This window comes from Agelaius phoeniceus, chromosome 18, assembly GCF_051311805.1.
Source record: "Agelaius phoeniceus isolate bAgePho1 chromosome 18, bAgePho1.hap1, whole genome shotgun sequence".
NCBI classification, from domain to species: domain Eukaryota; kingdom Metazoa; phylum Chordata; class Aves; order Passeriformes; family Icteridae; genus Agelaius; species Agelaius phoeniceus.
Genome location: NC_135282.1, coordinates 8,305,904 through 8,450,082, shown reverse-complemented (window position 1 = coordinate 8,450,082; position 144,179 = coordinate 8,305,904). Strand labels below are relative to the sequence as shown.

At 43.5% G+C, this 144,179-nt stretch overlaps 1 protein-coding gene across 1 annotated transcript; it reads right to left on the bottom strand.

The window, feature by feature from the left end:
* Window positions 1-29,936: 29,936 nt before the first annotated feature.
* On the bottom strand, window positions 29,937-100,724 carry HIC2 (HIC ZBTB transcriptional repressor 2). The gene is made up of 3 exons (XM_077187897.1): window positions 100,358-100,724; window positions 37,530-37,673; window positions 29,937-32,654 (listed from the first exon to the last, which is right to left on the bottom strand). The coding sequence occupies exon 3, from the start codon at window positions 32,616-32,618 to the stop codon at window positions 30,906-30,908; it is 1,713 nt and encodes a 570-aa protein (XP_077044012.1). The 5' UTR covers window positions 32,619-32,654; window positions 37,530-37,673; window positions 100,358-100,724; the 3' UTR covers window positions 29,937-30,905.
* Window positions 100,725-144,179: the final 43,455 nt, after the last annotated feature.

Sequence of the window (144,179 nt, the reverse complement as noted above, 5' to 3'; positions counted from 1 at the left end):
GTATGCACATCTCTGTTGCAATGTGTGTTTTAAAGTAAAGCAGAATTTCAGTTCAAAGAACTTGTGTTCTCTCCTAGGACCTTCCTTTTGTCTGTTATCCTTTCCTCTTCAGATTTTCCCTGTCCCACAGACCAGCATCAATTTGTATTTCTTAGATACTTTCTCTCCTCATCCTCACCCTCACACCTTTTCTGTTCTGCCTCCCACTAACTGCTTGTGGCTCACCTTGGTCACTGTGCTCTTCCATTCAGGCACAGCAAGTTCCCTGGGGGAGATTCCTGAATACTATGAACTTCCAGGAAGCCAATGTGAAATCTCCAGTTACACAACAGCAACTAACCAAAACAGGGTCCAGCACAGCATTTGGCCCACTCACCTCCATGTGAGTTTTATTCTCTGGTCTGTCTCTCTGCCCTTGCTTTTCTCAGCCATTACTTCAGTCTGTCAGTCTGCTGGTTCCATATTAATAGACTGTGCCTGGAGAAGCCTGGAGATTAAACTCCTGGCTCTCCTCCCTTCCAGGCTGTGTTCACAAAAACTGCCTCCCAGTCACCTGTTTGGTCGCCATTTTCTTTACTCTGCTAATGACTGGAAACTTCGATGTCTCTTGTTTTCTATTGAGTTTCTCTGTATGTTTTTGTCCCACCCCAAAGTCCTGACTGAGTGTATTTACCAGGCTGCCTCCCTGCCTTAGTCATACTCTGCTGGAAAGTAAATCTCAAGCCATCCAATGTTTTTCCCTTCTTTTATTGTTGTTTTTGTAAGGTGAGGTCAAACAAACAAATACACCCTACCTCCCCCCAATATCTGGTGCCTTTCAGGAGCCTTAAACTCATGGTCTGAATGAGTAAGTGGAAAGAAAGGCGGGATGGTAATCCAGCTAACTTGCAAAAACTAGGCACGGACCCAAAGGAACAGACTTTTTCTAATTTGAAGTATCCAAGGAACAAAGTTTGTACTTCTATGGCTATCGGTCATCCCCTTTAGCCATGACCAAAAATCCATTCCTGTGCTTCCCTCCATACCTGCTGGTGTCACCCACTTTGCTATGTGGACACAAGGCCTTCCCTGTGCAAGCATTTATTCTGAATGGGAAAGAATGCAGGGTCCTGTCTGCAGCAGGATTCATTGGACAAAAGGTCTGGAACCACTTCTGTGTAACTTCAAACCCAGTGTGGCAAGTATCAGGTCCAAAGTGAATTTTTTTCTGTCTTAATTTTTAGCACTGACCAAGTAGATTTGGATATGTTTATGTTTCTTGTCAACACAGAGGATAATTAAAATACAATTGTCAATGCTAGTGTATGCTTTACACAGTCATTTGTTCATTAACAAATGTTTCCAGGATAGTTATTGTTTTAGCTCTAGACTTTCAGCTAGGATTTTATTCCTCCAGCAACAGATTTTCATAGCTAGACTGAAATTGACAGTCTTAGTAGATGACATGTTAAAACAGGACTACAACTCAAGTGTAGACTTATGTTTCTGTGTTTGTTGGGAAGAGAGATATGCACATTCTAACCAGCTGATTATAGCCTTTCTAAAAGGGTCATTTTTGTTTCCATGGACTGTAGCAAAGGGAAATTATTTGGTGTATGGCTGTGCCCTGAAAAGTCTCTAACAGTTAAAACTGTTCTGCTTCATTTTTTAAAATAGAAAAGGGGCAAACATGCTCAGAAAACAGGGACATGACTATCACTTGCTCAGTGAAGCTTTTAGATGTCTGTAGGTATTTGAAGTGGCTCTGCTCTGTTTCAAAGTTCTGGCTGGCATGGGTGTAAACCTCTCAGACTTTGCCCATCGGTGTAAGCTGGCACCACCAACCCTTGCAGACAGCTCTGCACTGTGGAAAGGTGCATTTTAATTCCATTGTGATACTGTGTCAGGTGCTGCAGCTGCCTAGTATTGAGCCTTTCACTCTCTTTTTGTGGTGCAAGCAAGTAAGAAAATAAATGCAGTGATGGAATACTGTCCTATTTGCTCTGTGTCCTGCAGTCATTCTGGCTACCCAGGGCTTTATGCCACACTGCACCATGGAGTGAGCTACATGCAGGTAGTCCAGAGAGGAAAGGTAAAGATAAACTGAAGCAGTGAGTTTAGCAATGCATCAGCCAGGTTATCTCAGCTTCCTGCAGGTGCCAAAATTTCCCTGAGTTGGCTCTTTGATACTTGGCCTCTTTGTCTTTAACCCTAGGAAGGCCAGAGTGGTGGTTTCCACCCTTCCATGTGCTATGAGACTCTCAAAGGAGAGGTGGGAGGGACAACAGTGCCCAAAGGGCAAGTGTGGAAGGAATGAGGCTGGGTAGCTGGGAGCCGGGGGGATGGGACATCGATGGCTCTGGGAGAATGCTGTGATGGCCCCAGGGCAGTGAAGGAAGACTGGGGCTGGAGAGAAGCTGTGTAAAACTGATCAAATGGAAGATAGAAGTGCATGAAGAAGATTCATGACTATATTAGAGCAAGGGAGTGGAGCGCTAATATACTGGTGGCACGATCAGGTATCTGGCAGCCTTTCTTTGCAGTGAGGCCAAGCTGAATATTCTGCTGCATAAATGATTCCTCGCTCTGCAGGGGAATTTCTGCCAAGTCCCTTCCTCTTCTGGCTCCCAGGTCTGGGTCTCTTGCTCAAGTCATGGAGCTTCCAACCAGTTTCCTGGCCACTGCAGACAAAGGTGGTGCCAGTACTTCTAAAAACAGCCTCTGCTCTCTCCTCCTCCTCCTCTTCACTTTGGTGAATTCCTGCCTCCTCCCTTTCAAGCAATGCTTATTCAGCTTTGCTTGCTAGACTCTCACCCACTCTGGAGCATACTGAGTCCTGACCTGAGGAATGGAGTAGAGTAGATAATGCAGGAGGGACAATTTTAGGAAATATTCAGCCTTCCCTGCTATTATGAGACAGGTCTGGCTGCTTTGAGCTGCTCTCTACCTTCAGCAGTTACTTGATTGTCCCAGCAATGCTTAAATGCATTATTATGAAGCTTTGTGGGGTTTTTTTTCTCCTATCTGAAGGAACACTTGTATTATTGAGGATCTGGCCCAGTTCCTTTGTACTTTAATCAACACTCAGCTGTGCTTTAAGCTACAAGGGCTGGGGGGGCAAAGACTCCTCCAGGTACGTGGGGGCAGTTATGGAGGTTCTAAGGCAAAGGGAACCTCGGTTGTGTTTGCAAGCAGGCAATGCTCGTGCCCCACCAGAGCAGGGTCGGGGCTGCCTTTCCCCACACATGAGCAGAGCCACTCCATCAGGCCGGTGGTGCGAGGCGCTCACCTCACCCTCTCGGGGGCACGGGGGCTGTGGGGTGGTGCCTGCCCGAGCGGAGGGGGCGATGGCCGGCAGGGATGGGGCCGGGGCTCGGCCTCAGCTCTTCAAGCAAGGAAGCGCCCTGTGCGTCGGGGGGAGATCTGTGGGTGAGGAGCAGATGAGGGGGCTGCCTAAGGCAAGTGTCCGTCCGTGTTGTCTTGTGTGTCAGACTTGATTAGATTTGGCTGGGGCAAGGCCTGCACGCTGTGAGGGGTGGGGTCTGGCCGGAGGGGCAGAGCCAGATCCTCCTTTTATGTGCTGCTGAAAAGTCTCCTTTGTTGTGGGGTTGGCTGGCTTTGTCCCTTTCTGGAAGCAGTGCCCCTTTCTCCGGGCTTCAGCCCCGGAGAGAGGTGAGCAACCCAGTCCTTTTGTGTCAAATCTGAGCTCTGCCTTCTGCCGGTGCTTGGGTGTTGCACTGACCGCCCCAGGGGTCGAGAGAAGCATTTTCCCTGCTGGTTTGCAGTTGTTAATTTGAAACTGAATTCGGCGAGGATCCAGCAAGGTGCTAAGCTACTTTAAATCGGGACTTCCCCCCCAGGACCCTTCCCTGTTTCTTCAATCCTTTGTGAAAGGTTTAGAACACCTGGAAACAGAAACTCAAATAAAATCTGTTCTTCCAGGCCTTTCTGCAGACATGTCCCCCACAGACTGCATGATCTGCACTCAGCAATTTTCCACAGGGAAATTAAGGCTTAGTTATTACAGTATTAATTTTGAGGAACATAACAGACTGGGAGTAAACAGCCCTTAGCTGACTTTATGAACCCCTGATGTCAGGGTCTGGTGATTGTCCACCTCCTACAAACTGCATACCCAAATCTTCCTGTATTGGAGAGCTGCAAGCTGGATACCCCACAAACCAGAGAGCTCAGTGGGTGTGAAGGCAAAAGTGGCTGTTCCAGAGAGCAATTTTCAGACCATGGATCCCAGGGCACCTGTCCCTCTACCATGGGACAGAGCTGGCCTGACCGTGCAGCTGTGCCCAGGACAGTGCACTGGCAGTGCTGCATCACTCCCCTGTCCTGAAGGCTTGGCTTGTCTGGCTGTTTGCCACCTCCTTGTCCATTGCATCTGCAACATATTGATGCCTATACTGTGCTCTCCAAAGGGTTATCATGCATCATTTTAGCTTGTCCAAGGCCAGGTGACAGGACAATGAAACGATTTTCACATGACAGCTGGGTTTGTATTTACTGTGTATATTTATTGCTTTGATTAAAATAATTTTAAGAGTACAGTAGCTGGAGGGCTGGCTATCTTTCTCTTAATATGACCTATCCCTCCTGCGTTGCCTTTGGCAGTATGAGAATGATGACTGTTCTACAAATGCCTCCTCTGCAGACTAATGCTGTCATTGTCCTGGGTATGCATAAAGGTTTGGCACTGCAGGGGTTAAATAGCTCGAGAAGGGTGGAGGATTCTTCAGCCAAACCCAAACTGATTGCACCTGGTTTGCTCAACCTGTGTGTAAATGACACCGTGGTCTTCCCACCCCCACCCCAGCAAATGCCACAGGGGCTGCCAAGGTCTACGTGCAGGCAGGGCTGTGCGAGCAGGTGTGGGGCCTGCAGCGCTGGGAGGCTCCTGGCCCTGCCGCGGGAGCAGCCCGGCCGTGCCAGTCACACGCACGCGGCAGCCTTGGAGCTGCAATCACCCGCAGCCACCTGAAATTTGTAACCTCTTGTTAAACCAGCTACTGACAGACCTCAGCACCGTCTGTCCTTTTGAGCAGGGAAAGTGCAGGTTTTGGTCAGCATGCGTCAGGCAGCCTGCTCAGTCCGTGGGAGCTCTGAGTGCTCTGGCTTTGCGCAGTGATGTGGCTCTGAGTTCCCAAGGCTTGGCAAGGCCCACTCCTGTCTTTGCTCAGCCGTGCCTCTGGGACAGTGCTGGCTGAATGTACGGAGAACTGAAAGCAAAGAGGTTGCTCACATATGTGAATATTGCTTAGCTGTCCTCAGGGAAGTAATGAAGGGTTTAGGTCTGTAGACTTGGGACTTGGAATTTAGTCTTTGGGAATTTAAAGGAATTTAGAGTCTTAGGGAATTGCTAATGAGGCAATGAATTTCTTATAGGAAACTATCTGGAAGTGTGTTCAGGGAAATTATGCTTCTTTAAGTATGGGTGCCTTGTGCAGCAGTGAAAATGATCAGTATTATGCAGTAGAGGGGCTGAAATTATTCACATTTATTCTCTCTTCCCCCACCCTGACTCCAGGTGGAGCCAGTCCTTCTGTTCCCAGTTCATGTTTACAAAGACAATTATCACTGGGTCATCCGGCTCTTCAGAGTCCGTGCTTTTTTATGTGTCAACCAAGATATCATTCATTTCTCGCTCTGTGTCCACTATTTAGACCAAGCTTATATCTGTGGGTGTAAACAAGACTGTTCTGCTGAATGTAAAGTTCTGCTCAGCTTCAGTGCAGGGAGTTTGGCCCAGAGCTCCAAAGGCTGACCTGCATATGGGTTTTCTTTGGCATTGTATAAAGACTCTGAGGTGAGTGGTAAGGGCTGGGGAGATTCCATGTTGTGGCCCAGCTGGCGTGTGCAGCCACAAATAATAATTAATTGGCTCTTTAAGAAGTCTTGCAAACTCTTTTTTTTGTCTGTCTGTCTTAAGCTCCTTTTAATTAACTTCAGTCATGTCCCAACACATCATCTTGGCTGAATCATAGACCTCACTGTGCCAGTTTTTTGCATTCCTGAAATACACAGGCCGCCAGTGTTGCGAATGCAGCTTGGAGGCAGCGGCTCAGAGGAAGTCGGGCAGCTCTCCTGGAACTCTGAAATTTTCAGGAACTGTTGTGACATCGAGAGACAAAGCAGACCAGCCTCTGCTTCAAACTCCTGAGCTGCCCAATTCCCAGCAGTGTTGCTGGCTTGCACTTTACCCGCTGACTGAAGGAGCAGGCACCTGTGTACGAGCAGCTTTGTTCCTTCAGAAAGCCCCTTATTCGGGTTACAGTGCTTGGGGCATAGAGCCTTTTTTCCCCATTCAAGAGCTTATTTCTTTGTCACACTTCTTATTGCAAAGGGTCAGCTTTCAAGATTGTAGGGCATGTTAACAAGATACTCAGGCATACTTAGTCACCAAACAAAGTCTGTGTGGCAGCAGGACAAACTTTTATGTCTCTTCCCTGGAAAGCTTCAGGCCTGGTCCAAGGACTATTTCCTTCTTTTGAAAAATTTGGGGTTCGGGAATGTCTATTGTATTGTAACCTGTCTGTGCTCTCACCGATGCTGGTAGAAATAATGCCAATGTTTCCATTGACTCAAAGCTCTACCAATAACTTTTGTCCCTTGATCTACGTGTTTGAAGCTGGGGCCTTCTGCATTTGATAACTCAGACTCAATCTTAGCACTCCATTTAACAAAATGTTTAATTTACTGAAAATAAGGGAGGTCTTTTTGTGGTCTCTTGGTACGTGTTTATTGAGTGTAGTTTTGATCATGGAGTTGTCCAGCTAGGGCAAAAAAAGAGTGTTAACATTCAGTGACTAACAGCAGCTTTTAAAGAATGGGGGTGCAGCATTACAGTGGTGAGGATCTTTATCCATTTGAATAATGTATACTACTGTATTCTTCATTCCAAAGCATTTCTTGAACCAAGTTTGGAAGCAGTCTCCAAATAAAATTATCATATAAAAGAAAAAAAGGGGAATTTATTCAGGATACTTCTGTGATCTGTGCTGAGGAATAAAGAATTGCAATTTACCTTCTGCCCTAATGAGATAGGAGACAAGGCATTATGATAGCAGCTTCAGGTGGTGTGCCCCAGGCTGCAGGTGGGGAGCCTGAGTTGCCAGAAAACTCTTTTCCAGCAATTCTTCTGTTTCCATAGCAGCTCCAAGAATGACTGCTCAAAGATTGTTGCTGTGTTGCACACTGGACTGTTTTGATGGCAAATTTTTAAAAGGTGTGAGGGAAAACACATAGGATAGCTGAGAAAAAGCAAAGAGGAAAAAGTGTCTCAGTCTTTTGGGAAAAGCATAGGAGAATTTCCAGCAAGCATCAGGTTGGAGCATGGGAGCAACATGTGGATTGCTGAGTGCTGTACAGAAGCATAAGGACACAGGCACATTGCAAATTGATAAGAAACAGGAGCAGTATTCAATAATGAGCAAGAAAGTAAAACAAAACTGAAAATGCTGAAAAATGCCTCATCAGTCCCATGGAACTCAAGGTAATTCCCTCTGCTGTTGATGCATGATGTGTCACAGTGTGTACAGACTCTGAGCCAGCTGCAGCAGCTCTAAGGTGATGTAGAAGTTGCTTCTGTTGAAAAGAAAACTCGTTAGAAGTCAAATAGCAAAATACACTGACAGCAAAAAGAGAGAGAGAACTTAATGAGCTGCTAGGGGGGACACTCAGTTTTGTTGCCTGTTCAGGAATTAAGAGTCTGCTGAGACACAAAGAATTTGGGTCTTTTCAGTTGCAGCCTTAAGGAAAGACCAGGTATGCTGCAGTGGGTAGGTTCAGGAATATATTTCCTCTGACACACTTCAGAAGTAATGACTTGTTTTTAAGGAGCATGTTAGTCACTGCTTCCCAGGGAGAACATTGCCACGGATCTGGATGCTACCTGACCTGAGGGAATGTTCACTCCAGGTGCACAGAAATTGCTGCTCTAGAATGGGTTGGACCCCAAAAGAGATGCATTTCAGAAGGCTGCCATAGCAAAAGCACATGACTTTACCAAGAGGGTTATAAAAAACTCCTGTCATGGATGTTAGGATAGTATTTTTCCTGAAATTCTTCCTCTTGTGAATAGTAAACACTGGTTTCTAAAGCACTTACTGGGCACCTGTCCCACAAGAAGTGCTGGAACAGCAAAATTGAAGTGTGCTGTCAGAGAGAGAGGGCTGGGCTTGGCCTTGAGCCACTGACAGCCTGTTTAATTCACTCAGTGAGGTGCAGGAAGAGAAAAGGAAAACTGAGTCACTGGTTGTTAGAAATGATGAAAACAACTACCAGGACCTGCTCACAAAGATCCATTGGTAGGTAATGAGCCTTTTCTCTGTGTAGGGGCAAGGCTACAGATCATCACCAAGTGTCATTAAACAAATCATACTGTGATTTGTTTGGTTTTTTGGTTTTTTTTTTAATATTTTCACATATTTTCAGCTATGATTTTCTTCCAACAGACCACTTAAGCCTAGGAAAACTATGAATCAAGTATTGTTTATCCTGAGCATCTGGTGTCATACATGTGTTTATAACCAAAGATATGTGCATTTTTGGAAGTGAAGGAGTTAAAATAGCTCTCTTTTATACTAGGTGAAGAAGTGAAGAACCCATGCTACTCATGATCCAGGCAGATAAGAAGATCCTTGTACTAAAGTTTGGGATTGTATAGTGCAAAAAGTAACCAGTGGTAGGGGAAAAAAGAAAGCAGATAGTTCTCAGAACAGTGTGTGCTGCCTTCAGAGAGCTGACCAGGCAGCTACAGGCTTGCTGACTTCTTCCAGCATGGCTCTTCCATAAAACAGTTACTGGCTGTGCTTCCTTGTGCTCCCCATGGCCCCACAGGGATCCCCTGTGTGTACATGATGTGACTCACAGTACAGAAAAGGCTGCTTCCCTTTGTTTTTCTGTCTGCTTCCACCTGGGAAGGGTTCTCAGATGTTCTGCCTGGTTGTGTACCAGGCAGTTTCAGCCCATGTTTCCATTTCTAAGGGACTTCAAAAGAGGAAGATACTCCCATCAATGTTTTGCATGATAACAAGTTAGGCAAGCATCATTTTTGGATGCAGTTGATGGAAGACTGGTTAGTGCCACTGCCAAGTGGGAGTCTTAAGTTGAGACTATCAAATGATGTCTGTTGTATTAAATGCTTTGTTATATTTCCGGCTTGGAAAATTATGCATGTGTCAGACAGAGCTTTCTGTTCTGGCATTAAAGCAATCTTGGCACTCGGTGGAAACTGTTTACTTTAAAAGCTTAATTTTAAATATAGTTTTGGAACACACTTGGAAATGTCTGCAAATCAACAGTACCAGACAGGAGACTAAAGCACTGTTTCCTTAATTCCTGTGTCCTTTGAAATACCTTAATCTGCTTTGCTTTGTGTGAGCCGCTTCTGGTTTGTGCGTGATTTATTCACACATTGTTTTTTCCTGAATTGGACAGTAGCTGAAAGACAGGTAGGAGCCAACAGCACCAAAGAACATAATGCACAGAACCATTTAAAGTCTTTTCAGTATTATTTAACCCTTTTTTGTGATATATGACTGGTGCAAGGAGAACGTGTTCCACCTTGCTGAGCAGTCAACAGAGGCAGCCTGTGTTGGGATCCTGAAGGGCACTCTCTGGTCTGCTGCAGGCCAGTGGACATGCCAACATGCAGTGCCATTAATTTCCAGCGAGCAGAAAAGTTCTTTAGAGTGCCAAGCGTGACGCCAGAATACAAAACACTTCATTCATCAAAGCCATAAGTAAGAAATTCTGTGTTTTTGGTTTTAGAAGTAACTTTTGTACATTTATGACTTTTTCCACATTAAACATCATTTATGGTTTGGAAATTGTTCAGGCAAGAGGCATGTGGTTTCTGCTCCTGAATATCAGCAGCATTTTTGCTAGGTTCAGTCTCTATTTTTTGTTGACATTTTTTTGGCTTTTCATTTATCTTTTGGGTGGACCTTTTTGGAGCAAGCTGCCTCAAGGAGAACCCATAAACTTCTTTCTAAATGAAGACTAAGTGATCTCTGTAAGGTGAAGAAGATTACTTTGGTGTAGGGAATTTGGGTTCAGAGCCATACTTTTGCAAAGTACCTGGTGAAGAAATACTTTTTCTGGGATGTTCCCTCATCAGAGCAGTTGCTGGAACAAATTGAGAAGTAGGAATTTTACACCTGCACTGTGAGACATAAATTGATAGGTTTTTCCACAGGCAATGTGAGAAGTTATGGAGTAGCTGTTAAATTTTCATTTAATTCTATTTGTGCTGAATGAATGGTAAAGGGCTAACTCAAGATCTTGGTTTGTGATCTAGGAAATTTATAAATTACAAATTGTACAGAGATTTCAAGACCCTCCTTTTTCAGGCCTTTCTATGCATAATTGCCACATTTCAAGGGGGAGTGGATGAAATTACATAAATATGTTCTCTGTGTGCATCAAAGAGAGGTGACTGCATAGATTGGATGTGCTTTTGTTCCTGCAGCAATTTGGATTCTGGTGCTAATTCTTCCTTTAGCTGGCCAGGAAGGACAAAATTTAGAAACCAATGCTGGTTTTTGCCTTTCTGTATTCAAAGCTCTGTCCAAAAGAACAATGTGTAAATGCTCTGTGGGGGTCCAGTTCTGCTCCTTGCTGAGTCCAGTCACTCCACAGATTCATGACAAACAAATGCTGTGGGGTGTCTGGATGCAGTGACAGGTACTACAGTGCACAAACTCCCAGAGCTGCTGCAAGCTTGAAATCAATGCCTTTGTGATTCTGAGGTTTATAAGAATCTAAAAATTGCCCTGCTGGGCCACACCACTGGGCTGCTTCCCTTTAGCCACAGGTTTTGTCTCTAGAAAGGGCATCAGGAGATGCTGTTTAGAGGCAGCTTTCAAACCTGGCCCCTGTGTGGGCTACACTCACACTTCTCAGGTGCTGACTCATATCTGTCCAGAGAAGCTCCTGTTGTCCTCTTCCCAGAATCTATGCTCTGGAGCTTTGTGTTCCAATTGCCCCTGAGGATTAGAGACTCCTTTTATGCCATCATGTGGGATAGCAGTGAGAGGGAGTCCCTGCTGTCTTTTCCTGAGGTGTACTACCAAAAAAAAGGGCCCTGAATAGAGGTCTTATTTGATTTCCCGGCTCCTGCCTGAATGAGGAATGAATAAAGACATACCCTATGATATATTAGGGGAGTGTTCTTCACTCTTCAGCCCTTTGCATCATGGCCCAGTGACTTCTAGTGCTGAGTCCCTCTGTCTCTGTTCTGGTGCAGTGATCTTTGAGACTGAGGTTTGTGAAGCTCCCTCTAGCAATAGCCCATGGGAAGTTGTCTGGAGCATACAGCAAATGATGCCTAGAACCTCTGGCATCTGGGATAGAGGCCTGCTTAGAGGGAAAGAATGTTGCTATATTTTTAAAATTGCTTCCTCTTTAGTGTTTGCCTGTATTCTTCCATTACCTGACCATGGGTATCCATCTGTCAGTGCTAAACTTCAAGGACAGGAAACAATTTTTTTAACAAATTCTTCGGTTTGTTTTCCTCACTTGCCTGAACTTTTTGCATGTGCCTACTTTGTATCCCAGCTATTTCTGCAAATCTAATATGCCTCTGTTTCTAAACCCAGTTTCTCCTTCCTGGTGCCCTGGGCTAGGGGCTTGGAGCAGTTCTCTGGCCTGCCCTGGCAGAGCAGCCTGTAACAGCGGGGTTCCATTCCTGTCCTCCCAGGTCAGGACCACAAGCCTACGCGTGGTGGTGCAAGCTCCCCTAGCTCAGTCTCCAGCTTGATTTGTGATGGTTTCCCAATAATGGGAAGAGATTATGAAATCAAAGAGAGGTGCACAGATGGAGAAAGATATCTCAGGGCTGCCAGGGCAGCTGTTTGAGATCTCTGAATCAGATGGAGACAGAACTTCACCACCTTCAGCTTCCCCACCCTCAACTAGGACATCTCCCTTGTGCAAAGCAGCCCCACCCCAGCCATGCCATATTAGCTAATGGCCTAGTTAATAAATGGCAAATTCCAAGGGTGATCCTGTCAAAGCCTTCCTGACATCCTCAATTGATAATATTAACCACAAAGTGCTCCCCTGCTCATCTGATTAATACCAGAAGAATTCTACTTGATTAGATTATTGCTGAGGGGAAATGTGGAAAGATAAATATTCCAGGGAAAAATGAGGCTTTGGACAAGGGAAAAGTCCAGAGTGTCCATGGTTTGTAAAGCTTTTCACCTTCTGGGGAGAGAGAGGTTTGTGATTATTTTCTGCCCCCCAACAACCCTTGCAAAGGATGCATGTCCCAGCCCTGCTTTGCCTGTAGCTAATTTGTATTATGTTGATGTGAGCAGTGTAAGCCAGGCAAGTGCCTGATTCTTTGAAGGGCTGCAGGCTTTCAATGTAAAGGCATAATGGCAGAGACCCTCATAATTGTTCCCTTGAAAAGTCTGGCAAGGTCAAATTAGTGCAATTTTTGGGCTCTTGGCACAGAACTGAGAGTGGAGGGAGGGGCAGAGGGTTTTTTTTTCCATCTTGTCCCTACCATAGTCCTTCCCTGGAAAAGCTGGCATAGTAGTTTGGAGGCTGGGTAAGAAATACAGTATTTTGGGAAAGATACTGGGCTGCTGCCCTCTTACCCTTTTCCACCCTGTCTAGAACTGTGGTTCTTACTTATCTTCTGTTGAGATGTCAGCTAGTCACACTTCTCAAACCACCTGCAGATTCAGACAGGCATCACAAGATTCCTTACACATGGGCTTTTAAGTATTTATCATCCTGCAGGCTTCTAGAAATGGTGGGGAGAGGGTGTGTCTTTTTAAATGGATGTCAAAATTGGGATACAGAAAATGAGTAGAGCAGTTCTTCATCCCTCTTTTCTGATGCTGCCTTTGATTGCTCTGCTGCCTGCATCCTTGCTTCTTTGTTACTGGGAAGTACAACAAGGTTTGGTCATGTAGATATGATCAGAACAGGAGCAAATACTTGGACACACCTGAGTGGTTGTTTGCTGTGTGTTTCCCTGGCAGCTCTCTAAAACTGGAATCTGCTTTGCTGATCAGAGCAGGCATTAATGGGAAAAAGACATGGAGAGGAGATAAAAGACAAAAAGGTTTTTGGAGTTGGATATGATTAGCTGATGTGTATAAATAGTGGATGGGAGGAAAAAAGAGGACAGACTCTTAGTGATTTCTACTGTAAGGGTGTTTGAACATAGGAACTGGTTGCCAGAGAAGCTGTGGAGTCTCCCTCCTCAGAGATAATCCAAAGTCCAACTGGACTGTTCTCAACACACTGTTAGCTGAGCCTGTCATGAACAAAGGGGGGTGGACCAGATGATCTCCAGAGCTGCCTCCAGTCTCAGCAATTCTGTGATCCTGTAAGCACACTTGCAAAATACATGTCAGAGGGTAGCTGGGATAAGCTGACTTGGGAGGTGAAACTAGCTTTGGAAGTTCTCACAGATCCCTGGAAATAGCACAGTTGAAAGCAGTTTTCCATATTTTGGGTTTTTCTCCAGGCTATGTGAAACATAGCCTGCAGACTAATTGATAATCTCATCTGGGGAGAGGAGTGAACTGTAGTACTGCAGCAAAGTTCGGAGAGAAGAAATTTTTAAGCTGCCTCAGTTATTTCAGGCAATTTTGCATGTAGCTACACTTCAGCCCAAAGTATGGGGCTGTGCCATTCTCCCTCACATAGCAAGCTTGGCATTTGCCTGAAGATACAAGAAGAGAATCTAGGAGGTTTAGAAGGGGAGAACTGAGAGAGCCTGAGGCTCTTAAACAAGAAGAAGGAAGGAGAAATGTGATAACATCATGGAGCAGTAAAGGGCTGGAGAGACAATACAGATAATACAAGGAGAATAGTATCATTTGTTCTCCATGTCCAGGGCATATAGGACAAAATTTTGAGATTTTTAACTACAGCAAGGCTTTCAGGAAAAAAACCCAACTTTATAGCAGTAAATCTAATGAAGCCTAGGAATTAAGTGCAAAGATGGCTGTGGGGGTCTATGAAGGAAATATTTAAAACACAGTATAAAAATTTCAGTCAAGGATGGCAGACCGAGATGACCTGCCCTGGGGCAAGCAGATGGATAGACCAGAAAGTCCCTCTGTCCTCAGCTTCTGTGACTCCCTAAACAGTGGGAGTTCATATGCAGCAGAGAGCTTGCCTGCAGGAAGAGGTTTCTCTTAATTCCCCCCACTCTAGTTTCTAACCCTTAGAAAGCAAGAGAAATTCATTTTACCTTGTGGTTTTCTGACCCTTGGACTGTCTCAGAAGGTAAAATGCATCTGATGATGTCACCAAGTTCAGAGTTAGTCCTGGGTCCAGCCCTGCCTTTTGCAGGGAAGCTCAATACCAGAATTGGCCTTTTTGTTGTTATTCTGTTTGTGGTTGTTCTTCTCCCTTGTCAATAGCCTGTCTAGAAGACCTGTGCCCTGCAATCATATAACTTGCTGCCAACATCAACATCTGTAAAAATGTCATTGCATTCTACAGTGGCCCCTAAAATGGAGCAATTCCTTAGGAGAGGGAGGGTGGTGGAAAGGCAAGCAATCTCCCTGGAGTGAGAGAGGCAACCACTGCTTGTTAACTGATCTTGTGGAAGGAAGGGAAATAAGCTGATAAAAATAATAAAAGGTCATAATGCAGAATAATTTGGGAATCAATTCCTGTAAAAGAAACCTTTGTAATCCACTGAAAGACTTTAAATCCTGATCTGACACATCCATAGGGAATTCCCCACCAAATATGTCTTATTCCCTTCCTACTTGAGCCCTCCCACACCCTGTCCCAGACCACAGATAACATTTTTAGGCATGCTCTGAGTAAGCAAGAGGGAATGGATCCTACTGGTAAAGCAGGCAGCTGGGGAGATGAAGTTTCTTGCTTTAAAACATCTTCTCCAGAACCCTTCTGGCTTCAAAATCAGCTTTGGGAATTGACTAGCAGCTGAGCAGGGATTTTTAGGCTTTTGCTGAGTCCTTAGTTGTGAAACCAAAATCCCTGAGGAAAAGAAGGAGTTTGCAAATCTCCCTCAGGCTCCAGGTCATAGCACCTTTTCAGCCCATCTCTCATTTGCTCCTTCAGGGGAAGGCACTGGCCTCAGCAGTCTCCTGCTTTCTGCAGCCTGTGCTTCTCAAGTGTGGGTGAGCCTCGCACTGCCCTGGAGAGCCAAACCCTGTAACGTGCTGAGGGAGCAGACTCTCTGCTCCTGGTATTTCTTTATATTCCAGCCCACAGCCATTCCCTTTCTGAGAAACCTAACCACTCTGTGTCCTTTGTTCCCTCCCTCTCAGCTCCCTGGACACATCTACTGCCATGAGATGTCTCAGCCAAGCATTTGGAGCCAAGATATGAAGGAAATGCTTTAACCAGATGTGTGCCCATGCCTGTGACACTGAGCTTTCAGATGCTGGTATTTAAAAAGATTGCCATCTCCCCTGCCTCCCAGCAGCAAGGTGAGTAATGGGTGGGACAGCAGCATATCCAGAAAAACACCTCTTTTTCAAATGGAAGCAGAGGAGGTTATAATTCCACTGCAAAAATTTGCTCCAGGCTGAAAACTTGGCAAACAAAAGCTTAGCTTAGGAGTGATTTAAAAGGAAACAACAAAAAGCATAAAATAAATCAGGGCAGTCATTTTGGGTGGAGATGAGGGTCCAAAGCTTAGAGATCATTCTTTAGTGGGGGAGGAGAAGGAACAGCTCCAAACAGAGTTGCATTTGGCTCTCAGCCCTACTATAACTAAGCCTTTCAAAGCCAGGAGAATAAACTTAACACAAGTCCAGTCCCTAACCCTTTTGTCAGAGGAAAGCAAGGCCCCCTGTACTCTTTAAGGCAGAGTGGAAGCAGATATGATGGGATTAGCTGAATTCTTCCTATTGCCACTTTCTAAATATGGATTTTCCTGTACCTGAAATTATAAAAGCACATGAAGTTATTAAGACTCATTTTGTCCAAGAAGCAAAGAGGGGCAACCCTTGCCTTCAGCATTATGACTCTCCTCAGGCCCTCTCTCACTCTGTGCCACACCATGCCTGCTGCTCAGCATCCATGCCCTGCTTTTGCCTTCAGCATTGCACAAAGCCACTCCATAACAAGCTAGAGACCTGAACAAGAGGATGATTGCCCCTTGCAGCTCTTACATGGGGCTTGTTCACAGTCCCAGGCTGACAAAGCTAAGGAAGAGGAAGAAGTGGCTATCTGCATAGCAGCAGAGACCAGGATACTCTAGAGGGAAGGCTTTTTCAGACCATTATCTAATCTCTGAAAGGAGGGGAAAGAAGCTGATAAAAACATGCATGGCAAACATGGTTGGCAGCACACTGGGCGCAGGCCTTGAGAGACAAAGCCAAAGCCCAGCCAGTTCCCCTGCCTTTTGTCATCTCCAGACCCCTGGGCCCCTGCAGCCTGCATGCCCATGCATAATTGCATTGCAGACTCCCTTTGTAGTGCTGTGGCTGGGAGATTTTCCTGATGGGCTGGAGCCTCCACACATCATGTTAGGGAGAAAAATCTAATGGTGGCATTCTATACAAACTCCTCAACCCACAGAAAAGGACTTCACAGTGAAGTGGGTTAAACACTGGAACAGGTAGGCCAGCAGGTGTGTGAAATCTCCATCTTTGCAGATTTTCAGAACTCAACTGGATAAGGACTAGAGCTACCTGACATAGCTTTGCTACCTCTCCTTAGTGCTATGCACACTTCTGAAACAGCCATCCCTTTGGCTGCCTGATGGAGTGCTTTGGCTCCAAAGGTACCAAAGAACAATAGGCTAAATGAACAATCAGAGGCTCCCTCCCACTGCATGGTTTCTCTCCTGTGTTTGATTCCATCAGCTTAAAGTGACACAGGCAGTCATGGTTTAGACGGGATGCTACTTAATTTTGCTCAGAAGAAGCCTTCTTTGAAGGGCAGCACAACTTAAACCTCTCTGGTTTTGTAACAGGCTTCATAGTTTGCTTGCAAATATTTTGTATGTGTTCACAGATCCTCCCTTGAAGCATCTCAGGGCTGTCTGAAGAACTCAGTGCTTTCCAGCATCTGACAGTGCCTTGTTTTGCTTCATATAAAAGAAATGCACTTTAATGCTGTCCTTTCTCCAGGCTTAATGAGGCAGGGAGAACCAGCCACTACAGAAACTTTTAGAAATAGGTCTGTTTGTTCAGAAGGCCTGGAGAAACTTTGTGCTTTGCTTTGTACTTCTTGCAGTATTAAGAGATCTCTTACCTTTACTGCTGTACTGTATGATTTGAGATCAGGTTTCCAAAGCATCACCTTTCTGAATATCTCAGTAGAGTAAACTCACTGAGATGTCAAGGAAGACTGTTCAAAATGCCGATGCTTTCATGTATTGCCATTTCTAGGGAAGACTGAAGCCATAGAGCATGGAATCCAGCCCTTCTTCTAACTACCCAAGGGCAGTAGAAACACCTACAGCTGCTCTGGAGCACTGGAAGTTCCAGTTGTGTATGTTTTCAGGGCACAAGCCACCTCAGGAAAGCTGCTTTTCAAAAGGTATGTCATCTCTTGTTTAGACTAGAAAACTGAAAAGGGAAAAAAAGAAAAACATTTAGCTTTGGCATCAAAACAAAGGAAATCTTTCTTTTCCCTAAGCTTCTTTAATTGTGCTTCATGCAAAAGAAAATGACACTGTAAAAATGAATGGGGATGAAGGTAAAGAGAAGGTACTGGCGTTGGAGATAAGGTTAAATCAGAGCCCAGCAGAAAGAATATGGCAGTGGAAGAAGTTTAACAAGTTCATTTTATGTGCCACTGTGTCATGCTTCCCTTTGTTGCTCAAGTATGTTGCTTCACTGGTTCCCAGGGGTGTGAAAGGGCCATGCTGCTGGGGTGATGTGACCCACAGACTACATGAGCTACTATTGGGCTACCTTTTTATCTGGAAATTGTTGTTTTACTTGTATGACCATTTTGCTATGGACCAGGAACCGGTCTAGGGCTTTGTAGGCAGAGGTCTTCTGTAGTCTGCAGCTGGTGGCACAGTGCTGTGCAGGGCGAAAGTGCAATGAGAGCAGGTGGGCACTCCAGCTGAGTCCAGGGAAGTCAGTATGCCTCTGTAGAAAGCATTCACAGTGGTCAGGAGGTTTGAAAGGTACCCATCTTGTAAGGAGCTCAGAAGTATAAACTAAATTCTCTTTAAAATCATGGAGATCCCTCTGACCTTTGCTTTCAAAGGGAAGAAGCAGGACAAGATGCTCACAGACTGTATTGTGTGTACACAGACACAGCAAAGGACAGGAGGAACCTCACACCCCTTGTCAGGAGGGGGAGTTTGTGGCAAGCCCTGGCAGATACACACCTCCCCTCTGGGAGCAAAGCTGTGCAGCCAGGCTAGGGCAGAGCTTACACCAAGGGCTGGCATCTCTCCTCCTACCAGAGTTTGTACACTTCCTATACTACATCCTATGGTCTGGTGTGAGTCCTGAGACTGGAAGAGCCAACTGGTAGGTCTGCAATGCACTGCTAGAGAGCTTTAAGCCTGCTGGCTTTCCTTCCCCTCCTCCAGTTCCCACTGCACCCCCAGTGCTGGGGCAAGGACTCCCACTGAAAAGCAAAGAAGTAGCTATAGTGAAAGATTCCTGAGTTGCTGCCCATGTCAGCTGCTGCTGCTCCTGCAGGCTGTGGCTTTATGATGGCAGCAAGGATTCAATTCCATGATTTTTGAATCCTTCCTCTTATGGCACTAAGTCCTTTGTGTGCACACTCTTAAACCCGTTAGAGTGGCCAGGAACTGATCAATGAAAATTTATAAAAGAAACAGAGGTGGAACTCTGCTTCCCTTCTCTTTTTCTGTGTTTCCTCTACCTAGAGGCACAGACCCAGCTGGTTGTTAGCTCAACCCTACATGGAAAAAATAAATTTAAAAAGGAAAAAGTGGTCAGCCTCCTCCATCGTTTGTTCTGCCCTTCATGATCACAAAGCCTGTTCTGAAGCACCTCTGTGTCAGCTCCAAGTAAGTCCATTGTAACTTCTCCTTCTACCCCTTCCAGCATAAAAGACACTTTATAGGCCTTTGCTCTACAGGACCACACTTCACACATGAAGGACTCAGAAAAGGCAAGGTAGGACTCTTGTAACAGCTGTAACTCAGATGTTTTTGCACACATATTATTTTTAGTTAATATAGATGGTGTTAACATTAATGCCTTAACCCTTGAGGAAGCTAGCTAATTTCCAGGTCGATATGGCCAGGGAGCTGGCTAATTTCCAGTGTTTTGGGGAGAGAGCCAAGAAGTGCAATGCCAGGGTGTTTCTGGCTGCTGGTGTTCCTGAGTGGACCACATCCGGGTCTGCACTTCATCCTGGCTTTCCAGCCACTGTCTGCCACCCCAGCACCCTCTGTGTGCACCATGGGCTGAAGTGTCTCTAACAGCAGGGCTGCCATTACCCAGCTCAGGTGTGTGTTCTGATACTGTCACCCAAAATGCCTAGGAGGGAACAAACTGGCAGCTCATTAACAGAGCTGTACAAGGCTGGCAGCTTAGGAACAACAGCCACCGTGGTCTAGGAGTTTAGTGTGAGTAAGATGTAGCAAAATAGTGACACCATCACCCATACATGTTGTTACTGAAACATGGCTCTAACCAGGAAAAGGCTGTGGCAAGCAGGCAGGAGAGGAAAAGGGAGGGGGGATTTCAAACACTACAGCCCAGAGAAAGAAAACCTTGCGTTTGTGCTTACGTCAGTAGCCTGTCTGTGTGCTGACCCCAGGCTCACCTGAGCCTTGGCAAAGCTCCCCTTTGTTCTGTGTTGGCGTTCAGAATCCAGAGTTATCCACCACTTCGTGACCCATTCCACCCAGACAGCCTGCCCATGATTGCTTCATAAAGCAAGACCAGGAATCAAAAACAGGGCATGTTTCCTGAGCAGAGATGGAAAACAGCTGTGCTGGAAAAAAGGAGGGGTTTTCTGGCTGAGCAGTGGAAAATACAGATCAAGACCTGGTTGTGCAATCTTCTCTGGCTGGCCTTTGGCTGCTATTGTGGCAAGGGGACCAGCTGGACTTGGCAGGAGGCTGCTGCCTGGTGATGGGGGTAGCTAGGGCCTCTGGTGACAAGGCTAGAAACCCAGAGCTTAGTTCTGCACGTTTTACAGATCCTTGGGAGGCTGAGAACTGACATCTGGTGATGCTGCTCTCGCCACTGTCCTGCAGCCAGATCTGTCTGGCCAGTCCCAGATGGTGTTTGAATGGCCAGGCCTGTTACTGCAAAGGCACAGAGCTCTGTAGGGCTACAGAACAGCAGCATCTACCCAGGTGTGAAGCTCAGTTCTGCCTGGTGCTCATAAAGTGCTCCCTGTGCAGCCAGAGCCAGGGGATGTGGTTATGTCGTCTGGCCAGGTTCCTGTGTCTGAATCCCCAGTGCCTGACTGGGGACTGTGAAGGGAGATTGGCCAAAAGAGCTTAGAGCTGGAATCTGCTGTGCCACTGCTGTCCTCTGAAATCAAGGGAAAGCTATGTCTTAATTTCACTAGCCTAAAATGCTGCTTGCTTCAAGCATGGCTTCTGCAAGAGTTTTTGATTTTTATCAAGCTCAAAATCTCTGATGAAAAGTAAAGGACCCAGCTGGATCCAGAGACAAGGGGTGCAGGATTCTGTCTGTTTTTTTAAAATCCAATTATTGTGTACAAGAAGGAGAGAATGGACAAGAACAGAGACGGAGAATTAGGCCTTTGCTTCAGAGCCAAATTATCCCCAAAATTACCCTCTTCTGCTGAGAGAGCCCTGCAACAACATCTCTCCTTACTAAAAAGAAAGGGGCAAAATGATGAGAAAGCAGAAGCAAAGGAAGTAGGCAGGACCATGAATCACCTCCAGGGCTGATACATGCCAGCTCCATTGGTCTCTCTTCTTAGCACCTGGAACAGCAGAAGACAGTATGATGGATGTTCTTTGCTCTGCAGTGTTGGAGCTCTGGATGTGCTGTAACTGCAGGGAGATTGTGCTTTCTTACAACTGGCTCAGCTACTGAGCTGAAACATATGGATCCAAACCTTGCTCTGCAGCAGCTTCCAACAGTGTTCATCACTAGGACAGCACAACTGCAGGGCAAAAAAGCAAACCCAAACTGATCACTGCTACAGAGCCATGAAGGGAAGGAAGGAAGGAAGGAAGATGTGATATGGTGACCTGTAGCAGGGAGGAAACTGCAGAATTTAGGCAAGAGAAGTGCCCAGAGGAGATGCAGAGGGAAGCAATTTTGGTCCAAATAGCAAACTTTGGAGTATTTATGGTTGTGAGTTGGGAGCTGAACATGAGCATAAACACAGCCCATGGAAGGGGTGAGTGACTTAAGGCTCTGCTGAGAGCAGCCAACCTCTCCTGTGGGAGATGCAGTTTGATTCTTCAGGTGCAGCTTACAGGGGGCTGCAGGAGCTGCCTCCCACAGCACAGGAAAATAACAAGACAAAGAACAATGCATTTTGCTATGGCAGTGCACCTGCTTTAGCTATTACTGCTTTAAGCCAGGTCACACTAAACTTAGTACACAGCAGGCTTTGCACAAGCGCACACAAAATCAATTTGCTGAAACCTGGACAACTTTGTAAGACATCCAGACAAACAAAACTCAGACACACAAAATTAGTAGTTAGTAATGACTTCAGCAGTCTTAGGCCTTTTGAAAATGTAGCATTACTTGCAGATGAAACCTCTAGTGCTTCAGTTTATCTTCAATACAAAACAGGATGAAGGAATATTTTAGAAATAATTTGCAAAGTGAGATGTTAGTCTTTCGGCCTTCACTGACCTGAAATTATTCTTTACTAAAAAATTGTCCTTCCTTTTTAACTTCTCATTGTGGTACCAGTCATGATGATTCTTATGAAACAAACAAATAATCTCCATCTGTATCTACTCAGCAGAGTCCAAATGGGACCTCAACAGTGGCTGAAACAAAATCTCATTTAAAAAAAAAATTGTTCCCATGGAAAAGTTCCAATTTTGATGAAATATTTCCTGCAAGAAAGCAAAAACCAAACCAATCATTCAAAGGTTTGACCCAATGTCTGCTCTTCAAGAGGGAGAAGGGTAGTGGAGAGGAAGCAAGCGAGTGTGGGTTTGGGAGAAAAGAAATCCTACCAATAAATGGGGCTAATGAAAGCAGAGAGAAGAAAGTACAAATTCCCAGGCATTCCAGACATATCTGGTATCCTTTACATCCTGCACTCTGCACTTCAGTTGTACATATTTCAGTGTTTCACTGCAGAGGCAGCTGCATTTCAGTTGGGAGTTACTGTATGAAGAGTTTTGTATAGTTGTTACAGGATCTTATAAGATGAAAAGGAGCTGACCACGGCAAAGAAAGTAAAATAGAACATGCAATCTTTTAACTATGCTAGAAACCACTTATGCCACAGAGAAATGGGTGCCAGGAAGCAAAAACTTCCAGAAGAAATTAGAAATAAAAGGGAAAAACCAGAAAAAATCACTGGTAGCTGGGAAAAGACTGCAGGCTCATTACCACATCCGAGATGTTGAAAAACAGCCTCTGGTTTTCTGTAGCTCTTCATCTGTTTTTCTGTTCATTTTTGTCCTTCTCTTTAACCTTGCTGGGTAAAACACATCTCCAAGGACAAATAAAAATTATTTTCTTGCCAGTGCTGCTGACTTTGCAACCTGTCAGAAAACTGACTAAACTTGAAGCTCCTTCAGTCAGTCACTTTAAAATATAGTCAGCATTGTGTTTAAAGGAAAAAATGAACTATATGAATTCAACAGCAGGGTTACTCTGCTGTATATTACAGCATTCTCTGGGAGAAACAGCACAACTGAGCTGATGAGTAGTGTTACAAAGGAAGGGCTGCAAAATATTAGGCTTGGCTCTTGAAGTGTAGTGAAGATGCTTTATTTGTTTCGTTCAGGTATTTTATTAAAGAATTCTTAGGTCCAAAAACTTGGCTTGGGAACCTGAAAAAATACCATTTAGAACCCAGGCTCTGGAAATGTGAATTAATTTTGCTAGGGTTACATTTAACCTTGCCAAGGAAAAATGACTGAATTGTAACATTGGAGGGGTTGTAATCTGCAGTGGGTGCTTCTGTCACCAATTACATTAATCTTCCCTGGAAACATTTACTCCTTTTACCTGCACCATAGGTGGGTGGAGGACTATAATTTCTTTTAGGAAACTTTTCTGCCTCAGCTTCCTTGCTGCTCCTCATAGTTACACTTAGAGCCCAAATAGTTACACTGGAGGGATTTATGGATTGGAAGGTCCACCTACCATCTCCTGTCTCTGGCAAACACTGCTTTCAGACTATGGTTAGGAAAAACAGGAGTAACTTTTCAAAATCAGCCTCATCTTCCTCAGGGTAATAACAAAAAAAGTGAAATTATGATTGGTCCATTATCCATTGCCTGCATTGTTTCTGTGTGCCCACCTGGCCCACACAATCCATCCTTTCTTATATTCTAACAAGTGTCAGATTTTGGCTTATGACCCAAGTACAGAGGTGCATAAACTTTGAGGTTGAGCACCTTTTTTAGGCTGTGTATATGGGGGGGGGTCTCTTTGTGAAGTAGCTGGTTCAGATCCTTGGGCAAGAATAAATGAAGAGAAAACATGGAAAGAGACAGCTGTAGGAACAAGGTGAACTCTAGAGCAAGAGATGTAATTTTTCAATCAAGCTTTTAATGAAAAGATCATAAAATAACAGTTTTTCATCACTGTACATTAAGACTGCAAATTTCTGAATGCTGAGATCATATTATAATTTCTGTATCTTTTTATATGACACTTGAGTTGAAGCCACAACTATTGTGGCTCTGACCTGAATTCAAGCTCTTGAAGGAAATGAACAGAACATTGCAGCAGGAATGTTGGCCTTTCCCTTGACCTTCCCTCCTTCCCCCCTCCCCAGGAAACATCCAGGGCTTCCAGACTGACTGATAGTTAAGGCTTAAAATGAAAAAACCCAAACAAACAAAAACCAAAAGGGGTGATGCAACATCCCTTTTTCAGTTGTATCGAAAATATTAAAATAAAATGGGGAAAAATATCCAGCCAGCCAGAACAAGATCCTCTCCTCATAGAAAAATTATCCCCAGCCAGTCAAAGTCCTGTGGAAGGTCAGAGGAACAGCTGTGCTGAGAGTGCTTCGACTGGCAGCTTGTGAGAGAGGAAGTGTAAACCAGCCCCACTCCTCAGGGGAAGCAGCGCTACGGAGTGGGTCCCAAACTGCCAACAAATGCCACATCAGGTGTGGGGGTTCAGACCTGCCCCACCACGTGCCACAGGGGCTGCTCTGCTCCAAAAACACTGATCCCCTGATCCCTGTGCCCAACACTGGCCTTCAAAATGCTCAGAAAAATTAGGGAAGGAAGGAAAGGAGATGGTGGCAATAGGAGACAATGGAACAAAAATGCATTTTTCTCTCTAAACTTCTGTTTCAGGATCTTTGAGTTGTTAGTTAAAACAAGGAAACAGAATAAACAGCAGTTTTGATGTGGCAGAAAGATGAACCAGGGCTGAAACAAAGGAGTCTTCCTGACTTGGAGGACCAGCTAGGAACATTACAGCAGAGCTGGAACTGCCTCACAAGGGTTCCCAAATATTTTCCTTTTGCAAGGAAAGCAGCAAATTTAGTGAGTCTAACAGGAAATAATCAAAGGTGAAATTTCTTACCCTATTCTGAAAAAATGCAAAATACGAGGAGTGGAAAGGGGCTGAGAAACAGCTTTTCCTTTTGCCTCCTTGTTTCCTGCACTAAAATCAGGATCATAAAGTACCATGGGACTTAAAACATTGCAAAAGGCTACTTTCAGCTATTGAAAGCAACCCCTAAATTTTCTTTTTCAAGAATATGGCCAGTTCTGGAGTGCAAGAATAAGCTTATAAAAAGAAAGGATTTTACACTAAATGAAGACTGTACTGATGTTGAGCAAGTAATTACTTAAAAAAAAAAAAAAACAACTAAGAAAAAAATGCCCTAAGTCTCTTTAATTATTCCAGAATTACAGCTCTGGGTTCATTTAGATTTTAAATTCTTGCTTAAACAAATGTTTATCCACACATGCCATCTCAATGATGAGCATTTCTGCTGTCTAGGGACAGCTTGATGTTTGCTACCCAGAGCCTCTTACACCAAATTAAAACATAGGGAGGTTTTGTTTCTTTGTTTTTTATTTGCTTTTCCCTTAACTCCAGTACTGTTGATTGGGAAGGTTTCGGAATTTGGCAAATATCCAGAAATCAGCAAACATCCTTTCTTCATGCTAATCTGTAAGGCTGTAGTAGGTGCTGACTCCACCAATCCTGGAACAAGAGGCTTTGGAAAGCACAGCTTCTCCCAGGGGCTCCAGCCCCCTGTGCTGGGGCAGACCTGATGCTTCAGGATGGTCTGCAAGGCCCACCATGAGATGGCAGAGGCTGTGGGGTTTGGCACGGAGCTCCCTCTGCCCATCCCAGGCCTCCACTCCCCACTGCTGAGATCCTTATTGCTACCACAGTAAACAGTAAGTGAGGGATGAGGGACACTAAAAAGGAGCTACATCCTGTCCTTCAGGCAGGACAAGAGACTTGTCTCAGTCACAAGCTGCCATCAGAAGCACACAGCTATTCCTCAAGTGACTTTGACCTTCTCTGGATTTTGCCAGCAGTCACCTCAAATTTCATTTTGTTTCACTAAGTGTACTGGATGTTTCTCTGGTCAAGACCTATATTCCTGCTTTTCAGAACTGAAGCAACATGGTAAAATACTGCTAACCCAGACTTTGAACCTGCACTGCTTGAAAACAATGCTTTCCACACACAAGAGAGAGAGGAAAACAAAAACAAAAACCAAAACAGGAATCTTAAAAGAGTGACACTGTAAATTGAAACATTTAAATACAGCAAAACATAAATTCCTCTTCTATGCAAAGCTACAAAAGTCCAGTCTTTGTATTGTCTTCACAGGTTATGGTTTATGGCTATGCTGAGTCTCTGAGATTCCTTTTTTCTTTTTTTTTTCTTTTTTTTTTAATATATTTTTTTCATTTTTTTGAAATCCTGTAGAGAAGACCCTGCGGACACATCTTTGTGTTTGCAACTTTCTGAATTACATTGCAAAACTGTGCATACAGAATCTGAGAAATAAATACATTCATTACTGCACATACATATTGATACAAAAACAACACTGTCAAATAGTGTTTGCACCATCTTTGTTAGATATTAAGACCAGGCAAAATTAATATTTCATTTTCCATCAGCCCCCCCTCAAATGTTTGAGGTGGCTTTGGTGTAGAAGGTAAAAGCTACAAAGGGTCAAGACTAATGATGGGGAGCTTTCTTAAACCTTTTTATTTTTGGCTTCAGCGTTATTTTAGCAAACCATCCTCATTGGCCATCTTTAAACTGTTCTACCATGCAGATGGGCTTAGGTTTCCACCTAGGCAGCCTTAGGAGTTTTGGTTGGGCTCTTTGAGCAGGACTGTAAGGTCTGGAGTGAATCAATCCAGGGTTCCCTTAAGGGGGCCCAGAGGAGCCCCAGGCTCGGGTCCCAGCCCAGGCCAGGCCGCTCGGTGCCCCGAGGGCAGGGCCGGCAGCTCTGCCCCGCAAAGCCTCACAGAAGCTGCTGTCAGTAGTTCTTTGGTGTCTTCTGTGAGCTTTGTGGCTCCTGCTAACAGCCCCAAGTGCACAGAGCTGGGCCTTTGGGGATTTTTTTGTCAGGAATTTGTTTTTGGAAGTTTTGCAGTAAAGGACTGGAGCCCGGCTCCCCGTGGCTAAAGTTCAGGAGATGTGCTGGGTACAGCAGCTCCCAGCATCTTCTAACATCCTTTCTTATCTCTAGAGCTTCCTGCATCTCCCTTTGCCCTCTTGGTTCCCTCAGACTCCTCTGAGGAAGAGGGAGGCCGAAATGCCTCTACAATAGTGCCTGGGTCTCACTCCCAGCAACATCTCTCATGGATTGAAGAAAAAAAAAAAAATTCTACATGCCATATTTTTAATTGCCCACCCTCTCCCCACCCTCCTGGAGCAGGGCTGGAATGCAGGCTGGGACACAGATTCCCCCTCCCAAGCTGGGGAACGCTGCGTAGCCTTCAGAGACAAACCAATGGAAAAAGCAAAGATTAATTTTGACTGGCCCCTAGATCTGTTGAGGTCTGAAACTGTAAAAGTTTATGTAAACAATGAGATAAATATATTAGTACTTTTCTGAGCCAAGTGAGGTTCCATACTCATTCAAATGTGCTTTGGTTTAAAAAATAGTTTTGTGAATTTGGGTATGAGCTTCTTATTCTTTTATACAACTTTTGCTATTTTATCTTTTTTTTTCCTGTTATTCCGAAAACATTCTGGAACTAAGTGACTAAAGCATATACTTAAGCTGCCTGGCCTCTTTTTTTTTTTTTTTTGTTTCCTTTTAAGTTGGTTTTTTCCTCTTGAGGCTCTTTGTGTATTTTAAAAAAAATTTCAAAATAAAATTAAAAAAAACAAAAACGCAGCTCCCTCCCCCCCCACCCTAAAATTCTTAAAATCTTAAATATGAAACTAGTGTTTTGCTTTCTCATTAAAATACAGAAAAATGTTGATACAATACTATGTCGTACAAATGCAGTTGAGTGTTTAGGCCCCAAGCAGGCCTGAAACAGTCCCTGAAGTTTTGAGTATTATTAGTTATTAATTATTACTGTCACAATTTGGAAAACGTTGTTTATACTCAATCTATGGAACACAACTTTACACAGCTATTTGAAAAAAAGAACATAATTTCCTTTTGTACAATACTCTTGCTGTACACAGACTTTATGTCGTACTGTTTAAGTGCTGGGGAGGGGATTAAAAAAAAAAAAAAAAAAAAGATGCTCCAAAAAATAGTTTTAAAAAAATAGCATTGGGTCCTGAAAGTTCAACATAATTCTCAAGGCTTAAGAAACAAATGAAAGGGGCCTGGGGCAGGGGGAGAAGCTACATCACCCACACACATGTAAAAATGGAATTAAGAGAAGGGGAGCAGGGGTTTGCCTGCTGAGGAGCTCCGTGCGGTGCTGCCTCCGGCCTTGGCTGCTCCCGGGCTCGGCTGCCCCGGTCCCCGCGAGAGCCGCTGGCCCAAGGTGACTCCAGCCTGCTGTCCCCAGCGCCACTGCAGGGACAGGGAGCTAAACCCGGCTTTGGAACGGGCCCTCGGCTCCAAGGGGAGCCGGAGCGGGGTCAGCTCCGCCGTGGGTGGCTGCAGGGGAGGCAAAGGCGCGGTGACAGTGCCCAGAACTCATCTTGCACAGCTGTCCCTGGGCTCTGCTCGGATTCCCTCTGAGAGCAAGGTAGATGGCACGGCCTTCCCTGTCCTTCCCAAAGACTGTTTTGGGGACATTCTCGGGGGGGGGCGTTGACAAAGAAGCAAGGAGAAAATCATTCAATATATATTCAAAAATGTGGAAGTGCTAAAGACGCTAAAAGCCCACTTAACCCCCGAAAAATAAACAGCGCGTCTCAGCACAATTCGACAAAAGCAAAAGTCCATGCACCCCTCCCGCGCTCCAGGGCTCGCAGGCGTCCGGGAGCGAGCGGACAATGGCACCGGGAGAAGCTCACGGGAGCGGCTGGAGAGGGACGAGTGTTCCCTGTAACGTGACACCAGGCCAAGGCTCAGCGCCTTTGGGTTGTCTATTGCTTGGAGCCTGGATTCCAGTTTCCTCAGTTCAGTCAATTGACCCAAAAACTTCTCATGGACTAGTCTACTTTAAAAAAAACCCAAATAACAAAAAACGAAACAAAACAAAACAAACAAACAAAAAAAAAAGCCAAAAAAACCCCAATAGAAAATGAAGCTTATATTTCTTTGTTTTAGTCAAACATGCTCACTTTTTTCTTTTTTTTTTCTTTTTTGGTCAAAACTTTAAAAAATTGTTCGTTTTGTTTTTTTTTTTTTTTAAAAAAAAGACAAAACGTGAGGTTTGGTAAAACTTACGCATAGAGACTATACTGGTTTGAGTGGAAAAAAAAAAAAAAAACAAAACAAAACACCAAAAACCAACAAATGAAAAAATGCAAGTGTAAACCTTAGTCATTTCAGAAGGGATGATTCTACTGGCTGTGAATTTTTACCACCACAGTCACGGGAGGCTTGAAATAAGCCATAGCTTTCCACAAGGTCACGCCAACAAAGTCAAGGGGGCCAAGAATCGGTGGGCAAAGTTCTCTGTCTTCTCTCCTAAACCAATAGCAGCTGTTGGCTGTGATGTCTTAGGCAGATGTTGCAAGAACATTTTGTTTCTTTTTCTTTTCATTTTTTCTTTTTTTTTTTTTTTTTTGTGTGCGTGTGTTAAATTGTCTAAAAGGGAGGATATGAAACACTTTGGTTTGCTTTCTCCTCCTCTCCCCCACCTTATTGCACTCTGGATTCTAGTAAATTATAGGCTGCTATGCCCTCACCCTCTGTCCTGCCAGGTGTTTACAGACTGACCCAGATGTGCTGGGGGAGTGGAAGATGAGGGGGACATTTTCCCCTCCCCATGGTATCCAGACTCAATAAACAAAGCTGGAAAGGGCCCAAAAAGCTCAGAGAAGTTTTCTGCTTTTATCTAAAAGTGACTACAGACAGCCAAGAGACTGCGAATTGAGCCAGTCCAAGCAGCCAGCACAGCCTCTAGCTCAGTGTATTTTTTGCTTTGTCTTTGGCCAAGCTTTGCTTTAACATTTCTCTAGTTGACTTTTGATGGAAGGACGGGGTGGTAAAAATCCCTTAACTTTAATTTAGCTTCTACTTTTATACATTTAATTACTTACAATTAAAAAAAAATGCCTAATCTTTCACTAACCATCTTATTGTTCTCATGAATTCAAGAGGTAGCAAAGGTAACAAGTCTGTCCACACAGACTTGCTCTTTAGTGAGGGAGGAAAGCTAAAAACATACACACACACAAAAAATAAAATAAAAAAATAATAAAAAAGTACCTATGGAACTTGTAGCAAGTCCAGCCTACATCAAACCCCCTCCCCACCCACCCACCCTAGAATTAACCTCAGACCTTCCAGTTCAAACATTCACATAAACGTTACAATGGTTTTTCCTTTAATAAAACAAGTACCTCTAAGCAAAGAATATTCATACGAAACTACTAGAAAAGTAAAGACGACCCCCTGCTCACTGAAAGAAATTCCCAGGGCATCCAGTCCCTGTTCAGTCATGGGTAAGGCAAAAGAGGTTTGCATGTTTTGTGGGAGAAGGTGGCACGTGGTTATGTGTGCCAAGGACAAAGATCAAAACCAAAATGGGGAGGGATGGTAAGGGAGGCTTCGCCATTTGTTTAAATGAAGTACTGGGACTGGTGCAGCCCTGAGAGCTGCTCCTCACCATCGCCAGCCCAGGGGGACAGAGTGGGCTCCACCACTGCTGTGGCTTTCCCACAGTCTCTGGAGGGGCTGCCAAACCCCATGAGATGGTCCACAGACACAGCTTCTGCACTTGAGAATGCTGTTATTTCACAGCTACTTAGGCCACTGAAAAGGTGTATTTTGTGTTTTTTTTAATGGCAAGAAATACCCCTGCTAAGTTTGGTTTTAAGAGAGGAGGTGAGTACAGTGACAGGAACACAGAAAGAGGCAGGGAGGGGGAGCCAGTGGAGGCTGAAAGTTCCCCAAGGTCCCCCTACCTGCACCAGATAAACAATATGGCAATGAAGTCGATGTGTGCAAAAAGAAGAGGCATTTCTTGCCAGGTCATCAAAATTTGAAGGGAGACTGGGACTAAATGCATCAGCTTGGCTGTGGACCTTTCTTTTTTAAAAAAAGGAAAAAAAAAAAGAACTTTTTTTTTAAATGTTAAAGCTACATTTGTTTAGGCCTCTCATGACTGAACAGAGTATGGGGAGTTGCCCCTTTTTTGTTTTTTGTTTTTTTTTTTCTTTTTTCTTTTTTTTTTAAGCAGCAAGTCTACAGAAAGGTAAATCACTGCGGATGGGCTTGAAGCTCATTCTGGAGTCTTTGGCTTATGTGGGAGAGGTATGCATTCGCAGGTGGCTGATCAGATTGCGCTGCTGGGTGAATTTCCCACCACACAGTTGACATTCGTAAGGTTTTTCTCCTGAGTGGACACGCATATGCTCTGTTAGTCGGTACTGCCGGGTAAAGCGCATCCCACATTCCTCGCAAGCAAAGGGCTTGAGCCCCAAGTGGCTGCGCATGTGCCGTGTCATGGTGCCACGCTGTGTGAACATCTTGCCGCAGATGTTGCAAGGGAAGGGCCGCGTCAGCCAGTGAGTCTTCTCGTGCTGCCGCAGCGTGGCCGGATCCTTGTAGCTCTTCTCACACACCGAACACTTGAAGGGCCGGGACTCCGCAGCGTAGGACTGATTGGGGTTGGACAAATCTTCAGCTTCATCCTTGCTGCCGTATGTGCCTTCCTCCTTGATGTAAAGGTCTTCCTCGGTGTGCGTTTCCACGTGGGCATTGAGCTGCTCAGAGCTTGGGAAGCCTTTGCCACAGGGGATGCAGACATACAGGTTGTCACCATAGGCCACTGGCTCAAACCCCTCCTGCCGATAGACATAGTTGGCACTGGTATGGCCGCCGCTCTCGCTCTCACTCTGGCCACTGTCGTCACTGTTCTCCTTACCGTTTTCTACCTCCTCCTTACACGGGTAGGGCAGGTCTGCCCCGTAGGCCCCAGCCAGACTCCTCTCCACAGACTTGGACAAGGGCCCCAGCAGGATACCATTGGGCAGCCCTTCACCCTCGTCCCTGTCTTTGCTCCCTTCCTTTCGGTCAAAGGCGTTGTCTTTCTTGATCCACTCCTTCTTGCGGGACGAGTGCCGGAGGCCCTTGCGCTGGCCGCTCTCTGTCAGTGAGTGGTGGCACTCCTCACTCAGGTCCATCTCCATGGGGTCGCTGCTGTCCGCCATGCTGTGGGGGGCTCCGACGCCAGGCTCGTCGAACGATGAGGCACTGTTGGCTGCAGGGGCTGAGGCAGATTGGGGAGAGCCGTGCTGGCTTTCGCTGTGCTGCGTGTCATCGTGGGAGGCTGCGACAGGGAGCGAGGGGCTTTTTTTGGACAGGTCAAGGCCTAGCTCCTGGTCACCGGTGCTCCCGTTTGCACTGCTGCTCCCACCGCCGTTCTTGCTGGTTCCCCTGCTTAAGGAGTGACAGTTCTCTTGGTTAGAGCTGCTGATGAAGACCTCGTCATCAGAGAGCTTTCCCTTTGACAGCTCCTTTGAATGTGAGCCCTTCAACCCCTCATTTGACCCTGAATAGCGAGCTTGGATGACTGAAGCAGTGGAAAGTCTCTGACTCCTGGCAGATCTCCCAACACCAAGGCCACCGGCCTTGCCAGCAAAGGACTTGCCGTTCCGCTTCAGCTTCTTTCTGCAGAGAGCTGCCAGGTCGTGCAGTTGGAGGTAGCTTGCTGCGGTGAGGAGAGCATTAAAGTTCTGTTCCCCAGGCTGGTCAGTCGTTAAGAGCTTGCCAGTATAAATAAAGTCCAAGATCTGCCGGAACACGGTGGGGTTCACCATGTCCGTGTCTAAGTTTATCAGGTTGTCATGCAGGACAAGGGATTTGAAATACATGCTGCTGGCTGCCAGGATGTTCTTATGGGCACGAAACAGGGCATTTTCTACCACAATGATCACATCACAGAGGAAACCTTTGGCTCGTTGCTGGTTCAGCTGCAGTAGCAGTTGTTTGGCATGATTTGGCAGTTCCATCTCCACCTTCTCGTCCTCTCACCTTCACCTTACCACCTGAAAAACACGAGGATGAGAGGTGTGAGCTTGCTGTCTCCACTAGAAAAGGTTACATTTAATAGACTGGTTTAACACAGTGCACGCTATGTTAGGCTTGACACTGACTAGGGAGATCTGAGTACATTGAGCCCTGCAAGCTGTGATCCTGCTGGGAATACAGACAGAAATATTTCTCATGCTAAGACTTGATTCAAGTCTTTCAAAAATCAGATTTGTAATTATCTTTTTACAAAAGCAATTGTCGTTGGCTGGAATCACTATTCAAAAGATACCAGCATGAAAACAATAGTTAGGCACAGAGGAAAGCTCTTCTCTTCTGACACAGACTTGAAGGGAGGATGAGAAGTGAGAAAAAGAAGAAGAGAAGCATCTACTTCACTGTCATTTGCATATCTGAGCATGTAAAATAATTAGCATAAACTGCAGCTTCCCTGCTTTAATGTGTAGTTTGTTTCTTGGCTGTTACATGTTGAAATCTTGTAACACCCAGCTGCTCTGGGGTTGAGAAAATGACATGTAGCAACTAAGTCCATTGAAGATGGAATTACCCACACTGAAGTGTGAATGGGAAGCCTCCTCAAAAGTATGAAAAGCTGCTTTAAAAACCACTCCCCTGGCTATGTCCATATCCCAATCCATTAACACGTTGGGTTACAATCAACCCTCAACTGGCTGAAATTCGGGATGCTGAGCTAGCTAAATGTCACCAAACGTCTTCATAAATCTGAACCATTTTTCTCAAGTTAATTTTGTTCTTTCATTTTGAAAGAATTTTGTTTAAAATAATAGAGTTAATTAGCATATCTCAAGTCACAGTTTCTCTATCCTGAAATACTGTAAAGAGAGGAAAATTGTGGTTACCTGCATATAGTTAATGCATTTCAGAAACAGTAGTCATGATGTATTTTAGTTTTTATCTAGCCAGGCCAGTAAGAGCCCTTACTTCTGGGTCACTGAGATACATTGATAGGGGAGGACAAAAACATGGCTTGCAACTTAACAGCATCTTGCTATATAAATGCATCCTGCATTTACAGCAAGATACAGCCTAGTACTACAGATAGCAGGAAACAGCCTAGTACTACAATTTCACTGCAAACATCATGGTGCTTTTCCATGCATGTAACACACAAAATCCCTGGGTATCATTTTTTAAGTGTTCCATAAAGGACAAATATGGGGAAGGAAGGGAAACAGTACAGCCAATATTTTCTGCCTAAACAAAGTAGTAGTAGTCGTAATAATAATAATATGATATTACTGAAGTCTAAGTAGGCTTATTTCCCATTGATGTAGCACTTAAAGTAGAGGTCTAGAAACCACTGGATTTAAGTTGTCTAAGCCTTAAGGCTTAAAACAGCTATTAATGCAGAATATTTTTAGCATTTTACTTTTTTTTTTTTGTTTTACTTTTTTTTTTTTTCCTTTCTGCCTTAAATGATATTGAAACCAAGTAATAAGCCAGCAGAGAAAGCCCTGGAAAGAGAGTTAGAATTCTAATTCTGCTACTGACCTTCATGAGAAAGATAATGTTATTATTACTGAGTATGTTCTGCTGCATAAAAACTAGCATAGTACAAGTGTTTAAATTACCTCTATTTATCTCACATGTCAAATTTTACAGGACTGTTCATGTTCAGGAGGACCTATGTATAAGGTAGGCTATTACCTTCAGTAGATTTCAAAAGCAGTGGTCTGGTGTAAGCAGTATAACCCTGCCTATCAAATTTGAGTTTGTTAGCTGAAGTCTAATGTGGATTTAACAACCCCAAAAAAATGAATGTAATGAATCAAGGCAGCAAAACCTTCAACCAAGCTTAGAGCATTGTGTTTAAAACATTGTCAGAATTGCCCACCAAGGGCTTTGACCAGGACAGGAGTATGGCTCAGAGAACACTCCTTTGGCTGATGTCCCTATGTAGACAAAAGCCTTATAGCAACCTGCCTTGTGTATCTTGTGCAGTCCTCAACAAAAATAAATCCAGTCCAGATATTTCAGAGAGGTGCCTAGTCACAAACCCTTCTTTGACCATGATGCATTTCAGAGGTGGAGGAGGAAAGGTGTGTTGGAAAAGTTGTTAGCAAAAGAGAAGCAGGCATTATTCCTTAACTTATGGCATTCCTAGAATCTCACTTCTGGCTGAAAGCATGGGACCTAGGACAACTGTGAGTTTAAATCCTCTTTAAAAAGTTATTTGCACAAACAAATGGCAGCTGCAGCCTTAGAAAGGCCTTGCTATCCATTAGTTTGCAGGGAGTGTCTCTTAACAAAATGTAACATTTGAATAACATCACCACAACCCTCCCAACCCTAAAAAATCACAGTGGGTTTATACTTCTTGTATTTCAGTATCATTTTTAATAACCCTTCCTTTTCTGTTTTCTGGAAATAAAAAAAAAAAACAACCCAAAAAACCAAAACAACAAAAACCAAAAAAAAAAAACACCAGAAAAAATATACTCCCAGTTCAGAGGAGCCCTGGTTCAGAAAAGGCTCAGGTGCTTTTCTAGTAAAAACCCCAACTCACCAGACCTCAAGAATATATAAATGTCTCACTGGAGCCACAGTCTTTAAACACTGAATGTGGTGTGCAAAATTTCACCCCTTTGCATTTAAGAGGATTACAGAAGGCTCTGGACAAATAGCAGCAGTGATGGTCTTTTCCCAGATTCAGCTTGGTTTTCCCCCCATTCAAGACACTTTTTTCAGAGCAGTGAACCTGCTCAAATATTCCCATGCTAGAAGGGAATGAAACAAGGCTAAGACTCTCCACTACCTCCACCATACCCATGACACTGAGACACAGCACATGCAAAGACATGAGAAGTACAGGGCACAAATCACAGAATACAGTAATGCTGCAAGCAGATGCCACACATCAAACAAAGCTTTGCAAGCTAAGAGCCAAGAGCACCTTCATACCCAATATTGCCCCAGGAGCTGCTGTGCCCAGCATGGGGCACACTCTGACCCCAGGGGCTCTGCACAACACACAGGCTGCTCCTGGAGCTGTGCTGCTCTCACTACACAGCAGGAAAAAACTTCATTTGCTCTCCATTTGCACAAAGACTCTGGATACCACAGAAAATGAAATTGCTAAACAGAGGAGAAGAGAAATCCCTTCATCTCTTTCAACAGTATAAAATCTACATATTCACTACAGGTTTGATTCTCTTTAATATCACTAAATCTCTACCCAAAAGTAATTGCTGAATGAATGCTAAATGTGTTATCTTAGCAACCTCTGGCAGGAGATGCTCTTTGATTTCATCTCTGAGTTATAGATCGCAGCACATGAATATTGTTTACCTTTTAAGAAGCAACACCAGTGAAGCAAAGAATCAATCATAAACAGATCTAAGGAATCACTCATTTCACGTAGAGGATTTGTGGCTGGATGAGAAGGCTAGACACCAAGCACCTGAACAGTGAGTTAACAGTACTGCAGATAAAAACCAACAAACAGATTAGATGTGATGTATCAAATTAGATGCTGTTAAAACATCAGCCTACTGTGCATGTTATAACAGACCCAGGAAAAGACAGAGGCCTGCTTACTTATTTCTCCACCTTCCCAAGCAGTTGAGCTGCACTGAGCAGACACTGCAGCAGTGAGCATGGAGAAGAACAAGACAAAATGAAATCCACTGTTTCCTACATAGCTCTCTCCCACCAATTTGACATTAAAAATGCTGTGTCCAGCTGCTACTGGAACTGAGTGAAACTGAAACAGATGACTTCTGCACCCTTCAGTTTCAGATGAACCAACTTTTTTTTGAGCATTGATGACCCCACTGGGAAGAGAGCTTTCCTGTTCCCCACTGGCTTATCTGATCTTCCTTTCCCCACATCCCAACAGAACCAGGACCCTCAGAGGTGTCAGTGTAGTGGGTGGTTCACAGCCACTAACTTGCCCCCAGGAGTAGCAGGTCATTAGCCCATGACTTTTAAAGATATTCACATTCTAGAATAGCAGAAGCATGGGGAGAAGTGCTGGAACTGTGTTAGTCCAAATGGTTCCCTATCCCCAGCCCCTTGGAGCAGTCAGATAGCAGAATTCAGAAGCTTAGGCACAAACATGCATTTTCATCACTGGCAGTGGAGCAGCAAAAGCTCTGTGAAGAAGGCTCAAGCAGAAAACAGGATGCAGCACCCTTGTTTTTCTCACACAAATATTTAGCACTTTAAAATAGCTAAGACCAACATGTGAAGTTACTCAGGCAGAGGTCTGCAGAGCTGGGGGAGGGAGAGAAAACATGCAGGACAGATCAGGATGTGCAGCTGATTTTGCAGGTGTGGGCATGGAAAAGAGAAGGAAAATGGAGGGTGGAGGATCATTTTGCAGAGGATACCACATCAGCAAACTGAAAGTGGCCCTTGTTTAATTTGTTACATTCCAATTAGTGCCAGGCAGAACTGCCCTCCTGGCTCCCCGAGGCAGCTCTTGCAGGACTCCTGCAGAAATGGCACAGCTTTGCTTAAGGACATAAGCACCTGTCTGGTACCTCTGTGCGGCAACATTTGGATATTTGGGATGTGGGCAATACCTGCTCAACTGCTACCAGCTCCTGGCCCAAAAAGGAGAGAAACAAAAGAGTGAGATGATTTCCCATTCCCTTCTCTCATGTTCTAGAACAACAAGGAGAGCCTGACATGGCTAGGCCCTTCTCTACTGCATGGCAAACTTCCCAGGGAAGGGGAATCTCCGTGGGTGAAAAGGGAAGGGGCTCTGTGTGCATGAAAGCACTAAAATCAGGAGAGCAAAGTGATTTCCAGTCAGTGCAAGGCTGCAGCAAAGCAGGAACACCTTGCTATACAAGCTGAAACTGTGAGCAGTAGAATGCAGATTGAACCACTTGGTTGCCGCTTACCATGCCAGGTACATTGGGCTAAAGGCACCTCCATCCAGTGCTGCCCGACGTGCCAGGTACATCCCATGATGTTCCATTGAAATCACAACAGGCCATCAATAGAACGTGGCTGCACGGATGCAGAATGGAGAACCAGCAGGGACGCTGTTAAATGCAATTAAAATACTGCAATCAAAATTGAAACGTACATTTTAATACAGCCACCTGCCTTAAATATGTAACTGCTAGAACAACCTCCCCTCCACCCATCTCCCCACAGCTGGTGAACTGTGACGGAAGCAGAACAGGACTCTGCAAGTTTCATACTGATGCTCCCTGGCCACTTCCATTCATGACTCCAAATAGCACTGAGCTTCAGGGAGACCAGTTCACATGTATCCAAAACCAGCAGATCCCAGGATGTCTGCACCAGCTTCTTTCTGCCCAGAAATTCAGGCAATGAAATATCATCACCATGTAGAAATGCCTCTATGACAAGAACCGCCTGGTGCCAGAGCTTTTGGTCTCATTCCCGACACAGTACAGGCAGCAGAAGAACACTTCAAACCTGATCCACTGTGTTGTCCCCATTTCCCTGTCCCACTTCCCAAGCCTTTGAAAATGTCTTCTAGAGGTGTTATGACATTGGACCAGGCTGGATACTTTGGTGCAAGGTGGGAGAAGACAACACTGTGTACCCTGTCCTATTTATAATGATGCTTCAGTGATAATTTAATCTCCATTCTTGAAGACTGGAGATCAAGTTGATTCATGGTGAACTGCAGCTTGTATGAGCATTGCAAAACTTAAGATCTGGAATTCCACCCTCCCCTGCCCAAAGGAAAAAGCAACATCATCTTTTCCATGTCAGGGAAAGGCACATAGCACAGCTACCCTAGGTTTGACAAGCTGGTTGTATCCTCTACAGTGCGTATCCTTCCCACAGAGTTCCTATAATTGGCTCCAGCGGGATTATTATGGAGCAGTCTCAGGGTAGATGCTAAGAACAGGTTCCTTTCTACAAGTGGTGATGCTGCACCAGTGAAAACAAACAAAGCAAGCCCAAACCCACCAAAAACCAGTACAGAAATAAGCCTGCAGCCTGGCAGGGATTTAACATAGGTTTTTCGACCCTCGTGGTGAAGTGAAACGTGCATAGCTTTTATCATATTGATGGCTGCATGTCTCTGGCTGTGTTTCTGGAGATAGAAATCTTACATTTAAAAAGTGAGAATACTATTGATTATCAGCCTTAAAAGATAAAAGGCCAAATAAAAAATACCTATAATACTTAATGCTGAATGAGAAAGAGCATAAAGGAGGACACAGGCCTGAGAAATGGAATGGGTTGTCATGGAAAGGACAGAGTATAAGAAGATAGTTCATTCTTCCTGAACATCTGCTGGGCTTAGGCCCAGGACAGTGTTCCCATCATTCCCACCTGAATACTTATCCCCACAACTCTGTAACCAAACCCCTTTCACACTCAAATAATAGATCTTTTGTATTCAGATCACCCTGTTCTGACTGCTTGTAGGCTGAAGATTTAAAAATCTTGTCAATACAATGAAGAAGTGAAATGTAAGCAACTGTTTGCCTACTGACCTGGGCTGTGCTCAGCCAAGAGCATTTGCTGAACTAGTCTGAACAGACCACTGTCAGCATGAACAGGCCAACCCACAGTTAACTACCATGCTTGAAGCACCCTGGGCCAGAGCTCCAGGAATTTGGAGCTCCCCCCTCTCCAGAAGATCACACTCTGCACAGCATTAGAGCAAGCTGAACTCTGGCTGAATCTCCCAGCATCACAACTCTGCAAAACCCTCAGCAATACCAGCAATTCTCAGTTTAACAGAGGCTGAATGCTGCATAAAGGTATTTCTTGAACAAGCAGCTCAAACACGAGGTTTTTCCCACCCAGATTACATCAATTTGCTTCTCGCAGCTGGGAAGCAAGAGCTCTTCTCCATAGTTGTATTCCCCTCTAGGGCAGAGTTTAGCAGAGAACTGCTTCAACCAAAGGTGTTTCCTACTGTTAGAACATCTCTGCAGTCAGAAATGAAGCTTCCTGCCAACTCCTAAACAGAGTGCTTGTATATTATACATTTATTGTCACTGCTGACACATAGGAGACTAGGACCACCCAAACCTCTACTGGGAGGAGAAGGGGAGAGGCATGGACATTGCAGATCTTGTCAGCCAGAGTCCAGCATTAAAAATTCCTGCATATCCCCAGAGCACAGTTGATCTCAGGAGCAGAGCAGTGGCACAAAACAAAGCTTCAGAATCTCATGACCACTTAGTAACCAGCAGTAGACTCTGGGCTCTTCTTCTCATCCTACAACTGAGCAAACTCAGTTTTAGTTGTGCCTGCCTTGCAAGTAGTAAAGGCAACTCCAATGTCCAATGCTAATCTAATTTAATTCATTTATTTACTCCCTATTGCATGAAAATAACAACAACATATTGAATGAAGTAGCTCAAAGGCCTCTTTGGTATGCAAAATTTCTGTTTCCCAGCCACCTCTGAGCCTGTACAGAATTCTCCCTTTACAATGCAAGAATTTAGGACATGAATAAAGGATCTTGCTGCCTCACAGTTAATCCTAGAGAGTGCCAGTCTTGGGCCCTGTCCTTCAGTAAGGTAGGCCACTTGGCAGGGGGTACATGGGGTGCCAGCCTCATGCTGAGCATCACTCTGAGGGCAGGAGCACACCCAGCACTGTGGAGAAGGAGGAATGTCATGACCCTGTTCCGACCAAGACTGTCCTACAGGACACTCCCAGCTGCAGCACAGCTTTAGGGCTCTGAGTCACCACAGGTACAAGCTGATAGCAGGTTGTGAAATGCAGTAATACTGGAGCAAATGCATGACCCTTTCAACTGTCCCTGCAACTGGGGAGGGTTCTCCAGGACAGGGATGAGGCAGGCAGCTGGAACTAGTGACTGTGACTCAGACTCCATAGTTACATGATTTGTTAGAGCAAACAAAGCCTCAGAGCACTAGGAAAAATGGGAGCAGGTTTGATAAAGATCCTCCTACCAATCGGCCCGTTTATTTTCATTTCTTGTGTGGACTCAGCAAACGTTTCTGCAGAGAGAAGCAGTCTGCACAGGAGCATCTGCACACACAATACTGCTAATATCATGAGCTTGCAATAGTTAACAGCAAGTTTCCATGTTGAGGGATGTAGTGACTGTCTTGGACCAAAATATCATCTCTCTCACCAGTGGTGAGCACAGTGTGCACAAAACAAGCATTGCTGTCTTGTTTTTTTTTTCCAGTAAGAAAATATCTCATTCCCTTTACCCATATCTACAGATCCAGCAACAGTTCTTAATATGAATGATACCTTAAATAAGCACTAAATATAGCATATTTAGCACTTATCCACATTTTCTTTTCTTTGCTTTCCCCCCAAAACTGACCATACACAGGCCTGTACTTAGCAAAGCAATCTTTTTAAGTTTCACTTTAGTGAAGTCTTTCAAGGAAACAACTCTAAGAATTGGTCCCAGCAGTATTAGGACTGTACTGCCTACCAAACATCCCTTCAAGTCAGATGCTTAACCCATCACCCTGAATCCTTTGTATTTGATTCTTTGCAGCCACCAAGAAGTCTCAGCACATCTGAGCCTGGCAATTGAGAGAAGGCCAGAAAGCCACTATTGCTTGTAAAAGCAGAAGGCCTAACAGACTCGAAGTTCTACAAACTGCCTGTATTGCATCCAAATGACCTAATGGGAAAGCAGAGTTTACTCACTTTCAAAATTCCTCATTTCTCTGGCTGCTTTTCCTCAACCCCTACTTCTTATTTTGATTGTTTTATTCCTCTGTCTTCTTCATTTTTCAACTTCAAGCATTATTTAAACTCAGCTCACAGACTGCAGGGAGGTCATTCTATGTATGTTTCCAAAATCCACCTTTTCCCAGCAAGGCTCCCATCCTACTGGCTTTGTCCTGCAGCCCTGCACAGCAGTGCTCCAGGGCTGCAGACACCTGGGGCACATTTGGCCAGCCCTCCCTGACAGACAGCTTCTCAGCCTGGGGGATTACAGCCCCAGGCACGTTATGAAAGGCAGCCCAGCAAGGTCATGGGGTGTTGAAAACTTTGCTACAGTCCAAAGCACAGGATCTTCCTCTTTTCCTTCCCTGCACACTATTCTTGTCAAGGCCAAGGATTTCCTGGCAGTCCTCAAAGTACACAAATTATAGGCTTTTGTCATGAATTACAACTTAAAACTTCTCTTCATTTTAAGAAAGTAGAAGGGGTGAAGCAAAGCAGGGGGAAAGGTACTTTTGCCTAAGGTTTGGTTTTGAAAAGGGGATTGACAGCCTATGTATGTGCTTTATCCTGTAATCTGAAAGCTGCTCAGGACAGGACCCTTAAAAGTATTTTATGCTGAACCATAGACAGAGCGAGAGAAGCGGCAGCTCCCTGCATCCGTTCCAGTCTGCTCAGCTTCTCCTAAATCAACACTGCCAGAAGGCAAGACAGCCCTATAACAAATTAGCACTGCTCACAATTTGTTGAAGTTGCTGTTGCATTGTTTGTTTATTTAAAACACACACACACACACAAACCTCCCGAGCCTGCTCTCTGCTGCCATCCCCCAAACTCCAGCTCTGTAGTCTCAGAGAGGCGAGCAAAGGCTGTGGATTAAACCCATGCAGAGCTACAGCCACTGTGCTGGGACTCTGCTTGGGTTTTGCTCTTTTACTACAAGCAAAACCAAAGAATGCCCACATTATTCCAGCCTGGAACATCATGCTGTAGAAATCCTTATTTCAGCACCTGAATAGGGAAGTGTTGTTAAGAAAAAGAAAGAGCCACAGGGTTGAAAGGACCCAGTGGTAATAAAACTCTTAGTGCTAATGCTATTTATGAACATCCAAGGGATAATCTGCACCCCTTATCAGCCCACAAGATTATAAGATCTTTAAAATAGGAAACATGTCTTACTTCATAAAGCACTGTATAAGTTTACAAAGCACAATATTAGTGGTAATAAATAATTGTCAAAGTCGAGCACAGAGGTGACTGTAAAACCTGAAGCACCATCACTGTTCCCATTTCATTCTGAGCTCTGTGTAGCAGCACATTCTTGCCTAAGAATGTACAGTGCTACTTGTATAGCACAGTGCATGCTTGTGCTGACTTGGTCTCTTATGCACCAATCTGGTTTTATTTTAAGGGATGATTTGTGAAATGTGCTATGCTTTTACTCACAGTGGAGAAAGTAATGTTTGATCATGAGGTGATCACAATGAGGGTGATTTTAAAGAGCTGTAATACATTCTTATCCTTGCACCAAACAGTTTAGTTTGCCAGCCTGTGTCAGTGTGCCAGCAATGATTCCTCTACACAGCATTTCTATCTGTAGGCAATTATCACACACAGAGCACCCTACTATCAGAGCAATTGCTCACCAGTTCCATCATGTAGCCTATAGAGACAGCTTCCCTTTTATTTCTCTTGGTTTATATGACAATAAGCCCTGGGCTGCTGCAGGCATAGTTTAGAGGACAGTAAAGTCAGCATCATCCACTCAAACACTTACATGCTTTCATTCAGGTTTATTTTTTTTCATTTTAGAGAAGTGTTTTTCTGTCTTATGAATGCTTTAATTTCTGGCTACTAACAGATAACTGCATCATCCAAAGTGTCCCTGCTCACTTGGGTTGAGTATGGCTTTCGTTTCTGGACAGGTGAATGCCACAGATACCACAGCTATCTCTACCAGTTTAACAACAATTAAGGAAATTAAGAGATTTTCTATTCAGATTGAGACCTTTGCATTGAATTCTACTGGTGCCAAAACATCATAATTTTATTCTTCAGATAACCCATGATTTATCAAATGTTTAAATACTCAAGCTTTAGTATTTCAAAAGCTACTCACTTTATATTTATCACCTAAGGAAATTACTAAGCAATTTTTTGGTGCAATTTTTCCCTGCCAGAAAAAAAAAAAATGCCTCAAAGAGCAGAGCTGAATGCATCACCCTCCTTCTTTCAGCATAATTAAAACCATCTCATTGGTAATTATTGTCCTCAAGTTGGGTGTGGGGGAGTGAAAATCTGTAACAGATTCTATTTTTAGAAGATAACCTTAGGAAAAACAGGAGGTACCAGAGAAACAGGCATGAGGGGTGAAGTTATGACAGTACTGAAACTAGCAGGAGACACAGGTGTACCAGGTGTCTGTGCCAGAGAGCTCTGAGAACACAAATGTGGCCACACCTCCTGCTAGATTTAGGCTTGGCTGGCAGGTTTCAGAGGCACTCAGAATTCACAGAGACAATTCACATATTTAAAAGTTTGAGCAAGAGTTTAAAAAAAACAAAACCAAAACCAAACCCACACTAAAAGGTTATTTTAAAACTTTGCTGGACCACTTCCCATGGAGTTCTCCCCTCTCAGCAAGGAAAGTGGTTAAAGGAAGGAGAACACAAACCAAAAAGCCAAGCAGAACCAAACCCTAAAAACAGCCAGAGAGGCTGGAACTTCCCTAACACAGATGGAACAACACAGCAGTTTTATAGCTACATAAATAGGATCAGAATCTGGCCCAAGGAGTAATACACATACAAACTTCTGCTCACAGCCACAACAAACATTGATACCACACCTTAGAGTGGAAGGAAAAAGTAAAATTTTTCCATCCTTACCACTTCCAGCAGAGCCCAGTGATGTAACAGCATCAAGAGACAGAGGCAGAGGATGCAGGAAGTTCTCTTAGTGAGGATACATAATGTATCCTGTCTTGGCAATGTGCGTTCCCAAACACCTGTACCGAGGGTCCAGCTGCTTTCAGCCCCTGGCTGCACGTTACTGAGCCACATTCAGTTCTGTCACAGAGAAGGGCTGGATCAATTGTGGCATTGTTCCCCCACAGTGCAGGTGCTCAGAAACACACACATCCTGAGGCTCCCCAGCCACAGGGATGTTCTGATGCCATCCAGCTTTCCCTGACCCACCAAGTCAGTCCACCTTGGCTTAATCTATTCCCTTCTCCAGGCATTTTCTTGGCAGGTACTTCACTCAAAGAACAGGTTTTAACAGCAGGAAAACCACCTCAAAATCCCAAACCAAACAAGTCAACACCTCTGAAGAACCTGAATAAGTCACATCCTTCTTATCACAAGGTATCCACCATCACAGATGCCAACATGGCTTTCACACACCTGCTTTCTCTGGAACCTCATGTAAGAGGCCTGACAGTAATGCCAAATCCCCAGACCCTTCCAGGAGCAGCCACTGCACACTCAGACCTACTCCAGACAATCAAAGTCTTATTACAGGGTATGTAATGTGAAAGTTTAATCTTGTGCAGGCAAGAAATAGCAGAGACTTGCCTATTGAAAAATTAGGAGGTATATAGTAATTAATCAAATTGATTTAAAAGAGCCAGCTGCCTGTGTGAATGCTGGCCCTGGCAGAGACAATCCCAACCCTAGGCATTTGCTTACAAATAGGCAAGGTGCTTTGGCACAGCTACTGAATCCTTTGAAAAAGTTGGTTTTGACATGTTGGAAAAGGACTTGAATTTTTCAGCTGCTCTCTAAGTAGGAGGCAATTGAGACAACACACCCAAGAACTGCAGCAGACACCACTTTAAAATTTGTCTTCATTATGTTCTAATTTTTACACAACTTTCTAACATTAGCAATAGCCAGATGAAATTTTTCATCTTACTAAAAGCAGCGGAGAGGTCAGGAAAACACCGTTACACATCATTTGTTCTTTCTCTAGTGATAGTCACAGTCCAGAGTCCTGGCCCAGGGTTTCTACTTATATTTTCCCTGTGATTCTTAAGCCAACCAACCAAATAGAGTTAGTTGTCAGGTTTAGTGGGTTTCAAAACAAAATGTGTATTAGAAGGAGGATTTTTTATTATCATATTATTTAAAGGATTTAGTGAGGAATCTAAAAATCTGTGGAAGGGTTTGTTGGAGGGGGATTAGAAAGAGAAGAGCCTTATAAAAACAACCCAAACAGAGGGTTTGTTCCTCTTCTCCACATAAAATCATAGAATCACTTAGGCTGGAGAAGACCCCTAAAATCAAGTCCAGCCATTAACCCATCACTGCCAAGTCCACCTCTAAACTGTGTCCCCATCTACACTTCCTTTGGATAATCTCCAGGGATGGCAATTCCACCATTTCCTTGAGCAGCCTGTTCCAATGCTTGATGACCCTTTCCTTGAAATTTTCCCTCATATCCAACCTAAATCTCCCCTGGTGCAACTTGAGGCCATTTGCTCTTGCCCTATTGCTTGTTACCTGGGAGACAAGACCAACCCCCATCTGGCTACAACTTCCTTTCAACCTTGTTGAACCTCACCCAAGTGGCCTCAGCCCATGGATCCAGCCTGTCCAGATCCCTCTGCAGAGCATTCCTGCCCTCCAGCTGATCAACACTCCCACCCAGCCTGGTGTCACCTGTGAGCTCACTGAAAGTGCCCTCAGCTCCCTTGCCCAGATTTCTGATAAGGACATGCTCACTAAAGCCTGCCTTCCATTAGGGAAACAAATCTAAAGACCTGGAAAACACTGCACTGAGACACATGGTGGGGAGGTTCTGGGAAGCAAAGCAGCAGCTGAAGTTATATGGAAATAACAACAACATTCACAGAAGTTCCCCTTGGATACATGTCAGCATGTGGGAATGAAGGATTAAGATTGAGTATTTGCATTTCCCAGTCAGATGCCAAGATAGCAAAGCTGGCAAGCTGAGGTGTTGGGGCATTCCTTGAAGGGAGTCTCCAGCCATGAACACCATGTGTACAGAGCTCTTCTGCTTGCAAGTGTCTCTTTCTCTCTCTCTAACAGTGAGTATTTTGAATTTTCAAAAATGTGCTCTAGGTTAGTGCTTATAAAAGTCAAGCATTAACAGCTCCAGCATAGCACAGGCAGCTGGGCAAGCTCTGCTGACAGACCCTTGCCAACACAACCCCAAATTAATCCTGTGCTCTGCTCCCAACCCACACACAGCAAGCAGGTAGTACCATGGTGCCAACTGCTTCAGTCAGCAGGTAAGAGCAAAGTGCCATGTTATTAACTCTTCTAAAGGCCACAGCAGAGCATTCTGATCCCTGCATACAACAGACACCTGAATAATTAGAGTGCAGGGCTGAATCCTCTGGCAGACATGGCTTTTAAAATAAGATGTAGCACTTCTGCATCATGGCCCTCTACACAGATCTCAGTGCTTTTATGCTGCTTTGTTAAAGGCCAGCATTAACATTGCCAATGATACATCACTTACCAGGTGGAAAAAAAATTCCAAACCAAACCACACAAAAATAGAGCCATCATTACAGAGGATGAGGCATCATGATCTGTTTTAGGGCATCCAAGTCAGAGTCATCACCTAAAAGGTCAGGTCTTGCCCTCTTTCTGCATCAGCCCTGGTCTGGCTCAGCCTCACAAACCCCATGGTCTTCAGGGCAGCACAACAGAGCAGGCAGCAAAGCACAGCCAAGGATCAGGAACACTCTTGAACAAAGATGGCTGTAAAGCCAAATCCTGCATGTCAGAGGTCACAGCAGTAACTGAGGAGTGTGCTTCAACCCCCAAAACATCCTCTGGTATCCAGGAAGGCTGCTGGAAATGGTTGAAAGATGGTTGTGGGACAGAGGAACAATGAAGAAAAGGTTCTCGGAATTGTTGTTGACACTGTGTGGTGCACGCATAGTGAGAAGACAGAGCAGAGCAGCACTGGGACCAGGAAGAGCTTCAAGGGAATATTCCTGTGGGCCTTTGGGCCTGAAATTCTCCTCTCCAACACCCCAGCCTCCACAGTCAGAAGTGAGATCAATGCCTAACTACACAAGATGCTTCCACTTTGTAATGACCTTCATTTCGAGGTGATTAATTGCTGTTGACTTCCTCCTTTGGAACTTTGTAGCAGCCCAGCAAGAAGGAAAGTCTGGACATTCTCCCCAAAGTCCCTCAAATGCATCAGAAACTGGAATCTGCTGCAGGCTGCAGTACGTTGTCTCAGCAGATTCAGTAACAAGGTCTTCTGAAACAAAGTACAATCAGAGTTTCTGCCTGGACTTGCCAAAAGACCTTAATGCAAATAGAACTGCAGGAAAATTAGGGTGGACTCTAGTGGCTGCCTCCCCCTCAGGGTTTTGCGTTTTCTGTTGGTTTTTTTTTTTCCCCCTTCATTCCTGATGAAATTCATTACAGTTGCATTTAAACTGAGGTTGTGATTTAAATTTTCCAAAGCAGGCAGGACAGGTTTGAAAGCCTGATATATCAGAGTGTGTGTGCTTCCTGAGAACCCAGGCAGTTGCAGAGCCTTCCCCAAGGGGTGCCTGGTCGGTCCCCTCACCCCCCTGACATGTTTGCTGTCACACAGGCCAGTGGATTCCTGGCAAGTTGAGCAGGCTTGCTCCTTACAGCCGAGCAGCCCCACATTCAAACATGCCAGTACGTTCCTTGAAGGTATTTACAGTTTACTTTTTAGTGCTACTTTAAGTTCAAAGGGGCTAGTAAAGCCCCATTAAGCTATTTACATCAAACTGGTTAGTTAATTATCCTGTTGCAGGCTTTAAATTAGCAATTTATAACCCCTTCCCTGGAGATGCCAGTATTTAAAAACAACTCAGCCAGGACATTTTGCAGGGTGCAGTTAAGGAACAAAAAACCCAAAAAACACCACTAAACCAACCCAACCCCCCCCCTCCCCCAAAAAAAAAAATCCCAAAACAACCCAGAATAAATATCTTCAGTTTTTGATTGCACAGATCCTAACTTTGGGAGAATCCAGTAGGAACAGGGGTGAGGGAGAGCCCACTTTTACCAGCTAGCAGGGATAGTGAGGCTGTGTCTACCTTAGGCTATGCAGCAAAATGTGATTTGCAGAGGCCCAAAGCAGCCTGGGAGGCACCACAGCTAAAGGGGGATGATTCTTTCCTTACAACAAGATATTCTGCTTCTCAGGAGCACAATCAAAGGTATTTTTACATTCATATGTACAAAAATGTGTCTGCCCACAAGGAAGGACAACTGTTTGAGGGTTTGGATTTGGTCTGAAGACCAGCATAAAGCTGCAGTCCTCTTTCAGGTTAGGATTAAAAATATATATATTTATACCCTCTTGTCATAAGGGTCAATGACCCCATGGGCCAAGTGAGGCTGGAGCTGAGGGGTTTCCATTCCCAGGATCTCCTCCCCTGCCAACAACCTTTGGTTTCTGAGAAGGAAAGTGTCATCCACTCATGGACTGGTTATTCCAGACCACCACACTCAGAGTGCAAAGCTGTTACAGAAGAGAATTACCACCCTCCCCCCAAAATACCTGACTGCCCAAACCAACCAGGGCCTGGAGCACAACCCTCCTCCTTATTTCCACCAGCCATTACTTCAGTTCTGCAAACAATTGACATACTGGATGTTTACCTGAAAATCTTATTTAAAACAAAGATGGGAGGGAAAGCCTGTCCAGCTACTATTTCCACACAACAATCTATCAAGTGCAGGAGAAGCCTTGGCCCCAATCCTGGGAGCTGTCCCAAACCAACAAACACTTAACACCTCACCAAGAGCAGGAGTCCGTGGAAAGAAGGGCCATGTGGAATGAGACTAAGGCAAACCAGGAGATTTCACATTAACATCAAAAAAAGGCACATCAAATTTGAGAGAAGAATTCCATTCTACTTGAAAGACGTGACAGACAGATGGAATCAAGTCATATGACAGACCCTGCAATTTCTTTTTCCTTCATCTTAATACATCCCCTTTTCAACAGCAAAAAAATTATTCTCTGCCAAACAAGTGTCAGATAAACTTCAAAAAGAGAGATAAAAATCTAAGCATTTTAATTCTTTATGCTATGCAATCATGAGATTTAGTTTCTATTTACTTGCTGCTTCTTATGGAGAGTAACTGTTTCACAGTAATTTTTTGAGATGGGGCAGATGGAAAGAAGAGAGAGAAATACACTCAGATTTCAAAGTGACAAAATATTTTTGTACAAAATTTGTAAGATGATATTAATTTCATGTGATTTACTGCTCTAAATTGCAAGACAGAGGTCTTATAATAAAAATACTGGTAAACACAACGCAAAATCTAAATTATCTAAAGGACCGAAAAACCCAACCCCACACATAGATGACATTCTCCGAATTCTCTGCCCTTTCCTGGGAGCTGTTACACCCAAACCATCACTCAGACCAGAGGCTGTTCTCTCCTGGAACCACCAGCCTGGCCTTTGAAACAGCCCGGTGCTAACAGGCTACAGGGCTGCCTAGTATCAGGGAGTTGTAAAATAATGTGCAAGTGGGGAGAAGGAAGAAAGCAAAGCCCTCCTGAGGATAAAATGAGAGTCTCCCCTGCTCCACCAAAACCTTCCACTTCCAAGGCATGCAATAGCCTGTGCCTAGAACAGGTGTGTCTCCTTAAATACCTCACATGTCACACTTGTGTCCCATGGACACAGTGCTGGGGATTATATTAGTACCAGTGCATACCAGCTGGAGCTACCCCCGCCGGTGTCCTGTGACTCCTCGCACGGGGGGAGCCGCTCTCGCCGCAGGCACGGCCCCTTTGCCACATGATCCCGGAGACAGACAGACAGACAGACAGCGACCCTACCACTGCTGCTTCCGAGCACTTGTGCTCCAGGGGCCGACCCAAGCAAGAGACCTCCTCCAGACAGGAAGGGGGCACTGCCGGGAGACAGTGAGCCAGGCTCCAAGTATCCTTTTCTTTCCCTCCCCTGCGCTTTTTACCAGCAAATTCTCAACCAATTCATGCCAAATAGACACGCTGAAGACCTCCTTTAAATAAAAAAAGATGCACGGCTAACAGAGCAAAGTCCACTCAGTCATTCCCAAGCAGAAAATGCTGACAGGGCACAATGCAGGTATGGCTAAAGCAGGATGGAGGAAGAACAAAGGAGAGCGAGCCTCATACATCTTCAAGTCAGTGCAGAAAGACACCCCTTGGCAATTTCAACCTAATTCATCACTAACCTTGGAGCATGCTAGCTGCTGGCCTAAGCATCTGGAAGAGATGGTAAGAAAATTTTTATGGCAGCAAACACATTAGTGACGTTTTTTGTGTCATGAGTGGCACAGATAATACAACAGGAAGAGCTACTTGGTTTTAGCTGTAGCTCTGCATCACAATTCAAAGGAATTCTTCAGCATGAAGATCTGCCCCAATGCCATCCATCGTGAAAGGATCTTGTAGTACTGATCAGGGAGCCAGAGCACCAGCAGATGTGAGAAGCTGCTGAGCAGCACACATGGGCTAAGAGGTGGAGCCCTGTAGGGCCCTTCTTAGTCCTCCTTAGCAGCATTAAATGCTTTCATTTTTCAGAGAACAATTCTTGCAACAGCTTTTAGGAGAGAGAGTAAAAATGAATGGACCAGTCTTGGTGAAAAGCCTAACTTACAAGGAATCTCATCACATCCATTAAATATTACACTGTTTAATTAATTCCAATTTCCAGGTTCCAATACACATCAGGTTTATCTGCTCATCCCTACAGTAACTGGCTCCAGGCATCACAGTCAGCTGGTGGGGATGAAGGCATTGCCAAGCCAAACGTTCTTCTCAAGTGCTTTTTCCAGCTCTGCTTTATAACCCCTCAAGGACTGGGTGAAACAGAGGGTTCAATGAACCCAGCTCATCAGTCCAGTGCAAGCTGGAAGTAAAGGGAAATTCTGACATACTTTACATCCCATTCATCTCTGGCCATTTCTGTTCAAATAAATCTAGAATAAGGGCACTCCATTATACTTCATTCTCAAACATGTGAGCAGGACCTCAAAGCCCCCACAAATCCATCTACCCCTACAAACACCTTCTTATTGCTGCCATTACTCAGTTCCAAGAGGCCTCGAGTCCGCAGCCATAAAATTCAGCATTAACTGCCAGGTGAACTCTTACTACTTAGCCAACTATTTATTATGCTGGCTCCTCCACTACCAGGCAAACATCAGCTGCAAATGCCACCCCCATGTTCTCAGACACCAGGACTTTAAATTCTGAACAGCCTCCCATAACCAAAATTTAGCATCTTTATGTTTTCTTTATTCTTTGCCAGCCACAGTGTTAGGGACTTCCTGGCCAGTTAGCAGCCAGCCTGGTAAGAGCTCTGAACTTCACACATTTGTCAGGAAATCTTAGAATACAGACTGTCCTGTACTTCTCAAGCAACTTGAAACCAAGTTAACAGAGCAGGCCTGGGTGCCCAAACAGACAAATGGAGGCCCAGCTGTATTTCATAACTGTGCCACATAGAAAATGTGCACTTCCAGGAACCTTGAGACTTGGTGACACACCTAATGCAGAAATGATTACTTAAGAACCCAGATTTAAAAATCCCCACATTTAGTACAGGAGTGCAATTATTCACTTTGATTTTCCACAAGCAAAAATTTTTCAGACTTTGGGAAAAACAAACTTTCTTATGAGCAACCTTCTGCATACCCAGGGCTGTGTGTTCCCATAGGGAAAGTCTGAATTTCTAGGTGAGACCAAAACAAAACAACTCCTTTAGCGGGAGTAGCTGAGAACAGAGTTGTCCACGTGCCTCTGTACAGGCCTCCATCCAAATTACCAACTCCTACTCCTGTCAGTACTTGCAAGCCTTTAATCCAAGTGAGGTTCTTCACCAACCTCCAGCTATTTCATGACGTGCCTGTCTTGGGGCATAAAATCCTAGAGAGTGTCCCCATAAATCAAGCACATTTGTTATATAATTGAAAAGGTTTTAAAGGAGAAAATGGAAAAAAATCCTACTGTTATTAAGAAGAAAATTAATTATCTAGAGCACAGCAGTGATTAGCCAGATAGCTATTCTGTTTTATTGAACAACCAGACTCATAATTAAGGTGTTTTTTCTTAAAATAATATATAAATAAACTACTGGAAAGTTTTACACAACTTTAACTGGTGGAATTTCAGAGTTCAAATAAATTACAAGCTATTTCACTGTTGGACTCTCTGTCTCTAAGGCCATAATTAATTTTAATGTTCAAATTTGTAGTAAAAAGACACGTGACCAGTAATAAAATAGGAAAAAACCTCTTTAGGGCTCTCTTGCCATTTGTATCAACAATACAGAATACAGGAAAATAGGAGGCCAGGTGCACTTATGTTCAAAGGTATCTTCAGCCTTACATACTTTGAGAAGTATTTTAAACATAAGAAATTCAAAATTCCCTTGCCTCCATTTGGGGGGAGGGTAATGGAGATGAGAGAGAGGAAGGGGAGGTGGAAAAAGAGATCAGCTGTTCCATTAGAGACTTCAGATATGAACACACAGAGGGAGTTTCCTTCATCTGTGTATCAAACCATTGCAAATACAGGAACAGCCAGGGCAATGCCAGCAACTAAATGTGCTTTTACTTATTTATTTATTCAGAGAGCATTCAGTGGTAGAGGAGACTGGATTTAAATACAAGTAATTGAAAGCTACCAATTTTAGTCTTGTTTCACATTTACACTCTAGGTCATGAAGGATGATCAGTGGCTGGTAACTACTAAGCCATATTGATTTAAAACCAAATATAATCTGCTCTCCATTTGGTCTTATTTTCTGCTAACCAGAGCTGCACTATCTCCAGCTGAAACATTTATTCCATTTCACAGGTATTTATGCAGCTGATATTTTTCTTCTTTTTATAATTTTAATAAACAGCCAATGACTTTCATTAGACATTTTCTCATTTGAATGATAACTCCTGAAAATTCAAAAAGTCATGATCCATTGAGAATTTTTTACTTCATTCTTGTATCTACCATACTAAGCACTTAAGTCCAAACATGTTGAACATTTAAAACAAACTCTTTCAAAAAGAAAAGTAAGCTGTAGCTGATGATTTAAAACTGAATTCACATTGCCTTGTCCTTCAAAATCTAGAGCTACCAGATGTTGGCCTCCCATTAGATCTAGTTCTTATTCACCAGCTTAGAAAAGGAGAACAAGCAACCTGAATTTCTTAAGCTTTCCCTGTTTTCTCAACTGAAATATTTTACTGATTAATTTTTTTCTTTTTAAATTTGCAAAAACAGCCGAAAGGTTGCTTTGCAAAGGCAGCTTCATCAGCCAGAATAATCTCTTGCTCCTCATGTACAGGGACAGACTTTCTGCAATTGAGCATTCTGTCTTTCCTTAAACCTTTGGCAGAACACAAGCAGTGCCTAAATAAAGACAGATCTAAGCTCATTAAGATCTGTGAAAATTGCTTAAGACAGCCATTGTCATTTCAAGTTCCTCTTCCTAGTTATTAAAAAGATTGTTCAATTCAGTAGCTCTTAGTTGTTACATCTACAGTGGATTTGATTTTTGTGCAATACCCCACAAACTGCCATCAAAGACCACTAAAACCAACAAAAGCAAGAGATGATGCATCCATTTCCTACCATACACATTCTGCTTCACTCTTCTTGGCTTGTGTACTGAGAGGCTGTGATTGCTTCTGTCCACGATTTGTTTAGCAATTTATACTAGAGAATAATCTTATTTCCAAGAAAAATCTTAATACATATGCCAAAATAACAAGATAAAGCTTAATTTGCTATCAGGAAGATGGCAGAGAAATAGGAGACCTTCACCTGATGAAACACAATGTTATGTGCAAAGTCCAGAAGAAACAGGTTTCCATTAAACCTTCCCATGCTACTTTCAAATTCATTTTTGCCTTCATAATCCATTATATTTCTCAAACCACTTCTACACTAAGTTCCTTATTTGTTTATTCCTTCCCACAATAGCACTTCCATTTATAAAATTCACACTTTAATTGTTTGCACAGACCTTTCAAGCTAAGGAAACCTGAAATGAAATCTTTCCTTTTGCCAGCTCTGTGGTGGAGGATGCTGTTCAAGTTCACCTATGGCCACATGTTCATCATCCACTAATCTGGCTGAGATGATAAAGCAGGAAAGGTAGCACTGTATTGGACACGGTGCCCTGGTCCTACATCATGCTGGACCAGTGTCATGTGTGCAGCTTGGACACTGAGAAAATCTCCCTGCATAATTCACCAGCATTGCTGGTTTCAAGTTTTGGCTAGAGAGCAGATGCACAGAATGCATCGTTCTGTTCTTACAGATTTTTGACAAAAGAAAGTCTGGATGCACTGAAGGAATAAACTTCTTTGCTCCTTACTATAAACAGTGATTTTGGTGGTGTGAAGGGGAATAAAACTGCACATCCTTTCCTTAAAAGAAAGATGACTTGTAACTTGGAAAGAGTCTAATGAGAACACTAATTCCCTTCCCTAATGAAGTTCCTTGTCCAGTATTAAAGGAAAGTAGTCTTCCAGTAGCATTTCAGCCACCTCAGAGGGTTATTTAAAAAATAACATAAGGTTGTGATGTTTAAACAAGCTTTCCACCAATTACTTAATAGCATCCAGAGGCTTCAAGTAAGAAACAGGACCCTTCATACCAAGCAATTTATAGTAGCAATACACAGAGTGAGGCAGAGGACTTGAAGGGAAGGAAAATGCTGGGGGCAAGGGGAGAGGGGAGGTAAAAACCACAAGTAAGATTACTAAGTATATCCAAAATCTAAAAACCAATGCCCTGCACCAAAGCCCTCTGGAAACACAAACATAAAAAAAAAAAAAGAAAAAAAAAAGAAAAAAAAAAAGGGTAATTTCTTCCCATCAGATCAGACCCAGAGACCCAGCAGCCCACTCTGGAGAGCTCCTGCCCTTTGCTACCCCTCTGGTAGCCTCGTGCCCTGGAGTACTCCTGTGTGGCAGGCAATGACAGCTGACAGGTACAAACTCTTCTGCCCCAGGACTGCCTGGCATGTGAACTCACAGGGCTCTGTGAGCTGGAAGAGAAATCTCCCAAGAGAAGAAAGGAACCCTTGCTATTTTGCCTAGAAAAGCCTGCTCCAGAGAGCAGAGCCGTGCTGGGCGGTGGCAGCGCTGCAGCCGCTCGCTCTCCTGCTGGGGCAGGGCAATGCCACGCTGCAGTGAGCTCAGCCCCTGCTCCCCTCAGCTCCTCGTGGAAGCGTTCCAAGCTACTCAGCTTCTGACAGCTCTCCAACTGCTCTTCCACGCGGTATTGCTTTACATTACATTGCTTTCCCTGCCAGGAGGCACTGCTGTATTACAGTACAGTCATCTAGCAAAATGTAAAACTGATTCTTTCACCTCCCAAATATCAAACGACTGCTGCTGCTGCACTCACGGCTACAAGCCCTCCTCTGTGTTACACCTTCCTGCTTTGGTGCACATACAAGGGATTTCAGTACCTTCTCTTCAGCCTCCTTCCCAACTTTCTGCTTCCTCCCAGTCCTTTCTGTGCAGGGCAGCCATCCTCAGCTTCCAACCCAACCTAGCAGTGTCACTGCTAGGCCCAAGTCATTAGGTGCATTTTCAGTGACTGTAGCACCGAAAGTGTGAAAAGTAACTGGAAACATTGTAGTTACTTACACTTCATTAACAAGCCCAGCTTCCTGTCAACTCAAAATTTTAAAAAAGATGCTGGCTACAGAGGCATTTTATAACACATATACATTTTTAGGCATTTGACTCCTAATGCTCTTCATTTCAGTGTGCTTTACATTACCTGTGGGCTGCAAGGCAAAACAAGCTGCCTGCACTGCAGGGTAGCTGGTTTCCTTCCTAGTTTTCACCTATAAAAATAGTCAAGTTATAAGAGCAAAGGTCTAGCTCTCTCTATTCTTCAGCAGTAGCCAGAATAGGACCAAAAAGAAAAAAAAAGTGAGGGATGGCAGAGAGGGAGGAAAAGTAATGGCATAGAATACAGGCAGTCTTTTTCCTTCTTACACCCTGTGCAATTGTTAAAGATCTCCTGATCCAGAGGTTGCATCCAGGCCATCACTTTTAATAAGAACTTATCTGTCCTTCATCGATTTTTCAATCTGTTTAGACTTCTGCTATCCATAACACCCTGTGGCAATGAGTTTCACGTGGTAACTGCTGCTTGACAGAGTGCCTCCTCTTTGCCTGCTTTGAATCAATTTAGCAAACACAGGAACTGTGAGGGATCACTCCCTACTCCCCTTGCCATTTATGACAATACAATGCATCTGCAATTTCTGTAATAAGTCATCTCTTCTCTATGGCAAAGGGAAATCACAGGAACTGACTTTTTTCTCTGGACCTTCCCTAGCCCTCCACTATGATTGAAGGTGGTGATAAAAACTGCACAGTGCCTAAGACACTGGCACACCATGGATTTACCCAGCAGCACACTGATGGTTTCTGTTTGGTTTACCAGCTTGGGTAAACATCCAGAGTTTGTTGTTTCTTCAGGGAGTACAGCATTTCCTCCCAGCTGCCCATTCGTCTCTCTGCAAGCATTTTCTGGGGACTCACTTCAGAGTGCTCTTAAGTAATCTGCTGAGGTAACAGGAGACATTTTTCTTCTCCCAACAACTGCTGCCAAAGTTCTCTCAATTTTTTTACCCAATTCAAGTCAGTCAAAATCCCAGCTTTCAAATCCCTGCCATTTTTCAAAGTCTTCCCAAAAGCACAGCAGTTTGCAGTCACTCAAAGCTCATGGCTACCTTCTTTCACCTGTACACCCAGCAAGAAGGTCCACAAAGCAGAGAAGCAGAAAGGACGTGGTTCTCTCCAGCAAGCAGGGGGAGCATTGTTGCATTAAAGTCTATACTGACAAACCAAGGAAACTTTCTCAGTCTTGTCCCAGCCAATATCCTAGTCCTAAGAAATTTCCCAGGAGGCCCCACATAACAGTGACTGTCTGGAGGGATCAGTCAGACTTGGCAGTGCAAAAAAATCACTACCCTGCCTCATGAGCCCCTGCTAATCCCAAAAGATGTGCTTCACCAAACAGAGCTGCTCCATATAATTGCTTGGCTTATCTCCCCTCTCTTAGCAGAGCTACCATGGTTCCTAAAGGCCTCAAAATTAATGACAGATATGCTTGCAGATTTAACCTCCTTTACCTGTGCAATGCTGTGTGCATCACTTGTTCACACAGCATTGCCATTCACAGTCCTCAGCTGCGGTTTCTCTGTGCTTCTTATAAACAGCTCAAGTGCTGCTGAATTAGCAAACACTGGGAGGAAACATCAGAGCAGCTTGTCTGACCACAGTTTCAGAATTTCTGGCAGGCAGTTGTAACATATCAGGAGAAAAATAACAAAAAACGAAGTTTTAAACTGAAATATTGAATCTCATCATACCCAACCAGAAAACCAAGCAGGTAATTTGAGCAAACAGACTCTCATGAACACACAGTTACCAAAAGTAGTTCAAAATACATTAACAAAATAATAGCAACAGACGCATTTTACTTCCACACTTACAAACCTCTGCATTTGAATGAGGTAAGTATAGAAATAACAACCTTTGTACATTGAAAAAATCTACAACTACCCATGAGCATAAGACAGTGTGCAAAAGCTGGGGGAATAAACTAGTCCAGTTCAGCATATTGAAACATTCCTTTTGGTTATCTCATTTACTGAATATTTTGCACATAGTGCCTACAAAAATACACTGGGTGTGTTAAGATCTGTGAAGAATCTCTTTCCTTCGGTTTCCTAAGGAAACTACGTGGGATAGAGCATCCTTTTACTCAATAGGATGAGAAATTGCACCAAATCCCTTATTGGAGTTCTGACATAAAGGCAATTCAGAAAGTCAGCCAGAGACCTGCCCACACCCATCACCATGACTTTCCAAGACTGGAATGAGAAAAACTTGTGTTTAAGTTTCACACTCAGCTTCAAATGTCAGCCATCTCTATTTTCTCCTTGGAAATACATGTACAATATACACACACATTTATACGCACATGTACAACTCCCTTTTGGTATTTCTTCTGAAATCCCCACTCTGACACTTCTCATGGTGCTGAATCTGAGAGATGGTTCCCCAGTTAATGAACCCCCTGTATTATAAAATGCTGCCATCCCATGAGGGATCAGAACCAGCCAGGAGCTTGAACACAGAGAACACAACAGCCTGCTCACAGTAAGCAGAAAAGTCATCACTGTAAAGCAGTTTGCAAAGAGTGCCTTAAACACACAAGAAAGTGGCAGTCTGTTCAGAGCTACACCAAGCAGGGAAAAAAGTTTGAGTCACTTGAGTCACAGAGCTAGTTCTTTGCTCTTCTCCAGAAAGGAGTGCACAAACAGGTGAGGAAGCAGATCATATCTCCTGCCTTACACTTGGACACCTGTCGAGGCTTTCAGCTACAAAAAGTCAGCATGCATGTTTGTTCACATCTCCTTTCTTTGGTAACAACTGAGAAGCTGCATTCTTCTCAGCAGGAAAGTATCCAGCTCCAGTTGAACTTGTTTCATAGAATATCTGACAGAGAAGAATGAGGGAATGAGGATGCCCTCCTTGAGATAAATGTTCTGGCCTCTTGTGGGCATAACTCTCCCAGCATGAATTGACAACTGATAATGTTATCACAGAAAATGCATTTAAGCTCAGTTCTGTTAATAAGGTCCTCTCCTAGTTGAAACTAAAGGCTCTCTGTTCACCTGGTATCTTCCAGTTTATCCTGCCATTGCTCCAGAAGCAGAACTACTACTAGTAAGGAAAAGTCACCCATAGTAAGGGAATGGACTCTACTTCTAAGTCTCAGAAAAGGGATAATGGATGAATTGACTTTGCAATTTGAGAAGGGTACTTCTTATCATCTAGGATATTTGCATGAAACAGCTTCTCCAGCTCTTGGTTTAATGAATAAAGGAATCAAATCTCTCAAGACATGGTGTAAATAACCACAAAGATTTGCCATCTGAAACAGTTCTACATAGCTCTCTTTCCATATCCACCATTTACAAATAAAGATTTTTCAAGCGATCAGCTGGGAGAGCTGAAGTGGGCAGAGCTCATTGTGTAGCCAAATTGAATCATCAAGGAAAAATTTGGAAAACACAATGTTGAAAGTCTTGGAGACAGTTTGCAGTGGCTTCACTATGCTCAGTTTTTCCTTAAACAAATGTTTTTCTAGCAAGCTGGTAATTTTCCTATTGTATCAAATTCCTTCATACGTACTTGGGAGAAAATTTAGTTGATCCATGAACATTTGCATGGCTTATTTTAGCTGTGAAAAAAATTCAAGTGAAGCAATGAAGAAACTTGCCCAAAGTGAAACTGGCAATTGCAGAGCTCAGGAGAGATCCCCATCCTCACTCCCCTATCTCCTTGCCATTCTGCAGCTACAGGAAAGCACAGGCAAGAGGCCCTCAGCTGAAGGACAGTGGTGGAGTGATCTGGCTTCAACCACCTGAGCTCAAGGTGCTGCTCCCAGTCAGCAGCAGAATCATCACATCCATCCCTTCTCAGGGAGCCCAGAGCTGCCCAGCAGGGAGGATCTATCCACGGGCCTAGGCAGAAAGTAGTATCCAAGGTACCTATCATGGTAACATCTAAATGCAAGTATCAGAGCACTTTGCAGACAAAAAGGGCTTTCCCCCAGGCTGTTTAAAATTTGCATGTTCCTGTGTAGCACTGAAGACAGCAGCAATGGTGATTCATTAAGATAATGATTTAAGTAGGAGGCTTAAGAAAGTCAGGGTGGATTAACATCCAGAGGGCTGCAGTTGGAGCTTCTCCACTCGAGGCTGCCACCTTCCCTTTTAAGGGAATGGAGGAATTCCAAAAGTCAAGAGAACTATGAATTGACAGCAGCTATATCACAACTACAATGTACTGAAGCACAAGAGCACCACCTCTGCTCCAGCCCATCCTTCTTGGCAAGGACAAGCACAAAATTTCATGCTGCAGGAAACTTTTCATGGCATTTTAAATTATTGGCAATTATAAATTACTGGATTTCCCTTACCTTGATTAATTTGTTAGTGGAGGTTCTCATCAAAAGAAAGGGATTGTGGGAATTTCTTTTAAACCAATTTTCTATCCACCTTAAAAACAACACACATTTTCTTCCAATCAATTGTCTTTCCCCACTATTGAATAATCAGATGGGTTTGATAAATTGATTGCTCCCACATAATGATGTAAATATACACATTGGGAAAAAGCACACAAGTCCTTTCCACACCCCAACTTTTAATCCAATTGTGATCAGTTACAGGTTGAGACATGCGTTCTGTCCGTAACACCAGGCTAATGCTCAGACAGTAACAGGCAGCTCAGACTTCATCCCTGCTAAGACAGAGGCCTTTGTACCATGATTTTCATGTTTACTTTCAGTTGCCTTTTAGAGAGATGTACAGACAACCAGTCAGGCTATTCTGCTGCTCACTGGGAATGGCTGCATAGGGCACCCGGTGTGAATTGCCCACTCACCGCTAGCTGAGCTTGGTCTGAACGTCTTCTAGGCACTCTATCCCATGCTGATTCAGAACAGAATAGCTTCCTGGAATGCAATTACAGAAACAGTGAGGGTTTGTCTCAAAAAGGGATTATTCCAGAACAGCTAGTCCTCATTAACTATTCCAAATGGCCTCTTCATTAGGATGATGAAGTTAACTGAGAATAGCTCCTCCATTCAATTTGTAACTTACCTTGGTCTCAGTCAATGACCCTGTTTAGATGAGCCCCTGGTGCAGCACCACACACCCCTAACACTGGCTTCACCAACAGAAACAGACTCACAATCAAAGTAGAGCTGCTGCATGGGCACATCTCAGCTGAGTTTGTTTTAAGTTGGGCAACTAACAGGACCAGGAAATAGGTTTAAAAAAATAGTTGTTTCAATTACAGATCTCATCAGTACCGCCTGTGACATTTTGTACTTTACTAGTATTAGCATCTGCTTTGTTCGAACTTGGTTTATTCCTTAGATATAGGGAGACCTTAACAGCAGGGAAATTCTGAGTTCTGGAACTTCTTTGTTTATTAAGTTCTTAGCTTGCAAGATTTCTCATCCAAAAGGGCTGAGAAAGTACCTGGCACATCTTCGATGCTTATTGAATACATTAAATAAATCAAACGTTTTATGATAAAATTCCACTCCCCCACACCAAACAGATGTGAGTGCAAGTCAAGGAGTCTTGAAAACTCGCACTAAAATTGATTTTGCTCCAGTTTTCCCCAAAGGAAAGAATTTGAGTATGGGTTGAGACAAAAATATGGAAAATTTAAGCTATCATAAACAACTGAAAAGAGAAATGGAGAAAAATCAGAAGCCAAAACTAAACTTCATATTCAGCATGCATAATTTATATTCTCCTCAGTGTTCTACATGAGAGGCATTCCTGGACTCACATGTAAAGTGGGAGTCTTTTTTCTTGGGCACACCAGACTTCTAGAGAAAAATGCAAGATACCTTAATGCTGGTGTCTCCTGCCTACTCGGGGGAAATCACAAACCACAGAGATCCTGAGAGGATGGAAAAGACAGGACCCAGCACAGCTGAGAATGTCAGTACCAAAGGGATCCTGTGTCAAAAAATAGGTGATCCAGTCTGCCATAACTTGATCACAGTATCAATACTTCAGCTTTCTTGTGCATACAGGCAATCTTAGTCCATGTACATGTGGTGCATGAGTGCAAAACCAGCACAGTACATAATATTTTATAAGCAGCTTTTATGGGTTCTTTTCCCCATAGGAGAGAAAGTTAAGAGAGACATGATAGAAAGGGGTAAGGGCAAATATAAATATTTGCAAATCAAACCAGGGAAAAAAAAATCTGAAAGAAACTGAAACCACTTCCAGTCTTTCCCTCCAATAAATTCCACACTCTCACGGTCCCTGGCACCACTTCACAGTAACCCCAAAAGATATTCACCTGCTCCCACAGCACTAAGAAACAAACAGTGAGACATGAACAAAGAAGCTCCCACCTAGGATGACCAATGTAATCCCCTGAGAGCACATTTTGAGGGGAAAACCTTACCATAAAAGCAGAAGAAAAACAAACACACACATGCACACACACAGCTCCACTGCTGTGCACCATCAGCATCCTCCCCACTTTCTATACACATCCAGTATCAGGAGATTTATATTCAGGCCAAAAGCTCATGCTGGCAGGAGAGGAAAGTAGTTTGGAGAAGAGAGGGGAAGGGGAAAAAAAGCCTACAGTTTCTTGGCTTGTGATCAGCAGGCTGGATGCATTCTGTGGAACTAGGCCAAAGCATTGGTTATTATATTCAAGAGAACATCTGAATCCCAGCTCAAGGGAGCCGAGTCTGCGGCTCTCATTTATGCTGTATATCAATTGAATATCAAACCACATTTTCCGCCTTCTGAATAATAAAGCTTAATAGTTTGGGACTCCCATATGGTCTATTGTTAAAATATTTCCAAACACTGGCTGCTGCTTTATTTCTGAAGGAAAGATTTCTCTTTCCTCTTTAAGCTTTACTTGTTTAAAAGATGCTTGTAGCAAAAGCTAAATATATTAATCTTTTAAATATTTCCAGAGTTTGAACTAGGGCTAAAAATGAGGGGATAAGGAAAAGAAAATACATTTTGAAACTAGCTTTTTTCTTTTTAATGTCACATGCAAATGTTTGTTCCAGGCAGAAGCAGCTGGTGCCACCAGGCTCTGCTGTTCAGAACAGGGGGTGCAGAAGCTTTCAGAAGCCATGAGTTGCTCTAACAAAGGAGGGACCACACAGACTCAAGCCATTCACAAAAGGACCCAGGCTGATTATTTGACTATTACTTACAAGGAAGCTTGGCCAGTAACGTAGGCAATAAATACTGGAGAAACCTGTTCTGTGCATAACCCAGGTTTGTCTTTTCACAAGTCCTGCTCTCTAATTAGCTACTCATTCCTCGAGGGCACTGCTGATGGATGGAGTGTATCAATTTGGTTTACTTTTAAAAGTCAAGAAACTTGCTAAATAATAAATACTTTGCAGTGTTAGGAACAGTCACTAGTGCTCCTTCCTAGTCCCACCAGAGAAGGGTATTCCTGTGCTTTCTACTTTGCAGAAAAAGACTCGGGCAGAGAGTCTGTAACTCACGAGGGCCGCAGTGCCTGCTCAGAGCTGGGATGAGAACTCAGCAGTGCTCAGCTTTTGATCCTGCATTCACCCCTGTTCCATTTGCACAGAGGGACTCAACTGCTCTGCAAGCAGAAGTGAAACCCTGCAGCACTGCCTGGCCATGCACTGCTGTGACCCCTCAGCCCCACCTCACCAGCCCCTGAGCTCCAAGGAGCTCCTCCTGTGCTCTAGGACAGGAACTCTCGGAGTGGCACCTTCCACACACCTGCTGGACACTCAGCCAAGCACAGGGTGCTGAGCCAGGCACGACCAGCAGTGTAATAGCACAGAACAGGGCTGTTCTACAGCCCAGGGAGCCAAGTAGAAACTTCTGCTCCCTCCTCCTTATCTTTTGTTCTAGCCCTCATTGCTGTTTCTCATTCCTGTCTCCTACTTCCCTCCTTCCGCCCATGTGTTCCCCTCCCCTCCATGACCTATCTGCCCCTCCATCGCCTGCTCTGCTCCAGTGTACAGGGCTTCAGTCAGCTGTCCCAACCCTGAAACTGGTTGCTCTTACTCACCAGCTGCCTCCTCCCCAGAAAGGAAGAAATTCCAGTATTTCTACATTTATTCTCATCCCAATTCAGGCAGAAAAACTGAAATTAGAGACTATGCAGAATGGAAGTTCACAAGTTTAAAAAGAAAGAAACAAAAAAAAAGGAAACCTATTTGTGATCATCAGTGCATTTTGTGTCATTTGAAATGGAATATTTTACATTACTGAAACCAAAGTTAGCTCATTTTGGTTTGGTGACCTGACCTGAGAAATTTTGTTCTGAGTCAGTACAATGTTGAGCTGCTCTTCTTCCCACAGTGTTGCACTGCCCCAGTCACTGCAGCCTGGTAGCCCTGGCCCACTTCTGGGTGAGACTCCCGTGCTGGAAGGCACTTCCCAAAGCACACACTGAGGTCTCCTGTGGCACAGCACGGCCCCTGGGAGACCTGTGCTGCCATATGGCAAGGCCAGGGCCCCTGGAGCCCAGCAGAAAAGGTACCTCAGTCAACAGCTCTCTCAGCAGTCAAGGATGCCCTGGAATCCAATGCATCGTTTTGAACCAATCCCGAGTGAAGCCTTTTAGATCAGGTTAGAGAAAAGCAAAACAAAGAGGTATTCCCATTCAGGCAGCATATACAGGTCAATATAACATTTCTGGTAAAAGCTAGTTTCTTAATTTTACGGGTGATCAGAAATCTAGCATTGTGCTTTTCTAGGAGAAAAACAATGTTTCCAATTTAAAGAAACGACACTGTTCCCTGAAAAAGCCACTTCAAGGAAAATTCAGATCGGTCTCCTACTGACCACAGCAGCATTCTTACAAACTGGCTTAAAAATAATACCATGAACAAATCTCACTCCTGCAGAAACTTCCTCAGCAGGGAACTTAAATTATAGCAATATCAGCACCCTTCTGCCTCCTGCACAGCTCCTGGCATGACCTGAGGACTGCAGGATTTAGTTCATCAGCTGAGTTTAACGACTAGTTTAGAGTCTGACAAGTATTGAACCAGGGGGTTTGCAACAGATGTCTGACCAGTCAATACCTTGCTGCTTCAAGCCAAGGCACAGGCACAGCTTTTATGAGCAGTTGGTAGAAACAACTGCTGGTAGAGCTGCTGAAGGCTCTGAGTTCTGCCCCAAACATCAGGGGTGCCACTAACTCATGCTCGGCAAACAATTTTTAAAACAAGTGGAGAGGACTCAGAGGGGAGATGAGTATGCATTCACAGAAAGCTATTTCAGTAGTTTTCCTGTAGACTCTATAATGCAGCTCTTGCAGTGTGTGTTCTTCCCCCAGGTCTGTATAACTGAGAGAAGGCAGAGTGTGTGTCTGTGTGGATGGATTTGATTTGCTCTCAAAAAAAAAAGAAAAGGAGAGACACTTAGCCTGTAGTTTCAGAGTTGGAAACTGCAATAAACCTCTCTTTTTAAACCCCATAACCTTGTGACTGTTTTATAGTTATAAGGAATCATAACCAGAGAAAGATTTAGCCTAACAGTGATCTGCCCTCAAAGACATTAATCTGTCACATCTAATAGAAGGGGAATAAGGAGACGAACCTTTCCTCTAAGCAATTCAAGCAGATGGTGTATGGCTACGGTGGGAGCTGACTGTAAGTTGCCCCTGTAACAAGGGTAAATTTGGCAATGCTGCACACCCAAAGATGCTATTTACGAGTCAGTGTGAGAAATATCTCTGCACGATTTCCTTGTGTTTTAAAACCTTAAAACCTGAATTCTCTACAACCGTATCTCACCACTTTTGTGGTTGACACATTCAACCAGCTTTCCACCCACTTTTTCACCCCCTTTTTGCCAGCAAGATTGAGTCTCTCTTGTTTGCAATTTTTAACTCTTCTCAAAGTAATTTTTTATTTTTGAGGGATTAGCAGAAGATAATTAAGTGCATTATGTCAACATGTTAAAGTCATTTTCTACCAGTATCTCAAATAAAATTTTCTTTGTCTGGGTTTATAGTAGATTCTTTCTTACCCTACACAACACACCAAAGTTTTCAGTTTAGTTTCTGTTTCTTTCCTTCTTTGTACCCTCTATAGAAAATAAAAGTTTTATTTTCTCTCCTTCTCTCTTTCCCCACCCCCAACCTCAACCCCCAATTTCTCTTTTCTAGTTTTGTCATACTACTTCTCTTCCCTCAGAATCATGAAGTTGCTTCTCCAGACTCACAGTAAGAAGCATTACTTGATCACCTTGCTCTGGGTTCCTGCCTCTCCTCTAGAGGAGCAACAATTCGCTCCTGGGACACTTTGCTCTGTTTCCTCTCTTGGAAGACAGCCAAGGCTTACTCAATTCTCTCTTCCTCAGGTCTGCCACTCAGCCCACTAACCTATCCCTATTTTCCACCCACACTGAACAAGACGAAAAGTTTCCAAACTTGTCTGGAGAGCTTAGTCCCAAATTCAGCTCGTTGTCCTATAAGAGACCAGACATGAAACCAATTCCAGTGCTTAAGAGTTCCCATGATATCTCAAAGCAGGTGAAGACCATTATTGTCAGATTCCTAGCATGCAACAAGGCTGATAGCGAGCACTGAAAGATACGGGGTAGCGAGAGACCAAATTCACTTGCAGTGGCAGTCCAGGGGAGTGTACTGAATTCAAAGGAGCACTAAACTGAGACACTGGTTTTCCAGACTGGTCAGGGGAGGATTGGTCTTAGAGGACCTGAGGGTAATCCTCAGATTACCCTTCCCCACGCTCACGGGGAGCAAATGTCACTTTGCATGGTGAAGCATGCCAGCTCAGGAGCATGCTCTGTTTCATGTTAATGAGTATTTGTGTGGAACCCAACTTCCTTCCCCTCCCTAATTTTTATATAATTAAGGATCAGAGCAAGCATTTTGTTTCAGTCTACAACAGTGACAGACAACAGTGCTATAGAATAACAGCAAAGGGAGAGAATTAAGTAAAAAAATGCAGGTGGTAGCTGCTTTGGCCACTGCATGAAATGAAGGCTTGAGTGCACATTTTTGCCTGATTGCATAGCTGTTTCTGCTGCCCATCTAATCTGCTTAGAAAACTGGTTTTGAAGGATATGGTTCAGACATACCACTCGCATGGGGAGGGGGGAATGATGAGGGGAGAAAAAAAAAAAGTGCTGCAGCTGCAAAAGATAAAATAGAGACAACTAATTTTCTCAGAGCTTGCAACACAACCTCTCCCCCTCCTCCACATGCAGTCACTGCACTGGCAGGATAAGCTGGAGATTCTCCAGCGTAAGCAAAGAAGGCACAATGAGGTGTGCAGGCCCTTCTCCACCCGCTCCCCACAGGCCTGGGGGTACCACAGAGAGCGGAGGCCGACAGCCCCGCTGGCAGGGAGGGGGACATTCCTCTGCCCACTCCTTTCCACTGCAGGCCCAGTTCTCAGAGGGGACGTGAGAAACACACAGTGCTGGATGTTATGCTGAGACAATAATGAGCGTAAGAGAGCTGCAGACTCCTGCTGTACCAATTGGTGGCTGGGTTCTGAACTCTCATTGTGTGATCCGATTTCTCCTGTCATTCAAGCCATTTTGCAAACTCCAAGCATACGTTCATTTAAGCCATGTGTCCTGAAAGCTAAACAGCTGAAGGAAACAGGGAGAGAGGGGTAGGGAGAGAGGAGAGCCACTGGATTTCTGGTGACAGTGTCTAAAATACACATTTGCACAAGGAAGTCTCACTTTAGATCGTCACTTAGCAAAACAACTACAGCTGCTGACAGGCAAGAGGTACAGTTTCAAGTGACCATCAGACACAAAATAGGCCAAATAATTTACTGCAGTCTAAAGGAGTGGGTGTGTGTGCTCTCACAAATGTAACAGAGATAACAAATGGATTACCACTGGGTGACCCAATGTCAAGATTAGCAGCCCCAGTTCTCATTTCAGTTACAGCGTAGCAATGACATTACCCAAGATCTAGTAGAAGCGAAACTGAAATCAGAGTCCAACCCAGGATGTCAGGGAGGCAGCTGCTTTAGTATTTAATGCCTAGAATTTCAACCCAGTTTGCTTTGTTTCAAGAGCCTACACTGCCTCTGGCAGAAGGGGCAGAAGCCTTTGCCAGCTGCCACGTGATCTGCAAGGATGTTTTCTAAATTGATTTTTTTTTTTTGACACGGGGTTGGGGGAGAGGAAGTAGAGATTGTTAGTGACAGAGGTAGACAGCAAGAGAAGTATTTTGGCATGTTTTGTCCCTTTCCTCAAAGGTGTTTTGTCCCTTTATTTCTATTCTGTGCCCATACATAGAGTTACCCTCTCCTCTGCACTCTCCTACACATACACCCATGTTTTCTTTGAAAGAACCAAGAAGGCCAGTTCTGGCCTTTGTGAGGTCTTTGAGGAGACATTGTGTGAGTGATTACTCCATCACTGAAGCAAAACACAAGGGATTTTTACGTATATAAAAATATTTTTAAGCTTTCCAAATATTAATTGCCTATGGAAATTAAACATCTGCTAACAATAAACTCCCCAAACGAATGAGAAGATACTTTCAGTCTGACTGAAATGCTTTCCCTTGCTAATTGCTAAGAATACAATTTTCTGTCTTTTACAATGGCAATTTCATTAGTTCTCCAATTATCCCAATATTTCAGTCCTTTTTCTTTCCCAACAGAATGAAAAAGGTCCGATTCCCATCTCCAACACAACTTTCAGAGTCCTGCAAAACCAAGGGAGAAACTGGCAATTACGAGGAGCCACAGAAAGCCCTGAGGGCAGAGACTGACTACGTGGGTTGCAGAGTCCACCTGCACACCTTTTCTTACCACATCACCCACAGCCCCCTCCAAGTCTGCCGAGTTTTCACAAGGATCCTACTACAGACTACACCCCGCTGTGGCAACTGGGTGCTGGAAGTGCAAAGAGGAGCTGAAACGCTGATAACCCACGCGAATGCTTAGAATAGCAGATGCCAGGGAGAGAGAAGGGGGCCACCAGCTGAATTTGCATCACACAAGGAAATAAGTCAGTTGGGCAAAAGCCCCATATGTCTGCTTGGGAATGCAGAGCTAAAAGGGCTTTCACTGCTTGGAGAACTGCAGATCTCCTCCAGCTTCTCATCTCACCCTCTGCAACTTGGTGCAGAAGCACACAGAAAAGATTTCAAAACCTCACAGTACTTTTTACTATACAAGAAAAGCAACTAGTCCTTTGCATGAATATGTTTTCTGCATTTAAGAATCAAAAAGCACTTAGCTACAGTACTTGCCCTCTATCCACTTAAGGGATGAAAGACCCAGCCTGATTTGCTCGAGGTCAAATAGCAAGTTCAGCAGCAAGAGATGACAAGGGCTCAGGTACATCCAAATCCCATTCAACTGTTGTACCCCTTAGACTGAAGAGATGTTAAACGCCCTCATGGCATCAAGAATGACTAATGCCCTCCCAGGTCAGCTTGTGATACAGAACTGGGAACTCACACATCTCCTTCCTCTTGCCTCCCACTCCAGTATTGTAACAAAGCCCACGTGATGAGATTTTCCTAATCAGCAATTAAATAGTTAATGCTTCCATTACAGCAGATGGAACAGGAGTTGCTGCAGGGAAGGTATGCAGAGGGAAGGAGGAGAAAAGACACAGCAAGGAGGAAAAAACAGAGAAACAATCCTAAAGGAAAAGCAGTTTTTGCACTAAAAGGAGTGATTAGTTGACTAGACAACATAACCCTTAAGACTTTGTCTAGACTAGGATAAAATGCTGTATTGCTGAAGGTGTTTGAGAGGTATAGTGTAGGTAAGGCTCGTGGCCTTTGAGGATGTGGTAGCCAAGGAAGAGACTAATTAGGACATGTTCGCTAACATGTCTTAATGTTCCATGTTTAAATCCTTGCCCAAGAACTCAAGGCTATGCAAAGCAAAGGTCTCATGCTGTTCTAATGACTGTAAAACCAAAGCTATGACACAGTGCAAAAAAATCAGAATGGTGAAGAATTGCTGAAGTCTCACATCCCCCATTTTTGTTATGCTTACTGAATACCTAGGAACATTTGCATCTTAAAATATTCACCAGCATTTCACTAGACTACCTACTATGACATTTTTCCTCTAAAAATCTAATCAAAAGCCTAAATGCCAATAGCAAAAGAGATCACAGGCTAACAGCCTACACTCCTACGAAACTTATCCTTTTGCTCCAGTGTTTGCAGAGGCAGATTTTGGAAGGAGGGCGTGAGAGAAAAAGAAGACAGGAATATGAAAAGTGTGCCCAAGGCTCCAGCAAAACCATCATTTTGATAATCCATTACCAGGTTTGTAATTAAAATCAAATCCCACCTCTCTAGGACAGCCAGATGTATCCACAGAGACCTTGTTCTGAGAGTTGTTACACTAAAGACTAGGAGAATCACAAATACTGTAGCTTCTTCTTAACCCTTCCAGCAGTATTTCAGGAACCACCTGTCAGTCTGAAAAACTGATCACTTTTCTCCCAGCTTCTTGTAGGCTCTAGGTGTGCCCCTAACCAAATAGGCTTACCACTTAAAAGCTTAATTACACCTGTGGCTTAAACCTTATCCCAGACAGCACTTGGGAGCATTTGGATTTGGGTGTTTCAGGTGTGAGACTGGGGCCTGCATTCACAAACAGAGCTAGGCAAGTCAGAGTAGGAGCCCCTGGTAAAAGTAGGCAGTGCACTAGGGAGCAGGGGATAAAGAAGAAAGAAGTGCTTTTTCCATTTTGATCATATTTAACTATATTTACATTTCCACAGTTGGGCTTGAGTAACGTCCACTTTCTTGTTTGTGACTGAGGGAAGGTATTAGAGTCTCAGATTTCTTTTCCACAACAAAAAGATCAAAGTTTGAGCCACTTGTGCAACTTAGGTGTTTACAGTGAGCTGGTCTAATTGCATGGCAAGCCCTCCCTCCCGTTATCAGTCTCACACTGAGCTGAGCTCCTTCATTCCATAAGCACCAGGGAGGACTGAGAGGAGAGGGCCCACATCTGCTGTGGATTATAACCCACCATCCCTTCTATCTGCTCTAACATGGGACCTTCACTACAGTGAGCAAGGGAAAGGTTTAACATATTCAAGTAAATATTTACTTGGGATGTGGTCTGCAGGGCTGACAAAGCATTTCCAGGTTGTATTTTTAAAGAAGCTATCTAAAAAGCAAGCAAGTACTGTGTGAAGAACCAGAATGAAAGACAAGGCTCCTTTCACTGCTCTTCTCAGTATTGCCTAGGTAGTACAGGCTCATGGTGCATCTTATTGTCAAAGGAAACTTGTGCTGCCTTGTCCAAAGTTACTGGTAAAAGAAAAATAAAGAAGTACAGCACAGTAGAAGTCCATGCAGACAAACTTCCACATTCCTAATCTCGTTTTGTCTCATGCAAAGGACACACAAACTTTCTCGGTCTTAGTTTTGTAAGCTATGAAATGGAGCTAAATTTTAGGGTTTTGTGAAATGGTTTTTAATTAATAATTGCAAAGCACACATCTTCAGATGAAAGGTATCATATAAATATTAATGAGCTCAGACTACTGGCAGTATGTGTGTCTCTTAGGAATCGTAAGCACCATGGATGGATCAAAGAGGACATGTAGCTCTAAGAGACAGAGTGGTGGGAGTAGTCTCTGTCTTTAACTGTATTTTAAAGTAGATCCTCAAGACTGTTGTGGATATGCCCTATCAAGTTACAGCAGCTTTCAATTAAAATGACATTTTATCCTTAGGCAAAATTCCACCGTGCACCTTTTAATATTAGCAGGGCACATTTTCACTCATGTAGATATTTCTTCTACATACATGCATTACTAGATCTTTGTAAATAGGGGTCAAACCAACTGGGAAATAGCAATTTTACCTTCATTTTCATCAAAATAAATACCCCTTACCTAGTCACATTGCTGAAAAACTTCCAGCTCCACTGCAGTGCCGTGACAAGAAGTAGGATGAGGATGTGGCAGTTGTTTGCTTCGCGGCGCTCTTAGCTCAGTCTGGCAGCACTTCAGACACGGAGCTGTCCTTTGAATGAACGTGGCAGAAAATGCCGCATGGTGAAGGCGCTGCTCCTGTTCCCCTGAGCAGGGGCAGCACCAAACGCGGCTACGGCCACGGCGAGGAGAGCAGCGAGCCCCTGCGGGGGCTGTGCGCGGGCATGTCGGAGCAGCGAGGGAGCCGTGAGGGAGCAGCGGCCTGCGGAGCGCGGCCCGGCCGGGCAGGCACGCCGGGGAGGAGGCTCGAGCCGCCTCAGGAATGCGGGATGGCCGCAGGCCTCGGCAGGGTTTTCCAAAAGGTGCTTGGGGTTGTTTCTCTTAGGGTCCAGCAAGCCTGTGCTTTTTTGTTATTGGGGGTGGTGGTGGGGAATGAGGGAGAGTTGCCTTGTTGGGGTTTTTAAAAATACATTAGAAGGCAACAGCGAGGAAAGATATTTCTTCGCCTGAGGAAAATTCAGTTTTATCAGCTGCCTTCCTAGCTTTCTCTGGCTGTAAGACACCATGGACAGCTTTCTGCCCACTTCTCTGCAGCCAGGCATCCTAAATGCTTTGTGAGCTTGACACGTGGCCAGGGGTCTACAGCAACTTGCCTCCAGTCTGGGGCTGCGTTTCATTTCCTCAGCAGAGTCAGAGCAGTGGCCCTCTGTCCTGCTCACCTCAGGCACATTTCCAGTGCTGTAGCTGCCTCTGGTTTTGTCTACACTGGAGCAACTGGGACTGATTGCTTAGTGCTGGTATTAAGAACAAAAATGGGATGGTGTACGCCCACTCAGTGCTTGTAATTGTGTCTCTGAGCTGCTCAGAGGGAGCACAGTGAACAGATGCATTAAGAGGCCTTACCACTTCTTTGGCAAAAGAGATTGAAATTTGGAAGATGCTCAGAATAAATAACACCTTGATAGTTCAGAAAAAAAATTCCCCAGAAATTAATTTCCTCCTGTGTTGCCAATATAAGATGGGGTGTTCACAACCCAGTGAGTGGTGTCCAAAACAATGGTCTAATAATAACTTGGATCTACTTGCTGTGCTCAGTGCTAAAAGATATGATAGAAAATGTAACTGTGTTTTGATACCAAAGGACATAAATCTGGACACCATGCCAACAATTTTTAGACAAGGAACCATGAACCCTAACCAGAAAGTTTGGGAGGTTAATTTCTTCCCCAGCCACACCAGGGAATTTTACACCTCTGTATGAATAATGTTTTCATAGCAAACCCAGGCATCAGTCCTAGCAAATACCTCTCTGTAAACTCTAGCCCAAAAGAATCACTTTGGAAAAGGTCATACCACCTCCTGCTCCCAGAATTAAGTTAATTAGCACTTGTCCCTCTCTGTATAAGGTCAGGGATCCTCCCACAAAGAAGGTACACAACCAGATTGTTAAAAGATGTACATATGCCCTCTTAAGCAAACAGGCTTCTCTGTAGTATCACTAAGATTCCCTCTGGTCATCCCTGTAAAACTCCCAGTTGGAAGGGAAGCAGGCTGGGAGATCAGTGTAACCAGTGCTTTGCCAGGTACAAGGAGCACAGTGCATGCCAATAGGAGTGCTGATATTTTAGTACTGGGTAGTGATCTCTCTCCATCTGGATGGTTTTTATTAGGTTCAGCATCAGCCTTCATGTAGAATGAAATATCTGAACTATGAGAATGTTTTCTCATTGAGGTTGAAAGATTTGCAATTCATTTTCCTCTAGGACACACTTTATTCTTATTTCTTCTTATTCCATCCAGGTATTTGTGATATATATATTATGGAAGTATTTCACTTCTCCTCCATGTGACCATCTACATGCATTGACAGAAAGCAAATCCAGGTAAGACCTGCTATCAGTTATACCTGGCTGCAACTGAAGTTTGATCAGCATTGAAGGTCAACACACTGTTCTGTATTTTCTGTCCACAAAAATGTTACACAGTGCACTTACTGAAAGAGGTTTAAAAATAGCCTAGCCCACACGGTTCTTGGGCACAGAAATTTTGTCTAAGGTTGCCTGCCACAGAACTCAATTGCTGATTTACAGCAGTAGTTTAGGAACAGAAACCCAGACCCAAGTGTTTAATTACCAACATTCCCATTCTAATCTAACACAGCACAAGCCATGTAGGGTGCTAAACCCCCCCTTCTGTCAGCAGCCATGGCTGCTTGCTCTGAGCACAGCCTCGAACCTGCTAAGCAAGAAAGGATTACACCAAGGACAACAGGCTCCAGTTGCCCAGAGAGAGCACTCCTTTGCAGGCCCATAAAAAAGGGTTCAGAGACTATTTGTGTCAACTCCCTAAACCACAGACCACAACTAGCCCTCCCTCTGAAGCACTCGCATGCTCCTCCTTGCAAAGCTGGAGCAAGATATGTTGGCATCCAGATCACCTCCTTTGGGGGCCCGCCCCTCCCTCTTGGTGTCCTTCCATCCCTTATCACAGCCTTGCAGACCCTCTCCCTGGGCAGCAGCAGAAACTGGGCTGTATTTGCCTCCAGGTTTGGCACTCTTCTGTTTCACCATCTCCCTGTTCTTCTGACCCAGGGTGCAGCCTGCCCACCCCGCTGGGTCCTCTGATACCAAGAGGGACATAACATGTAGAGAATCACAAGTAAGAAATGTGAAACTGACAACTCTGGCATTTGAAACAAAAGGGGATTTTAGCACTTGGCATTTCTGCTTTAAAGTTTAAGGTAAACGAGGCAAAATGAACTGTAGAAAAGGAACGGCTTATGGGCAGCTCAGACTTGTCCTAGACTTTCAAGCCAGTCATTTCCCATAAATACTCATAATTTCAAACATAAGAAAGGGGGAAAGAAGACAAAACAAACTGAGTCAACTGTTTACTGCCTTTCTGATTCAGATGCCTCAGCAGGTATAGGACAGAAATTATTCTAGAAAAAAGTTCCTTTTTATGTATCTGGGACAGCCCCCAAAATTTTTACCAGAGGGGAAGAAGAGGACAAGAACTAAACTGCGAACCTGTCCGCACCCTAGCAGGAATTCACCCATTTTTCACCTCCCACAGGTATCATTAGCATGCTACTGAGAGCAGAAAAAAAGCAGCTAAGATCAAACACAAGCTAGTAACAAAGCTCTTCCTCCTGTCATCCTGCGATGGGCCAGAATTTCTGGCTGCAGCTTGTCTTTCCCTGAAAGGCTGGGCTAGTGCAGAGTCCCTTTTAAAAGAAGTGCCACACCATGAACGTGCTACAGCTGCGACACAGAAAGTGCAGAAGGCAGGAAGTCTGACGTTCACACCAACCTCAGCCCCTTCACTCACACCTCTTTTCAAATAGCTTTAGCACATGGAGCCCACATTTTCACGTTCTCAGAACTAGCTTTATCTATCACACTGCAAGTTTAAGAGAAATTTTTGAAATAAGTCTCTTTTTCCACACTCAAAGACTCACTCAGCTGGAAGCAACTTTTAAATTGTTTCTGTAAACTGTTCTCCTCTCTCAATTTTTGCAATCAGTTGCCAAACTCCCTTTTAAAATAGTATATATAATTTTTAAAAAATAAAATACACATTGAAACACCATACCAACTGTTGTCACAGTCCAAAAATGTCTGGATTTTCAAACTTAAGTCCACCACTGTGTAAAAAGGCCACACACATGTAAGTGTCAATCAGGCTCAGTGGCAAAACAGAGGGACCCAGGCTGAGCCTGCAGAATGGCACAAACTTTCCTGGACAGAAAAAGAGTGCCAGTTCTCACCCATCTGGAATAATCTCTGCATTTTTCAATGCAGACTTTTGGAATTTGACCTCAAGAAGCCAGGTGCTTGATTTCTGCATCTCCTGCTTTGCTGTGTTTTGTGACAGAACAGGAGGAGAGAGAAATAAGAAAAGTGTATTATTTTCAAGGTTACACCTTAATTACACCCAATATTACCATAATGACTGTTTTTTCAGGCAACTCAAGTGGCCTGTTCTGTGCCCAAAAATTCTGTAGCTGATCCTGTGCATTTTTAATAGAAACACTATCTCTATTCCCCTCCTCTCAGCATCAGGATTAAAATAAAGTAACATTCAAAGTATTTGTGGGAAATGGCAAACAAATGGGTAGTAAAGCCTGGACGTTGCTTGGCAGCAGAAAACAGCTATGGCAAGTAACTCAGTGAGGGCAACAAAACCCAGAGTTTTCCAGCATTTGAACACTCAGCAAAAGACTGATGGGTGAGGGGAAAGGGCCAACCCCACATGATACTGCCAGGTCTCGAGTACTATTTTGAATCAGGTAAACTAATATCTCCTGTACCTGTTCCAAACCACAGAGTAATACATGGTCTCTGTCTACAAAGTCTGCTGGCTGCCCCCTTTGGAAGTAGCATCTATCTTGGTGAAGATCTTGTATTTTCTCTTGGTCTCTGAAAAAGGATCCCAAACAAGTGGCAGGGACACAGGGGTTTGGAAGCCTTTGCATGTTTATCTTTACTGATAAGGCTGCAATCCTTGCTGCAAGCACATCAGCCTGTGTCTGCAGCAAAACCTTATTCCAGTGGATGCCTGCCTTGAAACAGGCTTCCTTGGGACTGGCAATGCCTTTAACCCCTTAATGCCCCATCTAAAGAAGCCTTAGTGTAGATTTCTTTTTCTTGCTTGACGATGCATCATGTTTTCATACAACTTAAAAAACAAGCAGGTAAGTCAGACCTGCTTTGAGACAGCAGCAGTGCAGATTATATAGATTATATACCTCCACAGATACTATCAGGGCAATTTACCCTCAGAGAGTTTCATCTCCCCAAACCTCCTCTGGTTCTGTGCAGATCAAAAGAATTGTCCATTCAAAATAAAAGGATGCAGCTATCCAAACTGGGGGTGGAACACATAAAAATTCATTAAGAGGACTTCTTGAAATTATTTTGTCAAATTGATTGGAGACATTCAGCCAGAGCTGTTTGGATTCTTAGAACTGGAGAATCAACTATGATTCCCAGCCACCTGATCTTTTTCTAACAGGTTAACTAACCTTGTTCATGCAGCTTTGTTAATGAAGTCTCAGATCACTCACAATCACGCATGCCATGGGCAAATATCCATAAAGTCACAAGGGATCTCCCACAGCTCACATGCCAAGAACTTGGACCGCCTGAAAATGACAAACAAGTGGCTTTTCTCTGACAGCAGGTTTCATTTATGTGCTCCCACTTGCTCTTTCCCCATCTTCTTCCTACACCACTGAGTCAACCTTGACCAGACAGGTTTCAGTTAAACATGTACTTTGCCAAAGGTGTTTTTAAATTATGTTTTTAAAAGTTTATTTATAGTACACATGCAGAGTGCATGATGCTTTCAGGACTTCTGGAGACTTCAGCACGTCAGGCAGAACTTTGCCAGGTGAAGGAACTTGAATTCATCAGCTGGGCCATGGAAAACCACCTCCTCCTCACCGTGTCTATCCATGTACCCCTACTCAAACATGGAGTGCTATAAAATAATTTTTACTCAGTTATCTCTTACCCATTATTCATAACATCTACGATCAACGTACTAGAAATTCCAATTGAATAAATGTAGAGAAATCCAAGTGATCCCCCTCCAGCTGACCTCTTACCAAAACCAGCAGCTCGTGAGACAGTGCAACTGTGAACAATTTCCCATTAGGGCAAGGGTTGGAAAACAAACTTTATAGAAAGTGAACTGGGTGAAACTTGCAGTGAGAGTTACGTGGTCCAGCACTCCTTGCATGTGGCAAACAGTAAGTTTCATTTAGGGGTTTGTCCTAAATGGTTGTATTTGACCCATGTGACCAGTTTCTCTTTTCCTAAGAAAAATGTAACATGACCACAAGATCATTTTGAAGCAGAAAAGCAAATATTTTCAGGAGCAAGCCTCTCAGCTAAGTTCTGACCCTAAAAGACAGTTGTTCTCATGGTTTGGCTTCTGAATTATAAGCAGCACAAGTCTGGCTTTACTGCACAAGAGATCCCCCATCCTGCTCCCTGCTCTGTACCTGGCCTGGGCAGGGAATGTCCACTGGACAGGCCCTTGAGCTCAGAGGGTGTGCTCATGGCTGGTTTCGGGACAAGTTTAACTTTCCCTCCTCCAAAATGGTACAAGCTGCTGAAATATTATTTCCTCAGCTGCACAGCAAATACAACCAGAGCAAGTTACTCAGAGTAATGGCTCAGAAACCACAATTTTAGGAGGTGGCACAGAGGCGTTCTGAGAGGAGAAGAAAAGGATGTGGTAGACAATTTGCTAATGGCCAGAAAGTCTCTGTCTCGGAACAAGCGAGCTGCACGCCACAATGCCTCGGGACAGGGCTGAGCCCAGTGCTCCTTCCACAACAGCAGCTTTTTCTAAATAAAGATGTCTTTACATGCAGGACTTGGGAAACTTAATTCAGATTAACTAAAGTTGTGAATTTAAAGTGGATTAGCTAAACTACATTGTATCTCTGTACAGACACCCTCATTCCGTGTTAAAAGGAACTTTAATTTCATTTATCTCATTCTACTAAATTAAGAGCATTTTAATTCTAAGAATGCCCATGCAGGGATTAGTGGGTTGCACAAATGATGAAGTTACATGCTATGCTGGAGCCGAATGTGGCATAGGAAGTCTCCCCAATTCCATGCTAAAAAATGCTCATTTGCCACCACTTAAAAATAAGCTAACTAAAATTATAAATTTTATTCTTCTAATTACCTATGCCTACAAACCTAAAGCTGCATTTGGAAAAACTTGCCTCTGGCTCTGCATCTGTCTTTTGTTTCAATCTATCAGACCATATGCATTGTTTAAAAATTAAGGTATCAGAAGAAAAAAGAATACTGATATAATAAAAAATCTGGAAAAGACAATAGCATATAACGAATATTCATAGCATTTCCTAAAAAAAAAAGCCAGACATCAGACCCAAGACACATCATCTGCAGTCTGCCAATGAACCTGGATCTAGACCATTCCCTGAGCTACTGATTTGATTACCTAACAGAAAGGATAATTCTCAAGTTTTAGAATTGAGATTGTTGTTTGTTAGTGACTAGGTATGCTTCCAGCTCACTAAGTGGCATGGACCTCTTGCAGCTTCATCATGGGTCTTAAAACACCACAACCCAGGCTTGGAGAGAACATTTCTTCATCAAAAGGCTCAGCAAAAATCACTTCACAGAGGAGACATGACAGGAAATGGTCAATCCCTAGCTGCCATTTGGGAACAGACTCAACCTCTCTGCTTCAGTTTACCTGGGACTTCTGGGAGAGCTTGCAGCAAATCAGAACCATGGACTGTAGAAGTCCAGGTAGCACAAGGGAGAATGACCAACTGCTTGAAGTGAGAGCAGTGTGGTAACTGTGGTTACTAAATAGGCTGAACCTGAAAGATCTTCCCTACAGAATACGTGCTGCTTTCCATGCCACCCCTTTTCGAGCTGGAGAGGAAGCAAAATAAGGATAAAGAATTTTTATTATAGATCTTAGGTAAACAACACTGGCTCCAATGCAATCTTCCACAAGAAAGAAAAACAACTTCTCAAGCAAGTTCAGATTGTTGAACAGGAGACAGATGAAAGCATTGCCTCAGAATGCAAGGAAATCCCAGGCTGGCTGGTTGGGAAAGAATTAGCAATGCATAATTTAAAAAAGCACTCTCCCCTTCCTCATCCCTGAGGTGAGCACAGGTCCTGCATATTACTGACTTCTGCATCAGCACCAGACGATGAAGCCATCACTTGAGGTCTTTCTCCTTTCTCCCCAGGCCTCTCTCCTTCATGCTTTCAGTTGCTGGAGTCTGTTTCACAGCAGTTCCTGCAAAGGTGGCAGGAACAAGCTGTTTTCATGTGCAGCTTGTGATGAAAGATTTGGCCACTGGAGAACAGCAGGAGGGAGGAAGGCAGATAGCAGAGCTTGTTGTGACTCGAGATCGAGGCTCAGTGTCCCCCATGGTGGCCCTGATTGAGCACCCATGGAGCCAACCATCCTGCCCTCGTGTTCACAAGACAGGAGCAGGGCAGAGCTCAGATCACACCTCACTGAGCAGAGTAAATCCTGTCACTTGGCAATACTGCCTGGAGCACAGTCTCCTGGCATCCTCTGCAGACACTGATATCAGCAACACACTGTGGGAGCTCAGACCCCTTGCTACAAAAGTTGGGGACTATGACCACACCAGCACAGTGCAGTGATGCAGCTGAGCTCTGCTGCTCCTTGGCACCCAACTCCAGAGGCAGGGAGTGGCTTGAATGCAAGTCTGTCATACATGAAGAGAATACCCAGCTACACACTCATGTAAAGGCTAGGAACTCCCTCACCTCAGGGTATAAACCAACCACCAACTTCCTCTATGCACAAGTTATACCATATTTGTTTGTTTTAGGAGTTCTTGTACCTTTCCCTCAAGCATCTGGTGTTTGCCTCTCTTAGAGAAAGGATGCCAGGCTAGACAGACAGATCATGGCTTCTTTCTGGTATGGCAATTACTGCATTCCAGCTTGGAAGGGGGAGAACACACTGGGGAAAGAGAGGAATGTTAGATGGCAAGTTCCAATAACACATGGCCCCATTAAACAGCCTTCCCTCCCTGTCTGGCCCTGCACAGTCATGCCAGCAGCACACCAGGAGCACATAGCAGCACAACTTGGCCCTCTGCACTCTCAAAGAGTCCTGTGTTCCACCACAGAATTTGAGAACAAAGCTGAGCAAGGCTCAGCCTCATCCTGGAAGTCCTCACATGTGCAAGAAGCAGGATGTACCTATGCAAATAAATGTGTTACAAAACAAGGGGACAGAGCAGAATTGTTAAAAACAACAGATCTCGCCAGGCACCATGGTCCCTTAACATCAGGTTGGATCAGTCATTGTCCTATAGGATCTGTGCCTTTAGACCCAAAAAAAAAAAAAACCCACAACCAGGAAACAAAACTCATCAAAGGTTACCTACAAAACCAATTCGTACAAACTTTGAGTAAGTCAACCTACTTCCAGCAGAATATTAAATAACTGTATCAGTCTATGAACTAGGGGCTTGAGAGAGCATTTATACTTGACATGGGCATTTGGCAAAGCCTCTTCTTCCTGCTCTGGAGCCAGAAGGCTCCCAAGCTCCCCAAGACAACTGTAATTTGGGAAACTCAGACCTGCCTTTCTACCTAAAAATTCTTCTCTCAGTTGACTTTGGCTCTGTGCCATCAATTCCAGGTCTCCTGATCTGTGTGTCAGCAGAAATTGCCAGTAGGTATCTGTCCAGATTAGCTGCCTGGACACCATCTCACTTGTGGCCTGCTCATGGACACCCTCCTTGAGAGCAGCTGCTGCTGCTGCATTTATCCACGGGAGCCATCATTTCCTCAGTGCCCATCTGCTACAGAGCAGGCAGAGCCACACAGACAAGACACAAATAACTGACAGGGAAGACCTTGCCACACCAAACAATAAAGACCAGGAAATCCAAAGCCTGCAACTGTCTCATGCATTTGTGCTGGTTTTTAAAAGCAGAAGAAGAATGTGGATAAGCAAACAGAGATACGGTTGAATGACTTATCTGAGTTTAGACAAGCGGTATCTAAATAATGCTATTTTATCTTATTACTGTAACAAATACAAGAATTGATTTAATAACCTAATGTTGGTTTTGGACAGTAGAGGTCTGCATCAATGGACCAAGACACTAATTATATTATCTTATCAAATCAGTGTATAATAATAGAACTTCTCTATGCATTGATGGAACTAGGTTTAGCTCTGCATGAGAAAATAATCCCCGAAAGACAGGGAATGAAACAGTATTTAGTAGAAAATCCTTGAGCATAATTGTTATTTTCTTTCCCTTTCAAAATATTACTATCTTCAAGGTATCACATGATGAGAAATTTCCTTGATAATCTTTATTGCTTGTTATTTAACCTCCCTTTATGTTTCTGAGAGGTAGTCAATGTAATTTTCCAAAAGATTTAAGTAAAAGGGAAAGAACTACTGGTGCATATGCAGATCAATTCATTGTAAACTGACAATAAAGCTTTTTTCATCAAGGTACAAGCAAAATGACTTGCTGACATTAACTGGCAAGTACTTTGCATTCATATGATATCTTTCATCTACAGACTTCAAAGCATCTGACAGGAGGCAGGCAGGCCTTGTTTCGTCACCCATCCAAGAAAGAAGCTGCAGCACAGAGTGGCAAGGCTTCCCCAGAAGGTAAAACCATTAGCAGAAATCTAAATGAAGTGATTCCCAGTCCTTAAAAATGAACTGCTCTGCCCCAGTACAAATTACACGTGCCCCAGAGAGCAGAGCCACCATTCACCCACACCCCTCTGAGCACTGCTCAGGATTCTTTAAGAATGTAAATTTAATTCATGGGAAACTAAACAAACACAGAACACAGGAATACTCTTCTACACACAGGGAAATGATGGGGATCTGAAGCCAATCCAGATCTGAAGTTCTGTAGTGCTGCAAGGAAGAGCACTCTTTGAGTGAACCTGCAGAATCACAGGTTTTCATTCATGAGGAGAGGAAGGGAAATCCTGATACATACTCTAGCAAGTGTTTAAATAAACCTGTTCAGATGAAGATCTCTCCAGAGAAAAACTAGGACTGTAAGAAAGGTTATGGAAGCAATTTTTTTAATGCCATCTTAGAGAGAGTAAACTTTCTTTCAGCTCTTCAGCTTTTTCATAGAGCTGAAGAATGCTGACTGCCTAGAGCACTCAAATGGCCAGCAGAAACTCTTTTTAACATAAATAGGGAAGAAAAATGCCTGCACAGTGCTATTTTAAAAGAAGCATATGGATTCCTCTATGTTTGGAAACAGCAAACAAAAAATTATGCCAAGGCAATCTCTGGAGCAAGCAGTCTTTCAGCATTGGTCAAAGAGACTGCAATAGAAATATTTTAAAACCTTCTCTCTGGTTATGGGATCTCTCATGGCCTGTGGAGGCGGACAATATTAGAGGCCACTAAATCCTGAAGTTTATTTTTCTAAAAGTTTTCACTTCAAATAAAGCTTTGTTTTAATATGTATGGGGCCAACTGTTAGAGCATTGAGGTCCTGGTTATTAGCCAGCTAGAGCTCATGAATTATGTTTAGTGAGAAGTTTATTGGCTCAGTAAACACCATTCCAGTTCCCCTCACTCCTGAATCGTGGAAGCCAAACCAAGAGATATTCTATGCCACATTACCACTAGCACCAGAGCAACCATTATCTGATTACAGACATTTTATTTTTTGTAAGGAATTTGCAATTGCATCATTTAATACATGGAAGTTTTTTAATTTACCAAGGCAACACACAAAGAGTAAGTAACTGTTTGGTCCTGTTTATCATCTTCTGGAGAATATTTGTTTCCATCTCATAGCTTTCCAAATCCAGGCATTACAGAAATGCAGTCCCTTTGTAAGGTAGAAGCTTGGTAAGGAATTTTTAACACTAGCACGGTACCCATGAAGATTTGAAGTGGAGCCAGAGCAGCCTGAGGTGGTGTTGGCGCTACCTGGCCTCACCCCATGTGGGCTGGCACCAGGAGCCTGCGGACCAAAATGCAAGGTAGGCATCTCTAGAACAAGCAGGACTGATGAGTAGCTGTGCAAATCCAGAAGCAACTGCTACCTGTGTGGCTGGCTTTGTCCTAGGTTGTAACTGGTTACCTCTCACTGCCATGAGCTAAAGCCTCAAGAACAGAGAGTAAGCAATGATCAGTCAATGTGCAGTGACTTGTTTATATGCTTGTTGTTCCAGTTCTCTGGAATAGCTAAGATAGCCAGAAGACTGTACAGGGACTGTGTCAATCCTTGAGGCAAGGAAAGTTAATTTAGTTGGAAGAGTAAGGATAAAAAAAAGAGTGCTATAATAACAGTAGCCTATTCTGGCAGCAAAGTAAACTGTAACTGGCATTTAGGTTCTCCTCCTAGTTCTTTACATCTGTCACACCACCTTGGCCAAATAATGCATCTGTTTGTGTCTCTGCTTCCTCTCTCCCCTTTAGCTGTACTATCTACTATCTACTATTACCTACTATTACTATCTACTATTATCTACTATCTACTACCATCTACTATTTAGACTGGAACATTCTTCAGGGAAGAGATTGTGCTGGTACAGCCCAGTGACAGCCTTAGGGTTCTGCAGTTCCTAAGTCAAAGATAGTCCAATTTACATAACACCAACTATGAAATCATGTATTCTCATGTAAATGCTTCTTCTGATGTCCTGAATCTGTCCATATGACAATGAAGAAACTTGGCAGTTCAGATCCTTAATGTCCAACCTATCCCACAAGGACATATCATCACACAAAGCACCTCTGGGGAACAGGCAGAGTTAAAATCTTTCCATCCCAGTAGTGGTGAAAGACAAGATACCCTTCTCTTTAAATTTAACCCTCTCCCTTCCAAAGAATGCCTGGAATTTGTACTATTTCCCAGCAGAGAGTAGAAGGCAAAGACTTGGCATGGGGCAAGACAGATAAGAGCAGTTGCCTTCTCTAGGTTTTGTTAACTCTGCATAATTGCTTAGGGCATGTGATGGTTAGGGAGAGACACATCTGCCAGAGACAGACTACAAATCACTAGGGTGATTCCAAGCAAACAAAATCTCGTTTACAATGTGGTTGTGGTATATGAAACACCTCGGTAAAACTACAGTATAATTCAACTGCTGCAGTTTCATTTACAAAGCAAGGATACAGTTTTCTCTCTCAAAGACTGGCATTTAGGATCACTCTGACATTGAGTAAAGTCTTGGCGGTCCTCTGGGGCACAGGGTGAAGGTTGATTGTTGTTGGAAGTTTCTCTAAGCAAGCCACATTTGAATACCATGCTTTGCAAAAGGGCCCATATTGCCTTGCCTGTGAATTCAGCTTCCTTTACCAGTTTAAATCTGGGTCAAAGCAATTTGCTTACATTTGGAGTCCTTTTCCAAAATTAATGGTGCGTGGTATTTGGAGCTGCAGATACAAGGATACTCTGCTATTATCTGCTCTGCATCATGCATCCACCATCTACAGTTTTCCTGCTAATCTTTGTTCACATGGACAGCCCACTCCTGCAGCAGTTGCACACTCAGCATCCTAATGATATTATTCTTGGCCATCCTGTTAAACTCACAATGTAAGGTAGATGCACAGGAGTGAGCCCTGCTGGATTCTCAGCAGTTTTTAGATGGCTCCAGATTACAGCTGGCCATGGGCGGAAGTTTTCATAAGCAGTGATGAAGTTCAGAGCTTTTCTATTCAAATAGGATGTTGACTACTGCTGTCTCTTATCCCTTTCACTTCTGTGGTGATAATTAGGTTACCCAAATGTACTGGGCTCACATCAGAGCACTTGGAAGATCCAGTTAGTGCTCCATACAGCTGCCAGATTGCTTAGCTAAATTTCACACAGGGATCACACACAACAACGGTGACAGTTAATGTTTGTTTCACTTTGCCATTCAAGGAGGTACTTTTGGATTACTAATTTCTTGTATGACTTGGGTGCTGGCTAGTTCAGAGATTATTTTGTTGTATTCTGACAGGCAGTTGTTAGCTGGACCCTAAGCCCTCAGCACACACATTTAAAATCTCTCTGATCTGGAAATCTGGGTGGCATATCTGCTCAGGAGTCCCACCCAGAGTAAGGATCCTGCCCATGTTTATTTCAGTGTTCTTAAAAGAGGAAAGACAGAAAGGAAGGGAATAACAAAGAATCCCAAAACCACAACACAAATTTGCCACTGAAGCTTACTGACAGAACTGACCTGCAAAGTACAAACAGTAACAGAGAATTATGATATTCACACTTTCTCATAATACTACTCTGGGTATAATATATATAAAGTTTCCTTAATACAAACCACTTTGGAGTAACAATCAATGAAATACATTAAAATACAATAAAAATACTGGGTTTAGGATAAAAATGTGGTTCCAACCTATGGGCTTGTAAAGGAAAAGTCAGCAGAGCCTTACTCCTCTTGTAGGTAAATTCTGAAGTTTCATCCCCTTGTTCACAAGCCAGGCAGAATAAAAATATCCACCTACACTAAACCAAAGGGAGCCACTCGTAACCCAGACACAACCACAACAGACATTCTCGACAGTCCTTGGCTTAATAGAACACTGCTTTGTGGTTATACCCACCACTAGGATTTCATCTTGCAAGTGCTAGCACGTTTAATTTATCCCAGGTCATACATCAAACATAATATTAAAATTTAAGATGGCATTTGAGATTCAGACTTTCTTCTGCAGTTTGAGTAGAGAGAACACAGTTGGGACTGTGGGTGCACAAGCATATTAATACATAAACACAAACCTGCAGCCATCAGTCAAGAAAAACAATTGGTCTTTAAGAGGGGAAAAAAGTTGTAAAAAGAATCAATTCCATTAAATAGCTCTATAAATCAATTCCACCAAAAATCAATGGGAAACTACATCCACCATGTGCCAAGTAACTCCCACACATCAGGTGCAACTGTCCGTGACAGCGGCCACGCAGCAGCTCTGCCTGCCGGGAATTCAGGCAGCCAAGGGCTGGAGCAAGAACCCCATTGCCCAGGCTGCCTTCCTGAGAGCCCCAGCACTGCCCATGCTGCCCTCCTGAGAGCCCCAGCACTGCCCACACTGCTCTTCTGAGAGCCCTGGCACTGCCCAGGCTGCTCCTGTGCGAGCCATGGCACTGCCCAGGCTGCCCTCCCACTTCTGCCAGGGTGCCTTAGCCCTGCTGGCTGAGGGGGAGCTGCAGCCGAGGTCTCTGGGAAAGCAGCTGCTCCCTGCCATGGCCCATCTGCTCCTGGAGCCCATGCTGGGACCAGCCCACACTCACAGAGCCATGGAACCCCCACCTCCAGACACCGTGGTGGCAGTCCCACCTAAAAATCAGTGGAGGAAAGCTCAGGTTTCTTGTTAGAGCCAGGCATTTTACATGCCCAGGTCTGAAATGAAGCCTGACTTCAGGATTTTCCAGCAGGTTTTGTGCCACATCAAGCATCCCCAAAGGGGAGCTGACTTAGGCACAGGTACAGGGAAGGTGGGAGGGGAGCATTAAGAATGTGGGGCCCAGCAGCATGCAGTCAGTCACATACTGCTTAAACAAACTACTTGGTTAAGCAGGAGTTCAGGAGTTCCACACTGTGTCACTCTTGCTAGTTCAGTGACTCCCACAGTGACTGTGCCAGGCCACTGCCCTCTCACTTTCAAAGTGCAGCTCAGTTGCATTTTCACATTTATAGGTGGTGGGTGCCCCTTCAATGACTGGAGAAACCCTTGGGGCTTTCATTTTGTGCTGGCAGCTCTCAAATGACTTTAGAAACAAAACCCCTGGGGCTTTTGTTCTGTGTGGCAGAGCTGAGAGGGCATGGAAGATTCTGGCTTTGTTAAAACCTGTAGAAAAATTCATGTCCTGTGTCTTCCCCTTCATGTGCTTCACATGTGCAGTCATGTCTCTGGGGCATTAGAGACACACTGTTCAAGAAATTCAGACCTAGCATTTTTGCAACAGAAAAACTTGATGAGTTGGCCTCTGCTATTCAGCACTAAGTACCAAAACCCATTTTTTCCTGTTGTAACTGAATGTCAAGTGTACCTTGACAGCTACTGCACACAGAAACACTCATGTCTAGTATTATGCATGTATATTTTAAACAGAGAAAGAATGCACATATGTGTATAACAAATAATGAACAATTTAATGAGAGGGCTCAGGACTGTCCCTGGCAGGGAAAGAAACTACTGCATCTCTCTAAGGCTCTGTGACCCAGCTGCAGGAGGGATATGATCTCTAAATTGCATTTTTGATCTTGGGCCTGATCTTAGCAATCAGCACCCTCAGCTTACTGATTTCAGTGGGATTTGAGAGCATTTGATATCAAACCTTCCATCAGTCACAAGTTTCCCCCAGATGTAAGGACATGCAGTTCTAGAAAGCAAGACCTTGTCATAGGCTGGAGGTTTGATGTCAAGAATAAGTGGGAATTGTACAATCAGGGGCTTCAATCTAACCACTGGTATTTGGCAAGACAAAGCAGCAATACATTGAAGTCTGTCTCTTTTGAATTATTCCTTAAAACTCTGTCATATGACTCTTCTGCTCCAGAAGAATTAATCAAATATTTTAAAGTATACTAAGGGAAGCTGAAGGCCATTGTCAAGAGAACAGCCAGATTTTCCTGCAACTAACAGTGGAAGTTCCTAATTTTCCCTGTTCCTAAATGCATCTGCAGTGATACTTCGTTTATTGGGATTTCAGTTTCATACACTCAGGAAAAAAAATATTTCTGGCAAGTGACCTTGAAGTATTATAATAAGGAAGAGCATTTGCAGAGACTTTTGAAAGACAGATCCTGTTCTAAAGAGAGTCTCCATGCACAAACAGATGCCACACCAACACTTACAGGGATGTAACTTGCAACTATTTGGTGGCTCTCCATAGTTCTGCAGTAGCTTACAGTGAAGAAATTACTGTTGTATTTATGAAGGACAGCCCAAAGCATGGTGTAAAATTTGTACGGAAGGAGACAGAGAAAACAGACAGGAATAAACACAGCCCAGAGAACAAGGAGATTACAGTGATACAACAAATATGTAGGAATGGTTGGAAAAAGCAAGTATGTGCACAACTGGAGAAGAAGAAAAGAATCCCACAGGTTAGATAACCAAAGCATAAATTTCAATAAGCAGACACTATGGACTAGGAGTTGAAGCCAGCATAGGGATCTAAAGTGTCAACTTATATTTAAAGACTATCATAGTTAAAATCATAAGCCAAATTGCATAATAGGCAAATGAGATGAATTGAAAGATTAAGCTATGGAAATTGACTCAGAGAGAGGATTGTAAGGATCTTTTATTTTTAAATCCTGCTCCTGAACTCTTTTTTACTCAGAGAAAAAAAATATCTTAAATCCCATTTCCTGCCAGTATAGGGCTAAAATGTTAACACCATATTTCATAACAGTTAACGTGAAACAGGATTACTGTGCTGACTTGTTCTTGAAGAGCAAATACACTCTGCAAACTAGATTGGGAAGGAGGTAGATTTCTTTCTGACAAATCCGCTGACAAGAAGCAGGACAGAGAAAACATATTTTTCTCTGTGACTTCTGCGGATGAACAGAATTTTAAAGTCTGTTGTCCTCAGTAGCATTAATGTACTCTTCCAGTTGGACTTTTTTTTGTTCAGTTATTCACTGTAGAGACTGACTTACTATGAATAACCATGCTTTTCTTTCCTACTCAGATGAAGTGCTTACACTCTTTTCAATGAAAGCAAAAGAAATGCCTTGTTAACCTTAAGTTTAAAATAAGCCAGAAAGATCTTACAAAGAAAATCCAATGACTCATCAGAAGGAATAACTTCTCAATAACAACCAGGCAACTGCCTCCTAAGAAAACTAAAGATTCAAACCCCTACCCAAGCAGACTTGCCAGCCAGAGCCTTCCCTGACAGCGCAGTGTATCTGGGACTTCCTGTGTCAGAGCCTTTTGCACGGAGAGCACTCAGGCAGCGAGTGTGTGACACGTCCAGCGAGGCTCCTAATGTCTTGCCTGTTTTCTCTTGAGCCTCTGAACTGTGACCTCAAAGCAAATGAATCTGAGAAGAAAATACATTAATCAGGTATTCACTCAGCCTGGCTCTGGGTTTTTAAAGCAGGGATCTGAATCAGCTGTATCACCTCCCACTTCTTTCCTGATACAATTAGTCAGCATCTGCCCCGGCAGCCAACCCGCTGCCTCTCAGAGGGGGGGACAGGCAGCTGCAACTCCCTTGCCCACTGCTACTTCCAAGCAGGCTGCAGAACCACATAGACCAGCTTCTGAATTCTGGCTGGTGAAGGTTAGCATCCCTTCCCTGTGCTCAGGGGAATGAGAGGAGCTGAGAACAGCCACCACTTCCAGCCTCTTTGATTCCCTGCTCCAGCCCAAGTGCAGGTTCAGACGTGCCCCAGCCACACCTCTCCCACCTTGGGCCAAGGCCATGCCAGCTCCACACACCTGTTGGAGGCTTCCCCACATTTTAAGGGAATCCCCAGAAGAGGATTTGCAGGTGCTGCACTCCCTTCAAAGAGTGCAGGCAACAAATCATCCTGGGAAATTGGACCCAAAGCATCCAATGTAGCCCTCTGACCTTTTCCAAAATGTTCTCAGCCCACCAGGCTGGCAGGACTGAACTTTACAGCTAAGTGTTTTGAAAGAAGCATGTGCTTTTAAAATCCAGTTGAATTTTTGCTAGGAGAACTTTACAAAGGCATCATTAGTGTATCCACAGGAGTTTTGCAATTTTAGGTTACAGGTGATTACAGCAAATAAACAGGCATGCAAGTCAGGGTCGGAAGTGGGCTTCTACTTAGAGCCTGCCTCACCAGGCAGCTGGAAAATAAATAAACCCCCCAAGCAGTTCTGTTTTACCCAACAGCTTTAAGGCTCCAGCTCCACTCCTAGGGCTGGATTGTGCAAGCTCTTACTCCAGCAGTCACACCGAGTTCAAGCAAAGTGCCTGAGTAAGCATTTGCAGAATCTGACCCCCCCAGCCAGTTATCTATACAGCACCTATTTGGGCCTTGCACTGCAAGCTCTTTAGCTGGGGACATGGTCTGGAAGTATATTGTCAGCTGCAATGGGCTTTATCTCCATTTATAGCATTAAATCTAATTTTTGGTGCCAAGTGCAGTGTTAGCCTTACAATGACATCTATTAAAGACATTTTCCCTTGAAGACTGTGATCTGACCAACAACCAGTTTGCACTGTTTGTATATTTATTTTATTACAAAACCACCATATTCATATTATCTTTCCACTTCTCTAATTTCAAGCTTTTTCTTAAAATACAGTACAACAGGCACTGAATTACAGAAATCCCACACTCTGGCATTACATGGACTTCACTTGAGATGCTGCCATCCTTCCTTCCCTGAAGTTAAAATTAAAGCAACAAACTTGACTGGTTAGTCTCCAGTAATGTGTAGGTTTAGCAGAGGCAGACTTGTTTCCTCTGTGCCATCAGAAGCATTCCTGATGGCCACCCAGCCCCTTTCCCCCTGCCAAGACACAGAGGAGGCCTGGCACAGCATGGAGCAGTTCTTATGGGAAAAAAAATTGCAAGTTCCCCTGAAATGCTGCATCCTGCATGCCTCAAAGGACAGCTGCTACCTTCTCACTTACAAAAATGTGACCCGAGCCAGTCAATCTACAGCACTAATGCTGTCAGATACCCTCCCACTCACCACTTCTGATGGTCAAAGCCATTGAAATGCAGTGACTTCCCCTCTGCCCCAAAAGGGGATGTGCTTTGCTTTTGCTCCAGGAAGTTTTAGGGAGGGTGCTTTGGGTTTTTCAGTTTTTGGTGAGGGTACAACCCAAGCTCTTTTAGGTAAACACAGAGGTAGCAGGAGTCCATGTGTAACCACAGAGGAAGCGAGCACAAATAGGCAAATGTTCTGAATAATGGCAGTGCAGATGCACATGGAAACTTGCTTGAACTCACTTGGACTCCTTTCCCCCTTTCTTGTCCAACCAGTTAAAGGATAGGGAACATCCCAAGCCTCTGGCATACAGTATTAGACGCTCTGGGCATTAGGTAGAAAACTGATAAGATAAGTCTTTTGAAATGGAACAGTTGGTGTCATGTAGCAGAGGTCCCACTTCATATGAACTCTCAAAATTTGGAAAGGAGAAGAAGGTTTTATTTATTACAAGTGAAACAGAGAAACTGAGGTGCTTAATCAGTCATTTGCCTCTAATGGGAGTGGAAGGGTTTGCTGGGCTGTGGCCATGGCTTCTGTTCCGTACTCTTCTGCAGCTTTCAGAAAGCCATATAAACATCTCAGAAAAAGTTACATGAATATGCCAGAGACCCAACTGTAAGTCACAGATTACTAATTATGAAAGCATTGTGAAATCTTTGAGTTGAAGGGATGTCTTTTCTGGATAGGCAAATATTTTAATTCCATACTCCAATGATCAGTGTTTCAGCGGACCCTTAAAATATATTTTCCTTCCATGACTGTCCTCTATGGTTAGTTACACCTCCATGCATGATTTCAAGTACTACAGCTCTATCAGAAGTACTAGTTTTCTCTGCATTTGGTTCCACTTGCAAGACTCTGAATTATTAGTACGGCATTCAGCTTGAAATCCTCTTGCACAACTAACAAGGTGAAATATTAGAAAACAGAAGTTACTATTGCTATTTTCTGTTCATTAAATGCTAGTGGAAATTCAGCCCATCTTCAAAATACCATGGCTTTACACAGGCAGAGGTGAAGAGGTACAAACACATGAAATTATTTTTCCAGATTCCAACAACCTGTCAGTGGCAAACAAATTCTCATACTCAGTTCTGTTTTAGCCACCAAAATAAAGATTGTCAGAATGATGCTGATGGTCCTCTCTCTGCACTCAGGTCTCTTTTTCCCTCACTCAGGGGCTGAGGAATATCAATACAACAATTAAACCCATCACCTTACAAGCAGCAAACAGAAACTGGGAGACCCAGCCTGACTGGAATAAACCAGCTGACTACAGCTGCTAAAAAGAGGTCCACACTTGGGCAAATACTCAAGACATTCCTTCTCCAAGGCACCACCCATAATAACAGGCCAACAGTCTCAAACACCTCTGCATTTGGATGGATATGCAGAACCGCATACATTAAACTGCTTTTCTTGGAGTTCATTTAAGAATGCTGCCAGCTTGTAAACAGCAGAGTCAGTTTTGCTGCCAACACAATTTCTACCTAGAGCAAACGGAAGTGCTTTTCCAAGAATTTCCAAGACTGTTGCGTCACACCGCGCGCTGGCATTGCACCATGCAACCTGAGGAGAGAAGACACAAAAATACAAGCTGCTGCTTGGTGCATCCTGAAGGGAATTATTTAGAGGCATTTACTTATTTTCAGGAAGAGACTGACAGTGCAGAACAGACCTTCCAAAAACTCCCAGTGCTCCCTGCAGGGGAATATAGTTTCATTAATAGTTTCAGTCCTGTAGCAAAAAGAGAGTTATTTTTATAGCTGGCGTGTTTCAATTTTCATTACAATGTTGAAAGCCTTGTTTGATAAGGTACAGTGGAGACTAAGAAATGTAGCATTTCTGAATGACTAGAGAGATTTCTTTAGCCTCCCTCCCTTGTCATGGGTTTTGCAAAATCCTAAAGCATTAGTCCTTTGGCAACTTTACCATTTTGAAGCTTTATTAGAATTATGTGTATGATGACAGCATTTACAGAGTGTTGCTAAGGTCAGGGTCCCATTATGCAAACTTTTAAATATGATGAGCATTTATAAGATAAATACACAAAACAAACCAAGGACATCATACTCTCCATACTTAAAGATGAAGAAAACTGAACTTGCTTAACTTCCTTCATGACCATAATATGGAAAGTTTAAATCAGGGATGGAAGCAGAGTTCCTTGGACCACAAGCTCACACAGAAGAATTAAATGTGGGCAAATATTCAACCACTGCATCAATTAATAAAAGCAAACGCTTATAACCAAGCTTTCTGGGTAAAACTTTTCAAGTCATACTTTACATTACTTTTAAAAATCACTCAGACTTCATATGTCTGCTGACATATGAAGAATTTCAAGAGAACTCTCATGCCCTTTATTGAGAATTCTGGTACTATGGTTCTGGCTATGTACACTTCATAGCTGTGTACACAAATTTACAATTTTTAGTCGATTCTTTGCCATCTACAACTTTGGTAGATATTTTCCCTGCCTAGAAGGACATCCATGTTTTTCTTTGAAGACTGGGCATAATCATGTCATTAATATCACATTATCAAAGAACATTTGAGCTGCCTAGAAAAGAACAAAGAGCTTTTTTCAAGGACTTGAGGAGTTTGATGCAAGAAGTTCCACATGAGCACTGTTCTGGATACTTTATAAGGGTAAACAGAAACTAGGAATAACAAAGCACCTTACCCATTCAGGGATAGGGGAAACAACATTAAATAAAACCAGCACAAGTTTAAGTCTCATTATACACTGTCATAATTTCAAACCTTCTTTTAAACAGGTCTTGTTTTAAAAAAGCATTCTTCAATTATATGTCTTCCCTAGTGAAGTTTTGAGGACAATTTTTCTCTCCACAGAAGAAGACACTACTTTACTGCTCCATCCACTCTGGGCAGTGAACTAACCCTGTGCACCAGGAGCCTCTTGCAAAGGGACAGAGAGGCTGTTTTTTCCGTTTAGTTCAATAACCACTTCTTTCAGACTGCAGAAAGCAACTGAGATTTGAGGAGGGGCAGAAGGGCAGGAAAGCTGACTTCCCTCCAAATGAGAACTAGGTGTTAGAAACTAGTATCTGCTAGTTCCAAACTCAGAAAAGAGCAACAAAGAACACTTCCTTTGCTTTGCATTTAAATTGGAGCTGAATAAAAATCACAGAATAAGTCATACAGGAAGCAGCCTCAGGAGGTCATCAGAAAGTATTTTGATCAGAAAGTATTTTACAAATATTTTTATTTAACACTTAAAATCTTCAGGTTTAACATTTCATTGAATTTAATTCTATATAAGAAGTTTCTTGAGTCACTTCTCAGAAACAATAACACAGTAAATTAATTTTGTTTCTGATTTGCATGTTGAATCATAGCCTGAATGTGTTAACCCTGTCCTTCTGCTTAACATGAAATTTACTTTAAAGTTATCTTAGTTGCACATCAACATGTTTTAATAGGTACAGACCAGCAAGATCCAGTCTTTCTACTGGAGAGTAACTACCACATAGACAAACAAGCAAACTTTAAAATAAGGTTTCTTGTTGGCTGATTTCAATTCTCAGTTAAAACTGACAATGCAAATTACTCTATTCTGTTCTTTATCAAACAAGAGAAAAGATTTCCAAACTGTCAAACTGGCTGGTGGCATCTTGACAGCAGATGGAATTGCAGCAAGTGCGTGGCAGTGTCTACTGCCACTATATGGCAGTGTCTTTATGTGACTCCAGGAAAACTGAATCCCCTCACTGAATGGCTCTTTATCCAACAGGAAATGAGCACACATTTAGGGGAAGGAATCTGCTGTACACCCCTGTCATCTTAAACGGGTCCAGGGATGAATGGGACCAGCCCAGCATGAAAAGCAGTCAGGTTGTTTACCATGAGGCCTCTCCCCAGTCACTCCATCGTGTATCTCTTTTTACACTCATGGCAAAGGACTGATTTGAAGACAATTTTATCTTGCACAGTGTTTGGTTCAGTGGGGGAAGGGAGTGGATAGGGCAAACTGATATATTATGGAAAGCCATCCCCTCTTCCTTTACCCAGGGGACTGAAGGACAGCAAATGCCTCAGGCCAGCGCACTGACATGAAATGTTTCCTACCTCCCATCCAGAACCTGGGTGAGGACAACACTGATACATTTTTCCATACAGTGTCTAAAGCTGGAACAACAAGAGGGGTTGTTCTGACTCCTGCACAGATCTCTCAGAACACCTAGCAACAGAAGCAAGAAGTTTGCCCTGTTTTCAGGGATGCTTTCGTTGTGAGGGATCCCTGGTGACTGTTTTGAGCAGGAAACCAATCCCTGCACTTTTTTAAACTTTTCTTACTGCCAGTTGAAGACTCAGACCCTTCTTCTCCCAGCTTAGCTGTCAGTGCATGTCTTCTGACAGCTTCTGCAGGACAGCTCAGTTTGTCTTTTCTCCATTAGAGAGAGTAAGTGAAGGAAGCTTCTTACAATTGGTCCATTTCCAAATGCCCGCATGAGGTTTTTAGTTGAAAAGATCACTCTTTAGCCCCTTCAAATCCGCAGGGTGCACATCCGAAAATGTGATATAATACATATGTAATCCTGGATAAACTCCATTCCCCACCCCTTTCCATTAAGTAAAATCAGTAACTAGAATCCCTGTTTAGGATTTGTGATTACAAGGATCACAGTCCGCCCTACCCTGGTCAAACAATACGGGCTCTAGGAAAGCATGAGAGCCATCATTTCAATAAAGCAAACCCTGTTGCTTCCACTCCAGAACAGCTGACTTGAAGTGCATGCTAGGCTGTGCTTATTAACAAAATGAGAAATCTGATACATAGAAAGAAAACACTATGTGAGGATTAATCCTGGATTGCAGTTTGTGGCCAGCACTGGGCCATCATCCAAACACAGATGAAAAAGAACAGAATTTCTCCCACCTGTCACTTTACAGCAGGTACAGCTATTGCTGTGCTGTAGCCTCATCCTTTACAGCTATTGTAACAACTCATTTTGTATCAGCCTAAAATTCAGGATTGACCTCACTGTTTCATTTCTTCCTTGTTTTGTGGGAGCCAGCCCTGGAGGGTGAATTTTCTTTCCAGGAATTACAAACAAGCGTGAGTAACTTACAAGTTTGGACATCTAGCACAATACACGTATGCTTCAAGGAAAGAAACCCAGCTTAAAACCAGCTGGAACTTGGAGATGCTAACTGAACAAGAAAATAAAACTCTCAGGAACATCTTTTTAACATTGTCCTGGTGCTTTTGAGAGAAGTAAGCACACTGTCACTGCTGATTGCAAGAGACCTGAACAAACCAATGCAGTTTCTTTGCCAATGAGCTCCCACACAGCAGAGTGAAATCCCTATTGCAATGCATTGTCCTCGCTCCCAATAGTACAGCAAGACAAAAACCAATATAAGAAGGCCTAATGGCTCAGTCACTGGTGTTGAATACACACCAAACCAAAGAAGTCATCTTTATTTTTTTTTTAAATATATTCTCCTGCTTATGGTTGGGCTGACACTCTGTTGTTGCAATGCCACAGCTGAGCCCTGTTAATTTTTCTCCAAGCCCAGCAGGGAAGGCATGTCTGCTGATGCTGAAATGGGCCCTTCCCATTGAGCTTCGCCTGTCACAATGCAGCCAATATAACGGCTATGGCACAAATGTGATTCTGCTTTCTTCCACTCCAACACCACATTTGCTGCAGCACTGAAATGTCACTTTGTGGCAATGTTCTTCCCTGGCTGTTGGCAGAAGCTGCAGTGTTGTTTGTGCACTTTATCAGTCAGATTTGGTTAGGGTATGGGAAACCTGGTTTTCTATAGAGAAAACATGGCAACCTCTTCCTACCAATAGCTCTGGCTGTCGAGCTGTGATATGTTCATCAGACTGGACGACAGGGTTAAATGCTGCAGTCAGCACAAACAGTTCTGATAGGAAGGCAAATGCACCTCGGTTTTCAAACATCATCCCATTTCCCTACATCTATCATCAAAAAAGGCAGCAGGGGCTCAAAGAATAGCCACATACTATTTTCTGCAAGGTCAGAGGAATGCACAACATACACTTTATGTTTGGCAGCTCTTAATTACTATGGGCTGTAAAGATGCTAGAAAACAACAACTCTCATTGCAAGATCTGCTGTTCACAACTTCAAATTTCATGCTGTGATCACCAATTTTGGGCTGTGGTAGCTGTTTTAGAGAGTTTAAATCCATTACAAAGCCAAACTGCTTAGCATTATGTTGTTTTCTAGTTATTTTAAACAACTAATCAAAATAAATTGAACATGTACCCTTCTGGAATAAGGCCTCTCACCTTCTCTTTCTCTCCTCTCTCCCCCCACCCCTTGTCACACATCGGCTTCTGCCAAACAATTCAGCACTGACACTACAGCACATCACGTGATACCAAGTGCTTCAAGCATCTTGCAATACTTATTACTATCTACACATCCATAAGTCATTCCACCCAGAAATGTGAATACTAACGTGAGCTGTTTCCTTATGCATTAAAGATTTAGAGCTCTCCCCGATCCTTGGAAGAAGCTTGTCCCATGAAATACTGAAAAATCATCCCTTTTATGTGTGTGTCTCATCTGCATTTCACGTAGATTAGGAAGCATGACATAAGGAAAACCTGCCATATCCTCATACTCTCCCATTCCTCCTGCTTACACTCCTGCGGCCACACAAGTCTGTCGTGATTAAGCAATGGATTTTAGATGTCAAAGAACAAGGCACTTACACAGGGTGTCCTTACCCATGTTAGAATGGAAAGTAACAAATGTAAGAGGTTGCTTATTCTTAATGCTGATCTCCTCCAGAGCTAAAATGATATGTCAGTAGCAGGTGTCAAGTTTGAAGACCCCCCTCCCCTTCTCTTTTTTTTTTTTTTTTTAATAAATATAACAAAGGGCACACAGATTTGACCTAATGGGTCAACCATCAAAAGTTAAACTGATTTAAATAATTAGACCTAGAATGTCAGGCACCACTGCAAATAATTGCTCCTAATGCTTTTAGGATTAGATTGCTAATGAAAAGGCGCAAAAAGGAGGCCATTTGCAGTTGTGGAAATAAGTCAATTTTCTTTCCATATGTCATTTTCCTCATGTAGATTTGCTGAGAAATCTTAAGGAGTCATTTACAGCTTTCTCTCCAGAGCCGCTGTAGTATATACAATAGTTCTGAGTAATAAAAAATAGCAATAAGTCATCTTGAAATATTAGTTGTTTATGCACTGTATTTATCAAGCATAGCAAACATCTGCTCATAGTTCTGACATTTTCCAATGAAAGTGACTATTGCATATTGTTTTCCCCTTAATTTCTGGAAAAACATGGGAGCTATTCAAATATAAACAACATTCCGCAACAAATTTAAACCAGTTTTGGTCAAAGGACAGTTCATTAGCAGAATGTAATTCTGATGCTCTTAACTGGTTTCTGGCTGCTCTCTCAGATTTATTCTAACAACTAAGTAATACCCTGAGTGATTTCAGTAACCATCTGCTAAAACACGGTTCCATATATAATTCACTAATTCTGTGTAAAGGTGTGTATTACCCCCGCCCCACTCGCAGATTCTAACGCCAAGTTACCCGTCTCTGGAAGCGCCCAGGCCACCCGAGTTCGCAAAGGTTGCGGATTTCGTAGCTGAAAGATTCGAGCGCCCGGACCCCGTGTGTACATTCGCGTTCCCCGGGCGGCGGCGGGGCCGGGCACGGTGTCCGGAGCCCCCGGGAGGAGCGCGGCTGGCGGCCCCGATAACGGGGGGCGCGCCGAGAGCCGCCCGCGGCCGCCGTGCCCACTTCCACCTGGGACCCGGCCAAGCAGAAGTCAATAATTGACTTCCCCGCCGGCTCTCGCCCCGTACCAAAGGGGCCGGGCGCGGGCTGGGCGCTGCGGGCACCGCGGGGCTCCCGGGCCGCGCACCGCGCAGGGGGCCGGCACGCAGCCTCCCCCGCCCCCACTCCCCCCGCCGGCTTGGCTTTGCTTTTAAATGCAACCAGAAAAACACAAAAAGCCCCGCTCCCCCCGCCGCCGAGCTGGCACCGGCACCGGCGCGCCGGGAGATGCAGAGCCCGGTCCGGCTCCGCGGCGCCGTGCTCCCGGGACCGGGCAGCCGCGGGCAGCAACCAACCCTCTCGGTTCCCTCAATTGCGATGTCGAGCGCCTCGGCAATAACATTGCCAGCCTGGACGTACAATTTCTTTTTTTTTTTTTTTTTTTTTTTTTTTTTTCCCCAAACCGAGTGGACAGCTCTACGCTGGCTAGCGCGGCCGGGGAACGTGCATTTCCTGCGGGGCACAAAGCCGGCGGGCAGGGTCCGGGGAGCCCCTGGCCGCGGGAGGGTGCGCGATCCTGCTCCGTCCATTACGTCCGAGATGGGGCCGTAACAAAAGCCAGAGACCCGCAGCGACGGGCAGAGCGAGCGGGGCCGGCGGGTCCTTCCCTCCGCGATCCCGAGCGGCCGAGGGGGGCGGCGGGGAAGGGGGGAGCCAGGGCAAAAGTTCACCGCGGTCCCGGTAGGGCAGGGGGTGCTCGGTGGGGCTGGGGCCGGCGCTGGGGTTGGGGGATGCCGGCCTGGCTCGTCGCCTCGCAGCCCGGCGGATGGACCGCGGGGGGCGGGAAGGAGGCGATGCAAGTCCCGGGAGCCCCTTTCCTGCCCTCTCCTCCACAATGCGGCCAGATCCCCGGCACAAACACGCCCCCCGGCACCCCGGGGCTCCGCTCCCTCCTTTCGGGGAAAAAATAAAATCAAATAAAATACAATACGGCTCACTTGAAGGGACGAGTGGGGATGTGGAGCAGGCGGCTGCTCCGGGGCCGGTCAGCCCCACGCCGGCCGGCCCCGGCGGGCAGCAGCTGCGGCCCCCGGCCCGACCCCACTGCCGCCGGGGAAGGGGCAGCGCACACCCGTGCGCACACACACAAATGGCACGGGAGGAGGGGAAAGTTTCCAGCCGCTTCAACCAAATAACCAACATTTGCAAGCTCCAGACAGGCACGGTGGCCGGCACACCGATGCACGCCCCGGCCCCCGAAGCAACGGGGCAGCGCGCCCGGAGAGCGAGGGGAGGGGGCCCGGGGCACGGAGAGAGGGGGGCAAGGGCAGAGAAACCATCTCGGGTTTTTTCAATGGAAGTACCGCCGGTGCCGGGCACGGTTGATGTAGGGCAGAGAACAAGGGGACACCCCCGCCACCCCGGCGACTCTCCCGAGCGGACCCGTGCAGATGGGCAAATCACCGGGGCTGCAAATAAAGAGCGGGGGAGCGGGGCTGGGCTGCACCGCGGAGCCCGGCAGCGCCCGACCGCCCCGCGGGACCCGCGCCCCCGCCCGCGCCCGCGCCGCGTTACCTTCTTATTGCATCTGGAGCAGCAGCTTTTCTTCCCTTTCCCCTCTCCTCCTCTCCCTCTCCTGTCCTCTCGGTTTATACCAGCCTGTTCCTCATCTCACAGCCTTCCTCCCAGCGCCATCTTGCAAGCTTGTGACGTTGGGAGCCGCTCACCCCTGACCCACATTTGAATAGAAGCCAAAATGAAAAAAAGAAGAGAGAGCGAGGGAGAGAGGAGAGAAAGAGGGGAAAGAAGAAGAAGAAAGAGCGGAACAAGGAGAGGCAGGGGAAGCAGCAGCTAAGCAAGTGCTGTGCCACTGTGGAACAGCATCGACTCTGCTCCCTTGCCAGCTAGTTTAGTAATAAGCAATTTCCTGCTTTTGCAATAAATGTTGCCGCGGCGGGGCTGGGAAAGGGACGGGGATCTGAGTAATTCCCACCGAGGGACCAGGGCTTCCCCCCACCCCGAGCCGCCCCCCCTTCCCTGCCACCCACACCCCGAAACCCAGCCCGGAGCCTGACCACTGCCTCCCGGCAACCCGAATACTGCTGCTCCCTCCCAGGTTTTGAGCAATGAAAAAGGCATTTATTAAGATTATTTCTCCCATCTCTGATGAGCTCTTAAGTGTGTGTTCGGAGAAATTATATAGATTATAGCTTGTGCATGTGTTGGAATCTGAAATTAGTTTTACACACAAATTTAGGAAACATCATGTGTAGCACAATTTGCATATTAGTTTTTTGTCACTCATATATCTGTGTGTTAAGGACTGTCACTGCATTTTGCATCATTCAGGGCACAGATACAGACATGGCCTTTGCACCCACTGAATCTGAAGTTTTGGTTTGTGCATTTCTTTTTTAGTTATTTACCTAAGGAAGTATATTGGAGGGAAAAGTTATTTGTATTTTGCATCCCTGGTCCTGCATCATTTCCTTGCACGCTTAACTTAAAGCACATCAGTGATCACACTGAGTAAGAAGGGCTGCTCAGATGCTTACACTGAGTGTGCCCAGCCTGCAAACTCAACCTATTACTTTGTAAAATGTTAAGTTCATTTAACATTTTACATCTTAAACTTACTGACTATTGCCACAAAGTACAACTGTGCAGAAATCTGAATTACCCCTTTGTAGCGCTCTCTCCCTTCCATAACTAATTAATCTGTAATAACTGGAGAAATGCATGTAAACATTTTTATTGTAATCATGCACAGGAGTACTTCCACTATGCCATGTAGGAATCACTGTATTAGCTCCAAGTATGAGATGATATTTCCTTTCCTTCTGTGCCCTCACAGCCACCCATAACCAAAATTCTCTGTAACCTCAGCAAGGCGATTCATTAGTGAAGCTAAGCCTACGTTTAACACATGTCTAATAATTCCCTAATAGCCACAATGCCAGTGACTCTCTCAGCCACTTCCTGTGCAGATCCCTGCAGTCTGCATGCCCTTCAGCTGGATCCCAGCTGCAGCCTAAGCTCTCCATCCCTGATAATAAAGATATTTTCTAGTTGCTCATCCAGAGTTCAAAGTTTTTGCAGGACATGGTTTCTTCAGCTTTACCAAAGTGGCTTGAGGAGCAAATAAAGATAAGGCAAATCACAACAGCCATATCAGAAGGGTCTGGACTGGTGGTTTGTTCACAGTACACCCAATAAAGAGCAGAACACTAACAGTGGTGAGAACAGCAAACCTGACTGTCAGCACAAGACCCAGTGAAGTAGATAAGGATCAATCCAAGACTCTTCCCCCACCAGGAAAGTTAATTTGAGATCGGTGGTGCTGCTCTGAGCTGTATTTTAAAGCTAAGTGGCCTTGCAAATAGCCAGGGAGGTGTTTCATGCCATTTGTTTCATGCTGTGCCAGAGGAATTGGTAGGCAAATACACAGAAGTGCTTGCACTATCTAAACAGGGGCTACATGCATCATAGATTTTTTTTCAGATAAGTTTAGACATTTGGGTTTAGAAAGATCCACTTTTGTGAATCTTTGTGTGGCATTTCAAGACCTCAACAATGCCACCATCTGCCCTCATCTTCCTTCCTTCCGCTGAAGTTTTCCACCCCAGCACAATCTGTGCCCCTGCCAGTTCACAAACCAACATCTTTGTTCAAACCCGCTTTCATCAGACATTTGAACAAAGGTGCCAGGATTTTCACAGGAATGGCTTGAGGCACAAGCATTTCAGCCTGTCTGCCAACTTTGCTAGGCAGGTGTTAACTTTTGAGAGTGAAAGGGAGAAAGAAGGTTGGGAAGATGGACAGAAACATCCTAAAATGTGACCACAAGGTTTAGTCTAAAAAGCTTTACTTGTGTTTGAATTTTCTCTAGGTTTGGGAATGATCTGTTTGCAGCATCCCTCTGCAAACTGAGAAATGGACACATTTTCAGTAGAGAGGAGACAAAAAAAGATAGAAATTAGGTGTCTGGCACCTGGAAATGATATGGTATGATACAACACTGCATTCAGCTTCATATACAGTTCATAATTATAAGGTTGGAAAAGAACTAATGAGAAAGTTAGACCTGGCACTGTCACTAGAACCAGGGACATCTGTGGAGAATCTGATGAGCCAAGTTGAAGTATGGCCACACCTACCTGGAAAACATCTTCAGGCACGCAAGGCAGATACCATGATACCTGTAATGTCTCCAAGCAACCACAGCCAGGGAATTTGCCATCCAAACAGAGGGTACACCCTCAAGTTCTGAGAAATCACACCCACTGTGGGCACATCTGGCACTGGTAAAACGTGCCCCTGTGTGTGAGAAGCAAACGGGTTGCTCAGGTGCAGAAAGCTGCATGCTCAGATGAAAGGCTGGATTAGAAGGATGATGGTGGCACTCTGCTTGCAGACACTGTGGCACAATGGGCATGTTCTGGAGGATGATTTGGGCTTGTGAATATTTTGAAGAAAGAGGCTCTTCTATTTTCAGCTGGAACTTGTCATTAACTTTGTTTTCTAGTTTTGTTTGACTCTGAGGTTTTTAGCACTTTATTGAAAAGAGAACGGAGAGGATGGCAGCAGTGAATTGTGCTGGGTGCTCTGCAGACACAGTTGAAAGCTTCAACTTCCTCCTTGGTGTGTTGATGAGTACATTGAATGCAGCACATCCAAGCTAGCTATGACAAACAGATTTTTGCCCTAACAATATACAAAGAATTTAGAACAGAATCCAAGGAACAAGCAGATTGCACACCATTCTTGTATCTTAGTCCTTAGTATCTATTCACAATAGCTCTGTAATGCTGTTTTCAAGCAGACAAGTTTAATTAATTGTATCACCGCCCAATAAGTTATTGTTTGCAAAATACTTAGACTCAAGTCAGTGACTAAAACCCAGAGGAACTTTAGGGCTTTGGTTTCATTTCAGTTTTCAACAAACTGATGGGTTCAGAAGCAGCTCCAGCCCTTTGTAGCAGTGCTAACAGCAAATTTATAGTCATCCTAGAACAGGAAGAGAGCATGGATAGAATTATTGTAGTGGCAAGCGAGTGCTGTGTGTGAGGAGTGAAGTCATCTGAGCAAAGAAAATGCCATTGCAGAAAGTAAACAGAATAACGACCAAAGGGTGGCCCTGTGCCCTTACGGCTCTTCAGTGCCACCTGCCTTCAGTCCCAGCGCTGGTGGATGGCCAGTGCCATCTAGCAGGCAAACTGTTGTTTACAGTAGCGAACCGATGGGTAAAGCTGGGCAGAAGAGCTCCTATGAAAAGCAAAAAACTGCAATTCAAGAAACGAAGCAAAATATACAGGGCAGAGAATACCAGTTTAGGGCTTATGTCTGAAAGCAAGGTAAAAGCAAAGGGTAACCAGCCTGCTCCTCAAGAATAGATAATGATTTACTTCTAAACATAAATTGAGAAAAAGTTTCCTCGCAGAGGTTTGCACTCATTGTCTCTGCAGTGGGGTAGTCCTGACAGCTCCACAAAAAATGCTGAGGGCCAGAACGTCGGTCTGGAACTGAGAGAGGCATCGTGTAAGGCATTGCAATGACCCAGGAAACTGTGCTTGAATAGTATCAGAACAGCTGGGGATACCTCATCAAATGAAAAAGTTATTTCACTGTCCCCTCCATAGAAATATTCCTCTGCAGTCAGACATATGTGTCTGGAAGGTCTTGTCCAACAGACTCACAAGTGCCCATGGAGGAGATTCCAATTTTATGCTAAGATGGGTTTGGAAAATCTTTTCTCTCCTACCTGCAAGTGTGCTGTGCTTGAGTACATCCTCAGAAAAGCTCCTTCATCATTCACTGGATTAGTTGGGTTCCCCACTCTGCTACTTCTGCAGTCAGTGGATAATGCACAGAGCATTACATTGTGACCTTTGTGTAATTATATCTTAATTTATCCTATCTGTTCCTGGTTTTACTAATGCAGAACTTGATAGAACACAAATTTGAAAAGTAATTTTTCTGCATCTCAAAAGGGAAAGAAAATATTTTTGGAAATAAATTTGGAAAAGCAAAATCAGGGAACAGTAAATGTAACCTGAATCCTTAGTATCAAAAACTGCCACAAAGGTCCCCACTTCAGAGCTAGTTTATGCTGTGGCTGGTCACAGGTTCCCTCAGCTCTGCACTGTTTTGCCTTGTGAGAGTTCTGTTCAAAATAATGAGCTTAGAACCCAATAACAAAACCAAACAAACAAACAAAAACCACAACAGAAGGTAACAGCTTGAAAATCTGGGCTAGTGGTTTAGTGCTTGGACAAGGTACTATTTTGTCCACTTCTGCCTCTCTTCATTCTGACAGAAGTTTCCATTTCCTTGGAAGAGAAGAAACTTGCACTCTTTTTGTTGCTAGAAGCTGAAGCTTTTTGTGAGATGTTCTGGCATAGGCAGGGCTGAGGCAAGGGGTTTTGCAACTCTAATCAGATAAATACATTCCTTCCATTATAACAAGATCTTTGATTTCTGTTGGCCTGTGAATTTCATTGCAAATATGTTCACTCTGTACCTATCTCCAAAACATCTGCATTAAACTGTGTCTACCCTGCTAGTTAATATAGTCTGTGCAACAGCATCATTCCACGGGGCTGTGGGAGACTAATAAGTGTAAGGGGAACAAGTGATGAACAAACCCACCACCTGTGAGTGCTCAGAGTAAGGAGAGATTTACTGAAAATAAGTCTCAAATAGATGTTAAAGACTAAAACAGAAAAGAAACATTTCTTCAGCCATGTATAAACAGGGAACAAGAAAAGAACTGGTGCTTCTTTGAAGAGTGGACAAGGAAAAGATTGAAAATCCTTTTGTACCCAAGATCAAAATGAAGTTTTGCCATAGCTTTTAAGAGAAACAGTGCGTTTGAAGAAGGGAGTAAAACCAACTTGATTAGTTGGAATGAGAGGAAGAAAATGGAAGTTACCACAATAAAGGTGAAAGCAAATCCAAAATATCTTAACATTTTCAAGTGAGGGAGGTCAGTAATTTTCATCCCAGAACTCCAAAGGAACTAGTACCAAATTGATAGCAACCATTTGAAATAAATCTTTAAGTTGGAGGTTGTTCTTGCATGATTTGAAAATAGTAGATATAATACTTTTATTTTTAAAAGGATTAGAAAGCCTTCTAAGAAGCCACTGAGTTCATTGGTTTTGAAACCACCTCAGACTTTCAGAAGAGTTTTGAAGAAAAATATATTTAACATGTTTAATATATATACATATATTTTAAAGATGGCAAGAGAAGATAAACAGGATAAAATGCAACCACAATGCTGATTTTGCCAAGTGTCCTGGACACTTTATCTTTGCAGAGATACCTGATTGTCTAAAGAAGGGGAAATGCAGTAGATCTATTCTATATGGATTTTAGTCAAGCATTTGCTATGATGCCACATGGGAAGTTATTCATTAAGATGGAGAAGATGGGGATTAGTACAAGAGCAGTAAAATATGTAAGAATTTGTACTGAAGGAGGGATGCCAATTGATTGCTATTGGGATAGAGATTTCTAGTAATTTGAGATTGAACTTGTTTAATAATCACTCTAATGATCTATTGTCATTTAAGATGGAGAATGGCAAAGAAATTTTTTGATGAAAGAGTCAAGAGGCACCATCATTAACAGCATCAGAGTATTGTGGCTGGTGAGCTGGAAGATGGTGAAAGTGATGGAAATGGGATGCAGTTCCATACAAAAGCAAACATACATTTGGGATGCACTTCACAATTAACAATTGAAAATTAAGCATCTTCTTCGAGCTAATCTAATCCAGGGCTTCTTCTGCAGGCACTGAAAAGAGGAAGATTCCCTGAGAGTGGAAGGCTATCCTGCCTCTTTTGGGTTCTTGATTTAGGATAAGAGGGACTGCTGTGTGCATATGTCAGTCTCTCTGTTAACTATGCAGAACTTTATGCAGATGTTTTTTTAAGCAGATTCTTTTTAAGGAAGAAAACTGACTGCTGTATTTAAAACAAAAAGAAAACAAATCTCTGCATTAGTTTGCCAGTGGATGACTCTGAACCATCAGTGCATGAGGCAGTGAGAGAAATGACAAATGTGATCCTAGACAAGATTCTTGCAGCACTGCTGACATTGCACAGGGCACTGCTGGACCATCCTGACTGCTGCAGGATCTTGTCACACGTGTTAACACAGGTATCAGTCTGTCAGCATGCTCCATGTAATCATAAGAGACTTGAGGAGAGAGCTGAAAACTGTGCTCTACAGATACTGACCCTGCTGTGAGGCATGTACAATACCTTGCTGCTGGTGGCTGGGAATTTCTGAGGTGCCAGGATGTCTTCCAGTCTTATCTTTCTAATGTTACAGATAGGAAAGGGTTAGCCATCAAGAACATGTGTATGTTTTTGACAAGCTTTCTCATGGTCACATTTTTGTGGAGGTTTTTTGGTTGGTTTTTTTTTTCCTTGTTGTTGTTGTTTTTGGTTGGTTGGTTTTGGATTTTTTGTTTGGTTTGGTTTGGGTTTTTGTTTACATATAAGTACATATATGTGTGTGTACACACATCCATCCATAAATACATATTTAAGTGAAGTTTTCCTTCTATTCTTTATTGGAAAGCATAGAAACACAGAGGTATATTTTGTGGTTTTATTTGTAATAACCCACAGAGTCAGCCAGTATTTGTTGACATGCTGCATTTCTGAGTATTTCTGGTGATGACTTTCAGGTCATAGAAATCTCTTCTTGTCCTCACATTAGGTAAAAATAGTAGGAAAGCCACCACCAAATTCAGCTGTACATGAAATCTTTTTGCTTCTTCATGTGTATGTACTTAGAGAGGCAGTGTGTACAGTATGCATAAGTAATTAATGTTGCAAGCTGGAAGAATGAATTATTGTCAGATGGAGGTAAAGCATGCAATATGGTCAAGTAAGCAGTTCCAATAATAGATGTGCTTATAGAAGCAAAATGAAATAGAGGGCAAACTCTACAGGTTGCCAGAGTGGTGTCAGTGTGGAGCTGTGTTGCCAGTTGGTGGCCAGGGGACAGCAGAAGGATTGGTTTTAGCTGAATGCTTTTAAGCTTACGTGTTACCACACGTAATGAGATTGCTTCTCAAGCAGTGGCACTTAAGCAAAGGGCAGACATAATTTTAGCTTGATTTAGTTGGTGGAGGTTTAACTAAAAAGCACCTTTTCTTCTCTCCTAGCTTGGCATTTTCTCAGTGGGTGAGAACATGTTCTAGATGAACGTGAGCCATGTCCTGTTGTTGCTGGGACAGCTGGATCAGGGTGACACGTGCCTCTCCACCTGGGAATTTAGCTGAAAAAAATGGAACTGTGGTAGAGCAACTGGGCAGTGCAAACTCCCCAAAAGCTGGCACTGCCCAGGGTAAAGTACAAACCCAGGGAGCACTCTGGTTTTGGACAGGTCACAGCAGTGTTTTTAATTAGCATGGCAGAGAAGATAATCACAGGAACTACAAAAAGACTCTTTTCCATCCAAAGTGGACACCAGAATACTGGGTATGTTGTAGCCCAGCTGAAGGCTGCTCTTTAAATCCAACAGCCATGCAAACACCACTCTTCATATTGTATGAGAGAAAGAAACTAAAGAGCCCTTGAATAGATACACACAGACATTGGTGTGCATTAGCTGAGTGTCAGGGGCCTCAGAATCAGTGCCACCCACTCAGGCACACACAGAACATGCAGGCACACACTGACAGGGCAGAGTCCCCAGAGGGTTTGCTCCCTCCCCTGCCCACCTCTTCACAAACAGGCAGAGTTCAATTCCAGACTGCCCAGCATACAAAGCAGATAAAGACTGGCATGGAAGAGCCCATGGGCAGATTGGCAGCCTCAGTAGTTACTGATATCAAAGGTCACTGAATGCTAAAAAATAAATATAAATATGTTACAGTGCCAGCAGGGCACTGGTGACCCAAGATAAAGGGTTCTCTACCACCAGAGATACATTTTCATGTTTGTTACCCTTATGAACTGTATTTACTGTGAATTTTCAAGTGTTCATGAAAATATACAGGGGGGGAAAATGTTTTGCTTAATGCTGGCAAGGGGATCTGCTTCAGAGGCCAGACCCTCTCACTCTAGTATACACTGTGCTGTTTTTATGGGTACACCTGAGCTGCAAAGCAAAGAAATTCACTGTTTGTGATACTTCTGACTCAGGGTTCAGATACTTCTCATCCTTTTTACCCTTCAAAACTGTGGTTGGATTTTTCTGTCCTAAAAGCGCTTTTCTGTTTGAGTCTGACTTCACTGGTGCTGGGGTGAGTCTGAAATTACTGCACTGAAGCCTCTGGAATGATATGGGTGAAAGGGAGAGAGACTCCAGCCCACTGCCTGACATTGTTAAACAAGGTTATAAACACCATTGGTCAGTTCATATTCATCTTCTGTGCTCAGTGCCAGCGGCAATGGAAAGGCTGGCCAGTCATTTCCTACCGTGTAATGCAAGGTGACTATAGTTCAGGGGACAAAGAACACGAGATTGGGGTTCTTTCAGGGACAGACAGAGGGCTGGTTATGAATGTTTGGGGCACTTTAGTTTCATTGTTGGCTGTATCAGCACCGAGGGCTGAGAGGTGCTTTCTTGCAGATCTCCAGTACTAGTTCAGAGGTTATGAATGGGAATGGGGAATGGGGAGCTCTCTGCTCACCAGCTCACTGCTGCTCCCTCCTTTTAGTATTTGCATTGTTTTTTTTTTTTTTCTTTCTGTTTCTCTTGGAGGCACAAATCTCCAGCAGTATTCTTGTTTTTGCTTAAGGACAATGCAAGTAAAAAAGAAACGTACTAGAAACCCAGTTAAAGGTGGAATTCCCGGTGCTCTTCTTTTGCCCTTGGGCCAGTGCATCATTTACAGCAGCTTTTAGCCTGCTCTAACCAGTGATGGGTGACAGGATGGTGCAGGGACAGGCAACTGCAGATATCATTGACTGGGCACACAAAAGATACCAGAGTGGCCACCTAGTACCACCTATACAGTGTTCACAGGCTAAGAGAGTCCCTAGCAGGACTCTGGGCTGAATCAGAGGAAAATATTTTCAACTTTTGCTTAAATTCTGGTGACAAATTCAGTGTTCTAAACCATAATCCCATTCCTTGGTATAACATTTGCTAAGTAACAGTCAACTTATCTAAAATGTGCAGTGAAGATCAGCCTTGACACAGAGAGTAAAACAATAGACATCATCAACACTATTTGCTGAAAAATATCTTTACCTGACTTGTCAGCGAAAATGTAGCATTTTTCAGTGACTTTACAAACACCGGAAAAGGATGCAGAGCAAGAAACGTTGAACTCATATTTGTACAAATAAAAAAACAAAGGAGTAAATATTTGTTCCAAATGCACAGATGAGCAAGGAAGGAAGATTCTGGTGTGATGAAGGACCAGAACTGTGTGGTTGTGAAACCAGTGAACAAGAGCAGCCCTGCCCTTTGCATCCTGCACAACAGATACACTGCACTGGCTCTCCCAGAGGCTCCTGAAGGAAATCACTGCACCTTCATGCACAGCAGGTACTCACCCACTCTTAGGGGCTGAATTAGGGGAGAGCTGGAAACACAGGAGAAAAGGGACTGGAACAGATGGGCCCTTCTGCAAGCTCTTTCCCTTCTCCTGGAACCTTTAACAGCACATCTAAAAAGGCTTGGGCTTTACTTTGAGATTTGGGAACTTGCACAGAGGCTGAGAAACAACCTGGCCTGCCTTGGGCCGCAGGATTCCACATCGGAAACTGGTTAGAGCACAAGCACTTCTGCATCCCACTCCTCTGCTTAGATGAGCAACCCACGCCTCTATAAATCACCCAGAGGCACTCAAGTTACTGCAGCTTTGTATGTGTGCAGTAAATCACAGAGCTGTGCTGAGGGAGACCCATCTGCCTGCTGGCTGCCAGGGCACTGAGCAGGGCTGATGCTGCTGTGCTGACTGAGCTGCCACCATGCCCTTGCTGGTTTTGAACAGGGCTGGAGTCTTGTGGTACAAAACAGAGTTGCTTTTTCCTTGTCTATTCTTAAACATGCATTCCAGCTATCTTTCCATCTGTTATGAAACAGTCAGGATAAGATCACTGAGGAACCTGTAGCAAGACAACTCTGACAATTTCTGGATGCTGCAGATCTTTTGGCACTTATCTCTTCAATTACTGCCTTGAATATGCAGTAGAAACTACATTTTCCCACTCCTCTGTAGTTACTACACTCTCCTTGGTGGGTGTTCCCAGCCCCTGAAACTCCTGTCTCCTCCATTATCAAACATTCTGATGTGCTGCTGACTGCTCTGTTCTTTATCCTCTCAGCCCTTTTTGACCCCCTTGGTTCTCTATGGGGCAGCCTAGGAGGTGGCTTCAGTAAAGAGTGAGTCCCTGTTTCTGACAGTTTGCTGCTTGAGCAAATCAAGTGCAACATCTCCCAGGAAATTGATCTCACTAAGTGTCTCCACTTGCATTGGAACTGAGAATATTGTTTTATTCTCTGTAACCACAAATGCTTTGAGACTTGCCTAATTGAGATGCTCAGCTCCTTTTCTGCAGGGATTTTAGCAATGGAAATCACCAGAGGCAATCTTGACTTAAGGCAGGCATGTTTTCTCTCTTCTTCGGAAATTGCTTTGTCCAAAAGGGCCCAGATTTTTTGGCTTTCAGGAAGTGAAGGTATGAGTAGTGACAGAGATCTCAGTGACACAGTGAGGAATTTGCTTGTTTTGTTACTGTGATTGCATGGCTGGATTTTTATTAGTTGCAATGTCTTGCTTGGCTCTGCATAGAACAAAGTCTGAGTATGGGACAAAAATGCTTCTGGGGCACTAGAACATAATTATAAGATGCTTATGGTCATCTTATAATTACAATAAACATAGTTCATCTATTATTTAATTTTATATTTTATTTTTCTGCTAAAACAGCAAGAATGAACTAAAATAGAGCAGGAAAACATACTTTTTAAAGCAAGCCAATAAACTGTTAAAAATGTGTGTATTTATATTGATGTTGCTGCTCTTTCTGCTTTAAACAACTGGCTACATTTTGTTCTTAATTATGAATTAAAGGATTTGTATGCACATGTCTACATTGGAGACTCCCAAGTGATTCTGAGATGAGGGTGAACTGAGGTTTTTCAGCCAGTTGAATTGAAATTACTTACCACTTGAACAGCATCTGCAACAGCGTAAGGCACGGAAGCAATTTTTCTTTTGTAAGAAGATGAAAAAGAAATAAAAAAGGAGTCAAAGAGTAAGCAGGCTGAATGGGCCATTAGCACCAAACTCTAAAGATGTAGAAGTCAAATAGGATAGAAAAGCCCCATAAATTTTTACAACTCCTCAGAGAAAAACACTGTGATTATTAAAACATGAAACCTTGCTTTTCTAAAATGCTTAAAAGATTAATATAGAAATGTCATACTGTGGCTGCTGGAGGGATTATCCTTAATGGGAATGTTAGAAGTTATTTTAATGTAAAGCAAACATAGCCACCAAAGAAAGATCAAAAGTGGAACAAATTCAAGGCTCTTAGTTTCAGGAAAATGAAGTTTGTCAAGAAACTATTTCTACTCTGTTAATTAGAATGAGTAAATTCTCCATAAATACTGTATATATATGACATAGAAAGTGATGACCTCATCTAATTAGTCATTACCTAATCCAATCACTAGCACAAGAGCGAGTCTTAGGTCTCTTTTATGAAAAATTTTGTTCCCTTTTTGGCTTGAGAAAAAGTATATTTTTGCTAGTGCATATTTTTGTGAGGTCATGTGCATGTACCCAAATAGCTTTGATGATAATCCACCATCCATGGGCAGGGAAGGTCGGTCACATGGCACAGTGAGCTCCCAGAGTTTGTGGTCTTTTCCATGCAAGAGCAAATTCAGTGACTTTTTGTTTTCTTTTCAATCTAGCATTATTACTTTTTTAAAAATTTAAACTGACCACAGAGCAACACACTGCTTTGGTCTCTATGTAAGCCTTTGAAGTCCAAATAAAAACTACAGTGTTGCTAATTTAGAGCAAAAAAAATGTCATGTTTTCTTTGCTGTTCAGGACAGCACTTGATTTGCTGTCTGTCCTAGTTTGAGCAGTGCTGCCATCAAACACCTGATTCCTTTAGACCCAGTTAGCAGTGCCAGACTATCAATTCCAGGAGCAGTAATTGCTTTACAAATTGTGCCACCATCGACTTGTTTTTTCCGCCAACACGAGGCACAAAACCACACTAGAGCACGCAGCAGTGCTCACACATTGCTGTCCTTGTTCCCCTGTAAAAGGGTTGGACTTGCAGAACACAGTTTCTTTTAACAGTTATTTCTAAAAAGATCCATCATGCCAATACTCAGCCCCAGCCTGCTGGCTTTGCTAAAAAACTTTCCCAGAAAGTAAGAAAGTGCTAAATCATTTTGTGCAGTGTGAAAATTCACTTGTTCAAATGTTTAGTGTCATATATGACAGCAAGGTTTTAGTAGGAGATAAGAAGTTTGAGGGTTTTTTTAAATAATTGCCAATATTTATAGGGAAGTTTTTTCAAACCTGCTGTCTCTTTCCCTTGCCTTATACTGGACATAGAAATAAATATCACAGAAATTAATGTTATTTCTTTTACTTGCTTGCAGCCCTGCTAGCAGCCAGCCTTCATTTTGCTGTTCAGACAAGGTACCACCACCATGTGCAGGTGATCAATTACCAGTCAACAGAAATTTTGCTTCAAGCTGGAATCCATTTTTTAAGAGCTCTGCAAGCACCAGAGAGCCCTGACAGGAAGGTGCTGCAGTACCTGAGGTGTGCCGAGGACTCAGATCATGGGAGGAAGGTCTTAGTTGAAATACAAGGATTTATTTAATTGGCAGGATTTACCAAACTCCTGGCAGTTTTTGTTGGAAGATTCTAAAATGTGTCCCAGAATATCAATTGTAGACCTGTTGAAACAGGAGTCAGAATTTTACAGAATTCTGTATTTTACAGAATTTATATTACAGAACCAAATATTTCATTTATAACATAAGACAAATTTATATTAGTTATGCACCAGAATTGTACTTAGCAACTCCTCTTAGAATTATTTTCACTTTCTTGCAATTCTTTTTAAAATTAGAGAGTTTAGTTGATGTCTAGCAGCTTTCCTCCAGATAGTCTCAGGAAATGTGCTGTTAAGGTAAAATGAAAATGCCATAACTTCCTAATGTACACTCACTTTAAGCAACCAAATCCATGAGTATTTTCCTCACCAATCTGGTGCCACAATGACAAAAGCAATCCATCTATTTTTTGTTACAAGTCATAGGCTACAAAGCACATCGTACAGATGAAGTGACTGTGACAAAACACTCAAGCTGTATTGAGCAAGTGTGCACCATCCTAAAACACAGGGCTGTAATTCTTGCTTCCCTGGTGTCCCTTTAATTTGCAGCCATGTAGAATAGCAGAAGAAAAACAATTAGCATGTTCTACTCCCTCATTAAAATATGATTACTTGATGATGATGATATGAAATGCAGGGTAAGAGCCATTGCACAGGAGCTCAGGATTTGTAACCTTGCCTTGCAGAGCTTGTGCTCATTCTTACACATCAGTGCTCAATGTCAAATGCACAGCTACAGTAGCAGGTTGGACAGAGAACTTGATTTACAGGGTTCTGGGGTCCTACCTGTGAACATCTTCCTTCTTCAGTTGTACTCAGTGTTCAGTACTCATTAGCTTCCTGCCTCCTCTCACCCCACACCTAAAGTGTTTCCAAAAGCACTCATGGCACTCATTTTCATGACTGACTTGCTAGCTGGGCACTGGGCTGACAGAGCTGAATGAAGACATTTTCCAGTTCCAAGGTGCCAAATGCAGAGTGACAATGCAGGGATCCTGTGCTGCCCCACTAATGAGCTGCAGGCCTGATGGAGAGGGGGGCATGGAGGGGACAGGACAGGGCTGCAGTTTGTTCAGAAAGAATCATGATTCTGTTCAAGTCAGTTCTAGCAGGGGAGCTCCATGAGTGGCAGCCACAGAGCCTGTTCCATTCTCTTACCTGCTTAAACCTTGTCCAACCTGCTGACACTGCCAGGAGACAAAGTGCCATCTGTACATGGGGGTTTTTTATGTGAACATGAACTTGGTGGGTTTCATGTCATTTCATGCAGCGACTCCAAATCTGTGGAATGAAAACTTTCAGTGACTTCCAAACTGAACATTTCAATGTTTAATGTGTGCAAACACCCTTGTGTATGATGGTACACCTGTGTTTTGTATCTGGCACCCATTTTTGCATTCTGCCTCAACACCCATGGCACTGAATCTTCTTGAAACTGGAGCATGACACACTGAGGGGTGTGTTGTATTTCTTGATGTCACTCTGCCAAATGAGCTATCACTCTAATAATGTTGATATTCTTTTTTTTTTTCTAGTGTCTTCTGATTTTCTTAGTTCTTAGGGTCACACTCAAGACCTGGGTGTGCAGATGCCACTTAATATCAAAAAGGAGGCTACACTGTATCCATTTATGATGCAGAAACTGGGGAACTTGGATACAGAAGTAAAATACGGTGTTGAACAGGATGAGATTCCTGCTAGTCCAGAGCTGATAACCAAAGCAAGGGTATGAAAAGAATAATAAAGAACTGGGCCCTGAAATTTCCATTTTAATTTGTGAATTGTGCAGATCTCGGCCACACGTATCCTCTGTGTATGGCAGCTTTGCACTTGGAAAAATGACTTCTCCATAAAAGAGTTTCATTCTGCAAGTATAGGCAAGTAAGTGGCAGTGTGTTGGTGTGGGAGGGAGAGGGATGCAGCAGGACACCATTTGGGGATTGATCTGACAGTGGCAACAAAATGGGAGTCACTTGGACAGTGCTCTATCAATCCATGAAGTACATATTCATTAGGAACCAGACTGGACCCAGAGGAGTATTTTAAAGAAATTAAATTGGATGAAATTTCCCAGCAATTGTGTACACCCCAAATACCACCTGCTGGAACTGGACCTCATGGATTTGCCATTGCTGCTTTAGAAACACACATGGCTGTGCTCTGGCTGCTTGACATGCAAAAACTGGTGCAGGGGTGTACTGTAATTGTGGGAAGAGGATTTATTCCAGCAGCAGGATTTGTGCACAACACACAGTTAGTGTCTGGTGATCAGAGTATTCACTAGCAGAGTGCATGCAGCGAGAATGAAATGCATCTTACAGCCATCCCTTTATATTAAAGCTGTAGCACACTGTGTTTGGATGCAAGCCCAGGCACGGTTCTGTGTAAGATCTTGTTTACCCTTTCATCCTGAGGTTCCTGCAAACTGCTGCTTTCTCACTTTCCACTCGTTTTCAGTTCTGCATGGGGATGGTGAGGCAGGTTTCTGAAAACACAGTGGCAAATCAGTGACCTCACAGTGTGCTGTAAATGCCAGGAACCCTGTGGAGAATACAAACACAATTAACCATGTAAAGTGAGATATAAGAGAGGAACCTGCATGTAGATATACAGCAAGGGAGTTGGCAAGCTGTAAAATAGGGACTTGGGAAAAGTCATGAAAAAGGAGAAATTCCTCATTTTCTTGCTCACATCTTTTCATCAAGAAGCAGAGTGGCATGGTTAGGATTCAGAATAGCACAGGGGGCTGAAAAATAATGGCAGGAGCTTCCAGGCTGCTCCCAGGCCCCAGTGCAGAATGCCTTGCCAGGCAGTGCAACAGGGCAGCTCAGCACCACAAAGCACAGCCCAGCTCAGCACAGTGTTAGCACAGCACAGCCCAGCACAGCACAGCTCAATGTTAGCACAGCACAGCCCAGCACAGCTCAATGTTAGCACAGCACAGCCCAGCACAGCTCAGCACCGCACATCTGTAGGACGGCACAACACAGATCAGCACAGCTCAGCTCAGCCCAGCATAGTTCAGTATGGCTCAGCCCAGCCCAGCCCAGCCCAGCACAGCACAGCACAGCATGGCACAGCTCAGCCCAGCCCAGCCCAGCCCAGCCCAGCACAGCACAGCACAGCATGGCACAGCTCAGCCCAGCCCAGCCCAGCCCAGCACAGCACAGCACAGCATGGCACAGCTCAGCACAGCAGTCTCCTGACATCTTGTGGCTTGGCCGCAGAGCACAGCCATCCCTTCCCCCACATCCCCAGGCACGGTGTCAGCTGGAGCTGACCTTGGCATTAACTGCAGCCACTGGAGAGCCTTATATATCCCTGCATTCCTCTCACAAATACAGGGCCACTGCTTTTCCCTCCTGGGCCAGAATGAAGGAGGTGAGTGAGACTGTTTTCCCCAGCACTTGTGCATGAGGTTTACTCAGATTTACACCAAAGAGGCACCTAAATTGGCATCTAACACAGATGAAATCTACCTAAACTGGATCCCAGATTCTACATCTGTCATTAACTGGTGGAACAAAACCCAGATCTGAACATCCCAATTTTGGTACAATCTCCCCAGCTCCCCCAGCTCACTGATGCAATCAGGGTCTGGTGATCAGAATTGTTCATTTCTTTTGGTTGCAGTGACCTAGCTTCAATGCCAGTCATGCATGGTCTCTTGAGGGAAGGATAGGAATTTTAAGTATTTTATAAGGTGCATTTATTTTTAGATACTGATTATATTTTTTAAAAAGCATTGGTATCCAGAATGTTAAATTTATACACATACAGAAACCCACACAATGCAGTTCTAGCCTCCATTGTCTAAAAATATAGCTGGCTCTGGAAATATTAATGGTAAAGTCTTTTGTCTCCTCTAAGGAACTGAGACTGACTCTGGTATTTGCCAAAGTTACTCAGTTTCAGAACTGGCAAAATGATGAATACTCTGAATTGTGTAAGCAGAGAAATCAAGTAATTTTCCTGGTGTTGGTCCCAATGAATCTCCTCTGGGTTACTCATTACACCAGGCTCTTACTCTGGGCTTGGTTTGCAGTGAGAGGGCGGAGGACAGCCAGAGCTGGGGCTGGAGCTTTTGAACACCATGGCTGGCACTGGTGAAAGCTCAGGCTGGAGTTATAGAGCTGTTGAGTGATGAGGAAGGAGGAGGAAATGAACTTCTCAGCTATGTTTTGCGAGTATATTTCACACATTTTATTGTACAGATTGGCAAAATATGGTGCTGAGGAAAAGACACACAGCCAGTACTGACCACTGGTTCCCTGGCAGCTCTGGGTGGAGGAGTTGCTTCCCCACCTTGCTCCCTTCACTCCTCTAGGAACCACAGTTCAAAGAGGGAAGGAAATGACATGGAAAAGGGAGAGAGGGCTCACCCTGATGTGGAGCCATGGGGGGAAATCTGTGCCCAGCATTAGGACTTGAGAAAGATTATCAGCACTTTCCAAGATGCTAAGCAGGAAATCCATGGAGAAGGTAATATGGTCAGTTTGTAAGAACTCATTCCATTCCCATCCTCCTCCCATTCTTTTACAGTTTGGAAGTTAACCTCTGGGGACACCCTCGTGCAGAGGTGGCAGCAGAAGGAGCCAGAGCAGTGTGGCTGGGAAGCACTGTGAGAAGCTGAAATTTCCTCTTCCCTGTGTCTGTGGGATTTCCAGCACATCTGCATCGTAGGGAGGTAGGAACAGCTGTTTGGGTACCACTGCAGCCTCCCCTTCACCATTTGGATACACATAATTCCAGCAAGGACTCTTATGGGAAAGCCAAGGAGTTAAAAAAGCTTCAGCTGGCCAGTTTGAGTGTGAAAAAGTGTGGAATGGAGGAAGTGGTACTAACACAAGAGGTTTCTCCCAGTACTATTTTTCAATGTACTTAAAGCTTGTAATTTAAGAAAGATCCAAAGGAGTAAACTTTCACACACTTCATACAATGCCTTTGAATGTGTCACAGTCTTGGCTGAAAACAGAAACTGAGCTAATGGGCAGATGCTGTGCTCTGTGATGAAAGTTGCACTAAGGTTTTATAAGATAAATTGCCCCTGACTTCATGTTACCCACACGACAATTATGGTTACTGCAACAGTGACAGCAGGACAGACAGACCATGTCCAGTTCAGCTCTATCAGTCCCTTTGTAAAAGCCTGCTGCAAGTAGACAATTGGCTATTTGTGGCTTGTGGCTCCTCTCTCAAAAGAAGTTATAAACTGAAAGTGATACCAAGTGTTATACAAGGGAGACACAATGCACAAAAATTGAAGGAATTAAAATTCTTTTTAAAAATACCTACTAAAAAAATGTAATTATATAAAATTGTGTGTGTATTCACACATCCACATGCAAAGCCACACATATGTGAAAGCATGTTTCATTGAAATTTCCAAAGAAATTACATTTTTGAAAATATATATTCAATGTTCCATTGCTGCAAACCAAAGTCATCTGTTTATCTTGACAGCTACAGAGGGTGAAGGCAGCTGCAATTTGAGCCTCTGTGCACTGGCCAGCTGGTAGCTTAGAGCCAGCAAACCAGGGGGAGGTGAATTATCCCCACTGGCTGGGCTTAGAAGTGGTCACTGTAAGGACAGCTTTGGAATTCTGAGGGTTATGATTCTCCTAGGAATTGTTGGGCTAATATTGTTTTCTATTTTCTTAAGGCCAAATGGTGCCTGGAAGCTCAGCATCAGGCAACATCCAGCACCAAACATTGGCTCAGGGCCACCAGTACACAAACAAAAGCATCACTTGCTTTTTCCATACTTGCCATTTGTTTCTCTCAGTTGTTTTTGAATCACTGTAACTGTCAGGATGCTGCACGTGGTATTCACTTACAAACACCAGGAGTATGGGATCACTGCTAGAAACTAGAAACACCAAGCAGATCAGGTCCAGCTCCTCAGAGTGTCTTTAGAGGATGCCCTACTCCTGATGTGTATCTAGGAGAGAGAAGTGTTACCTTGCTTCAGCAGCTGCCTCTGCAGGACTGGCTCAATGGTGTGGACAAGGGGCTTATTTGAATGGGCAGCAAGAAGAAAGAGAAGGAAGGGGAGGACGTGATTTATATCCATTTCATTATTTTCAGTGACAAAATGCTGCAAATAAGCTGGTTACAGCTGGATTTCTTGGGTGAGCCCAAAGCCCTGTGTGTGTGGCTCCCAGATCACCCCATGTGATACCTGGGGGTGGGAGCCCTCACAGCACACGTTTACAGCAACATGCAGCCTGTTTGTCACCACTCTGAATTGGCTGGAGTGCTTTCTTTATTCATCCTTTTTCTGCACACAGGTTTTGTGATTTCTACATCACAATGTAAAATCTCTTAACAAGCCATGTGGAAAAGCAGTGTTGAACATATAAGCATGCAGTGTGTCTGGAAGCATTGCCATATTTTCCTCTGAAGAATTTGTTTAGGTTACATAAAATAAATAGACAGGAACCCTTGGGCTTTCATTTGGTGGTTCTCCCTCTGTTCTGCTTGGCTTCTCAGCTTTCAATAGATCCCAAGGTCAGGCTGTTATTTGTTGCTAGGCCAAAGTGGCAACCTCCCACCCTAACAATGCTGCTATCTTCATATCATCTGAGCTATGGGGGCCACATTGTGATGCTTTGGCAGTGTTGCTAGGGAGGTTGCTAGGTTAGACTGATGTCACTATGTGGGTTATAAATTGCCTTTACCCTGCTGGCCTTAACTTGGCCCCTAACACAATGATCTAGTAGATGGCATCAAAATGCTCAGAAGAGACATTGGAGCAACATCTTCAGATCCTGAACTTGGCAGCAAACACATGTTGGAACCATTCAGTAATCTAGAGAAGAAACTAAACAGTTGTATGAAATGCAACTTCTGTTGTATGAAATTTCTTCATGTCCAGAAATTAACAACATTCATGCAAAATACCCTGTGCTAAACCCAGGGCTTTACCTTAATGCAGGCTGTGTGCCATCTACATGCCCCACTGTTATGAAGAGGAAAGAAGTTTTATGATGACAAAAGTGAGACCTGAGGAAACAAGGTAAGGGAACTGAGAATTTCCCAGCTTTGAGTCCTGTGTGTCACAATTGCAACTCTACTAAATGTGCCACCAATGCCTTTAATACCAGGAAAATGCCATTTCACATTGTCAGGTTATTTACATGTTACTAGTTTGTGACCTCAAGGGATGTTTTAATCTTGCTTGTTACAAAAAATAACAATAGCTGAAGAATCATTTTAATTGATTTTTCAACATATTAACATATCAAATTTTAAAATTCCATGTTCTGTAGAATATAGATGTGTGTGTGCACATGTGTGTACTCATGTGTGCATTTCATTTGTTTTGAAAAGGAATAAATAAAATTAGATAAACATGCATGCCCTTCAGAGCTGTTCCGCTTTAATAAGTAAATACATAATTAGACAAGCTTTTCTTTATGCATGATGTCTTGATATGCAAGGCTTTAACTGCACACTTCTCATCAGCCTTAATGAAATTTATGTGGCTAAATCCCCATGCATTGTGTTGAATATACACCTTAGTATATTTGTAATTAATTTTTAAAGACTGCAGACCAGAGCACAGCTCCTACAGTGCCGTGTGAATCCATAGGGTGTATACATATTTATAAATGTTTTAAAAATGCATATTATATTTCACCCACAGAGCATAACATTTCTGCTGGCTGGAAACATGTATTAAAGAAGGTAACAAAAATCCAGAGGAAATGTCTTTGAAAAATAGTTAATACACATGGACTACAGCTGCCTTTTAAAGATTAATTTCTTGGCCATTTACAATGTGGTTTTTATTATCAAAAGCCAATGGACCATATTACCAAAATCTTGCTTTGTAAATTCCTTTTGTGCTTCTTGGGCCTGTTCTGTTCCAGAGAATTTGGTCCTTTCCTTGGCAGACTGACGCCGTTGTTCACTCAGAACTGGGCCTGGGGTGCCCCAGCTTAGGGCGTGTCCTGCTTGGTGTCACTGGAGGAAGCAGCACTCCTTGTGTGTGTCCTGAACAGTCAAGGGGAGGAAAGAGATGGAGATCTGAATCTTTGTTTCAAATGTGGTTTGCAAGGCTGCAAACATAACTTTGCAGAGTCATAGACATGGGTGTAGATATTTGCATGCATTAAATATGTGGAAGAGTTTAGAGAGCTGGAATCATACTTTTAAAAATGTGGTCTTATTGAAGCTGCACTAGTTCTAACTGGATTATTATAATTTCTTTCAGTTGTTGATCCCCCTATAGCATCTGAAAATGAACTAAAGACTGTATCAAAACCACTTACTGCTTATTCTCTATCTTCTTTTTCCTTTTCCTGGCCTTCCCCTTTTTTTCTCTCAAGATTTCCAGAGTTTTTCTTAGTGCCATGTAGTCCTCCTTTCCAATATGGATCTGGGCAGAATGTAAAAGCAGACACCTCTGTACACAGCAAATGCTGCCCTGTCTCTGTTTCAGCCTCTACACAGCAATGTTTCTTATATGCAAACAATTCAGGCTCTCAACACTTCCTCAGATCCAAAATCAGACCTTTTCAGGTTCCTCTTAAACACATAAAAAACAAGGGTGGGAGTGGAGAGGGAGAATGAAGCCAGTAACTGTTAAATCCTGCCAAGTAGAAGCCCAGGGAAGAGAAAGAAACTGCAGGCTCAGAGCTGTATTAAGCACAATAAATTGTCCTTACCCCTTAGCAAGCCATGAGAGGATGGACAGTGTGCTGGGGTGGGTCCCAGACATGGGCCAGTGCCTTTCCCAGAGCACAGGCTTGTCCTCTGTGACCTTGGGCAAATCATTTAACCTCTCTCCATATCACTGTTCTGTTTCTGAAATGAAAATAAACGGCAGTAATGCACCAGGAAAGCTAAATGTGCTGGTGATTACAAGGGGCTCAGATGAGAATGAAGGTGAGATAAATACTTCAGACAGATTTAAAAAAATCCTTCCTCAACTCCAGTGAAATCTTCAAACATTTAACTCGGTTTCTTGGTACGACAGACAGGATGTGTCCCTCAATAAACAGGATGGCTTGCATTTTATCATTGCAGTGTAAGTAGATGAGGTTTTCCAGGGCACTTTTGTTCTTATTCCTCTGGTGGCACTCAGAGTGACATTTCCATATTTGCAGCACTGGTGTGCAGGGCACTCCAAGGTGACTTATTTCAGTAGAGAATTCCCTCCCTGACTGGACCCATTTGTTTAGGTCTTTGTCTGGTCATACAGTGTCTGCATTAACCCTGAAGTATTCATTTCTTGGAAAGTGTTAAAATCTAATATGTAAATGCTGATTTTTTTTTTAATGTGCTCCTGAGGCTTTTTCATCTCTGCCAGAATTAAGTGCAAAGGGAATTTTTACAGCCGACTTGTAAATTCCTGACGAGAGGAGTTTATAATAGCAGTGTTGACATAACCTTACCTACAGTGACAACTGAAGCAGGTTTGTTAGGGAAGCAGCAAATAATTTCCTTGCAGGAAGGCAGGAATTGGGCATAGAAGGTGAGGCAGCTAAATTTTTTTCCCTGAGAATCCCCGGAGGCTATTGTGTGAGACAGAACGTGAAATGAAGCTGAAGCAAATCACATAGCAGGCAGAAGAAACACTCTGGAATTTGCTCATTTTCATGAAGAAGGTGCAGTTATCCTCTTATAATTTTTTTTACAAGCTGTGTTTCTCCCCCCAGAGGTAATCATGAAGGTCTTACAGCATGTCAGTGCTTGCTTTTAGCCTTACAGCTCTCTCTTACTTCTTTCTTTCTTTCTCCCTGAACACCTAAGGCAGTCAGGAATGAACTCTGGTGCCTCAGCTCCATGCCTTCAACAGGAGCAGGAACCAGCCCTTTGTTTGCAATCCGTCTGTCTCTTACAAGTAATAATTTTTTTAAAAGCCACTAAATCTTATTTCCTTGAGTCACCTGCAAGAGTTCAAAACCTGAGAATTGAACCATCCAGCAAGAGATGGTCAAGCCTTTGTGCAGCCAGACTGAGCCACAATAAACATTGCTGTCACTTAAACAAGAACCAAACCTACTGATAGAAAGAGGTGATTTTAACTTAAACCTGAAGCCAAAGGAGCATATGTAGAGTTGATTCTTAGGGCCTTTATTTCTTCAAAGTCAGATGAGGTTTTTTTAATACCTATCACTTCTCTCCTGGACAAGGGGAAGAGAAGTTTTTCAACTCTTCTCACAGGTATAAAATCAGGCTGTATTCAGAAGTAAAAGTGCCTCTCCACTTTCCTACACCCCTCTACTGGCTGCAACTCTCCATGAATCTTTGGGTTTAACCTCTAAATGGTATCCTAACAAAATCTTTCTTACACCTTTGCTATTATGTTTATGTGTGGAGGCAGTGCCCATTGGCAAGTGGCAGCAAGATTTACTGTGAGCTGGCACAGCACAGAGCCTGGGTGCTGGGAAGAAGGGGCAATGCCTGACTTCCTCCCTGCTCAGCCTCTGCCGTCCCCTGGCATGTTTGGCAAAATCCTGAAGTAACTTTCCTGGAAAGGTGAAAGGTCAAGGGACAGGGCATTCAACACAGACTAAATAAAATAAGCAGTTGAAAGCAGAGAAAAGGACAGCTCTGAAATGGGAAAGCCAGAACTAAACCCCCTCAGTATTTTCTAATTATCCTGGGACAGTTGTGGCCCACAGAGTGTGCAATCAAAGCACAGGAGCTGCTGCTGAGGGCAGGGGGGACTGAACAGCACTGCTCAATGCATTCTGTGAGTGTTGATGGATTTTTAAACCTCCTTTTCACTGCAGTGTGGTTGGAAGGACAACATGAGCTGCTCTGGCAGGATGGCAGCGACAGGGAAGATTAACCAGTAAGCGACCAGTTTGCACAAAATGTAAAGAAAAGCAAAGACTGCAGATTGTGCATTTGCCTTCTCCCTTCCCATTAAAACAATGATTTTTTGCCCCTCCCTATATTCTTTCGTTTTAATACATGTTGAAATACAACCCCTAGCTCTTAGACCCTGCCAGAAAACCTGGCGGAAACGCTGCACTCTCAGCCGTGGCCATGAGCTGGAGGATATGGAAAACTATCACTTTTTCCCTGGCAAACCAAACTCTCATCGGGGAAGCAAGGCGCCAGAGAATGTCTCTGCTTTTCCCCCAGAAAGTTCAGGATTTTCTGTCAGGATTTCCGCTCTGGATGCCCCTGTGTGTGTGAAAGGATCTCGCTGGAGCGAGATCCCGCAGCGGCTTTGCCCCGGGAGAGCCTCTGCAGGCAGGCGCTGGTTCAGCAGTGCCCTCTGCTGGGTTCCGCTCGGCGGCCACGGGGCCAGCGCGGTGAGTGGCCCCAGGGTGCCCTCAGCACCGCCGAGCCCTGGGCAAGGCCACCATGGGCTCCATCTCCTCGGTGGAGGTGGCTTTGGCTGTGTGCTCCATCTCCTCAGTGGAGGTGGCTTTGGGGCTGTGTGCTCCATCTCCTCAGTGGAGGTGGTTTTGGGGCTGTGTGCTCCATCTCCACAATGGAGGTGGCTTTGGGGCTGTGTGCTCCATCTCCACAATGGAGGTGGGTTTGCTGTGTCCTCTCATCTCCCACACTTCAAACGGAGCAACGCTGCCCCGCCTGCATTGAAGGCTGAGCAATGTCTGGGTGATATTTACACACACTTAGCCCCAGGTCCCTCACTGTCACAAAAGGATATGGTGTGTAGAGTAGATTTATACCAAAAATGAACTGAACAAGGGGCAGAGGCTATTGGGGATAAGTAGGTATTAGGACTGTGTTTTCCATCTCATGTTCCTAAATGAGGGTAGTGACACAAAGCATTGTCAGCAACAAATTGGCAACATCCAGCGCTGCTGTGTTTTGTTCTGTGCTTATGGCACTATTGGGACTGATTTCTCCAAATAGTCTTTTAAATTTTGAAAGGATCTGCCTCTACAGACAGCTGCTGTGTTATCTGTATCAGGATGCAGAGCTGACATTGCCACTGTTACCCAGAAGTATTTTCCTTTTTATATTTTCCTTCTTTTTTTACATTTCCTTGAAACTGTCTCCCATACCAAGCTGATGTGCCAGCAGTGTGTGAAGGAAAAGCTTAGGTGGCAGTTCTGGGTTGGTCAGGGAGTGATGAGGCTTCCCCTGGCTAGAGGTTTTCCAGATGAGATAAAGACTCAAAAATCAATCACTGAGGAAAATGTAGATGCTTTAGCCTAGCTCAGAGCAGGATGGGCAACCACATGACCTCTTCCAGGTCTTTGTTATGAGGCATAAGAACTTTTTGTGGCAAAGGCTTTCATCTTCAGTCCAGACACTCACTTTCATGAAACACGTGGGAACTTAATAGCTTTGAAACATTTTCCTAGAAATTGGCCATCCAATTGAAACATTACTGGGTCAAGGAACAGGCAGACAAAATGACTGTACAGTCATTTTTCTTGGAAGCCAAATACTGAGGGGTTGTTGCATGTTTGATTTAAATAAGGACAGGAACTCTGCAGTCTTGTGGCTGTGTGTCATATGCTTTGGCATGTTGTACCTGTTGGTGAAAGGGAGGAGGGAGTCTGAAATGTTCCTGGCATTTCCTGGTAATTCTGTGTTAAATTCTTTCATGAGAGTTTTTCATAAGCTTCAGTTTATGGTAAGGCCAGCACAGGCTGGGTCTTCTTCTTCAGCCTTTTTTCCTTTCTCACAAATCAAACCTGTCTCCAATTCTTCTTCCCACCTCTGCACATGTGTTCACTCTTTCTGTGACCCCAAAAGCCATTGGGAAGGAAGTGATGGGAATACTGACCTGGAGAACAGAGTGGCAATGGAGGCCTGGGAAGGCATGCAGGTGATGTCAGGGGTGTGTGAAGAGATGGAATTAGGAAAAATATGGGAAGGAGGAGGGAGAAATGAAGGAATGCTAAAGAAATTAATGAAAACCATTGCTTGTGGAACTGGCATTTGACTGGAAGGATCAGGCACCAAGGTCTGTAGAGAAGGTAGCTCCAAGAGCTGGGCAGTTCTGTCAGAGGCTGTGCTCTTTGCTTGTACAGAGGAAAAAAGAAGGCTGAGTTCTGTCCAGATTTGATCACTGATCCTCTTTTGGTTCTTGGCAAGCTACTTCAGCCTCTCCACATCTCTTCATTGTGTAAAATGAAGACAGTGCAGCTACACAGATAGGAATGAGAGCAGAGTCTTTTCCAGAGTGATGACAAATCATGGAACCATAAGGCTGGCAGACACCCCGAGAGATTGTCTAGTCTGGCAGTCATCAAGTTTTTTAATCAAAGGACTGCCCTGGAATATTTTTAAAAAACTGTTCCATTGCACAGTGCCAGCAATGGTTTGAATCTAAAAGTAACCAAAAATTGTATTTTATTCTCTAAATTGAAGAAAGGCCCACATTGAGCAAAAGTTTTCAAAAAAGCAATTAAAGCCAGATCTGCTTATACTTTAAAATAGGCACAAGTCCCTTTGTTCTGATTAGTTTTATCCTGACATCACTTATTTTCGTAGATGCTTATAAATGTTTTCTTTGCTAGTTAGTCCAGCTTTGTTGAAGTGTAGTGGAACCAGTGCACAAACTGGAAGTGTCCCACTCAGTGTGGGTCTCAGGCTGCAGGAACTCTGCTGCAGTGGGGTTACTTAGAGATCTCCCAGCAACACTGCCAACTCCATCCTGATTCCAAACATTGCCCCCCTTATTAATCACCCAAAATATCCTGATGTTAGCATCATTTTTTTAATCCATTTATTTGGAAGGTCATAGAAGTTCCTCCATCTGACCAAACCTGAAGTGCAAATATTAATAGCAATTATCACTCTGTACTTGAAATCTTGATGCTGTTACTGGGAGGAATAGTCAGAATGAAGCCATGTTAAGTCAGGGATGTAATTACACAAGAAAATACCAATCAAAAATCACACCTTTTCATAATTAACTCCTGTGTGCCTGAGGAGAGAATTGCATCCATCTCCCTCCCTTTGCTCAGTCTGTTGACATGTGCAGAGTCACACACCAGCACAGCTGCTCTGCAGGCAGCAGAGCACTGCCCCAGCTCAGTAATGAGGATGCTATGTGGTCATCTTCTTCACATTATGTGATTCATATCCTGTACATCCAGGAAGCACTGAGCACTTTATTAGAGCTGATGAATGTACTTTAACCACTCAAAACCAGTATATTCACAAGTGCACGTGGTACTGTGGTTTCACTCTGCTGGAGAGAACAGAGCAAGGTAAAGGAGTAAACAGACACTATCACTGTAAATAAGCAGTTTCTGCAATCCTAGATGCTGGTAAAAGTCTGTCTTTAAAGCAAGAAACGACCAAGAGCTTTTTTTTTTTTTTTTTTTAAATAGGATAAGACTGGATCTTCCTTTGGGAAAATAAAAAGTTCTGTGAGCTTGTCAAGTAAGCAAGTAGTTCACCAAGTTACTAAGTAGTTGGTAATGTTCAAGGTTCTAATCTGTATTTTAATCCTACTGAAACTTTAACTTGGTAGTCTGGGAATGGCCAAGAGAAGACTGAAAAAAGTGTCACTTTCTGAGTTACAGAGCATAAAACAAAACCTGAACTGTTAGTTCAATTTAGTCCTGAGCTTCTTCCTGATGTGCCTCTGTCTTTCACAGCTGGAAGGACCATACTTCTTTTGAAACATGACTCCCAAGGATGTTCAGTTTGTGACACAAAGGGAGAATATTGCAATTTAGATCACAAATATTGTAAGATACTACTCCTCTGGGAACAGGACAAGAGTCCTTGTACTTTCAGCTTTACAGGATTAGGTCTTACTGACCAGTAGGATAATGCAGTGATTTAAGTTTGCTGTAGCAAAAGGGAACAGCAAGTCTTAAGTGACAGAAAATTCCTGTAATTCAGAAAATGTCATCTTATCACAGAGTAATAGAAATTGAGAGAAGTTACTGAAAACTGTGGCACACATATATATGTATATTCTCTATCTGAACATTTCCCCCATAAGCACAGCAGAATGCACATCCTCTATAGAAACCACTCATTCCTTCACCTGGGCTTATCCCTGTGTAAACTGTAAGATCCAAGACCCTGAAGAAGGAAATGAGTTGTGAATTGTCTCTCATTTCTATGGTGTACATGAAAATTGGGGGTGATTTTTCCTCTTCACAAGCCAGCTGCCAGGAAGGAGAGCTGGCTGGATAGAGAAATCTTGACTTAGTGGGAAGCTGAGTGATCCTTATGTCCTACATGCCAGAATTCTGAACCTCATTCAGTTACACAGAAAAATCATCTTCTGACTATTCTTTTATGGTTAGTTTGCTTTTCTCCTTGAAATGTACACTTAATCTCCCACACCACCTTCTAATTGTATATCACAGAGGAGAAAGCAATAATGTTTTGTCCACACAAACCAGCATCCAATTCCTTCTTGAAAGCTTAAATTAAGGATCAAGTATCCTAAGTGCTTCTTAAATCCACTGCCCTAGCTCAAAAAAAAAATATTTACACCAAGATTCATGGATATAATTTATCTCAAAAAACAAAGTATTAAAAACCTAAACATGTCAAATGTGCATGTAAGCCAAGCCTCCCTTTGTGTGCTCCCAGAGGGTTCCCCCCCATGCACACTCACCCCCCTGCTGCAAGAGATCCATTTTATGGATTCAAGGACAGCTCTCTCCACGAGAAGAAGGGACGTTGCCAAGATACCAGATGCGGTCCCATTCAAGACCACTCATAGGAGCAATTCAAGATGAAATCAAATTAGATGTGTTGGTTATACATAGTGCAGCCTGCTTGGGATACTAAATGACAGAGTTTGCCAATAATTAAGTGAAATCTCAGAGATGATGAGTCCCCAGAGCTCTCTAGGTTATGTCGGTCTAATTCTAAGTGTCATCATTATAGCAGCAGAGCAAAATACTCTGCATAGGCTACAGAGCTGGAATTTTACTGTGGATATTAGCTTCTCATAGCCAGTGCTGTGGGGCACTACTGAGCTTCATTACATGTTTTGTGCTATTACACTTCCTTAACCTTTCCCTGATATAAAGCTCCTGAAACCTGACTCCCACTTAATAATTGATAGTTAGTACTTACTATCCATAGCAATATTCATATTCTAAGCACTTTACAAAGAGCTCATTAATCTCTCTGAACCCCCTCCCTCTTGAGGTCTTCACTACAATTACCCTAATTTTGCAGAAAGGGAAACTGAGGCAGAAAGGTTGTGCCTTATCCTGGGGCTGGAGGACAGTGTGACAGCCAGCCCTGGTGCTCAGGGTCCTCCTGATGAGAGATCTGTCCAAACTTCTGATGGTAGGAAACAGGTTGTTCCCAAATTTGATGTGGGAACAGAGGTGCAAGGAGGGTTTCTCAGCCCTGGAGAACCTCCACAGGGAACTGCTGAGCATTCCCATTGCCTGCAGGCAGTGAGGAATCAGAATAGCCTGCTGCTGGGTGCTGTATCCTTCAAGAAATCCTCCTCAGATCTGCCTGGGTGGGTCCTGCCCTGGGAGGAGGCTGGAAGACTATGGACAGGTGAAAAAGGTGCCATCTCTGAGTATATTGTGGCAAGGAAGCTTGAGCTGCCTCACTGGGGGCCATGGGGACAGAGCCACTGAGCACTGCTGGTGTCTGTCCCAGCCCCATCCCCACAGGCCATCCCCCCTGCCCAGGGACCACACTGTGTGTAAGGACTCAGAGCATGAGACAGGCCAGGCTCAGACCCAAGTGTTTCCAAAACATGCTCCCAGGAAAAGCATCCTCCCCAGCCCTCTCACAGCAATACTGAGCCCTGATAGAATCACCTTACCAGGAGTTTTAGTGTTTTAATGGTGCCCATTGCATTGTTTGCCCCTGCTCTACTGCCAGAAAACAGAACATCACAACTGACTTCAGAAGAGGAATGATTATTTCCAGCTTTGCAGGCATTCACTTCTGATCACTTAGAGCTGAAATCATGTGGCACTGAATTTGTGATTCAGAAAGGTTGAACAGAAACCCTCCTGAAGAACAGGACCTGATTTTAAAATAAATAACCTAAATATTAAAAATAAAGAAGTTAATGAAGGGCAGATATGAAAAAGTCAGTCTGAAGCAAAGACTCTCAAGAAGGGCTTGCTTCAAATGTAGCACTTGCTATGTACAAAGGAAGGGAAAAGTCTTGGGGACTGTGGCATCAGTGTTGCTATAGCCACTAGCAGCACACAGGAAGACAAAATCTGCACCCTGTTAGTCCCTGGCTGTAGTAACAAAGGTGGTAGGGGTGGCTCAGGGATTCCCAGTGCTGTGCTACCTCCCCTGGCCCCATTCAGCCTCAGTTGCAGACACTTCCCTGCTGTCCCTGCTATCCCTGCTGTTCTTGCTGTTCTTGCTGTTCTTGCTGCCCTGGCCACCCTCCCACTCCAGGAGCTATGCAGAGCTCAGTCTGCCCTCAGCTCTGTGCCCTGCTCCAGGGGGCCTGGGTTCATCCACAGTGGAAAACAGCATCCCCAAGATGATTAGGAGGAAGTTATAAAATTTACAGAAGGTTCTGATAACGATCTTTGATAAATATGTTCATATTGCTAAAAGATTCAAACCTAAGAGGTTTTTAATTAAAGACTGAGGCACTCAGAGCTAACTTACCAAGGAGGCAATAAAATTATTGACTAAATCTCCAGCAAAAGCAACTGAAGCAAGGAGTTTAAATGATTTCCAGAGACTGTTGTCCAAGTGAAGGTTATAGTGAGGGAGCCAGCAGTGCAATTAAACCAAATGAGGTCAAGCATGTTGGGCCTTAAGGCCTCTGCCTGCTCCTCAGATTTCTTTTGTTCTTATAATTCAATTATAAAGACCCCCCCTCAAGAACCATTTAACTGTCTCATAAACCAGTTTGTAAACTTTTTTATTTTTCTGTAAATTGTCTCCTAAAAGTGGCTTTCAATACTTCAGGCAGCATGGAGTGTACATGGGTTTCACAGTGCCTTTTTTTCTCATTTGAGCATCACATGCCCATGGTTGTTCATACAGCCAGGGCTGTCCCAAAGCATCCCATGAAAAGCTGGAGGTGGTCACAGATAAAAATGATGTGATGAGGAGCTGGAACGACTGTGCTTGTTCTGTCTCTCATTCCCTCTTGCTCCATCCTCTTCCCCCCCACCAGCTTTTCTTTATCCTGTTTCTGTGTGAGTCAGAAAGAGGGTAAGTTGTGTGTGTGCCTAATTTCCTGCCCACTAGGTCATGTATACCAACCCTTAACATCATAAATGAGGGAAGTCTTCTGGCCAGCAGATGCCTGTGTAGATCCACTGTTGTAGAACCAAATACCTTTAAGGTATAGGGACTTCTTGTTTTTTACACTTTTTTTAAAATTCTTTTTGGTAGAAATATAATTGTAGAATAGGATTAAGTGGAAATTAGGGAGCATCCAAATGCAAGACTTTTGCAGACTGTAATTCTGCTGTTGACAGTGTCCACTGACCAGAAGGGAAGCTCACATAACTTGGAGATCTCATGGGACTGTGTCTCATGATGCAACTTTTCCTGTTTATAGAGGCAAAACCCAGTTATTTACACCTTTCAGGGAAGAGAGCATTTAAAGTATGAAACCATTCCTGATTCACCTCTAGGAAGATTATGGAAGTCCTGAAGTGATTACATATTCTCCTGAGCAATTTAAGCAAAAAACTTTTGTTCAAATCATGGCTTTAGAGGGTCAAGGGTCTTGGCTTTCTGTCTGCATCATGAGGAGCTTTCATGCCTTTAAATCAAGCCCAGGGTAGCTGTCTTTAAATGAGCCACAAGTGAGAGCCTAAACCTCATACCTACAAGTGTTCCCTTGTAAAAATTCATATCCACAATGGCAGCATTCTTTCTGTCCTGTGAAATTCCCTGTGTCAGATCTCTGCTTGGAGATGAATTGAATGCTAGAAGTGACTGTTGTAGTAGGGAGAGAAATATTTATTCCTCCTCTCTATTTCTATTTAATTACAGCTTAGACAGTTTGGTTGAGACATTGGAAGTAGGACTGACAGCTCTGCTTTCTCAGGAAGGTCCTGCAGAGATGGTGTGGTCTGTTCCCTCAGTGCACATCAGCAGGAGCTGGGCAGCTCAATGGTCTGAAATCTGTCAGCCTTCACTCCATGGCTCCTCATAGACTGACCAGCCTCTGTTCCCAAAACTGTCCACAAGTGGAGTTCAGTGGGGTGACTGCTCATCTCCTGGAGAGAGGAACACTGACCCTGTTAGCAGCAATACTCAAATGACCAAATGATAGAAATTAACTCAGAACTCTGTGACTGATCCCTCCTACAAGGTTAACATCTTCTTTCTGAGTTCATTAAAATCTTATACCTCCTTCCCCAAAGGAAAGAAATGTCAATACATGAGAGAGGAAGATAAGTTAATGCTACATTCAGGTTGCAGAGCTAGAGATTTTGGAACTGCTGAGGTAAGATGCCTGTGTTGGTGCTAACTCAGCCACATTGCACACAGACTGCACAGCAGCCTTGTTTCACTGGTCATGAGCATAGATTGATGCAATTACCTTTATCAAAATATATCCCAAAGTAATGCCTCTTGCTCACACTGTAGATGGGGTCAATGTTTGTACCATGGTGGTCTCTGTATGTGCTCAGGGAGCTCAGTGCCCAGGACTGCAGCTCCCTTCACTCATGGGACCTGGATTTACTGAGCAGGAGTCTGGAGCAGCTGCAAGCCCAGTGGCACTTCCTGGATGGCAAAGGAGATTTTAGCTGAGAAAGTGCTTTTATTATTGTAAAAAATTAATGCAAAATGTCAAATATTTCACACCCAAGCCGATACTGGCAAAATGCCAGAAATATTTGGGTTTCGCTTGGGGTGTGAATATAGTTGATCATCTGTAATTCAAAAGCTTTTATTTCAAAGGAAAGAGACAGTGTGTTGCAATAGACTTTGTAGTGATAAATATCAACTGTGCCACTTCTCTCCCAAAAGGGATTTCCCACAGTTCTATAGTAATATACAGTTCAAAAGGCCACGCTGAGATTTATAGAGCTATACATTCAAAAACTGGCATCCAAGGCACTTTGCTCAGCTAAAGTGGATTTGACTTGCAGCCTTCACAGCTCTGCACAACTCAGAAAGCAGCCACAGGTGCAGGGTGCCAGCAGGCCTGAGTGATTGGTGAATGTGTGGTAGTTGGGTCACTCAAATCTGTACAGGCAGTTAATCCAGAGAGTCCTCAGTTCTGTGACCAGATACTCTGGAAGCTTTCAAATGTACTTGGCCAGCATATCTGGTCAGATTGGAGTAAATGGACAGAAATTCGTTTAAATCAAGGAGAGTTAGAGCAACTGATGGCAGCAGTGAATTTAGCCCTCTCCCTGCATGTATTATAATTATAAAATGATCTATTTTTCTTCTTTTCTATTCTATTCCTGTTTATTCAATCATCTATTCCATTCTCTTTAAAGCCCCACCCACATTCTAATCCACTTGCATAGCTGTAGTTTTTGCTTATGAATGTCCACTGAATGCCCCAAAACTCTTTCTAAGAAGACATAGGAAAATTAGACAAAATTACAAAGGGAAACCACTTTATAGACTTGCCTGAATTCTCAACTTCATATAATGAATATACATTGACCCATTAGTGTTCTGCATATCTTCCATTGTTCAAAGATTCACAGATAAATGGAGTATCTGTCTACACCGTTTACAGACTTCCCATCTAATTTTATCTGTGTGTCCTGAAGGACCTTGAGGTGTAGGAATTTGGGAGCCATGTGGAAAGGTTAGATTTGTTAAATGGACGGGCAATAACTTTCAGTAGCAAATATGTGAATTCAAGCCTCTGTAAACAAAAGCACCTAGATTTTCTGGCATTGGAACAACAAGCAGAAGAGCAACAAGAGTTTTGTTATTGAAGAACTTCACAAGAATTTCATACATAAAAAACAAGATATAAACCAGGACTGCATAACATCTGACCAAGAGCTTGTGTTGCCTGCCAAGAACTTTCTTTGACCCATCATGATGCTCTAGCAAACAGCCCTCTCTGGACTGAGCCCTCTCTGCACTGCCTTCTTACCATAGTCCACAGCTGGGATGGCACAGATCCTGCTCAGCACTGGCACACCTGGAAATTTGGTAACTCTCAGCCATTTAATTAGCTGAAAATCAAGAATGATTTTTGCTCTTGGTTAGTAGCTGCATGGCATGAAGAGTTGTCATCCATCCCAGGCTGAATGTGTCTGCAAAAGGCACATATGGAAATAGGGGGTGGCTGCTCTGCTCAATTTAGCACTTGTGAGACTCGAGCCAGATTGCTGGATCTCGTCTGGACTCTGCAGTCTGAAAAGAGCAAAAGTGGGGAGGCAGAGAAAGACAGGCAAAGCTAAAGCACTAAGAGATTTAGAAAACATGACCTGTGAGGAAAGGCTGAGAGAACTGTCTTCATTAAATTTAGAAAAGTAATGAGGGAAGCTGCAAGACTCCAAACATGTAAATGGTGTTTCTATTTTATATTTGCATTTTAAAATCATCACTCCTTGGGTACACAAACACAGGATAAGAGATAGTGGGCTAATTTATAGCAAAGGGTACTATGTTAAATAGTGAGGCTTCATTTCTGAGTGTGTGGATATTTGCTGAGGATAAACACAATCTCCTGTTTCCATACATATATCTTTATCTTCTGAAATTGGTAAGGTCTTGGTTTCTAACATTATGAATTAAGCCTTTCATGAAAACTCCAAAGCAATGAAACAATTTGTGTTCAAAATCATACTTAGAAAAAGACATTTTAGAGGCATATCACCCTCAAACCCACAGCAAGCAATTCTTTATCTGCATTTGGGAGAAAAATCAGATTATCCAATTATTTTATGAAAGTGTCAGAGTTGTGCCATTCCACCTCTGACATATCTGTTGGCTGATCTATTCTGATTATGCCCTATCAGAATCACAATGATACCTTGTTTATAACACACATGGCACCACTTGAAAGATACACACTGATATTGGGAATAATGTGTAAAATGGTTATTGTCATAAAATTGAGCTTATTCTCACTCCTCAACAGCAAACATTGTAAAAAGTACTTTCAAAAACTCTATCAAACAGCTCTACTTTCACAGTGACTCTGAACATTTGAAGCTGGGAATTCAAATAAAAATTAAATTTCTTACAAAATTTACTTTACAAAAGAAGTTTGGCATTTTTATTCAATCTTTATTAAAAGCCATCCAGATAAATACTAAGAACCTAGCATTGCAGGATAAATCATATTGGGCACAGATGAGAAATGTGCAGAGATTAAAACCAATTTGCCACTGTTCCAGGCACTGAGGATGAATCCTGGTCTGACTGAAGTTGCAAATAGCAGGCCCTGGATTTCAATGAGATAATAATTTGATCCATGCCATTGCTTCTGTCTCTTTCTTTGATATTTCCATAATTGCCTCTTCTTCTTTTAATCCAAAACAACTGAGATAGAAAGGAAAAGCCACATATGTTTTTATAAGAAAAGGGCAATACTTAACATTAAAAAAATGTTTCATCAAAGGTGCAACCATTTAAAATGCAAAACAGAGACTAGAGAGGTGACAAATTCAAGTTCTTAGTGTTTTTATTTAAGATCTTTCAAGTATTCATTTGCCAGGGATACTTGTTTAATTTTTTTAATGTATTCTGTTAGTCATATTCAGTTCTCTTTTATGTCCATTTCTCATGAATCACTTGACAGATGGACTTCTACAAGCACATCCCCTTGGGGAAAGTAAATTTTAAGTGATAATAGGAACATAAGACATGCCATCCTGGATCAGAGCAAAGGTCTATCTTGTCCATACCCCAGATCCATCAGTAGCCAAGAGCAGTATATTAGATTTTAACAGTAATAACTTTGATCTTTCAGTGAGTATTAAGCTGGTGACTAAGCAGAAAATCAAAAGGGATCCCAAGAGCAGACTACCCCCAAACTCAGAAAAGAGCAGGTGAGGCCATTTCTGGCTGTCTCCCAGGGAGCAGCACAGGGCACAGCACAGGGCAAACGTGTGGTACCCCAATGGCACCCACTTGATTTGTTCTCCTGCCCAGCCAGGTACAATGGCCTGGGGAACTGGGCAGTTGCTCTGCAAAATGCAAGTGTATAATTAAACTCCAGCAACAGGAATGAAACATGGAGGGAAAAGAAATGGCTGGAGGGGGAACAATGCAGGGTGGACACCAGGAGACCAGGGCAGGGGCAGTTTGATGCTGGCATGGGGAGTAGTTCTACCAAAAGGGATGGTTTGGGTTTAGGAACTTGGACTTGTACACAGTACCAATATTGGCAATGCCTAAACCTGTTCTCTCATTTCCAGAGTCAGAGCTCCACCTGTTCCAGTGAGATTGTAGTTAAAAGTTCTCAAGATTGAGCTCATCTTTAATTGCTGCTGTCTCAATTAAACTGCATCTGTGATAATAACAGCCCCCTGGAGCCCCAACAGGAACTTAAACACACTGTGAGTAAATTAAATAATTGTGTAAATTATAAAGTTTATATCTACTGATTATTGCATTAAAATTATATATAGAGCACATACTTTTTATAGACTTTCTACTTTAGGAAATCTTATAAAAAAGGTTTTTAGCCTCCCAAAAATCTGCAAGGATCACTAATAATTTGTTGATCAGCATAAGGTTCATTACGTCTATGCACTTCATTATCTGATTAATTCCGAGGCAGGTTTGTAATCAGTGGTGAAATGTTTAAGATTCTACAGCTCTGGCCTCCACAACCTCCTGCAGCTCATTAGAAAAGGTAATCAGATAGAATTTTCCACCATGCTGTTTATTGTAGTCCTAATGGAAGACAATCACTTTAAAATTACACACTTAGCAGGTAATTTCTAAAAGCCATAAGCCATGGAAGCTCTGTTCTCCCTAGGCTCTTTGTCTTTCTTTAATAGGGTAAGGTAAGCAATGGAGAATTGTTAGAATTTGGAGACATATTTTGCAATATAGAATACAATGTAAATGCTGCTGAAAAATTATTTTTGTCTTTACCATGTCTCTTGTCACTGGGGAGCCCTTTCAGAGATCATGACTGATGAGTTTGATTTAAAACTTAGATGGTTTCCTACTTTGTGATTTGATTATTTGAAGCATTAAGAACTTTCTACATGTCCTCTTATTTTGAGAATGAATAGCATTAAAAAAAAACCAACAACTTCTTGATCTTGGGGTTTCACAGATCAGTTATAGACACTGTTGTGCTGGAGCTTTCTGAAGTCACTGGTATGATCTGAAGGAAAATTATGACAATATTTGGTGATGAAGAACTAGAAATTACAGTGACTTAAAATGTAAAGTATTCTTAAGTTTTTAATAATTAAATCTCTGAGAACTATGAGAAGAAACAGCAGAAGTTGACAGTCATCACTTGCTGTGGCAATACTCCTGCCAGTCCTGTTTTTCTGAAGGGGAATTGGGGAATGCAGAAGGAACTGTCAAGCCCTGAGAGGCGCTGCTATTCAACCTGCTATGGAAAAGGTCCTTTAGGTAAAGCAGGTGTGAAAATCATGGACTGGGAGCCAGATGCAAGGTAGCAGAACAATTCCTCTGACTCATTCCCTGCTTTCTCAATCAACTGGACAAAAGTCCACTTGTGGTTTGTCTGTCATATGTGTTACTCCCTTATTTTAACCCATGAAAGGATGAGCTCCCTGGGACTGGACAGGCACCCAGAGATAGGGGCTGGAGGCATCTGTCCCCTTGCATGTAACCAGAATTGAAGCCATTACAGAATGGAGGATGCCATTTTGACTGGGGACATGCTTTTGTGGGGAGATATAAGTCACATAAGGATTTCTTTTCTTTAGTGATTTATTGTAAGAAGATCCAATCTAAACTTTCCCTGCCAAACCATGTTCATCACATCTCTACCTACAGGCAATAAGGAGTAAAGGCATATCCAGTGAGCACCATGAGGAAGACAAGTAACACAAGACATAACTAACACAAATTCATTCTTTTGCCAACCAGCATGCTCCAAATTTGCCATCTTGAAGGGCTGGATCCTACTTTGTGGATCTGTCTTCTTGTCACAGTCTGTGAATAAGCAGTGAGTTGCTAATGCCAGCTCTAAGTCCTCATTCTGCATGGATGTGACAGCTTAACAGTTGTGCTTGGGTCACAGGAACAAAATGTGCTGTGCAGGAAAGGTCGGGGTAAAAGCCGTAGCAAAGTGTGTTCCCTTCAGTGGATGATACTCCTGCCTCTTGGTTAGAACAACACTAGGGGGTTTGAAATACTGGAACAATAAAACTTGGGTTAATGTTATGGTTTTCCACAGGGTCTGCTCCATCAAACTGAGCTAAGAGTAGAGGAGAGAAGGGCACCCATCAGTTCATCCAGCCTGTGTCAGCTTGCTGTACAAAAGCATTTCTTGCAGTGGGGCAAACACGAGTGTGGGGGCTCCAGTCCTGGGATTACCTCGGGACCACCCTGTGGATTGTCTCGTGTTTGTGGCAGAGCCACTGAGCCCTGGGCATTGTGCAGACCTGTGTTCCCAATGGACTGGACACAGGGGAAAGTATTAAAGTATTTTAAGGACTGGAAACTCTCTAGAGTTAATATGCTTTAAGAAGAGCTGCAGTGTATCACATTGATGAAGAGCAAGTGTTTTGCTTTAAAAGTTCCTTTTTAAAATATCCTGAAGGAGACCCTGGTGCCATGGAGGAGAGAAGGGACATTGGGGGGTCTCGTTCCCCGGGCTCTGCTGCCACCTAATGGTGTCCCCACAGCCCGAGCCAGCCTCGGAAATCGCTCCCTGCCCGGGCTCCGGCTCTGTTCCCTTTTCCCCTTCTTGTTTGATAAACAGGGGCTCACGGGCTGTCTGAGACAGCCGGCAGTAAGGAACAAAGGGCAGCTTTATGCCAGCGGTAAGGTGAAGTTTCCTGCATTCTGTACCTCGCTGTAAAACCACCTAAGGTTCACAAATTGAAAAGATTCTAAAAGCATCTTCTAAATTACTGATAGAGCTTTAGGTACTTTAGGCAGGCCAGAAGGCAGACCAGCTCCTGGGCAGTGTGAATGTGCAGGATGGCACTCGAGTGTCCCCACCTCTGGGAGGGACAGAGTGACTTCACACAAATCAGTAGAACCTTGTCACTTTTTTCATCTGCAATATCCCATTCCCATCAAAGAGATTCATTTGTGAGTTAACTGTGAAACTAAACACAGTGCAAGGGCAAGATAACTCTCATAAGGTTTTGCAAGTTTATCCTTCCCTAAATAGTGGGTTTAAAAGTAAATGCTGAAAAACTACAAGAAATATATTGCTTGTAGTAAGCCTGTGTCACAAGAAAGCCATCTCCAACATTCATGTTTGCAAAAACCAAACACAGAACACATTTGTATCTCAAACCAAATATTGAGATAGATACAAAACCCAACAATGCTTCTACAACTAATAAATCTTCCACTGTTTTAAACAAATAAGCATGTTAAATAATGTTATTTCAATTTAAATATTTGAATGTTCACTTATTTTAAAATACTCCACATAAAATGTAGCTGTGAGCCACCCTGTATACCATTCTTTTGGAAGATCCTTGGGCATTATTAGCAGCTGATACACAAAGTGTTCACTGATGATGAGTGGTTGGAGTAACAAATCCCATTGGTGCTGAGTTTTGCTCCTGCTGCTCTTGGTTAATGAGTCCTTTCACATCTTGAGGTCACACTTTCACTTTTGCTCTTTGCTGAGGGCTGAGTTGCAAGCTTTGAACACAGAGCAGCGGACCTCTGCCTCATGGCATGTACCTTTCATCAGGGAGCACAGCATGTAAATAATTGCTGCTTGGCATCCAAGTGACCTCTGTTGAAACAGAATGATGCTCCTAAGTGTTAAACATTTTGGACTATTTGGAAATCTCTCCCTACTCGGATGCTGGGTTGCCTCTAACAGTAATTTCCTTTTTATATTACACTTTGAACTAGAATTTGGTAGGTATGACTTTTCAAAATCCAAGTCTTCAATCACTGCTTGAGCCTCTGAGCTGTCTGGGTATAGAAACCACATTTAATATCTACACAGCCAGCACAAGTGGAGGCTCCCAGCCAACAACAATACTTCTTCCAAATTGTTTGACTAAAGTGAGATTTCTTGGATAAGGTACTGACACATGATTAAGGGGAATCTCTGTATCTCCAGGTCCATCAGCCAACACAATGACACAGATTTCTTTGTCAAGACCATCCCTTTTTCCTCCATTGCTCATGCTTCTGCTGCAAAATCTCACTTCATGATCTGCACTCTGCAAGAGCTCCCTTGGCTATGGAGGCTCAATGTCACCATGTCACCCTTTGAAACTTCTATCACACTACAGGGGACCTGTTCTCCTCTGCCCTCTGTCACCTCTCCCTCAAATCAACCATCCTCATCCAAGCCTCAAAAGCTGTAAGCCACTTCTGCAGTAGTTAGAGGAAGCTCTACTTCAGGGTGCTCCCTAGGTCCATCATAGCCATGTTGAGCTAAGAATACTCCAAATTTTGCAGCCTATTGCCTTGGAGACTCTGGGGTTAAGGAACACTTGTCTGTTACTGATTCCTGTGTCTCAGTGGCTTCACGTGAAAGGAGTCAGGACCTAATTGCCTTGAAAGGGATCTCATGTCACTACCTGTCTCTTTCTTTCAGCTGCTGGGCAGTAGAAGCTGTTCAGTGTCCTTGTGCTGCTTTGCCTCCTGCCACACTTCAAGAGCTTCCTGCCTCCAAGGCAGTTCTTATTGTGAAGAACACTCCATAGTCCCTCCAGGTTCTTTAGGTCTCTCTGGAGGTGATTGTCCCCAACTATCACAGCTGCTCAGGGGTTTTTTCAGAGAGAAATGCTCTTTTTCACTGTGGTATTCAGAGTTTCTAGCATCATGGGACCCTGTCTCTGATTCAGGGTGATAGAAGCTAATAAAGCATGAATAGAAAGTTCGTGGTATTATTGTTGTAATACTTTGTGCATTCCCCCCTCCATCTCTAGACCAGTTTCCAGCATCAAAAGGGACATAATGCATTTAGTTTTTTATTAAGAAATATTGCATTCAAGGGGAAAGGCATCTGTATAGGACAGAATCACTTTAATAACATTCACGACACACAAAATGCAGGAGGAAGACAATGTGTTTATAATTCTACAATAGATACTTACTAGACAGAACAAATGTCAGATGACAATCATCATACATAATTAATTGCTTTAAAATGCTTGCCATTAGAGATCTAAGAGACTAAAAGACAAGAAAATCTACATAAAAACTTTAAATTGTTGACGAGGAATAAAGGATGAAGGATTGTCAACAGAATAATAAATTATGTCTTTTTTTTAACCATTTTAGATTTAACAATTCCAATGGAGAGGCATATAATTATTTAAGGCATTAATATTTTTTTACTCTTTTTACCTTTTTCCTTGCTCCTAGAGATTCATTTTGCCCTTGTGGACTACAGGTCCCTTTGATGTATTTTCAAGGTATTGGAACCCATTTGAAATCTGAATTCTGTCTATATTCTGGAAATCATCATATCCAAGGAATCCTGAATATCTGAAGTGTCCAGCTGGACCAGAGCAGAGTCTCACCTGTGCCACCCCTCTCTCACTGTCCATGCCAGGGGAGGATGGTTTATTTAGGGACCACCATGCAAGCCAACAGTCTGTCACCTCACACTTCCAGGTATCCATAATTATGACCAGGCACTAATTGGAGATGTTAGATGATTATTCCATGCCTATTCTCTTCTTTAATTCATGTATAGACCTGTTACCTAGTTTGACTAGTTTTCTTTTGAACTGCTGACTGCTGCCTTTAGTACAGCCTGTGGTAGGGAGTTCCAAGCATGAATTACCTGTCTTTGGGCAGTTGGTAATGCCTGAGCACTCTGTGTGTGTACCTTCACTCCAGTCTGACAAATAACAGCTTCACATCATCTCAGCCCCTGCCTTTATGATTTCATAAGCCTTTAACATATTTTCTCAGCCTCCTCCCCACAGGTGGAAGAGCCTCAGCCACTTTAACCTCTCTTAGTACATCGCTGTTGCATTCTCTTGATCACCACCTCTGCCCTTCTCTTTCCCTTCCCTGGTTCTGTTGTGTTGTTCTTGTGGTATAGTGACATCTCCCACTTGTAAACACAATGTGGGGGTACCAAGGTTTCATACAGCAACCAAATTATTCTTATTCTCATTCTTTCCTCTTCCCTTCAGTTTTCATAAGGTTTTTTGTTTTCTTTCAGATGGCCATTTCATAACAGTAAAGAAGCCAGGAGAATTTCTTCTAAAGTTTTCAACCATTGAGCTCTTGTGGCTCACTTGTTCACAAAGTCTGTTTGCACAGTTTCTTTTCTAGAAGTGGAGCAGTTATGTTGCTTTAAAAAGTGGAAATGTGATAGAAAGTTATCTTTGGCAGAGGGCAGGCATAAATATAGTGTCCAATCTTTTGAAGATATTACAGGATAAACACCAAAACCTGCATTCTGGACACTCTTAAGTGTCAAGTAAAATAATGGATACAACCTAGAAACCACACCAAAAGGCAAGTTTAAAAATGCAGAACCATCCTCCAAACTATGTAATAAATGGCCTGGATTTTGCTGCTGACAGGAGAGTATGAGGTATAATTGATGAAATTCTGTCTGAAAAGAAATTCCTGCTGCTTCTCCAGGACTGTACAGCAGCGTGTCCTGACTCAGTAAGTGGCACCCAGGTGAGATCCAGCACTGGGAGTACAACTGCAGTCCTTGCTCATGCACAGGATGCACAGGAGTGTGGCACCATCAGATCTGCTCCCCAGCCTAGCCCAGGCACTGGGAGGATCCAGGGCACTGGCAGCAGGAGTGTGAGATGTGCCCAGTTCTGGGTAAACTTCTCAAATACTGCTGTAAGAAGTGATTTCAACATTAAGTGTCCATTTGTGAGGACAGCTACACTCAACACCAATTTCTTAAGAGCTGGCTGGGCTGTTGTTGGTTATAGTGTGGGTAGTATTTTTGTCTTGTTAAAGGAAATGCAGATTATCTTATAATTATCCCAGCTACTTCTGACACTCTCTTACAAGCTGTAAATTCATGGATTAAAATTACAGATAGTAATTTCAGAATTCCCTGTGGTGCTTCTAATACTCTCTGGTGCTGGGTGGCTCTGTGTCTCAATGCAGGTATAGAAGAGGGATGGAATAATTGTATTTTGGGGGGAAAAAATCTTTAGAGAACATACAAAGACATATGGTAATCTTGGAAAACTATGTAGTCAAATAAAGATGAGCTGAAGATATAAATAGAGTTTTGGCAAATAAAGAAATCAAGATAGTATCTGGAGCAGCTTGTTTTTCCTATTTGTAGACATCTGGATAATCCGTTGTAAGAACTCTTCTTCCAAGTTACCATGGTATCAGATTTAGGTATTTATACATTTCACAATCATAGAATCTGAACTAGTTCTTTTATCAGAAGTCAGCATTTTTAAATCTTCATCACCAGCATCCCACTTCAGCAGCACATCAAGAATCCTCAGAGAGTCTCTGCAGCTCCTGGTTTCTCACAGCCTGTGCCTGCTTGGCACGGGTGTAACTTCACCCAGAGAACTTCACCACAGGCTCTCTTTGCATTTCTCCACTGCTTCCCCATGAGGGTCTGCCTCTTTCAG

Bases quoted from the DNA above. Each gene is read 5' to 3' on its own strand.
- HIC2 (XM_077187897.1), bottom strand. From the start codon at position 32,618: ATGGAACTGCCAAATCATGCCAAACAACTGCTACTGCAGCTGAACCAG.